The 120,930-nt window shown below is 43.4% G+C and overlaps 2 protein-coding genes across 3 annotated transcripts; both read left to right on the top strand.

Moving 5' to 3' along the window:
- The first annotated feature begins 11,669 nt into the window (after positions 1-11,669).
- LOC115105553 (protein BTG3-like) lies at positions 11,670-19,215 on the top strand. Of its 2 annotated transcripts, none has more exons than XM_029627728.2 (5): positions 11,670-11,783; positions 12,378-12,587; positions 12,776-12,913; positions 18,193-18,376; positions 18,508-19,215. In XM_029627728.2, exons 2-5 carry the CDS (start codon positions 12,412-12,414, stop codon positions 18,721-18,723), a joined length of 714 nt encoding a protein of 237 aa, XP_029483588.1. In that variant the 5' UTR covers positions 11,670-11,783; positions 12,378-12,411; the 3' UTR covers positions 18,724-19,215. The 2 variants fall into 2 exon arrangements, with proteins under 2 accessions (XP_029483588.1, XP_029483589.1); XM_029627729.2 differs by lacking the exon at positions 11,670-11,783 and adding an exon at positions 11,864-12,242.
- Positions 19,216-19,660: 445 nt separating this feature from the next.
- LOC115105552 (coxsackievirus and adenovirus receptor homolog) lies at positions 19,661-76,983 on the top strand. The gene is made up of 7 exons (XM_029627726.2): positions 19,661-19,814; positions 58,033-58,202; positions 68,051-68,255; positions 73,248-73,403; positions 74,035-74,157; positions 74,322-74,460; positions 76,612-76,983. Exons 1-7 carry the CDS (start codon positions 19,763-19,765, stop codon positions 76,895-76,897), a joined length of 1,131 nt encoding a protein of 376 aa, XP_029483586.1. The 5' UTR covers positions 19,661-19,762; the 3' UTR covers positions 76,898-76,983.
- The last annotated feature ends 43,947 nt before the right edge of the window (positions 76,984-120,930 follow it).

Raw genomic sequence — 120,930 nt, 5'->3', positions numbered from 1 at the left:
AGTGCGCATGCTGTTAGCCATGTCTTTGAAAATAACTTGTGTGTGAAACATTGTTGCATTTAATGTGGAACTGACACCATTTTAGCAACATGAAATCTTATTTAAAAATGTTCATATACACCCCGGGAAGAATGACACTTAAAACAGAAAATCTGACAAGCGACCACTTAGATATGGTAATTTTAATAAATTCTTAGAATGTTTGGGAATTGGTATACTAAGGCATTTGTGAATATTCTGGAGTGGGAAAGCGGTCATGCATTTGGACAGTTAATAGACACTGCAGTAAATAAAACCGAATAAAAACATCTGTCTTGTCAGGACCAGAGTCTACACAGACCAGTGCGCCCTAGCCAATCTGAGCTACCGTAGGCCTTTATTCAAACAAGTAATTTGCCTCATGGGCCTGACATCATTCACTTTGAACCATACTGTGTGTTTACAGGCAGTTGCAATAGCGCGACTTTAGATCATTAGAACACATTCACCAAAAGCCACAAAATACACCTGAATGGATTTAATGCAAATATGTAAACAACTTACATATTGGAACTTTACAGTCCTATTGATCAAACAACCATGAAAAGGTGGACTCACATCAACAACAACAAGATCAACAACTAATGCTAGCCATAATAAGATGAGTTCAAATCTAAACGAAGGAAGATTAGATAAACCCTCTCAAACCTTTTCATCTAGTTGGCCGTCACAATGCACTGATAAACAAAATAAGTTAGTCACTCACCCACTCCTCTAATGGAATGACATGACATCCTCCTAGCAGTATGTGGACACCCCTTCAAATTAGGGGATTTGGCTATTTCAGCCACACCCGTTGCTGACAGGTGTATAAAATCGAGCACACCGCCATGAAATCTCCATAGACAAACATTGGCAGTAGAATGGCCCGTACTGAAGAGCTCAGTGACTTTCAACGTGACACCGTCATAGGATGCCACCTTTCCAACAAGTCAGTTAGTCAGATTACTGCCCTGCTAAAGCTGCCCTGGTCAACTGTAAGTGCTGTTATTGTGAAGTGAAAATGTCTAGCAGCAACAACGGCCATAGCAGCTCACAGAAATGGACCGCTGAGTGCTGAAGCGCATAAAAATCGTCTATGATCAGTTGCAACACTTACTACCGAGTTCCAAACTGCCTCTGGAAGCAACATCAGCACAAGAACTGTTCGTCAGGAGCTTAATGAAATGGGTTTCCATGGCCGAGCAGCCACAACACAAGCCTAAGATCACCATGCGCAATGCCAAGTGTCTGCTGGACTGGTATAAAGCTCGCCGCCATTGGATTCTGGAGCAGTGGCAATGTGTTCTCTGGAATGATGAATCACACTTCACCATCTGTCAGTCCGACGGTCGAATCTGGGTTTGGCAGATGCCAGAAGAACGCTAACTGTCCGTATGCATAGTGCCAACTGTAAAGTTTGGTAATGGTCTGTCGCTGTTTTTCAATGGTTCGGACTAGGCCCCTTAGTACCAGTGAAGGTAAATCTTAACGCTACAGCACACAATGACATTCTAGACGATTCTGTGCTTCCAACTTTGTGGCAACAGTTTGGGGAAGGCCCTATCCTGTTTCAGCATGACAATGCTACCATACACAAAATGAGGTCCATACAGAAATGGTTTGTCGAGATCGGTGTGGAAGAACTTGACTGGCCTGCACAGAGTTCTGACCTCAACCCCAGCGAATACCTTTGGGATGAAATGGAACGCTGACTGAGAGTCAAGCCTAATCGCCAAACATCAGTGCCCGACCTCATTAATGCTCTTGCGTATGGAACACCGTTTGGGTCTTTGCATGTCAAAAAAGATACCCATCAAAATAGCACTATTTCACAGTCAAATAATATTTTAATTTGACAAGTCAAATAACACAACTATATTGTAGAATGTTGTGTGTGCTGAATTTGCATGTGCAAGCCAAGCACCACCATTACGATCACTGTCAAAGCTGTACAATACTGCGTTGGTAATATGGCATTATTTGTTCTACCGAATGGGAAAACGTCTGTGTGAGCATTTGAAATTAGATCAGTTTCAAACGAGCAGGATTAAACATTTTGGCTAATATCTTTGATACAGATGTTATTAGCAACTTCTAGGGTAGCTAGCTCGCTTTAGCGTGCTACCTAGCTAGCACCAATGCAACCAGCCTGAAACTGCAGTCATTTTCAATATTCTTAGCAATGGTTTAGGAATCCATGTGACTAACTATTAGCTAGGTGGCCACTTGTTGTTCTCCAATTAAAATAACTAGCTAGCCAGCTACTTAACTCTGTTGCCCAAAACTAACGTTATAAACAGACAGCTAGCTTAATCAGGCTAGTATGGCTTTACAGGACCGGGTTATGTGTTTTGAAGCTAGCCACAATAAGGATTAGCCACAATAGTGGAATTTGCATTTTGCCTTCAAAATAAAAGTTTCTCTTTTAAAGTGATTCATGTCATATTTAGACTAGATCATCTTAAACAAGGTTGGAGTGTTGGAATGTGGAGTGTTAAAATGAAATATGAGTCTACTCGGTGACACCCACAGAACACAACTGTGAAGAGTTTACGCAAATATTAGCATAGTAGTAGCTCTTATTGAGGGACTTTGACCCACAAGGGTGTGTGCTCAGCCCCCTCCTGTACTCCCTGTTCACCCATGACTGCGTGGCCATGCACGCCTCCAACTCAATCATCAAGTTTGCAGACGACACAACAGTAGTAGGCTTGATCACCAACAACAACGAGACAGCCTATAGAGAGGAGGTGAGGGCACTTGGAGTGTGGTGTCAGGAAAACAACCTCTCACTCAATGTCAACAAAACAAAGGAGATGATTGTAGACTTCAGGAAACAGCAGAGGGAGCACCCCCGTATCCACATCAGCGGGACAGCAGTGAAGAAGGTGGAACGTTTTAAGTCCCTCTGCGTACACATCACGGACAAACTGAAATAGACCACCCACACAGACAGTGTGGTGAAGAAGGCGCAACAGCTCCTCTTCAACCTCAGGAGGCTGAAGATATTTGGCTTGTCACCTAAAACCCTCACAAACTTTTACAGATGCACTATTGAGAGCATCCTGTCGGGCTGTATCACCGCCTTGTACGGCAACTGCACCGCCCACAACCGCAGGGCTCTCCAGAGGGTGGTGCGGTTTGCACAACGCATCACCGGGGGCAAAGTACCTGACCTCCAGGACACCTATAGCACCCGATGTCACAGGAAGGCCAAAAAGATCATCAAGGACAAAAACCACCCGAGCCACTGCCTGTTCACCCTGCTACCATCCAGAAGGTGAGGTCAGTACACGTACATCAAAGCTGGGACAGAGAGACTATTTTTCAGTCTCAAGTTATCAGTCTCACAGTTATCACTAACACAGAGAGGCTGCTGCCTACATACAGACTTGAAATCATTGGTCACTTTAATAAATGGATCACTAGTCACTTTAATAATGCCACTTTAATAGTGTTTACATATCTTGCATTACTCATCCCATATGTATATACTGTATTTTATACCATCTATTGCCTATGCCGCTCAGTCTTTGCTCATCCATATATTTATATGTATATATTGTTATACCATCCCTTTACTTAGATTTGTGTGAATTAGGTAGTTGCTGTGGAATTGTTAGATTACTTGTTAGATATTGCTACACTGTCGGAACTAGAAGCACAAGCATTTGGCTATACTCGCAATAACATCTGCTAACCATGTGTATGTGACATAACATTTGATTTTGATTTGATTTTTGACTGTGGGAAATCACCTCCCCAGTCAGCCTATTGTGCGTATTGACATTGATTTTGCACTGTACAGCCTTACCTAAGGATTGGGGATCAATGAAATGGGATATCAGTCTACTCAGTACCAAAGTGCTTTTCCCCAAAGTCGTCCTCAGAGTTATCAGGCTCTAAAACATCCAGGTTGTATTGTTTTTCCTCTGGAATAGTGTTCAATACACTTAGTAGGTTGACTGGTATAATAAATGTGGCTCAATTCACAGTGGTTTCAGAGTCCCACAATATGAGCTATGACGCTAATGTTCTCTGGGTGTCACTGAGTAGACTGATACCCCATGTCATTGATCCACAATCCATAGGTAAGGATGTACAGTGAAATAAGTATGCCCACAATGTAATTCTAAAGTCTGATTTTTATCAAATTAACAAATTATTGTCTGTTGGTGCATTTATATAAGAACATTCCAAACTTGTAGCATGATCTATTATTCCATTATGGCATGATTCCACTATTTGTATTAATCTGTATCACTTTCAATTAGATAGCTCTGCATCTGTCCTCGTGCTGCTTTTGATACCATCGATCACCACATTCTTTTGGAGAGATTGGAAACCCAAATTGGTCTACACGGATAAGTTCTGGCCTGGTTTAGATCTTATCTGTTGGAAAGTTATTAGTTTGTCTCTGTGGATGGTTTGTCCTCTGACAAATCAATTGTAAATTTCGGAGTTCCTCAAGGTTCTGTTTTAGGACCACTGTTGTTTTCATTATATATTTTATCTCTTGGTGATGTCATTCGGAAACATAATGTTAACTTTCACTGCTATGCGAATGACACACAGCTGTACATTTCGATGAAACATGGTGAAGCCCCAAAATTGCCCTCGCTGGAAGCCTGTGTTTCAGACATAAGGAAGTGGATGGCTGCAAATGTTCTACTTTTAAACTCGGACAAAACAGAGATGCTTGTTCTAGGTCCCAAGAAACAAAGAGATCTTCTGTTGATTCTGACAATTAATCTTGATGGTTGTACAGTCGTCTAAAATAAAACTGAAGGACCTCAGCTTTACTCTGGATCCTGATCTCTCTTTTGACGAACATATCAAGACTGTTTCAAGGACAGCTTTTTTCCACCTACGTAACATTGCAAAAATCATAAACTTTCTGTCCAAAAATTATGCAGAAAAATGTATCCATGCTTTTGTCACTTCTAGGTTAGACTACTACAATGCTCAACTTTCCGGCTACCCGGATAAAGCACTAAACAAACTTCAGTTAGTGCTAAACACGGCTGCTAGAATCTTGACTAGAACCAAAATATCTGATCATATTACTCCAGTGCTAGCCTCTCTACACTGGCTTCCTGTTAAGGCATGGGCTGATTTCAAGGTTTTACTGCTAACCTACAAAACATTACATGGGCTTGCTCCTACCTATCTTTCTGATTTGGTCCTGCCGTACATACCTACACATAAGCTACGGTCACAAGACGCAGGCCTCCTAACTGTCCCTAGAATTTATAAGCAAACAGCTGGAGGCATGGCTTTCTCTTATAGAGCTCCATTTGTATGGAATGGTCTGCCTACCAATGTGAGAGACTCAGACTCGGTCTCAACCTTTAAGTCTTTACTGAAGACTCATCTCTTCAGTAGGTCTTATGATTGAGTGTAGTCTGGCCCAGGAGTGTGAAGGTGAACGGAAAGGCACTGGAGCAATGAACCACCCTTGCTGTCTCTGCCTGGCCGGTTCCCCTCTCTCCACTGGTTTTCTCTGCCTCTAATCCTATTACAGGGGCTGAGTCACTGGCTTACTGGTGCTCTTCCATGCCGTCCCTAGGAGGGGTGCGTCACTTGAGTGGTTTGAGTCACTGATGTGATCTTCCTGTCTGGATTGGCGCCTCTCCTTGGGTTGTGCCGTGGAAGAGATCTTTGTGGGCTACACTCGGCCTTGTCTCAGGATGGTAAGTTGGTCTCCCGACCCCTCCTGTCTCAGCTTTTATGCTGCAGTAGCTTGTGTCGGGGGGCTAGGGTCCATCTGTATTTCTCCTGTCTTATCCGATGTCCTGTGTGAATTTAAGTATGCTCTCTCTAATTCTTTATTTTCTTTCTTTCTCTCTTTCTCTCTCTTTCTCTGAGGACCTGAGCCCTAGGACCATGCCTCAGGACTACCTGGCCTAATGACTCCTTGCTGTCCCCAGTCCACCTGGCCGTGCTGCTGAACTGTTTACCGGACGTGCTACCTGTCCCAGAACTGCTGTTTTCAACTCTCTAGAGACAGCAGGAGTGGTAGAGATACTCTGAATGATCGGCTATGAAAAGCCAACTGACATTTACCCCTGAGGTGCTGACCTGTTGCACCCTCGACAACCACTGTGATTATTATTATTTGACCCTGCTGGTCATCTATGAACATTTGAACATCTTGGCCATGTTCTGTTATAATCTCCACCCGGCACAGCCAGAAGAGGACTGGCCACCCCTTATAGCCTGGTTCTTCTCTAGGTTTTTTCCTAGGTTCTGGCCTTTCTAGGGAGTTTTTCCTACCCACTGAGCTTCTACACCTGCATTGCTTACTGTTTGGGGTTTTAGGCTGGGTTTATGTACAGCACTTTGAGATATCAGCTGATGTAAGAAGGGCTTTATAAATACATTTTATTTGAGTAAATTTTATTTTGAGAATGAAAAATGGATGGTCTAAATCCACAACAATGCTTAAACCACATCAATACAGGATTAAGATTGAATTATACTACACTGGATCTGACGCTCGTCGGATGTGGCAGGGCTTGAAAACTATTACGGACACAAAGGGAAACCCAGACGCAAGCTGCCCAGTGACGCGAGCCTACCAGACGAGCTAAATGCCTTTATGCTCACTTCAAGGCAAGCAACACTGAAGCATGCACGAGAGCACCAGCTGTTCTGGATAACTGTGTGATAACACTCTTGGTAGCCGATATGAGCAAGACCTTCAAACAGGTCAACATTCACAAAGCCGCGGGCCCAGATGGATTACCAGGACGTGTACTCAAAGCATGCGCGGACCAACTGGCAAAGAGACTTCATTGACATTTTCAGCCTCTCCCTGACTGAGTCTGTAATACCTACACTACCATTCACACTTAGAAATGTCAGTGTTTTTGAAAGAAAATCACATTTTTGGCCATTAAAATCACATCAAATTGATCAGAAATGCAGTGTAGACTTTGTTAATGTTGTTAATTACTATTGTAGCTGGAAACGGCTGATTATTTTAATGGAATATCTACATAGGCGTACAGAAGCCCATTATCAGCAACCATCACTCCTGTGTTCCAATGGCATGTTGTGTTAGCTAATCCAAGTTTATCATTTAAAAAGGCTTGATCATTAGAAACCCCTTTGAAGTATGTTAGCACAGCTGAAAACGGTTGTACTGTGCTGATTTTAAAGAAGCAATTAAACTGGACTTCTTTAGACTAGTTGAGTATCTGAAGCTTCAGCATTTGTTCGTTCAATTACAGGCTCAAAATGGCCAGAAACAAAGAACTTTCTTCTGAAACTTGTCAGTCTACTCTTGTTCTGAGAAATTAAGGCTATTCCATGCGAGACATTTCCAAGAAACTGAAGATCTCGTACAACGTTGTGTACTACTCGCTTCACAGAACAGTGCAAACTGGCTCTAACCAGACTAGAAAGAGGAGTGGGAGGCCCCAGTGCACAACTGAGCAAGAGGGCTAGTACATTAGAGTGTCTAGTTTGAGAAACAGACAACTCGCAAGTCCTCAACTGGCAGCTTCATTAAATAGTACCCACAAAACACCAGTCTCAATGTCAACAGTGAAGAGGCGACTCTAGGATGCTGGCCTTTTAGGCTTTTGTTTTGTACACTGCTGCTACTCACTGTTTTTCTATGCATAGTCACTTCACCCTACCTACATATTATACAAATGACCTCAACTAAGCCCTGTACGTAGCCTGTATGTAGCCTCATTATTGTATTACTTTTAATTTTTTTGTTTTTTTACTTGAGCTTATTTGGTAAATATTTTCATAACTCTTCTTTAACTGCACTGTTGGTTAAGGGCTTGTAAGTAAGCATTTCACGGTAAGGTCTACACTTCTTGTATTCGGCGCATGTGACAAGTAAAGTTTGATTTGATTTTAATCTGACTGGGTGGACTTGTCATATCCAACCATTTCTATGCCACTGATGCAAACAGCACATGACGAAAATTGCTCATCACTAATAGCTTACTAACCAACACTTCGGACTTAACTTTTTCAATACCTGGTTTGCATACTAGGCTATGTGTGCGGCGCGCATGTGAATATATTTCACGTGCTTTGCAATTGTGTAGGCTACTTTGTGCTCTCCTACATGAGTGCGCTGGTATTACGGTTGCTGTCCTTTCAGAATCATGAACCTGTCACACACTGAAAGCCTATAGGTTCGCCACTGCGCAAACATGTCTGCAAAATATATAACGGCTGTTAAGATAATGTTTATTTTTTTCCTCCCCAATTTCGATTTTGCCTCATCGCTGCAACTGCCCAATGGATATTAAAATTATATTTTAAGAAAGGAGTGCATATACGGTCTGGCGAAGAGGTTTCATAGGCTAACTGAATGGAGACTGATAATTAGCTTCCCTATCAAATCTAAAAAGCTCAAATAGAAAACCGAAGAAAATGAACAACAATGACAAATGGTTTGATGAAGAATGCAAAAATCTAAGAAAGAAATTGAGAAACCTGTCCAACCAAAAACATAGAGACCTGGAAAACCTGAGTCTACGCGTTCACTATGGTGAATCACTGAAACAATACAGAAATACACTACGGAAAAAGAAGGAACAGCACGTCAGAAATCAATGTAATTGAAGAATCCATAGACTCTAACCACTTCTGGGAAAATTGGAAAACTCTAAACAAACAACAGCACGAAGAATTATCTATCCAAAATGGAGATGTATGGGTAAACCACTTCTCCAATCTTTTTGGCTCTATAACAAAGAATAAAGAGCAAAAACATATACATGATCAAATACAAATCTTAGAATCAACTATTAAAGACTACCAGAACCCACTGGATTCTCCAATTACCTTGAATGAGTTACAGGCCAAAATAAAAACCCTCCAACTAAAAAAGGCCTGTGGTGCTGATGGTATCCTTAATGAAATGATCAAATATACAGACAACAAATTCCAATTGGCTATTCTAAAACTCTTTCCATCATCCTTAGCTCTGGCATCTTCCCCAATATTTGGAACCAAGGACTGATCACCCCAATCCACAAAAGTGGAGACAAATTTGACCCCAATAACTACCGTGGAATATGCATCAACAGTAACCTTGGGAAAATCCTCTGCATTATCATTAACAGCAGACTCGTACATTTCCTCAATGAAAACAATGTACTGAGCAAATGTCAAATTGTTTTTTGCCAAATTACCGTACAACAGACCATGTATTCACCCTACACACCATAATTGACAACCAAACAAACCAAAACAAAGGCAAAGTCTTCTCATGCTTTGTTGATTTCAAAAAAGCCTTTGACTCAATTTGGCATGAGGGTCTGCTATACAAATTGATGGAAAGTGGTGTTGGGGGTAAAACACATGACATTATAAAATCCATGTACACAAACAACAAGTGTGCGGTTAAAATTTGCAAAAAACACACACATTTCTTCACACAGGGTCGTGGGGTGAGACAGGGATGCCTACTGTTTGCTGATGATCTGGTGCTTCTGTCACCAACCAAGGACGGCCTACAGCAGCACCTAGATCTTCTGCACAGACCTGGGCCCTGACAGTAAATCTCATTAAGACCAAAATAATGGTGTTCCAAAAAAGGTCCAGTCGCCAGGACCACAAATACAAATTCCATCTAGACACTGTTGCCCTAGACCACACAAAAAACTATACATACCTTGGCCTAAACATCAGCGCCACAGGTAACTTCCACAAAGCTGTGAACGATCTGAGAGACAAGGAAAGAAGGACATTCTATGCCATCAAAAGGAACATAAATTTCAACATACCAATTAGGATCTGGCTAAAAATACTTGAATCAGTCATAGAGCCCATTGCCCTTTATGGTTTTGAGGTCTGGAGTCCGCTCACCAACCAAGACACCAAATTGAGACTCTGCATGCAGAATTCTGCAAAAATATCCTCCGTGTACAACGTAGAACACCAAATAATGCATGCAGAGCAGAATTAGGCCGATACCCACTAATTATCAAAATCCTGAAAAGAGACGTTAAATTCTATAACCACCTAAAAGGAAGCGATTCCCAAACCTTCCATAACAAAGCCATCACCTACAGAGAGATGAACCTGGAGAAGAGTCCCTAAGCAAGCTGGTCCTGGGGCTCTGTTCACAAACACAAACACACCCTACAGAGCCCCAGGACAGCAGCACAATTAGACCCAACCAAATAATGAGAAAACAAAAAGGTAATTACTTGACACATTGGAAAGAATTAACAAAAAAACAGAGCAAACTAGAATGCTATTTGGCCTTACACAGAGAGTACACAGCGGCAGAATACCTGACCACTGTGACTGACCCAAAATTAAGGAAAGCTTTGACTATGTGAGCATAGCCTTGCTATTGAGAAAGGCCGTCGTAGGCAGACATGGCTCTCAAGAGAAGACAGGCTATGTACTCACTGCCCACAAAATGAGGTGGAAACTGAGCTGCACTTCCTAACCTCCTGCCCAATGTGTGACCATATTAGAGAGACATATTTCCCTCAGATTACACAGATTCACAAAGAATTCGAAAACAAATCCAATTTTGATAAACTCCCATATCTACTGGGTGAAATTCCACATTGTGCCATCACAGCAGCAAGATTTGTGACCTAAAAGGGCAACCAGTGAAGAACAAACACCATTGTAAATACAACCCATATTTATGCTTATTTATTTTCCCTTGTGTACTTTAACCATTTGTACATTGTTACAACACTGTATATATATATATATATATATATATATATATATATATATATATATATATGACATTTGTAATGTCTTTATTGTTTTGAAACTTCTGTATGTGTAATGTTTACTGTTAATTTTGATTGTTTATTTCACTTTTGTATATTTATCTACCTCACTTGTTTTGGCAATGTTTAACACATGTTTCCCATGCAAATAAAGCCCCTTGAATTGAATTGAATTAATTATGAGTTTTTTACTCGGCTGGTCTTGGGAAGAAATTACGAGTCCTGACTGTCCCGAGATCGAGTCAAGCCCGAGTACAAATGTGTCCGAATGTGACACTCAATATATGGTCTCGAGGACCTGGAGCCCTCTAAACCTTTTTTGATCATTCATAATCCAAACTAAGTACAGTCTTCTACAAGGGTTCTACCCACTCTGATTTGATACATACAGATTTAGATGAATTTAGATTTAGATTAAGGTTGAGCACCCCCCTGTGGATATATATTTTAAAAAATGTATTTCACCTTTTGCAGTTGTATTTTGCTTCGTATAGGACGTGTACTAATAAGGAAGCGCAGTGTAATTTTAGAGCAGTTAAAATATAGTACGCTTTTTCATAGTTTCAAACAACATTATTACATCCCCATTTACATTCTTTAACTTTATTTTGTAGCCGAAGGATGATTTCAAGTCAGCCATTTTAGTCCCGATGCTCAATGGGGATGACGTCGGATCGTCATTAGTTACCACATCCACAAAGTCAAAATAGGCTATATCGTAAAAATTCATTAAAACAAAAACGTGCTTTTTGTCTTAATTTAAGGTTAAGGTTAGGCATAATGTTATCAGTTCGGTTGCAGTCTGGTTTGTAAATCATAATTAAAAAGAGACATTGTAGAAATAGGCGGGGTTTAGCCACAATTATGACTCTGTGACTGTAATAACTAGTGACGACCGTGACGTAGGGCTAGTCCAGAAAACGCGCGCACCGCTTCCTGGGGCAGGTTATGCTCTCATGCGGAGGTTCAGACTTTCATGAGCTAAACTGGCAACAGTTTTCCATATGGTGATGAACAGCAATTACGGTAAAATGATGGCCTTTTAATTGTTATTTTGGATAATCAAATTACATGTTTTGATGTGTAGTTTACAAAGTTTACTTAGCTAGTTGCCCGAATAATTTATTATTAATAGCATGTTCTTTTAAAAACTGTTTCTCTTGAGCTACAGTAGCTAGCTGGGATGACGTTAAGATTACTTCACTTGAAAATATTTGTCACAAACATCTGCAATTAATATTAACATCGGTTATGTATATAGTTTTTACTTTTTTGTCTGGGTTTTGTTGTTTGCTAACACTGAGTTAGCCAGCTATGAATGATTGGCAGTCACATGGCTAAACGGAAATAATGCATCACAGCGCGCCTTTCTGGAAAATGTCCCGCCAGACTGGAATGTCGTTTGGATTCAACAATGGTTAACCCACTAAATTAGCTGAATATTTACTTTCAACGAATTCTTGTCAGCTTGTTTTGCGTTGCTAGGTAGGCTTTGCTTGTTACATAGTTCATGGATTTTGGAGATTAATTGATGGATGAAACTGCTGTTTCTAGGCTATTAACTTGTTTGTGAGTTTACTGTTTCTAGTCAATTTGTGCTACTATTCCTCATATTTTCAGAAGTTCGACCATCGTTACAGCACATCAGTGAAACATGATGAAGAAAGAGATCGCAGCAGTGGTGTTTTTCCTGAAAAGACTGATCAAGAAGGTGGAAAGGTTGGATACCCAGAAAGTGGACTTGTTTGTGGAGCGGTTGACTGTTGCCCTGCAGGAGAAGTTCAGGGGGCATTGGTATCCTGACAACCCCAGCAAAGGACAGGCCTTCAGGTAACTGACTATGAATCAGATGCCTGTCTGTGGCCTTGCTCCCCCTATCTTGATTACCATATCAGTAGCTTTATCAACTTCTAGTCTAGGGCATCATGCCCTATGAAGAATAGGGTATGTTTTGGATATGCAGCGATTTGTATGATTGGAGTTATTGAAAGTCTATTGCATACTCTACTACTTTGCAGGTGTATTCGGGTGAACAGGTTGCAGAGGGAGGATCCAGAGCTGCTGCGGGCCTGCCAGGAGAGTGGGGTTCAGTACAAGGACCTTGGCCTGCCCAGAGAACTCACCCTGTGGGTGGATCCAGGGGAGGTGTGCTGCAGGTCAGTCTTATTTAAAAGCATTGGCTGGAGGGAATGTACACTTTGGGAGATGGGCAGTCTCAGGGTTCGCACAAGGTGCTCGAAGTACTCTGAAATTCAAGGACTGGAATACCTTGAAAATCAGACATTTTCTCAAGTTGGTACTTTAATAAAAATGAGGAGAGCAGGAAATCTTAATGTTAATATAAATAATATTACATGTATTGGTCTTAAGAATTAATTTCCAGAAGTTTTTTTTTTTATAGCTCATGTGATTTGCGCTCAGGTTGCCAGGTGAGTGCTCATCCCACTCACACTGCCACTCAACCAGGCAGGTACAGAACTGACTGATGAGGCGCCGCCAAAACGTCACATCGACAGCTAAAATGCCGGGCAAATGTAGATTAAATCCTACTTGGCAGGATATTGATGTTTTATGAATGGGTTTTTGCCAGACCCAACCAACCCACATCATGCAAGGTGTAAAAAATGCATCAAAGATGTTGACATTGTGAGCATGGGTGAATCTGCCCCGAAGAGCTACATGAAGAGGGAAAGACTTAAAGCTGCAGCCCGGGCTGGGATCAGTTCTACATTGACTTTTTCTTTGCAACAACCTCCAGAGCTTCAGCAGCAACAGCACAACCAGACTAACTGGCAAAGAAACGTTTCAAATGTGAATGAGTTCTGTTAGCTACATTTGAATAATGGAAAGAGCTAGCTAGCCTACTAGCTAACGTTAGCAGGCTAGAGTTTACCAGCTAGCTAGTTAGTTTTATTAGCTATGTGAACTGAAGCTGTAGTATTACAGAATTTCTAGATAACTATAGCACTTTATCTATGCCTCGTTCAAGGCTGTTGATCTGGGATATTGAGTGTTGAATGATTTTTGCGCACAATGATTTTAGCCAACTTGTCTAAAATAGTGAGCTAACTAGCATTGAGTAGTCTGTTTGCTAACATTTGGCTAGCTAGTTAGCTTGCAAACTCTACCACTGTTAATTTCTGGATACAGAACAGTACAATTTTTTCCATCAATGCCAGCCAAGATCGGCTGACTAATGAACTCGCATCATGATTCAGCAGCATTGTTTCTGAAAGTAGTTTCCACAGCTGCACCTAATGGCAAGCTATAACATTAGACATTTAATACATTGTTTAAAGATAAATGGTTTTAATTACCATTGTTCTATTTGTTTGTTTAATGTCTGTTCTAAGGTAATATAGCTACAGGCATTGGTTTGAAGGGGACATTTAAAATGTATGTAGCATAGGCTATGTGTTTAAGGGTTGAAGATTAAATGTAAGAGGTAGTTGGATATACACTGAGCGGACAAAACATTTAAGGGCACCTTCCTAATATTGAGTTTCACTACCAAACCCGTTTCAAAGGCACTTACAGTTGAAGTCGGAAGTTTACATACACCTTAGCCAAATACATTTAAACTCTGTTTTTCACAGTTCCTGACATTTTAATCCTAGTAAAAATTCCCTGTTTTATTTAAAAAATGTGAAATGTCAGAATAATAGTAGTGATTTTATTTCAGCTTTTATTTATTTCATCACATTCCCAGTGGGTCAGAAATTTACATACACTCAATTAGTATTTAGTAGCATTGCCTTTAAACTGTTTAACTTGGGTCAAATGTTTCGGGTAGCCTTCCACAAGCTTCCCACAAAAAGTTGGGTGAATTTTGGCCCATTCCTCCTGACAGAGCTGGTGTAACTGAGTAAGGTTTGTAGGCCTCCTTGCTCGCACACACTTTTTCAGTTCTACCCATACATGTTCTATAGGATTGAGGTCTGGGCTTTGTGACGGCCACTCCAATACCTTGACTTTGTTGTCCTTAAGCCATTTTGCCACAACTTTGGAGGTGTGCTTGGGGTCATTGTCCATTTGGAAGACCCCTTTGCGACCAAGCTTTAACTTCCTGACTGATGTCTTGAGATGTTGCTTCAATATATCCACATAATTTTCCTACCTCATGATGCCATCTATTTTGTGAAGTGCAACAGTCCCTCCTGCAGCAAAGCACCCCCACAACATGATGCTGCCATCCCCGTGGTTCATGGTTGTGATGGTGTTCTTCGGCTTGCAAGCCTCCCCCTTTTCCCTCCAAACATAACGGCGATCATTATCGCCTAACAGTTCTATTTTTGTTTCATCAGACCAGAGGACATTTCTCCAAAAAGTACCATCTTTGTCCCCATGTGCAGTTGCAAACCGTGGTCTGGCTTTTTTATGGCGGTTTTGGAGCAGTGGCTTATCCTTGCTGAGCAGACTTTCAGGTTACGTCGATATAGGACTCGTTTTACTGTGGATATAGATACTTTTGTACCTGTTTCTTCTAGCATCTTCACGGTCTTTTGCTGCTGTTCTGGGATTGATTTTCATTTTTCGCATCAAAGTGGGTTCGTTTCCAGGAGACAGAGCGCATCTCCTTCCTGAGCCCTATGACGACTGCGTCCTCCCATGGTGTTTAAGCTTATATACTATTGTTTGTACAGATGAACGTGGTACCTTCAGGCGTTTGTAAATTGCTCCCAAGAATGAACCGGACTTGTGGAGGTCTACAGTTTAAAACATGTTTTTTCATTCTGAGGTCTTGGCTGATTTCTTTTGATTTTCCCATGATGTCAAGCAAAGAGGAACTGAGTTTGTAGGTAGACCTTGAAATACATCCAAAGGCACACCTCAAATGATGTCAATTAGCCTATCAGAAGCTTCTAAAGCCATGACATCATTTTCTGGAATTTTCCAAGCTGTTTAAAGGCACTGTCAACTTAGTGTATGTAGACTTCTGACCCGCTGGAATTGTGATACCGTGAAATAATCTGTAAACCATTGTTTAAAAAATTACTTGTCATGCAAAACATAGATGTCCTAACCGACTTGCTATAGTTTGTTAACAAGAAATATGTGGAGTGGGTGAAAAATGAGTTTTAATGACTCCAACCCAAGTGTATGTAAACTTCCAACTTCAATTGTACATATTTTCTCTTGCCTGTTCGCACTCTGAAAGGCACACATATGCACTCCATGTCTCAATTGTTTCAGGGTGTAAAAATCCTTCTAGTATGTCTCTTCATCTACACTGATTTTGAAGTGGATTTAACATGTTCCATCAATAAGGGATCATATCTTTCACTTGGAATCATCTGGTCATTCTATGTCATGGAAACAGGTGGCCTTAATGTTTTGTGCACTCAGTATGAATGTCAAGTTAAGGGATATTCCATTACAAATACAACCTAACATGAGTAGAATTGTATTGCTTTCAGAATCCTCCACCTGAGTTGAAAGCTCTCTTCACGGGTCCGAAACAATGATTCATGATGCGCAGAGATCCTATGGACAATGAAGTGTCGCCCACTACTCCTGCAAAAGTGCAGAGGACAATGCCACAATTTTCCCCTGGATGTTTCCTGACCGTGCTAATGCCAATTCATATGCCTGTACGGAGGAGAACTGCCTACGTGATCAATCATGGTCTTGCGCCTTACTTTTGGCCCCACCTCCTGGACAAGTTGCTGAAAAACAATGGTTATGTGCTGCTTTTTGATGAATTGTTGAAGAAGAAAAAAACAGTTCAGCTGAAAGATGTCCACGTAAGGTTTTTAGACCCCGCACTACCAACAAGGTTACCACACACTACCTGGACTCCTCCTTCAAGGGACATGGCACAACTAAGGACTGTCTCTCCAGAGTAGACAGATAAACTTAACATGTCTCACTCCCTATACATTTTGATGGATGGACCAAATGTTAGGTTTTTACAGAGACTTCGCATCTGGTGTTTTCCTATTTTCTTGCATTACAACCTGTAATTTAAATGGATATATATTTGGATTTCATGTAATGGACATACAAAATACGCCTAATCTTGTGAGAGAGAAAGGGAAAAAAAATGTTAGCCCCTCCCCTTTTTAAGTGTCACATGATCTCAGTATATATCAGGGTTGAGTTATAAAAATAAATAACTGAAACTTTGAACATCCCACGGAGCTCCATTTTTATAAAAATGAAATATGGCACCACAACAAACATGCCAAGAAGGGGCCGCCCACCAAAACTCACAGACCAGGCAAGGAGGGCATTAATCAGAGAGCCAACAATGAGACCAAAGATAAGCTTGAAGGAGGTGCAAAGCTCCACAGCTGAGATTGAAGTATCTATCCATAGGACTACTTTAAGCTGTACACTCTATAGAGCTGGGCTTTACAGAAGAGTGGTCAGGGAAAAAACAAGTAAACACGCTTGTTGTTCGCCAGAAGCCATGTGGGAGAGTCCCCAAATATATAGAAGGTACTCTGGTCAGACGTGACTAAAATTTGATCTTTTTGGCCATCAAGGAAAACACTGTCTGGCACACACCCCTCCCCTCTTCAGCAATTTGTGGCTTCAAATTATTGCTACTACAGTTTATAAATAAAATGATTCACATATTGTGATATCAATTAAACAATGTTACATGGCATCAGTGGTGTAAATTTATTCAGTAAAAATACTTTAATACTCCCAAAAACTACATCTGTACTTTTCTGTTAATATTTCAACCAACTTTTACTTCGCTACATTTCTAAATAAAATAATGTACTTTTTACTCCATACATTTTCCCTGACACCCGTTTTGACAGAAATGGTCCAATTCACGTACTTATCAGGAGAACATCCCTGGTCATCCCTACTGCCTCTGGTCTGGCGGACTCACTAAACACATGCTTTGTTTGTAAATTTATGTCTGAGTGTTGGCGTGTGCCCCTGGCTATTCATCAATTAAAAAATATATATTTGTGCCCTCTGGTTTGTTTTAATATAAGGAATTTGAAATGGATTATACTTTTACTTTTGATGCTTAAGTCCATTTTAGCAAATCTATTTACTTAAGTATTTGGTTTGAAGTATACTTAAGGCTTTTACACAAGTAATATTTTACTGGTTGACTCACTTTTACGAGTCATTTTATATTAAGGTATCTTCACTTTTACTCCAGTATGACAATTGAGTACTTTTCCACCACTTTTTCCACGACCTAGAAACAATTGCGTAATAGGAACTACTACAAATTTATGGTCGTTAAATAAATATTAGTGCTTGAAAAAGTACTTAAGTCCTTGAATTTGACTTGCCACTGTCTGTACAATCCCCGAGTCATTTTTGAAGCCTTTGTTGTTCCATTGTTTACCTCTTAACTAGACCATTCATGTTCAATCCATCTGGGTCACCAGTCGAGGCACTAAATTGTTGATATACATTCAGTGACAAAGAATTGTCTTGTTGGCTTCTTTTCCTCGTGCAGATATGGAGAGCGAAACCTTGCTTTCACTGTTGCCAGTTTCTCTGGTGATGACAAAGAGGATGTGACCAGCGCTGTCGAGAGGGTGACATCTGACTACCACTCCTGTTCCTCCTCAGACGAGGATAGTGGCCTCAGGGAAACCCGTCCTCCCCCTACCTTCCCTCAAAATCGCCATAAATACCAGGTACAACCAGTAACGAACATAGAGGTTGCAACAATTTTGTGTTCCATACAGTCTTGTCTGAATACCTCCTTGGTTGGCTCTGACAATGGGGGAAATATAATTGAAATTAACCCATGTTTTATTGTTCAAAGGTGATCTACCCAGCTACTCCTTTGTGGCGTCCTCCAGTGCCCAAGCAGAAGATGTGGCCGGGTAAAGGATATAATGGACCTCCACGTCCTCCTCACTATGACTTCAGAACTCAAGGTAGACCCACCCAGCCCTTCAGACACAACGACTGGGCCCCACCTGGCCACAGAAGGTGGCACGGATACTGGGGTGGCACTCCAGGCCTGGCTCACTGTTAGGGACCACCGTAGCAAGTGTTGCTGTTAGTGTTAGCCTGTTCCAGGTTCCCTGAGCTGTGAAAGGGTGTCCACTGGAGCAAGCAATATAGTTATTAGTTATTGTTGGAGGAGAATGAGAGGGCAAACTAAAATTCACTAACATGACTGACCACATTTTAAAAAACTATTTTAGTAGTTTAATAGTCACTCTGGAAACTCTTGAATTTGTTTAATTCTTTTTGTGATAAGAACATTAACTCTTTGCACTTTAGATCATTTGTAATCGTGTGAGTAAAGGAATCTACAGTTGTAATGGAGAAGGAATATTGGAATTTGTATTTTCATGTATTTTATAGCTATGAAGATATATGTACTATATTTATATTTGATGGATAATTGTATGTTACCTACTGTACTGTCCATCAGTTATGTTCTGAGAATTTATTTATTCAGTTTACTCATGAATTGTGCCAACCTCTTAAATTATGAGACATTAAACAAATTTTCAAATCATACTCTGTTGCTGTTTTTATATATTTTACTGCAGTGTAATTTGAATGCTTGTTGCCTTCATCCCATAGGCTTACAGTAAATACCATATTATATGTAAATACAATATGATTGTCTATGGCAGACAAATAATGTACATATTTGTATTACACCTGTTGAATTCAGACGTTCTGATCAAATGTGTGCACTGTCATAGACCTACATTGTAAAGCTTTTCACAACTATATTTTACAACTTTAACTTGTCTTGTTCTGTGTTTCAAAGTTCAGTAAATGTACTATTTCTATAACCATTGATTAGAAAGCTGTCCAGTGTTGTGAACGCATGTAATACGGCAGGGGGCGTGAAAGTGCCTTCGAAAACACGACTTTGGTACCCTCCGGAAATCACGTGTCTGGACTCCAGCTCTCCTATAATGCACCTGCTGAGGCGTAGAGGGATCGGAGAGTTTTGATGCTTCGGGAGAGTGCTCTGACAGTCGGAAGCACCGCATAAGTTTTTTTTTTTCACCTGTGTTTTGAAAGAAAATTATTGGAATAGACCGAAAGGAATGGATTTCACGATACCCCACCTCTGCTGTGTATTGATTAGTCTTATCGCAGGTAAGTTTGGCATCCACCGGCTACTTTATAAAAATCCTACATTTTCATAAGCGCGAGCGAAAATGGGAGTGCTGGCTACGAGCACCATGCTAAAAAGTTACATGTTTGCGAATAAAATAACGATCTGGTTGTCTGTTCTATTTAATATGTCAAATAATTACTTTATACTAATTTGCTTAGGCCTGTTTTTACTTATATTGAAAATGGCTAGCTAGTTTAGCATAGGAATTCAAAATTGTATCAAACTAACGTCAGCTAACTAAATAACACTTGTCAAAATGTGGTAATCCAAAAATTATATCCTTGAATTCTGGAATCCCAAATGTAGACGCACTGTGCATAAAGTAACGTAGATATTTATTATTGAAATTACTGGAAATGCGTTTGCGACTTGAATAACATGTATATGTTTCAACGCATGGTTTATTGAACTCACATATATTATGGATAATATGCTAGAACATTTTTTTATTTTATTTTTACAGTAAACATATTTGCTAAATTGATATAGGTTGCATCGTGGTGAGATTTGTTTTCCCTACAAGCTGCAAAGCATTTTTTAACGCTACCTAGTTGTTTTTGTTTTGCAACTGGTAGTTAATATACACAATAGCCTGATCCGCCTTAAAAACCTGTAAAGGGCTTCAAAGTGCTGCGTTTTCTGTCTGCCATCTGCCAAGACAATTTAAACTGTACCCCCCTCCCTCCCGCGCTAGGCAGGAGTCTGAAGGTCTTTAAATGACTTTTAGTTGCTTTCTAAACCCAGACAGAAATGCATTTTAATCACATATTGGTCGCTGAGTATCGACCAGATCTATGTCCCTGAAGTATATGCTTACTGTATGCGAGTGGGAACTTTCTACTATTAGGCCAACAGTAAGTGTATTAGTTTTCTTTAGTCTCATGGATGGAAAACAGAGGGCCTAATTAGTTTTAATTCACAATCCTTCACCAGTTATTTGTTGAGGTCCATTTTCTCCTGACTGCTAATAATATCCCACACTTCTGTCACTATTCCTCCCCAAAGTAATATGCCACTACAACACACAATGTCCTGCTTATATGAATCAGTGATGGAAAAAGATTGAGGCCATCGACTCATGTAGGTGGCTCTGATTGAGGCGTGTTAGATGCATTGGTATCATAAACGCTGCTTGAACTGTCTGGGAACTGTTGAAATGGGTTTTGGCTCTCACATCATCTAGTTGGGATTGAAATCACCCTCTTATCAGCAGGTCAGGCGATTCATATGGGTTGTTAACATTGATTACCTATAAAACTAAACAATCCAGCTAAAACGTTTGTCAACTGGGATGCACTTTAGACAGTGTGTATTATTGCTAGTGGGGAGCTCACTGCTACAGGGGAATTCAGCACTCCTATTATTATTTGTGTGTCACTTGTAGCTTGTTGTTGCTGTCCTGGAATTTCGACTGAAACCAGCCCCTCCCTCTCTCACCACAAAGTGAAACTATGGTACTGTAGATTGTGTTACTATTAGTATCAGCCTGTGTTCTGTAGCTCAAAGGTTCCCTGCACTTTTAAAGTGGAGCTGCCACTGTGGATGGAGCCATGGTTAGGGCAATGATATCCCGCACCACTGGTTACTGATAAACCCCTGCAATAACGAAGTGCTTCGTTTACACAGGCAGGCACAACTCTTTCTGCTGTGTTACAGCCCGGGCACAGTGAGGGTAATGTTTAAAGGTCTGGTTAGGGGTGTCGTTATACTTGCCCACCAGTGTATTGTTCTGTAATGCAATAAAACAAATTGTACATGAGTAGAGGCTCATTACCATAATAATGTCTTCATGGGCTCATCATTTGGGGTGCTCATCCTCTTCCAAATGGTGATTCAATGCAACTAGGACATTTCTAGCTTTTATGTTAAACTTCATGAAGCTTTCATTATTTTATTAGGTCGACCTAAATGCTTCAACAAAAACATTTACAAGCAAATATCATACTATATAAAGCAAAGGATGTCTAGCAGGTTATAGTTAGTTTCTGGAGATGTGATGTAACGGTTTCTTAAAACCCTTCATATAGACTAGCTTTGCCTACTGAAACAAATACGTTTTTACAGGGAGCTCAATGTCAAAGGTGATTCTCTTTTTGAGGCTTGTGTCAAGACAGTGTCTAAGGCGCTTCTGTGTTTGTCATGTAGGAGACACATTCTCTATATCTCCTCCATATTCCCTGACAGCCCTGTCTAGTCCTGGCTGCATTAAGCAGATGCCAGTAGACATCCTCCAGCCAGTCAGCACTTTGATGTTTGTTTAAGTTGTGGGGCCTGGATGGTTATTTTCTCTGAAACCTGAGGAGGTCTCCTGTAGAGCCGGCTCTGGCCAGCTCTGGTCTACTCTGCCCCTCTTCATCCCTGGCTGTGGACTGGTCAGTGCTGAGTGAAGCTTGGGACCTAGGATAAGGTAAATGCAGAGAGACTCAGAGTGCAGAAGACCAAGGATGTTGTTGTTACCTGATAAGCTTGCTGCACTCCACTCCCCGCTGGGAGCTCATTGCTAGGATACCTTTTCTAAACATGCAAATCAATTATAATTTTTTACATGGGCCGAGTACTATAGGTGTCAACTTTACAGTGAAATGCCTACTTACGGGCCCTTTCCCAACAATGCAGTTAGTAATGAGTTAAAAAGTAAGACAAATTTGCTAAATAAAATAGTAACACAATAAAATAACAATAATGAGGCTATATACAAGGATTACTGACACCGAGTCAATGTGCAGGAGTACAAGGTAGAGGTAAAAGTGACAAGGCAATCAGGATAGATGATTAACAAAGTAGCAGCAACATATGTGAAGAGTGTGTTTGTGTGGGGTTTGTATTCTTGTGATTGCGTGTGTGTGTTGAAGTGTCAGTGCAATGTGTGTGGGTAGAGCCCAGTGAGTGTGCAAGAGTCAATGCAAAAAAATTAAATAAACCTGTCAGTACAAATAGTCTGGGTAGCCATTTGATTACCTGTTCAGTAGATCCTGGGGGTGTCTGTTTATATTGGTGGGTCTGAAGGGATTCCTTTTGAGTCACTCATCAAAACAAAATTCTTAGACACAAATGCATTTTTTAATGTTCACTTAGTCTATTGTTCGCTGATCATGGCCAGGGTGAGGTTCTTTTGACCTAACTTAACCTCACCCTTTCCGATTTCGACTCAAACAAGCATATCATAATGTAGTATCTCAAAAAGTATTATGGGGTTTCAGGCATCCAGCCAGCCTAGTTTTCAGTTCTGCTGTCTGAAAGAAATTGAGATATATTTGTTCAGAACATATTGTTCAAGAACATATCATTTTATATTTGATGGTTTGGAAAGTCTGGCCCTTGGAAAAATCTAGAAAGTGACATGGCAAGAGCGATAAGAGAAGGCATTTGTGTACTGTTCAACCTGCGCTATGCATGGACACAATGTAGACGAGCAGCTTTGGCTTGAGGTCATGATTTCACATTCAGTTCTCGTGTCATGGCTGAAACAGACCCATCCCTCCTCTCACTTCAAATACGCTCTGTTAGCAGCCAGCTTCTCCTCCAAACCAAAATCTGCCCGCCCGGTCCTACTCACTCTGCCCGAAGCTCCTTGCTTTATTAGAAAATAAAGCAAGAACACGTAGAGTCAGATTGCACTCCAGGGACACCGCTGCTGTGTTCTCCACAATCAAATGATGAGAATGAAGGCACATGAATATTCAGAGACCCAGGCGGACCCTAAATATTTTAACATGCCGTGTCGCGCAGGCTCCTTGTCGAGTGACGACTCTTGTTCCCTCGCCTGCTTGGGAGTGCGAAACTATGCTGATCCCTTAACCCGAACACATCCGCAAACCCGGTTCCTTTTTAAAAATATAATATATTTTCGATTTAGAAAGCAAGTGAACCATTTTAAGGCATGCCGATTGCATTCCATTACGGACAATGATAATGATTTAATAGTAGCTCGTGTTTTCAAGCCCTGTTTTTAAAGGCTGGTGGTGAGGCCAATGTTTTCAGAGTTATTCCTTCTTCACAGGTACTGGGAGCAATAATTCTGCCTGCCACTGGGCCGGCATCCAAAGCACTACACGGAGAGATGTTGGTAGGCCTTCACTTGAACCCTCCTGGTCATTTTTGTATTAACAGATGGTGTTAGTAGTCATACCAAACTTGTTTGAACTTCTGGCCAATTATTGAAGAGGTGGTCGTCTTGACCATCAATGTTTTAATGAGGGCATAAAGTGATGTGTCACTAAGATGTGATTGGTAAGCGAGAAGGTGAGATTGGAATGGGGTCGTGCCAGGACAACAACCTCAACGTGAGCAAGACAAAGGAAACGATCGTGGACTACAGGAAAAGGAGGGCTGAACACGTCCCCATTCACATCGACAGGGCTGTAGTGGAGCGGGTCGAGAGTTTCTTGCTGTCCACATCGCCAACAAACTATCATGGTCCAAACACACCAAGAAAGCCATGAAGAGGGCACGACAACGCCTTTTTCCCCTCCCCTCAGGAGACGGAAAATAGTTGGCATGGGTCCCCAGATCCTCAAAAAGTTCTACAGCTGCACCATCGGGAGAATCCTGACCGGATGCATCACTGCCTGGTATGGAAAATGCTCGGCATCCGACCGCAAGGCGCTGCAGAGGGTAGTGTGTACGGCCCAGTACATCACTGGAACCAAGCTTCCTGCCATCCAGGACCTATTATACTAGGCGTGTCAGAGGAAGGCCCCAAAAATTGTCAGACTCCAGTCACCCTCCAATCATAGACTGTTCTCTCTGCTACCGCACGGCAAGCCATACCGGAGCGCCAAGTCTATGTCCAAAAGGCTCCTTAACAGCTTCTACCCCCAAGCCATAAGACTGCTGAACAATTAATCGAATGGCCAACTGAACTATTTGCATTGACCCCCCCTTACACTAATGCTACTCGCTGTTTATTATCTATGCATAGTCACTTTACAAATGACTTCGACTAACCCCCACCCCCTCACATTGCCTTGGTACCAGTACCCCCGGCATATAGCCTCATTGTTACTTTAGTTTATTTTGTAAATATTTTCTTCACTGCAGTGTTGGTTAAGGGCTTATAAGTAAGCATTTTGTGGTAAGGTCCTGTTGTATTCAGCGCATGTGACAAATGCAATTTAATTTGATAAAACGTACTGAAACAGGGAGGGACTACCTGGACTAAAATAAACACTCCTTTTATTTTTTTGTAAAACGTTTATTGCTTCCCTAATGATCACAATCCAGATGTGCCAAGTTGCTGGACGTGCACTTATGAACGGACCAGGAGGCAAGAATTTTTCTGCTCTCTCCCCCTCCCATAAATAAAAACAAGGCCACAGTGCTGCTGGCTCTCTCCACTCCCATCAGTCATCATCAGGCCGTCGGGGCCGTCGGTCCGTTAAGACGATAAACACCCCACCACATGACTGGGCCACTCGATGTTTACATATGCACAGCCCCTCAACGCCCTCATTCCCTAATGAGGAATAATGGTCACCCTGACGGATAAATGGCTAACTGTGATGGAAATGGGATTTTTCAAATAAATCTCTTTTGATATTTATCACACAAACTGCCCTACTGTAGATGAATGAATCAGCTAAAGGACCCATGGAGCTTTATCTTGCAGAACTTCTTTGCCAAATTTGGGCCATCTTTTGTTATCCACTTATCCTTTATTTAAAGATGGCGCATGGATTTACTGTCAATGGCAGAATCCTGAGGTCAAGGTTGCTGGTCTTTAAAAACCTAAAATAAATCTGCCTCTTTTCCTTTTATTCCTTGATATAATTTCTGGTAGATTATACAACGAGTGGGTCTAATGCTGATTGGTTAAAAGTGCATTCCAGCTGGTGTCAATTCCACAAATTACCACCGGCTAAATCTATGAAGTTAAAATGCCTATTTACTCTGTTCCATCTGACTGCGCAATCCACTGTCTCATCAGCCCAGGCAGGGAAGTTATAAACTTCATCTCCACTATAAAAATACATCTAGACATTATCTCACATTTCTTTTCGACTAACATCTCGTTTTTCAACAGCAGAGATTTGTATAAACCTTTGTGTCTCTCTAGGAAATTTGCAACATTGTTTCAATTCGATCTCCAACTGTCCCATAGTAATGAACGTGTAGGGGTCGGGATGAGAGGCAGGCAGCGCTTCTCAGCCAGTCGAAATCATGATTCAGCTGGCATAATATTTATGGATATATACAAAGAAATGTCAATTGAAAAAAGGTAAAACGAAACAAAGTGCAGTTAGTTTGCAGTCTTTCCAGCTACAGTTTGAAGTTATTGTGTGCTAACGAGAGAACACATTTTCTATGCCAGGTGAAATCGTGCCTCATTAGCTCATTGTTATGGATGTATCCAAATGAATGCCTCCAGAAAACAGCTTACGGTAAACAAATGCAACTACAGTTGTTATTCTGTCTGCACTGTTTGATGTGACTAACACTTCGATCACACCGACGGCGGCATTACATTTTGGGTACGCCAGAATTACATTGATTTCCAATAAAACGCTGCGTTTGCCTTGCAGCATTGCGTTGCAGAGGCAGTTGTGAACCAATAGAACGAACGACCAGTCGGCTTGTGTAGCAACCCTAGATTTGTGTCGGGACTATTTCTTGAGGAAGGATGAAATAGGATGAATAAATTCATCAAAATAACATTTTGAAAATGAAAATATGTCAGTCATATGTTGGTAATCCGTTGTTTAAAAGTGAAAATGCCCGAGAATCCGGTGTTTGGAGGATATATCGACTTTGTCTCTGGCCTAACAACACCTGTGCTACTATATCCTCCAAACACTGGCTTCTTGGGCATTATCACTTAAAGGTAGGCCTACACAATGGATCTGAAACTTAAAAGATGCTGTTAATAGCTTGTGGAGTGAGACAAACATAAGCCTTTCTAGATTGTTTGTGTTTAGTCTGAGAAGATGGCAAACCTCAAGACAACACACAATGTACAGGTAACTGCCAACATAATGGAAACACTTGAGTAAATGAGGGATACAACATGTATTGAATGCAGGTGCTTCCACACAGGTCTAGTTCCTGAGTTAGTAAGTAATTAACATCCCATCATGCTTAGGGTCATGTATAAAAATGGTGGTTAGGCCAATATTTTGGCAAGAGATGACAATGCCCCCATCCACAGGGCATGAATGGTCATTGAATGGTTTGGTAAGCATGAAAACGATGTAAGCCATATACCATGGCCATCTCAGTCACCAGATTTTGGCCCAATTGAAGACTTATGAGAGATTCTGGAGCAGCTCCTGAGACTGCGTTTCCACCAACAAAACACCAAATTATGGATTTTGTTTTTGTGGAAGAAGGGTGTCTCATCCCTCCAATAGAGTTCCATACACTAAGCCATAGACAAGTTTCATTGAAGCTGTTCTTGCTTGTGGTGGCCCAACACCCTATTAAGATACTTTATGTTAGTGTTTCCTTTATTTCGGCATTTACCTGTACATTATTTTTGAGGAGTGCTTTCACAAGCAAACAGATCAGTGATGTCCCCAGCTGGCTGTCATATTAAGGCTCTTTGTGTTTGTTTAATCCTCTCAGGGAATGTTGCTTTTCTGAAGATGATGTTCATCAGTCCAAATGAAGTGTCTTCAGATGAGTAAAAGGAACAGGACTCACTGCTTTGGACAGGGTTGATTTCTAAACATAACTTTGTCCCAAAGGCTAAGGACAGCCCCTCCCGATCCGCTTATTATGTAAACCATCATTGTCTTTCTTTGGTTTAACTCAGGTTGTTCGGCTTATTGAGGACATTCATGTACATGATTCTAGTATTCTAGGTTAATACAGGTCTCTTCCTTCGCTGTGCATGTTGGTCCACCACAGTGTGATGGTACACAACGCGACAGGCCTTGCCCCAGGGTTCTGCAGGTGTTTGTGAGCAGTCAGCTGCTCCCTCCCTACCTGCCAGCTAGATCCTGACCAGGTCTCTCCTGCACAAAAAAAGACTAACCCGGAAAAATAAAAATAGAATAAAATGGGTTCCACAGAAGACTACCTCTATCTATTCCCTGGCATATTCAAAGCAGGAATCCTAGCCATGCAGTCATTGAGCAGCCTTTTAAGGTGTGTGTAATATTGTTAACATGTCCACACATTGTCTTTTACACAGCGTAGGCTATTATATATAATATCATAATACTATCTCTTCCAGCGGTAAGCCCCTCTCCCACTAAGAACAGCTAATTGCAAGTCTAATCTTAAAATATGGCTCAGAAAATAAGCAGCGCAGGCAGGTGGGGCTGGATTAAAGAGTGGAAGGGGGAGTTGAAGCAGCTGTTGGAGGAGCCATTTTTAGCGCCTGTATCTCATTGAGAAACATTATGCATTGTTGACTGGCAGCACACGGGGGAGAAAGGCAAATATGCACAGACTAGGTTAAAAGCTTCTTCCTAGACTCAAAGCCCCCCCCCCCCTTTACTCCTACCCTCTGGCATTGGTTTTCAAGTCATTCCTTGTTTAGTGTTAAATCGATGCAAATGATTATTATTACGTGTATGTATCTGTAAATGACCCCTGTTTTCATTCTAAAGTGATTTGTTTCCCCCAGATGACTTTTAATATGCTCACATTTCCTTTTTTGTCCTTTATTCTGATTACTCTCCACAAGTGTGATTGCGTTCACTCTTTAGCTGTGATTGCACAAAGCTGGGTAACTGTATCATGACATTTTACAGTATAACCTTTTGTTAAGAGCTCTAATCTGTTCTGACTTGGGAGTATAAATAAATCAGGCAGAGCTTTCATACATTTCAATTTCTGATTTCTTGAATTCAGGGAGGTTAGCTTTATAGTGGCAGAGTGAGTGTGGAGTACAAAGCCCTGGTATAAATGTTTCATTTCACCTCTTAATGGGTTTTCAGTGCATTTTAAACAGGTTTCATTCGAATATATTAGTACTCTATGATGACCTTAAATCACTTGCATGTTCTCTTGTTTTGCAACATAATAGTAATATATTTTATTGCAGACACTTGTCGAACACGACTAACTGTACAGTGAGTATGTGATCACTATGGAAATACGAGCTTGGCGTTGGTAGCGCCACACTCTTACCAATTTAGCCACAATGTAATATGAAGGCACAAAGAGGTGACTGGTTGGAACACTTAATGTGTGACTTAGCCTATGGAATTATTTACTGGAGTTGAGGTCAGAACAGAATTTGGTATATTCCAATTTGCTGGGGACCAAATGTTCACTCGCATCAAAACAAAAATGATAACATTTTATTGTTCTTGGAATTCAGGGAGTTGCTATCGCAACATGGAACACTGTTTATTACGGTCAAATGCCAAACAATGAACAAGGAGTATTTGACAAATATTTCTGTAAGTAAACTCAGTGTATCACTTCTGAAATGGGTAGAGACACATTATTTTAGAACGTTTTGCCCATGTATTTATAAGTGGGGAAAATAGCCAAGGTCAACAACACAATAGCTGATTACATGTGTTACACAAACATCACACGTGTTACACATACGTTACATTTCTTTAGATTGTCCAGGCTAATGTTACATAGTTTATAAAACAATTCATGGTAGCTACAGTGCTTTCAGAAAGTATTCACATCCCTTTACTTTTTCCACATTTTGTTGTTACAGCCTGAATGTAAAATTGATTAAATTGAGATTGTCACACAATACCCCATAATGTCAAAGTGGAATTATGTTTTTAGACATTTTTGATAATTTATAAAAGATGAATTACATTGAGTCAAGTATTCAATCCCTTTGTTATGGCAAGCGGAAATAAGTTCAGGAGTAAAAATGCGCGTAACAAGTCCACATAAGTTCTCTGGACTCACTCAGTGTACAATAATAGTGTTAAAATAGTTTTTGAATGACTAACTCCTGTCTGTACCTAACACACTTACTGTATCTGTAAGGTCCCTTAGTCGAGCAGTGAAAGTAATACACAGATGCAACCACAAAGACCAGGGAGGTTTTCCAATGCCTCGCATAGAAGGGCACCTATTGCTAGATGGGTAAAAAAAGAAGCTGATATTGAATATCCCTTTGAGCATGGTGAAGTTATTAATTACACTTTGGATGATGTATCAATACACAGAGTCACTACAAAGATACTGGCGTCCTTCCTAACTCAGTTGCCAGAGAGGATGGAAACCCCTTGGGATTTCATCAAGGCCATTAGTGATTTTAAAACTGTTAGAGTTTAAAGGTGCTACACACTTTTTGCACTGTAATTTCAGAAAATATCCATAGTATATGCTGCTAGTAACAGTGATTCACAGTATTACTTATCTGCCAGTGAAGTGATTGGCTGCGATATTCGCCTATTGATATTTTGCAGAAATTTGACGCTTTTTCCATTTCAGTTTATGTAAGGAAACAAACACTGAATAGTGTAAGTAATCATTGTACCATCTACATTGCTGTGAAATATATTTTCAGTAACGCAAAATATTGTTTTTACAGCTGTTTTGAAGCTGATGGATCAAAACACAAGATAGACCTAAAGAATATTTGCGTTCTTCATTTCCCATCACACAATGTTTCATTATGAAGCTTACCCATAGTCCCCAGTCATGTGGTGTTTGTTTACAAGCAGACAACATCGAGAGACCGGAGTCTTGTGAGTCGCTCACTGTTGTGCAGCACTCTCCAGGTGATCTTATTGAATTATGGAATTCACAACTAAATGTTTGCCAGCTAGATATTTTATAAGTAATAAGTTAACGGTCTAAAATGTGCTAAATGCTCTGCAGTTGTGCATTTGGTTAGCAAATTTAGTAGCTATTTAGCGATCTAGCTAAGTGGTTAGCTTTTACAAAAAGTTAATTAACAAATACAAAATCAGGTTTATTTTGGTAACAGCAGAGAATCCCCTCCTGGGTTGAGCCTTGCTGTCTAATATTTGTTTTGTGTGTACAGCAAACTGTGAGTAGCATTTTTTAAATTACTTGTATAACTTTGAGCTGGGATGTCAGTCTTGCAAGTACTAAGTCAGAACTGTGTAATCTCTGCAATGCGCTCGTTAGCATTCTCTATGGGATTTTACATGTACTTTATAGCATTGCTAACCTTCGGATTCCAGAGGCTGTGTGGTTTCAAAATAACAAATTCACCTTTCAGCTGTACAATAACCTAAAACACAAGGCCAGATATACACTGCAGTTGCTAACCAAGACGACATTGAATGTCCCTGAGTGGCCTAGTTACAGTTTTGACTTAAATTGGCTTGAAAATCTATGGCAAGACTTGAAAATGGCTGTCAAGCAATGATCTACAACCAACTTGACTGAGCTTGAAGAATTTGTGCAAAGCCTTTACAGACTTACCCAGAAAGACTCACAGCTGTAATCGCTGCTAACAGTGATTCTAACATGTATTGACTTGGGGGTGTGAATACTTATGTGAATGAGAGATTTCTGTATTTCATTTTGAATACATTTGCAAAATTTTCTAAACATGTTTTCACATAGTCTTTATGGGTTATTGTGTGTAGATGGGTGAGGAAAGAATCAATGTAATCCATTTTGAGTTCAGGCTATCACACAACAAAATGTGGAATATGTCAAGGGGTATGAATACTTTCTGAAGGCACTGCTACATGCTCTCCTCATACAGTTGTATAGTATGTTTCTGCTCCTTTCCTACCTGATGACTAACTTACCAGACTGACCCAGGGTGCTCTATAATCAGTGTAGTGTAGTGTTGTCTGTCTGGACCACTCATGGCTCAGCTCTTTTAGATGGCATTAGACCTGGAGAGTTACCAAATTGTCCGGGAGTGTTGAGCTGTGTGCACCCAATGTTAAAGCAAAGCACTCATACCTGGCTGCTAGATTTTTTTTCTATCAATTAATATAGTTTCAGATTGAGGCATAAAACTTCAAGGTTGATAGGTTAGCTGCACTGACCTTGTGAATTTTGTTTCTGTTGTTGCTATCTAAGCATAGGTATTTCATACAATGGAGGTTTTTTGCCTTGATTGATGAGTGGTAGGCTAACATTGTTAAATTGTGTTGGACAACAACGGCTATCTCAGTGGGTGTTCCCTGGGGTGTTTGACAACATTTGGCTCGTAGTAATTCATGTCATGGCGGGTGTATTTTTAGTGAGTAATGTTTCACTGTGAGGTTGTGAAAGATCAATTTGTTTTTCGGTCTTGTTGCTGATAAAAATCAGTGTGTAATGACGTAGTGCACACAATGTACGTTTTCTCTTAAGTTTTCATATGCCGAATAAAAATGTCAGGGTGTTTCCATCGCATTTTTAACTCTACCGATGGCTTTGTCACAAATTGTTGCGTTAAATGGCAAATATACCTACTCTGGTCTTGGCACGTGCACTCTAGCAACCACTTGCAGATACAGTGTGAGTATAGCCTACTTGATGACATTATTATGGTCAAACGGCAGCCAAGCATCGCTCATCATGTCACTAGAATAAGAGCATCAAAATCACTATGCACTTTCACCACCCTGTGAACTTCATTCATCAACTTATTTCATCTGTAGCCTAATAAACTGCATGGTTTCCCGTGTCGTAGTTGGAGGACCACACACCAAGTTTACTTCAATAGGATGGTAATTATACAGTGCATTCGGAAAGTTACAAGACTTTTCCCACATTTTGTTAGGTTACAGCCTTATTCTAAAATGTATTAAATAAAAACAAATCTTCATTAATCTACACACAATACCCCATAATGACAGTGAGAAAAAAACAGATACCTTATTTACATAAGTATTCAGACCCATTGCTATTAGACTTGAGCTCAGGTCCATCCTGTTTCCATTGATCGTCCTTGATGTTTCTACAACTTGATTGGCACATTCAATTGATTGGACATGATTTGGAAAGGCACACACTTGTCTATATAAGATCTCACAGTTGACAGTGCATGTCAGACCAAAAACCAAGCCATGAGGTCGAAGGAATTGTCGAGGCACAGGTCTGGGGAAGGGTACTAAATCTCTGCAGCATTAAAGGTCCCCAAGAAAACATTGGCCTCCATCATTCTTAAATGGAAGAAGTTTGGAACTACCAAGACTATTCAAACTGAGCAATCGGGGGAGAAAGGCCTTGGTCAGGGAGGTGACCAAGAACCCGATTGTCACTCTGACAGAGCTCCTGAGTTCCTCTGTGGTGATGGGAGAACCTTCCAGAAGGACAACCATTTCTGTAGCACTCCACCAGTCAGGCCTTTATGGTAGAGTGGCCAGATGGAAGCCACTCTTCATTAAAAGGCACATGACAGCCCACTTGAAGTTTGCCAAAAGGCACCTAAATGACCATAAGAAACAAAATTCTCTGGTCTGATGAAACCAAAATGGAACTCTTTGGCCTGAATGCCAAGCGTCACGTCTGAAGGAAACCTGGCACCATTCCTACGGTGAAGCATGGTGGTGGCAGCATTATGATGTGGGGATGTTTTTTAGCAGCAGAGACTGGGAGACTAGTCAGGATTGAGGGAAAGATGAACAGCGCAAAGTACAGAGACATCCTTGATGAGAACCTGCTCCAGCGCACTCAGGATCTTAGACCCGGGCGATAGTTCACCTTCTAACAGGACAATGACCCTAAGCACACAGCCAAGACAATGCAGGAATGGCTTCAGGACAAGTCTCTGTATGTCCTTGAGTGGCCCAGCCAGAGCCCGGACTTGAACCCGATCGAACATCTTTGGAGAGAACTGAAAATAGCTGTGCAGCGACGCTCCCCATCCAACCTGACAGAGGACATTTTTAAGTGACCACAAACTTTTGAATGGTAGTGTATATTCTACAGAGACTCGTGCCCAGAAAGTGTTTCACTTCCAAATGTATTTGATTTTTAGGCTTGGGTACATCACCTTTTCCTCCTTCCTTTATCCAGTAGACTAGTGTCAGTTCTGCTTTGCTAGATAATAAAATGGCATTTCTACAGCTCCTCATTTCAGAGGCAATTCTAAGCAAATTTCATGCTCTGGAGTCCATTTGAAATGGCTACTGAATCAATGTATATTACTTTCTGTGTATTTGTCATGGAATATGTTGCCCCCTGCAGCTAAAGGGTAATTGCCAGCCTTTTACAGGGTTTCCACAGCGAGCCACTGAGATCGGACCGGCTGACCCTATAACGTTTGTCAAGACTGGGATCAAAACCACAACCTATAACCGATTCACCGGTCATATCCTGGACCTTTGTGCTCCCTTCAGGCTCTGAGCTCTGCGGCTTTAAGGGTCTTAGTGCGTTTATCTCTGCCGTCCAGATTCTCCCGTCTCCCCTTTATATCAGTCTGACAAGCCTCATCTCACACACGCTGTAATACAACGCAACATCAAGAATAAATACATCCAAGACTAGATGTCATGGCAGAATCACAGAGGGAGGGGGGAGCGGACAGTGGGTAAAAATCTTTTTGCAATATCGCTCTTGCTGTTAAGATTGTTTTTCTTGCTTCTTGTCACTCACTCACTGAATAAGCCAGGCAAGGGGGTGGGGGGTTGGTACATTCAGGCCTTCTCGTCATGTTCAGGCTGACAATGAGAGCTGGAGGAGGGATGAATATACCCAGTGGGCTCAGCTATAATGGCAGCTGACAGACTCTGTGGCTCTACGTAATGGGCCTGAACACTTGGGTGTGTTTAGTTTAGTCCACCTGGCTGGCTGATGCCTTGGAGTCCACAGAGTGGGGATACTACGGTACTCAATAGCGTAACGGGAGCTTGAGTTTCCCTAACTGTGAAGAGAGAGGAAAGGGATACTGCTGGAGTCCTAATGATTATCAGGACGGCATAAAGCGGGCCTGTTATCTTTTGACAGAGCTTATCTTGATGTCCTGTTGTATGTCGTCTCCTCACAGAGAACAGGACGAGGGGGTCTTTTTAGTCCAGGTCCCAGAGCATGCATTCCCCCTGGTTAGAGAGAGTCAGGGAGAGACTGGATGAGTGGGCTTTGAGAGGGAGGGATGCTGCACATCCATTTTGAGGTGATATTGATCTTTTGTGGTTACTAGGTACTTTATCAATACACCATTTGCCAAAGCCCCATCATTGGAAATACATTTTTTAATTGAATTGTGTAGGGTCCATTTCCATCTAAAAGGACCCATGAGAACCAACATGTGAAGTAAATTAGAGCATGTCAAATGATAGCAGAGTTTATATTTTTGAGAAATTAAGGCATATTTTCATTTTTCTACCATTTTCCATCCAAAAAATGATGAATAAGGCTTTGATTTTTGGTCAAACAGATGGAAACGGGGTCTTAGACAACATCTACCAGAAACAATTTAAAAGGTATTAGAAATAGATCAAAGCATAATAATGTAAGTAAAGATCCATATTTGGTTTTGGAGAAATGATTTGCCTTCTGTAAGGCTTCTAATTCTGTTACCAATAACCGTCATCTTAAAAGTAGGTACACCTACCAATTAGTTAGTTTTTAATGATCTTGTTTATAAATTCAGTGATTTAAACTCCATAATTATTTTACAAACTCGGTAATGGAATTACAGAAGAATCTGTAACAGAATTACTGCAGTTGAATTGTCATCTGGTGTTCAAAGCGGGACTGTTTTTCAGTCGGGACAACTCCTTCCTCTCTCTCTCACACACACGCTCGCTCTCTTGCTCTCTCTCTAACAAGCATCCTCACCCCCTGAGCACCGGACATCCATGGACGTAGAAATTTGGTCAGTCCGCCCTTGTCGGATGAGCTCTGAACCAATCATATATATTTCATAAGTTTGGAGAGTACAGTAGAACACATTGGACAACAGCACAGTGTACTGTACTGAACATATGTGCTGTGATGTCCAAACTTGGGAAACAGATTACTATGATTTTATCTGATCCGGACCAACCAAATGTGATCTTGTTTGGGGTCATTGCACATTACAATAATAATGTGTAGGATAATGCCCAAATACACAAAAGAATGATATTGCATATTTCTGCCATTGTGTATACATATTCACCATGAAGAGAAGGTTATTCATATCCATATTTATGCATTTCTGTATAGTACAAATCAGGGGCCCATGATGTCAAGTCAAATCGTAATTCCATTGCCAGATGTAAATCCACTTCACCTACTGTAGGTCGATGTGTTTTCATAGCTGAGACCCCACCCCATTCTTTCTGCAGACATATTTTGATTCTTAATTCGGAGCAGATATTTAAGAAGTTTTGGAAAACGTGGTCGCCTAAGAAACTGATGGAGATTTTTACCTTAATTCTGTTTCCAAACTTTGCGCAGTTGTTTCAGTAAATGTGTTTATCGTGGAATTGCCCTAGGCTATATGTTGCCAATACTAGTCGTAGACTACCTACCTAGCCTATGTCACATGGACACACACATTCATGATGTTGTGTGTATTTTGTCTGATTATGTCCAGAGGACCATCATGCAACAACCTGGGGTGTGGACCTATATTTAGACCAGAATCTGGGAGGGGGGAAGCATGAAGAAGACGGACTCATCATTGACTGCTCCTAGCCAAACCGGCTGACAGTAATGGATGCCCCTGTGCGGTGTAAAAATAGGTTACTGTGTAAAATATGCATAGAATAGATGTTAATAGCTTAATCTGCATGAAATAATATGCACATTTGTGTTTTAACAACATGAAACACATAAGATTTCTGTTGCCCTAAATATTATATCAATTTAAATCAATTTAGTTAGACACCCTGGACCCACTCCAATTCGTAAACTGCCACAAGCAGATCCACAGATGGCTCTGTTGCACTCCACACGGCCTATGTCCTGACACGTAGCACCCAGGCGGTGAGGGTAAACAACAACACATCCACCATGCTGACCAACACTGGGGCCCCTCAGGGGTGTGTGCTTAGTCCCTCCTGTACTCCCTGTTCACCCACGACTGCGTGGCTGCGCATGACTCGCAACACCATCATCAAGTTTGCTGATAACACGACGGTGGTAGGACTGATCACAGATGACGATGAGGGAGCCTATAGGGAGAAGGTCAGAGACCTGGCGGTGTGGTGCCAGGACAACAACCACTCCCTCAACATCAGCAAGACAAAGGAGATTATCGTGGACTACAGAAAATGGAGAGGTGAGCATGCCCCCAAAGACATTGATGGGGCAGTAGTGGAGCGTGTCGAGAGCTCCAAGTTCCTCGGTGTTGGCATCACTAATGAACATGGGCCACACCCACACAGTTGTGAAGAGGGCAAGACTGCGCCCAAGCATGTCTCTTCTTCTTTTTGGCATTCTTTAGTAGTGGTTTCTTAGCTGTAATTCATGCAGTCTCCTCTGAACAGTTGATGTTTAGATGTGTCTGTTACTTGAACTCTGTGAAGCATTTATTTGGGCTGCAATCTGAGATGAAGTTAACTCGAGTGAAATTATCCTGTGCAGCAGAGGGGTCTTCCTTTCCTGTGGCGGTTCTTGAAATTTTCCGGATTGACCGACCTTCATGTCTTAATGTAATGGACTCTCATTTCTCTTTGCTTATTTGAGCTTTTCTTCCCATAATATGGACTTTTTCTAAATAGGGCTTTCTTCGGTATACCACCCCTACCTTGTCTCAACACATCTGATTGATCAAACACATTAAGAAGGAAAGAAATGCCACAAATTAACTTTTAACAAGGCACACCTGTTAATTGAAATGCATTCCAGGTGACTACCTCATGAAGCTGGTTCAGTATACAATGCTGTCATCAAGGCAAAGAGTGGCTACTTTAAAGAATGTCAAATTTAAAATATATTTAGATTTAACACTTTTTTTGGTTACTACATGATTCCATATGTGTTATTTCATAGTTGTGATATCTTCACTATTCTACAATGTAGAACATAGTAAAAACCCTGGAATGAGTAGGTGTGTCCAAACTTTTATAGATACTTTTTGTATTTATCTTCAACTCTGCATTGTTGAAAAATGACCTGTAAGTGACCTGTAAGTAAGCATTTCACTTTCAGTTTTACTAAGCATTTGACAAATAAAATTTGATGTAAAAAAAAAAAAAGTACCATGTGTTCTTTAAAAAAAGATAGAAGAGATCCTGCCGTAGTTGTCTCTAGTTGAAGATTCCTCTTCTCTTCCCTTTGGGAGTATGCTAGTTCCCAAGTAGTTTTTGGATGGAACCAGTTGTGCTTAGTACATCAAGTCTTTGCATACCTCTGTACTGCACTCTTCACATAGCCTAGGCCTCCCATCCTTTGTGTTTGGCAACCAACCACCACTGTCTTTACCCCTCCCTTTGTTTGTGTGTGTTGACTTCCTCATAATTGGGCTTAAAGGGATACTTCGGGGTTTTGGCAATGAGACCCTTTATCCACTTCCCCAGAGTCAGATGAACTTGTGGATACCATTTGTATGTCTCTGTGTCCAGTATGAAGGAAGCTAGAGGTAGTTTCGCGAACCAATGTTAACTAGCGTTAACACAATGACTTGAAGTCAGCATGCAGATACCCATAGACTTCCAGTCATTGCGCTAATGCTAGAAAATTCAGAAGTATTCCTTTAAGTCAAACTGTAGGGTCTTAGTGGACACATGTAACCTGAAAGCCCTGTCTGTAAGTATGCGTCATCTAGCAAACACTGCCGGCATGCCTCAGTTTCTATCATATCACGTAAAGGAAAAAACTCATCTCAAAAACTGACCTGCCCTGCTGTAACCTGACCAATTGCCTTTTTGCTGCTTGTTCTATCAGAGTAGATACCGTGGGGATGAGTAAAGGAGTTTGACTCATTTCAGACATGGCTGACCTGTGTTTGTTGAGCTGCGGAGATGTCTGAGGTTAAGCCGAGACCCCTTTTCAGGCCAGCCAGCCCGTCGGTCTGTCCCCCTTTTCCTAAACTTCTGTTATTAATACGTTTGAGAACCAGGCTTGTTATGGGTGCTAGCGAGGACTCTTAATCCTTAATTGAGCCCTGCATTGCAAGGATGAATGTTCTGGTATGAGACTGACGAAGCGTGAATATAAGTTGGTTACGTCTCTTCTGCCCCCTCCGCCCTTTGCCAACATCATTAGGGACTGTCTTGAGAAACATTTTTCACAGCATTCCATTTTCAAATGAACCCACAGATGACACTCAAAGTTTAATAGAAACACAAGGTCCAATTTCCCTATTCCTCTAAAGGGGTTCCGGAATACATTTTTAATCATCTGTACACTACAAATTGACCACAAGTAATCGCAAAAATAGATTTCAAATACTATAATATCATATCTTGATTGCATTGAGACACAATCACAAAAAGCACATGGAATCGGATATTTCAAGCCACATTTCAAACCACCTTTGTAGGTGGCTTGAAGTCAGATACAAATCTGATTCCTGACCATATGACTTGTGGCTGAATGGTCAAAGCTGATTTATTTCCCCTTAAGACTGTTATTTGACATTTGTTTTTGTTGCTTGCTAGCTGCTCTGTTGACAGCTACCGCATTCTTGTCAAACTAACTAGTTTCATTGTTTACAAGCAAATTAGTGAATGAGCTAAACAGCTAGCTAGCCTGATCATATTGTCCTTTTGAGGCTTTAAGTATTCTTACACTATGATTTTGAACATTCAGAGCAACTGGGAAACGTCTATGACAGGCATTGTTGTTATGTAGCAAGCTAAGGTGACATCTGAGTGAGAGTAACCACGAGCACCACCACCAATCAGTCTACACTACCCGTCATGACTATGACAACTAGCGTAGCCATATGACTGCTGTCTGAACACACACACATCCAATTTGGTCACTTGTAACATGCTGTTTAGACGGTCAGTATTCCAAAACTGATTTGAGCATTAAGGCCTGCAATGTGCACAAGGCTTTTGTCGACTGCCTGTTATTTTTTCAACTCCCTGTCTGTTGTCTGCGTTTCCCTCTCTGATGTAGCGCGATGTTGTGTGACTCCATTGGCCCTCTGTCTGAATGAGGCGGCTGCGGTCAGCAGTATGGCTCTGTGTTTGAACAGTGACGCTTAGGGCATTGTGCCCTAAGGCCCGGACAAAGGCTGGGGGATAGAGCTGAAGGATAGTGCTGGGGTGCAGAGAGTGACAGACCTGGGCCCTATCAGGGACTATTTGTTTTGGGGGATGGGAGGTAATCTAGGGTAGGCAGAGGAGGGATCTATTTTACCCCCTGTCCATAGCTCTTCCTGTGTCTGGAGAGAGCTATGGGATACAGGCCAAAAACACGTGGCTCTCATTTCTGCCCAAGTTTGAATTGTTGAAGCATGAGTCAGAAGGTGCCTCACCTCCTGGAAATTCTCTCTCTGCCTGCTTCCACTTCCCCAAAGTTGGTAGTCATGGATTCTAATTCTCTTGCCCACTGTCTCTTTCACTCTCCTTTCTTTTTCTTGTTTTTTTTAATCGCCAATAAATATGGGATCCTTTACCAAACTTCTACTGAACAAAAATATAAATGCAACCATTTCAAAGATTAAACGTGTGTGTGTGTGTACACGCACACGCAGTTGAAGTCGGAAGTTTACATACACCTTAGCCAAATAAATTTAAACTCAGTTTTTCACAATTCCAAACATTTAATCCGAGTAAAAAATTCCCTGTTTTAGGTCAGTTAGGATAACCACATTTTAAGAATGTGAAATGTCAGAATGATTTATATCAGCTTTGATTTCTTTCATCACATTCCCAGTGGGTCAGAAGTTTACATACACTCAATTAGTATTTGGTAGCATTGCCTTTAAATTGTTTAACTTGGGTCAAACGTTTCGGGTAGCCTTCCACAAGCTTCCCACAATAAGTTGGGGGAATTTTGGCCCATTCCTCCTGACAGAACTGGTGTAACTGAGTCAGGTTTGTAGGCCTCCTTGCTCACATGCTTTTTCAGTTGTGCCCACACATTTTCTATAGGATTGAGGTCAGGGCTTTGTGATGGCCACTCCAATACCTTGACTTTGTTGTCCTTAAGCCAATTTGCCACAACTTTGGAAGTATGCTTGGGGTCGCTGTCTATTTGGAAGACCACTTTGCGACCAAGCTTTAACTTCCTGACTGATGTCTTGAGATGTTGCTTCAATATATCCACATAATTTTCCTACCTCATGACGCCATCTATTTTGTGAAGTGCACCAGTTCTTCCTGCAGCAAAGCTGCCACCCCCGTGCTTTACAGTTGGGATGGTGTTCTTTGGCTTGTAAGCCTCACCCTTTTTCTTCCAAACATAACTATGATCATTATGGCCAAACAGTTTCATTTTTGTTTCATCAGACCAGAGGACATGTCCCCAAAAAGTACGACCTTTGTCCCCATGTGCAGTTGCAAACCGTAGTCTGACTTTTTTTATGGCAGTTTTGGAGCAGTGGCTTGTTCTTTGCTGAGCGGCCTTTCAGGTTATGTCGATATAGGACTTCACACGGTCCTTTGCTGCTGTTCTGGGATTGATTTTCACTTTTCACAACAAACCACTTTTCACACGTTCGTCTCTAGGAGACAGAGCGCGTCTCCATCCTGAGCGGTATGACGGCTGCGTGGTCCCATGGTGTTTATACTTGCGTACTATTGTTTGTACAGATGAACGTGGTACCTTCAGGCGTTTGGAAATTGCTTCCAAGGATGAACCAGACTTGTGGAGGTCTACAATATTTTTTCTGAGGTCTTGGATTATTTCTTTTGATTTTCCCATGATGTCAAGCAGAGGCACTGAGTTTGAAGGTAGACCTTGAAATACATCCACAGATACACTTCCAATTGACTCAAATTATGTCAATTAGCCTATCAGAAGCTTCTAAGCCATGACATCATTTTCTGGAATTTTCCAAGCTGTTTAAAGGCTCAGTCAACTTACACTGAACCCAAACCGGCTGCAGGCGTGCGCCATCGTGCATACATTTATTTTGTCCCCCTACACCAAACGCGATCACGACACTCAGGTTAAAATATCAAAACTAACTCTGAACCAATGACATTAATTTGGGGACAGGTCGAAAAGCATAAAACATTTATGGCAATTTAGCTAGTTAGCTTGCACTTGCTAGCTAATTCATCCTAATTAGCTAGCTTGCTGTTGCTAGCTAATTTGTCCTGGGATATAAACATTGAGTTGTTATCTTACCTGAAATGCAAAAGGTCCCCCGACAATTAATCCACACATAAAACGGTCAACCGAATCGTTTCTAGTCATCTCTCCTCCTTCCAGGCTTTTTCATCTTTGAACTTATATGGTGATTGGCATCTAAACTTTCATAGTATTACTATACCGTCCGGCAACACAGTTCGTCTTTCAATCACCTGCTTCTATAAACCAATGAGGAGATGGGAGAAGCAGGAATTGCAGCGCGATCTGCGTCAGAAATGTCTTCTATTTTAGCCCCTGGCAACGCAGACGCCCGTGAGCACTGTGGGTGCAATAATTGAATAACATAGATTATTATAACACATTTATTTTGCGACGCGAGCGGTGTGGTCAGCCTGTTAGTGTATGTAAACTTCTGACCCACCATAATCGTGATACAGTGAAATAATCTTTCTGTAAACAAGTGTTGGAAAATGACTTGTGTCATGCACAAAGTAGATGTCCTACAGACTTGCCAAAACTATAGTTTGTTAACAAGAAATTTGTTGAGTGGTTGAAAAACAAGTTTTAATGACTCCAACCTAAGTGTATGTAAACTTCCAACTTCAACTCGTGTGTGTGTGTGTGTGTGTGTGTGTGTGATCTCAGTCAATTTTAATGAATTAATTAGGGCCTAATCTATGGATTTCACATGACTGGGAATACAGATATGCATCTGTTGGTCACAGATACCTTAAAAGAAAGTCCGTATCTGGTGTGACCACCATTTGCCCATGCAGCGCGACACATCCACATTCCACAGGCTTTTGATTATGGCCTGTAGAATGTTGTCCCACTTCTCTTCAATGGCTGTGCAAAGTTGCTGGATATTGGCGGTTAACTGGGACTCCGTCGATCCAGAGCATCCCAAACGTGCTCAATAGGTGATATGTCTGAGTATGCAGGCCATGGAAGAACTGGGACATTTTCAGCTTCCAGGAATTGTGTACAGATCCTTGCGACATGGGGCCGTGCATTATCATGCTGAAACATGAGGTGATGGCGGCGGATGAATGGCATGACAATGGGCCTCAGGATCTCATCACGGTATCTCTGCATTCACATTGCCATCGATAAAATGCAATTGTGTTTTTTTTATCCGTAGCTTATGCCTGCCCATACCATAACTCCAACGACCACCATGCCGCACTCTGTTCACAACGTTGACATCAGCAAACTGCTCGCCCACACGACGCCATACACATGGTGCGGTTGTGAGGCTTGTTGGACGTACTGCCAAATTCTCTAAAACAACATTTGAGGCGGCTTATGGTAGAGAAATGTTAAATTAAATTCTCTAACAGCTCTGGTGAATGTTCCTGCAGTCAGCATGCCCAATTGTACCCTTCCTCAACTTGGGACATCTGTGGCATGTTTGTGTGTCAAACTGCACATTTTAGAGTGGCCTTTTATTGTCCCCAGCAAAGGGTGCACCTGTGTAATGATCATGCTGTTTAATCAGCTTCTTCATATGCCACACCTGTCAGGTGGATGGATTATCTTGGTAAAAGAGAACTGCTCACTAACAGGGATGTCAACAAATTTGTGCACAACATTTGAGTGAAATAAACTTTTTGTGCATATCTATTTCTGGGATCTTTTATTTCAACTCATGAAACACGGGACCAACACTTAACATGTATTTGTCTTTGTATTTTTTAGCCCTTTTCTCTACCCAATTTTGTGATATCCAATTGGTAGTTTCAGTCTTGTCCCATCGCTGCAACTCCCATACCGACTCGGGAGAGGCGAAGGTCAAGAGCCATGCGTCCTCAAACACGACCCTGTCAAGCCACACTGCTTCTTGACATGCTGCTCGCTTAACCTGGAAGCCAGCCGCACCAATGTGTCAGAGGAAACGCCGTACAGCTGGCAACCAAAGTCAGCGTGCATGCGCCTGGCCTGCCACAAGGAGTCGCTTGTGCGCAATTGGACAAGGACATCCCGGCTGGCCCTACAACTCATCCAGAACGCCGCAGCCCGTCTGGTGTTCAACCTTCCCAAGTTCTCTCACGTCACCCCGCTCCTCCGCTCTCTCCACTGGCTTCCAGTTGAAGCTCGCATCCGCTACAAGACCATGGTGCTTGCCTACGGAGCTGTGAGGGGAACGGCACCTCAGTACCTCCAGGCTCTGATCAGGCCCTACACCCAAACAAGGGCACTGCGTTCATCCACCTCTGGCCTGCTCGCCTCCCTACCACTGAGGAAGTACAGTTCCCGCTCAGCCCAGTCAAAACTGTTCGCTGCTCTGGCCCCCCAATGGTGGAACAAACTCCCTCACGACGCCAGGACAGCGGAGTCAATCACCACCTTCCGGAGACACCTGAAACCCCACCTCTTTAAGGAATACCTAGGATAGGATAAAGTAATCCCTCTCACCCCCCCCCCCTTAAAAGATTTAGATGCACTACTGTTCCACTGGATGTCATAAGGTGAATGCACCAATTTGTAAGTCGCTCTGGATAAGAGCGTCTGCTAAATGACTTAAATGGAAATGTAATGCAAACCCTCCCCTAACCCGGTATGACGCTGGGCCATTTGTGCACCAGTCATGGGTCTCTTGATCGCGGTCGGCTGCAACCCAGCCCGGGATCGAACCCGGGTCTGTAGTGACTCCTCAAGCACTTTGACACAGTGCCTTAGACCGCTGCGCCACTCGGGAGGCCAACACCTTACATGTTGCATTTATATTTTTGTTCAGTGTATATTTAAAGATCAAAACACCAATTCTAAGAAGAATCATTGCAATAAGCTGCTTTAGCTACATCTTTGCATGTTTGGGAAGATTGTACTGTAGCCTATGTGGACAGATGTGAAGCCACAGGCTAGTGGTCAGTGTCTACTGACCTTATACATTCACTGAAGCCACAGGCTAGTGGTCAGCGTCTACTGACCTTATACATTCAGCGCCTGCAATCTCCCAGAGGGAATGTGATGATTTACAGCCTCATAAAACAGCCATCTGGGGTCTGTGCGTGTATGTGGTTTTACTATCCTTGTGGGGACATTTCTCTGGTCCCCACAAGAACAAAGGCTATTTAGGGTTAGGCTTAGGGGTTTGTGGTTAAAGGTTGGGGTTAGGGGAATAGGATTTTTAGTGGGAATCAATTGTTTGGTCCCCACAAGGATAGTAAAACAAATGTGTGTGTGTGACACCAAACGCACCGATCTCATAATGACCCAGCCTCCACAGGACACATTGTCGTTCTTACGCTGTTAAACTTCCTAGTCTTATGACGTATTCACTCAGCTATTTCTAATGGGAATGTGAGATAACAAGTTTCCAAGACACCTGACCGACTGCCATTTTACCACTCCTTGTCACTGTCAGTGACGTTGACCACTATGGAATGTGCTGGAGCCTGCTAACTAAAGTTATTTTTAAACTGTAACTTGCACCCTTCCACACTATTAGTTCAACTTTAACTCAAGGATCTATACCACTCCTCTGACTTGTAAATGTAATTTGTGCCCTGCTTTCCACCAGCTTGAAATGTACTGAACCGTAAAGTATTGTTGTAGTTTGAACTACTTCGACACATTCCATTCCATTACTATTCTTTTCAATTCATCCTCAGTTGGCATTGTGTGTTTAGTAATCTGTCACAGGGAACTGTTTTTCACATTTTTCACAGGAATGAAGATGACACAATTTAGTAATTACTTCAGCAGTTAGCTCCCCTGACTGGAGAAAACACTCTGAATGTGTGTATGTTTTGTTTGCATCCCCCCTGCCTCCAACTAAATCTACAAAGACTTGTTTTTTCTAAACAAGGTAACATACTGGAGTCTCTAGTGATACCTCTGGATGCTTTCATAATTAAACCCGCTCCTCTCCTTTGTCTTTTCATCCTGTCCCCCACTGGCTGTTATCTGTGTTTGTGGTTCCCATGGAGGTGTTATCAGGGCTCCCTGGGCTGGCCTGGCCTGCTGCCTATCAGCCCGTCTCCAGAGTCTGCCTCCCCCTGTCCTGTCGCCAGCACACGGCACACACTGTCCCTAAGGTGTGTCTGTCTGTGTGTTCAATGAGAGCACAGGGGAGTGGGGAGGAGGGACATGAGAGGGGGCGCTGTTATCTGACTGTCCAGGGTGCTTAGATAAATTAGATAAACTCCCTTCTTTTTCCTCCCCATTTTGTGATATCCAATTGGTAGTTACAGTCTTGTCCCATCGCTGCAACTCCCCTATGGACTCGGGAGAGGCGAAGGTCGAGAGCTATGCCTCCTCCGAAACACGACCCTGCCAAGCCGCACTGCTCCTTGACACAAAGCTCGCTTAACCCCAGAAGCCAGCCACACCAATGTGTTGGAGGAAAGACCGTCCAGCTGGCAACCGAAGTCAGCTTGCAGGCGCCCAACCCGCCACAAGGAGACGCTAGAGTGCGAGGAAATCCCGGTCAAACCCTCCACTAACCCAGACGACACTCGGCTAATCTTGCGCTGCCTCTTGGGTCTCCCGGTCACGGCCAGCTGGGATCAAACCCGGGTCTTTAGTGATGCGTCAAGCACTGCGATGCAGTGCCTTAGACCCCTACGCCACTTAGGATGCGAACTCAGATCTTCAAGGGATGGCAAAAGGAGAGGGGGAAGGAGAGAGGGTGTGTAGTTAGGTATTGGTATTTTATTAGGATCCCCATTAGCTATTGCAAAAGCAGCAGAATGTAGTGTTTTATCTCCAGAACAGAGACCGAGGGTTAGACGAGCAGCAGCTGTTGAAAGCCGGCCAAATTGTAAGATGATAATGCAGAGCAGCTTATAAATAAGCATCTATTCCTCCCAGGGACATGGTCTTAGGGAGTCAATGGAGTACGCCGTCTTTCGCCTTTTGATTACTGGACCATTTAAGTGTGTGTGTGTGTGTGCGCACTAGAGGCGTCTTGTACTTTTCACTGCTTATTTGCTCAGCATATGCCGTTATCCAAGTCTGATTAGCATATTACCCCTTAACAAGAAAAACAGCAAATGTATTCTTAAGTGAATTAGGCTACATACGGCCGTGGCCCTGCTACTACTTTATTAGCTTCTGCTACTAGGCCTTCTGCAACACACACCTATTTCTCAGGGCAGCAGAGACGGGCTGTTAATAGTAATAATTCCAGGCTCCTTGGTAAGGCAGGTTGTCAAAGCTGAGGCTGTCACAGCTGAGGTCAGTGTCATGATGTCCTCCTGATGTCTCATTGTCAGCCCTGTAACGTAACCCTGGAAACATTTTCTGGATGTCTTTAATCCAGTGGGACTAAATGCATACACTCCCATAGGCATGCGTTCCTCAGTGCTCTGTTTAATGTACTGTAGTGGGGAAGTAAAACATAAGTCATTTGTCAATTATGTCCAAACAGCCTTCAGGTCATTCGTTCTGAGAATTGATGACATTGCCATGTGGGTACCTGGCTAGCTGAGCATTCAGCCTACATTATAGCGCATTGTGTATGAATCACCAATTAGCCAACACAAAACAAACCACAACCCACAGAACACTGAACGCATGCAGATATGCTACAAATTGGATTGGCTTCACTCGCTGGGGAGATGTTTGGCGGTTGGTGGAGCAGCGTTCATGTTCAACAGTTCTAGGGCCATGAAGTCATGTCCGTAATGCATAGGTCAGGCGGAGGAGTTGACAGGCTTCAACACGGTCACAGAGGGTCTGTGAGTAGAGTGTTAATGGAAGAAGTGTTATCAGTAGCTCTTTATTCGCTACAGGGGCCCCAGACTGCCATGAGAGCTTAATCCCAGCAGAGCAGCGACAGAACAGACTCAGCCCACCCAGGAAAAATTATGTGCCGCCAGCCACGCTCGCTATTCAAAAGTCCTGTCACTGAGGGCTCTACTCAGCTAAGAAAGGAAGAAGCTCCTATCTATTGCGGCCCTAAAATAACTCCCTCTTTTCTTGAAAATGTTTCTTTTATAAGAACGAAGACCAAATCTCCAGTGTTTTTAGTTTTTTTTAAATTCCAGGCTCGTTAATTTCCCAGACGGTATCTTGCTGTCTCAACGTGAGGAGCAGGATGTTGTCTTCCTATCAGATCCACAAACATATTCCCCCTCCAATCACACACACTTGTTTGTTGTCAGTCACCCACTTTTCTTCTTGACAAGACCTCTCAAAGTAATACGGCTTTAACTTGGTGTTTTTACATAAACAGACAGAGACATGTTCTTCACGAGACACTTTTGCAGAGATACAAATGCTCCCTCAACAAAAGTAAACACACACTAGCAAACACACTCTCACCCTGCCTGACATGCTTTCGTTCTCTACATGCTTGTTTCCGCATCGTTAGCCCTGGAGCCTGAAACAGCCTGGTCCTAGAGACCTATAGCCTCACAGTCTATAAGATCCATATACACACACTGAGGCTCTTTTGGGTGGCCTCAGCCAGACTATGTAGCCAACGGTTAATCAGAGGTCTTTATCTTGGCTAGCAGAGCCAGAGCAGGGCAGATAGACTGTCGTTGGGCTTTAGCCTCTAGGGTTTATTAGTGTCTGTTGGGTCTAGTGTTGCTGCTGCTACTCCCACTGCTGCACTGCTTAAACTCACTTTCTACTCTAAGACCTCTCAGGATCAAACCGGTTCAGTGACTTACAGATGCCAGCCAACGCCATTATGAAATATTGTAAGTCGATAAGGAGGATAAGAGAACACAACAGCGTTCCACCACTGATCGAATGTGTTCTACTGTGAGGACATGATGCTGCTCCAGTCATATCACGCCGTGACACTGGCATGTGTTGTCTCACTATTTTATCTGTGTACGTGTGTGTAGGCACTGAGAATGTGTGAGAATGTTATCTGTGCTAGAAAATTGTTTTCTTAGTATAGTAGCTAGCTGTGTAGAGTGCATAGGCACAGAAAATCTGGAATATGCTGACTGACATTATTTTCATCATGAACTTAAAACAACATGGTTTTAGTTGTTGTCACTGGCACTTCAATTTGTGGTTGCTTTCATTGGTCTCTATCCTCCAGGCCCCTGTTTAAGATCTCAGTTTTAATAAAGGCATCTCCCTCCCTTTGCTGGATTCCAGCTGATGATTCTTCCTTCCTTTACCACAAAGATAATAAACCGCTGCGCAACATGTCATTCTTTTACAAATCCCCATTCTTCCTTCCTCCCCCTGCTTAGCCTTTCTCTCTCTTTCACCTCCCCCCTCTCCTCTGTCTCTCAAGTGTCATAGCGGCAGCAGCATTCTCAGTAGGATCAGTTGCCAGGAGACAGGATTCTCTCCCCATTGTGCTGTTATAAAGGGGGTCTACAATCAGCACGACTGGGGAGAATCTGGGGCCCTGGGGACCTACACTCCACATTCAGGGGTGTAGGTGGGAGGACTGCTGGGGGACAGAGGGAAGAGTAGAGGGGGTGTACAGGGTGGGGTTGGGGAGGCTCTGACACACAATTCCCATCAGCCAGTGCTGGTCGCCATGTAATCCTGCTGGGAAATGCTGTGTCAGACAGACACAATTTGTGGGGGAGAGGAGCCAGTCACATGGAGGGAAGCAGGCATGAATAGTCATTTGAATAGTTTTTAATTAGCTAATCAGTGTACCTCCGTTCCCACTGTTCGCTTCCCTCCCCCTCTAGACTCACACTCAACACACTGCAACAGGAGGCAGGCAGTTCCCAACTAATGTGGTCACAATTTTGCAAGGATTGTGTGTGCATTTACCCACATTTACCAGCAGGTTCATCTTCATAGTGGTCCTTTTCTTGAGACCGTAGTAATAGGTTCTCTTATCACCCTCTATTTGCAGTTAGAGACCAGAGTCGTTTCCCTGAGCCAGGCTGCCGTTACTCTGAATAAAGATAGAAGGAAATCCCATATTATAAACTTGGTGGTTCAAGCCCTGAATGCTGATTGGCTGACAGTTGTGGTATATCACCCTGTATACTACGCGTATGACAAAGCATTTATTTTTACTGCTCTAATTATGTTGGTAACCAGTTTACAATAGCAATAAGGCACCGCCGGTGTGTGTTGCGGAGTGCCTGGATACAGCTGCTAGCCGTGGTATATTGGCCATATACCACACCCCTCTTGCCTTATTGCTTAAATATAAGCCATTGATTACGCACACACACACACACACAGAGCCCTATCTCACTGGGCCTCAGTCACAGCACAGTGGAATAAAGGCCATTTCCCAATCACTTGCCTGTGTGTGTTCAGTGTTAATCAGTAACTACCAACCTCCTTGTCTGTGTCAGTGTTATGCAGGGTAGGCTGTTTTGTTACTCTGGTGTAAGTGGGTGTTGTAGCGAGGTGATTATGTTGAAATTATGTTCCAGCTGTTGGAACATCCACATGTCATAGAACCATAGAACAGTTCTCTCTGGCAGCGCTGGGTTCCACCTACTTAGTAAGAATTGTTGTCCTTCATTGTTATGGCTCTAGTTGCCACGTGAAAGGATCTAGCATAATCTATCCGCCACTACTTTCATTGTCCGTAAATATATATTGTTTGCCATTTCGTGTTTCATCGTTATTTACTTCCCAGGAATTGATTTCCCATCGGCTTATCTAGCAGATAATCTTTGGTCAGAGCTCATTGTCATGCTACACCATGTGATGCCAGTTAATTCCCATTCTATTGCTTGTTTATTAAAATGATTGTTTAGTGTGCTCATATCTCCAATCTCCATTACAGTAATTTGAATGGTCTATGAAAAGCCACAGCCATCTGGGTGTTTTTATATGTAGTGTGAAAGATGTCCTGAATGTCTTTTCACTACATTAATTACGAAGGGACTTGAGCAGTGTAGAATACAGATTGGCTCATAACCCATTAGCTTCACTTGCATTTTTATGTGGCTATTACTGGCTAATCAAAAATCAGACACGTCCCCCCCGCCTTTCTGCCCAATGGTTTTAAGTGGAGTTCAAAGTGTCTGTCTGGTGGTTGAGGGAGAGGGGGGGGGGGAGATTTTTTTTTTATGTCAGTTGACTACTTTCCTTTTTACTTCTGTAGTTTGAGGGTACTGTATAGGCACGTTTCCAAGCACTGGGAGTAGGCTATTACCCAAGGGAGAGGGGAGTAGAGGAGGGGAGAGGTAGTGGTAGCATACTTATCAGAATTGCCAACAACCGGATATATCCGGTTTTCAGGGATACAGCTAATTCAATCTAGCTTCCTTTTCCGCTGGAAACCTGATGTGGGAACTCCGCTCAGGCCTGTTCTTTTACGCCTGCTACGTTAGGATAGGGAAGTAGTGTTGGTCATACACTGCACTGCTCTCATCTGAACCCTCATAACATGCATGGCACATTTACTGGAAAGCTTAAATGTGATCAGATGATGACATGAAACATCACTTTTCCCCTAGTGTGTGTGTGATGGCATGAAACATCACTTTTCCCCTAGTGTGCGTGTGTATTGTGGTTGAGAGGGGGAGAGACGTCCGTGAGTATCAACTGTAATAAAGACAAAAGCAGTCCAAGGTCATCGAGGTCCCAGACTCATCAATTAGATAAAAAAAACGTCAAAGATAACAATTCCCTGATAAACAGTTCCAGGTGAATGGAATTTGTTTTGAAAATGTAATTTCAGTTTTTTGCATGTAGGCTGTTTCTCTGGTATTCACTGATGATAAATGCATACATAGCTCTGTCACATAGACGTCAGGCTCTCCTGTGTTGACTTTGATAGACATTCATCTCACTTTGTTTCTATTGCTCTCATTTCACTGGCGTTGTTGTCTGCTGCTCAGGGCTGTGACTGAGTCGCTGTGAACAAGGACGTCTGTCAGATCCAATGGACAACAGAGTCAGCTACCGCAGCAATGTGGGGTTCATGGCTGTTAGAGCTTAGTGTTCTGTGACCATATAAAATGCTCGGAGGGCCTTCTCGCTCTCCACAATAGCGGGTGTGACTGAGCCTGGGCTGTGTGGTGTGATCCCAGTCTGTCATGCCCCAGAGGGAGGTGAGGCGACGGGGTTGGAGATTGAGATGATGAGGGTCTTGAGAGCAGTGAGGGCGGTGCACCTGTATCACTAACTAGGCCAAACCTTCAGGACTATTGTGCTGACAACACTCTCACCACAAACACAATGTGCCTTCAGTTCAAAGAATGACACAAGGGATGTTCCAAGGGTAATTTAAGGGAATTCCACTCCTATTTGCATTGTGCTTTTCATTCTTGTTCAACCTCCTGTTGATTGTGAACCATTATGTAATGGGGACTATACTGTGTGTGTGTGTGTGTGTGTGTGTAGTTTTCTCATCACCATGGAAATTATCATTTGGGAGCTTTGTATATGTGTTATGATATGCCTTGGCTGTCTAGGGTGGAGAAACATCTGCAACACACAACATCCCTCCACACAACCCTCCACATTGCAGACAAACGAGGGGAGAACAGAAAACGGACTTTCAGCATAAAGGCTTCATAAAGCATTCATATAGGCTTCATAAGCACTGCATACATGGGTCACAAATCATCTGTAACCATATTTCATGCTCTATAAAAGATGAATAAATGTGAAATGTATTGATGGTTGTCACATAGCTATGCCACATTAATCTTTATAGAGCGTGATATGGTTATAGGTTGATTTGTGAAGCATCGATGTAGTGCTTTATGAAGATACCCTTCAAATAAAGCAGGACGGAAAATTCTGTGTCTTATGTCTTCTGTTGGGGTTCTTGGATGCTGCGTGCCCCCTAGCACGACAGGCTCCTACCAAATCAAAATGTATTGGTTACATACACATATTTAGCAGATGTTATTGCGGGTGCAGCACATTTCTTGTGATCCTAGCTCCAACAGTGCAGTAGTATCTAACAATTCACAACAATACACACATCTAAAAGTAAAAGAATGGAATTAAGAAATATGTAAATATTAGGACGATCATGTCGGAGTGGCATTGACTAAATATAGTACAATAGAATACAGTATATACATATAAGATGAGTAAAGCAGTATGTAAACATTATTAAAGTGGCCTGTGATTCCACATCTATGTATATAGGGCAGCAGCCTCTATGTTGCAGGGTTGAGTAGCAGGGTGGTAGCCGGCTAGTGATGGCTATTTAACAGTGGCCTTGAGATAGAAGCTGTTTTTCAGTTCTGGATGATAGCGGGGTGAACAGGCCGTGGCTCAGGTGGTTGATGATCATTTTTGGCCTTCCTGTGACGACAGGTGCTGTAGATGTCCTGGAGGGCAGGCAGTGTGCCCCCGGTGATGCGTTGGGCAGATCGTACCACCCTCTGGAGAGTCCTGCGATTGCGGGTGGTGCAGTTGCTGTACCAGGCGGTGATGCAGCCCGACAGGATGCTCTCAATTGTGCATCTGTAAACGTTTGTGAGGGTCTTGGGCCAGGCCGAATTTCTTCAGCCTCCTGAAGTTGAAGAGGCACTATTGCATCTCCTTCACCACACTGTCTGTGTGGGTGGACCATTTCAGATTGTCCATGATGTGTACGCCGAGGAACTTGAAGCATTCTACCTCTCCACTGCGGTCCTGTCGACGCAGATGGGGCGTGCTCCCTCTGCTGTTTCCTGACGTCCACGATCAGCTCCTTCGTTTTTATGTTGGCACCACTCTGCCAGGGCCTTCACCTCCTCCCTGTAGTCTGTCTCGTCATTGTTGGTAATCAGGCCTACTACTGTTGTCTGCAAACCTGATTGCGTTGGAGGCGTGCATGGCTATGCAGTCATGGGTGTAAAGGGATTACAGGATGGGGTTGAGCGTGCCCCTGTGTTGAGGATCCTAACTTCACCACCTGGGGGCAGCCCGTCAGGAAGTCCAGGACCCAGTTGCACAGGGCGCCGTTCAGACCAAGGGCCCCGAGATGAACGATGAGCTTGGAGGGTACTATGGTGTCCGTGTAAGCGTCAGTGTTTGGCTTCTGTCTATTTGAGCTCATCAGTCTGTTGGTAATCCTGTCGAACGCGGCTTGTGTAGTGGAGCTGCATAAGTGTTGCTCTCCACTTTCTGGAGGATCAGTGGAATTAGAGTATGTTAGCTGAAGAGATGGAGAAAACACCAGTGCACATTGAACCTGGTTGGTTAGCTCCCAGCACTGTGGCATTGTTGGCACTGTGTTTGTTGTTTAACTAGCTAACGTTAGCTGGCTGGCTCATTAGCTAACGTTACGTGACGTGTGTGAACTTACACTTTGTTTACTTAGCTAGGTTCATTGTTTACCTAGCTACCTTATGTTAGCTAGGTAGCTAACGTTAGCTGGCTGGCTCCCTAGCTGATGTTATTCGTATCCCAGAGCCGTTTACTTTTCTAGTTACAGCCTAGCTAGCTAACATTGAACCTGGTTGGTTAGCTCCCAGCACTGTGGCATTGTTGGCACTGTGTTTGTTGTTTAACTAGCTAACGTTAGCTGGCTGGCTCGTTAGCTATCGTTACGTGATGTGTGTACAACACCCGTTGAATATGGCCGGTGTCAGTAAACGTCTGCAAAAAGTGTAATGAAATTGTTGCCAGCAGAGCTGGTTAGGCTGTTTTCATGTTATCCATGGGTAAACAAATCATTGGTCAGAGCGTGAAGTGCGTGCCCCGAGAGCGTAACGAGATGGGTGGGGTTAAAGCTTAAGAGGGTGTGAATGACGCTGAATGGGTGTAGATAAAGAAGAACTCTTCACTAGATACCAAAACATTCAAAGGCCATTTTCTCAAAAGTGAGGTTACAAGTTCATCAACTTTCAAAGTAGAATTACTTTCCCATTGTTCCTCAAATGCAGTGTGTGATATACCATTTTGTAGAGTCTCTACTTTTATCCAATGTAAAAACTAAAATAAAAATTCAAATTTTGCTACATAGGCCGAATCCAGGTGGTTAGTCACAATTGCCCTGGGGGGTATGAACAAAGAATCCAATTCGGGGAAAGTTGTAATGCTGGTGACTTACCGCCGCTCTGATATCCCAAAGTTATTTCCGGCTGTATGTAATAACACAAAAAACATTCTGGGCTAATAATGTAAGAAATAACACACAAAATACTGCAAAGTTGCTTAGGAGCTAGAAGCAGAGCAGCCGTGTCTGTCTGCGCCATCTCCTTATCCCTTATCTCCCTACCACCAAATGACACACAAATTACTTTAAAACATTGGGCTGGCAGAACATGCAGCAGGGGTGTACGATTGATGAAACTCACTCTGGGTCTGAACTGCCCATGGCCCGCATCCAAAACCTGCTCCAGCTCCCTGCTTACTTTTAGTTTACAGAATGCAGTTTCAACCCAGGCTCTGGTCTCGTGTGTGTGTGTGTGTGTGTGTGTGTGTGTGTGCACTAATTCAGATTTGTTTCACCAGGTTGTAGTAAAAATGTATTTTCTGTACACAGTATCATTTCAATGCTATTGAATTATACACAACTAGTAATCTGTGAGCCACATCGAGGGGATATAGCCTAGCAGACTAGTTTTAAAAAAGCTGCAATTTTAGTTTTGACAGTGGAAGGCGACTGACTGTCAAAAGGATTTTTCTATGTGGCGGCAGCATGTGACAACTCCATTCTCTATGGACTGTGGTTCCATGCTGAGGGCTTAAAGCTCTTATTGAATTGAATGGTGAAAATCTTTAGCTCCGTTGATGTCACCAGGAAAATATGTTTATTCATTCTAAGAATAACTCCTTGAGAAACATGATGCTCCATTTGGGTGATGAGCAGAGCTACACTTTTATTTATTTTATTTTTATACATAACCTATTCGGTCTGCTTTATTATAAACCTCTTCCCTGTGTAGTTCACATTTTACAAAGATGTGTTTTGCCTTTATTGAAGTAGCACTTGACCTCATAATAACAATTTTATGAAGGCTCTATTTCAAAGATTTGAAATAATCCAGTTAACCAAAATACTGATTTTTAAACCTTAAAGTAACTGTCAAGTGAAGTTATGACTTTTAAATGTTATTATTCTGTTAACTCCTACTCAAATAATGTTGTTTACTCATCCTATACTCGTATTTGTGTCCAAACCATAAATTGGAGAAAAACCCTACCTCAAAGTAGGGCTGGGCGATACGGCCTAAAACTCAAATCTCTATTCTTTTTTTTCCAAACCGTCACGATATATCGCTCGTTTAAATATATAAATTTTTCTCTCTAAATAAGATTTGTACAATTTAAAGGTCAAATAGACCTCATTTAAAACGGTCAGCAATAATCTAATGAATTTACGGTTTGTGAAATTATACCTAGACTGAATATACGCTTTCCACAACCGTAAAACATTTCCATTTGAGTCATTTAGCAGACGCTCTTATCCAGAGCGACTTATCATTTGTTTTACCTAGTCGGCTCGGGGATTTGAACCAGCGACACTTTGGTTAATGGCACAAAGCTCTTAACCACTAGGTTAAATAGTTTTACCTGCTTTTTTTGCAATAATCACTGATCTGGCTTTCGGGTCTGTCTATAAATATGCCCTTTTTTGTTACAAATTTAACCAGAACCATGCATAATGCACATTCATTAATCATGTAGCAGGTATTATAGAAAATTAACACCGGTCTCATAAACAATCTCTCAAGCACCATCCCTCATGCTAGTGAGTAGCCAGCTAATATTTACATTTCAAGTTTAGCCAACTTGAATCTATTTGCTAGATATCAGTGCAAACAGTTGAATTGTTATGAACACACCCTTCTGTCTCCAACTGTTTGAAAAACATGCTAGCCTATCCACTTAGTTCAGATGTTGAAATCAAGTGGCCTACCTTATTTCTCAGAATAAGAACAAGTTGGCAATTTGTTATATTTTATGCTTTTGCACGTTTATAAAACAGACTAAACAAATGGTATAACAATATTTATTTGACAAAAATGCTGCTAGCAGTACGTGGTACCGTAATGCACGCACGACAGACTGGGCATGCATTTTTCAGAATGAATGTTTATTGGTACATCTGCTTTAGTAGTGTCTGCTCTGCTTGAAATTTGAGGAGATGAAAGATGAACTTCTCTATTACAGGAAAATAATGTCTCAATGTGTTTTGGTGTCCATGTGAATGATTCTGTTAGACCGAACCTCAAATGCAAATAGCCATTTGAAATCGCTTGTCAGAGAAGAATAAGTGATCTCTCATCTTGTTGTTGTGAGTGGTAGAGGGAGGGGCTTTGGGGGTGTATGTAAACCATAGAGAAAGAGACAAAGCGAGATGTTTCTCACCAAAATATGTCCAAAATAACCCCAATGCGTTTCTATGTGCTTATTTTGAACATAAGCTTGTCGCTTGCCATCCTGCCTTTTGGGAAAACAACTCCTGTTGTTATGGTGGAGACATGAGCATCTCGTCATTAAATCGTGTAAATGGTAAGGTGCACAGTACAGGAGGAGCAATCGAGACAACCAAAAAGACAACAAGAGAAGAAGTGGACATAAATACTAATAAAAACAAAAAATACAAAAAAACTTGATTCTGAGATACAGGCATTTGGAATATCGCGAGAACATACATTTGAATTAATTTTATGTATCGCCTAGCCCTACCTCAAAGTTCCATCTACATTTTAGTCATATAGTAGACACTTTTATCCAGAGTGACTTACAATTAGTTAGTTCATTTTAATATGGCTGGATGAGACACACATATCAGTCGTAGCAAGTATATTTTCCCCCTAAAATAGTTAACAGCAAAGCCAGTGCTCTTTTTGTTTCTCTTTTTTTGTGGGGGTGCCGTGGGATTCATTCAAGATACCCATTATCAGGGAGGTGGGAAGGCCAAGAGACCAGGGGTGGCAGAACGGCGTGGTGCTTGGGGAGTAGAGTTTGAGCACATAAAACTAAATGAAAAAACGTGTATCTCAAACAATGTGTCTCAAATAATGTGTCCTCAAATAGGATGATGTCATCCTCGTGAGCAGGATGAGCTGGCCAATCGGCGGTCTACTCGTATTAATATTTTTATGACTGGTATGCGCCCACACAATTGTGACACGAAAAGCTGCTTGACTGGGCTGAGGAAAAAAACTATTTCACTCGTATTATAATTAATTATAGATCATATTTGATAGAAATGTGGTAACACTGGACAGTTACTTTTAACTGAAACATAAGTGTGAACAACGAGGCACTGATTTGTTTTAGAAGTAACATCATAGACTTAGTCATTCTAATTCGATCTTTAGCCCCAATGTGCTAATGCCATGAAATCAGTGTGTGCTATTAGGCTAATGATCTTCCTCTCCCTCCCTCTCTCTCTGTGTCCAGGTGTAGCCCATGGCCTGGAGATCACGTCCCAGGGACCCACATCCATAGAGAAGGCCAGCAGTGAGAGTGTCAAGCTGGATTGTCAGTTTTCTCTGGCCCCCGTGGACTCTGGCCCCCTGGACATCGAATGGAGCCTGCTGGCCTCCGACAACCAGAAAGAGGATAAAGTGGTGTGTGTTTAATGGGGTCCTTCCGAGTGGTGTTTGTTCTTTCATCCATGAAAAAAGGGTTTGGGGGTTATTCCTTCTTTTGGTATGTCAGAATTCATCATATTGTGTTGGAACTATCCAGTGTTTCAACAGGAGTGTTATGTGAGAGCTGGGACAATAAACCAAAAATGACTGACATTGGCTTCCTTTTAGCGAAGCATTTTGTGTACGTCAGTAATTCTAGTTGATTTAGCTTCACAATGTTCCTGTAGATTATTCTAAAACCATTATTTGGTCAACAGTAATAGTCTATGCATAATGTTGATTCTGCTATGAATGGATCTGCCTGTCCCTCTTTCACTGTCGGCTGCTGACTCTCACTCCCTCTCCCCACTGTGCGCACGGAGGAGGGCGAGATGCATTCTGAGAAGCACAAAATGCTATTGAGGGATAAATACTGTTCTCTTTACAGAGAGGAGAGACGCAGCTTTCTGTCAGTGTCTGTATATATAATGTATTTCTCACCTCTGGTTTTGATGCGCCTGCGGACCGAATAGGCCTACATCATATAGCCTAGCAATGGAACGTCTAGCTAAGTGTTTTGAATTCCCACTTCCTCAGGTGGTGAGTAATGTAGCCTATAATCCAATATGCACAAAGATGACGGCAAATTCTCTGAAGAGACAAAAATATATCTGATCATTCTGGATCCTATTTTGACAGGTTGGACCTCAAAATGCATGCATTTCCTGGATATGTTCGATGAATTACAATACATGACCAAAAGTATGTGGCCACCTGCTCGTCGAACATCTCATTCCAAAATCATGGGCATTAGTATGGAGTTTGTTCACCCTTTGCTGCTATAACAACCTCCACTCTTCTTCAAAGGCGTTCCACTAGATGTTGGAACATTGCTGCGGGGACTTGCTTACATTCAGCCACAAGAGAATTAGTGAGGTCGGCCACTGATGTTGGGCGATTAGGCCTGGCTCACAGTCGGCGTTCCAATTCATCCCAAAGGTGTTCGATGGGGTTGAGATCAGGGCTCTGTGCAGGCCTGTCAAGTTCTTCCACACCGATCTCGACAAAGCATTTCTGTATGGGCCTCGCTTTGTCCACGGGGCGTTATCATGCTGGAACAGGAAAGGGCCTTACCCAAATTATTGCCACAAAGTTGGAAGCACAAAATCGTCTAGATTGTCATTGTGTGCTGTAGCATTAAGATTTCCCTTCACTAGAACTAAGGGGCCTAGCCCGAACCATGAAAAACAGCCCCATACCATTATTCCTCCTCCACCAAACTTTACAGTTCGCACTATGCATTTGGGAAGGTAGCGTTCTCCTAGTATCTGCCAAACACAGATTCATCCATCGGACTGCCTGATGGTGAAGCATGATTCATCACTCCAGAGAACGCGTTTCCACTGCTCCAGAGTCCAATGGTGTTGAGCTTTACACCAAACCAGCCAACGTTTGGCATTGCGCATGGTGATCTTAGGCTTGTGCGCGGCTGCTCGGCCATGGAAACCCATTTCATGAAGCTCCCAACAAACAGTTATTGTGCTGACGTTGCTTCCAGACTTCGTTTGGAACTTGGTAGTGAGGGTTGCAACTGAAGACAAGATGATTTTTATGTTCTTCAGTGATCCCATTCTGTGAGCATGTGTGGCCTGCCACTTCGCGGCTGAGCCGTTGTTACTCCTAGACGTTTTTACTTCACAATAACAGCACTTACAGTTGACCGGGGCTGCTTTGACGAACTGATTTGTTGGAAAGTTGGCATCCTATGACGGTGCCACGTTGAAAGTCACTGAGCTTTTCAGTAAGAACATTCTACTGCCAATGTTTGTCTATGGAGATTGCATGGCTGTGTGCTCAATTTTATACACTTGTCATCAACGGCTGAAATAGCCAAATCCACTAATTTGAAGACGTGTCCACATACTTTTTTATATATACAGTTGATGTTGGAGGTTTTCATACAGTGGGGCAAAAAAGTATTTAGTCAGCCACCAATTGTGCAAGTTCTCCCACTTAAAAAGATGAGAGGCCTGTAATTTTCATCATAGGTACACTTCAACTATGACAAACAAAATGAGGGGAAAAAATCCAGAAAATCACATTGTAAGATTTTTTTATGAATTTATTTGCAAATTATGGTGGAAAATAAGTATTTGGTCAATAACAAAAGTTTATCTCAATACTTTGTTATATACCCTTTGTTGGCAATGACAGAGGTCAAAACGTTTTCTGTAAGTCTTCACAAGGTTTTCACACACTGTTGCTGGTATTTTGGCCCACTCCTCCATGCAGATCTCCTCTAGAGCAGTGATGTTTTGGGGCTGTTGCTGGGCAACACGGACTTTCAACTCCCTCCAAAGATTTTCTATGGGGTTGAGATCTGGAGACTGGCTAGGCCACTCCAGGACCTTGAAATGCTTCTTACGAAGCCACTCCTTCGTTGCCCGGGCGGTGTGTTTGGGATCATTGTCATGCTGAGAGACCCAGACACTTTTCATCTTTAATGCCCTTGCTGATGGTAGGCTTTGTTACTTTGGTCCCAGCTCTCTGCAGGTCATTCACTAGGTCCCCCCGTGTGGTTCTGGGATTTTTGCTCACCGTTCTTGTGATCATTGTGAGACGGTGTGAGATCTTGCGTGGAGCCCCAGATCGAGGGAGATTATCAGTGGTCTTGTATGTCTTCCATTTCCTAATAACTGCTCCCACAGTTGATTTCTTCAAGCCAAGCTGCTTACCTATTGCAGATTCAGTCTTCCCAGCCTGGTGCAGGTCTACAATTTTGTTTTTGGTGTCCTTTGACAGCTCTTTGGTCTTGGCCATAGTGGAGTTTGGAGTGTGACTGTTTGAGGTTGTGGACAGGTGTCTTTTATACTGATAACAAATTCAAACCGGTGCCATTAATACAGGTAACGAGTGGAGGACAGAGGAGCCTCTTAAAGGTCTGTGAGAGACAGAAATCTTGCTTGTTTGTAGGTGACCAAATACTTATTTTCCACCATAATTTGCAAATTCATTAAAAATCCTACAATGTGATTTTCTGGATTTCTTTTCTCATTTTGTCTGTCATAGTTGAAGTGTACCTATGATGAAAATTACAGGCCTCTCTCATCTTTTTAAGTGGGAGAACATGCACAATTGGTGGCTGACTAAATACTTTTTTGCCCACACAACCCCCATGACAATAAAAACAGCCGTTCATCTCTTTTACTTGGTGCATGTTTTTAAAGCGTTATAAAATATCCCACATGGGTTTGTGTGTGGCATCGCTCTTTCAGTGTGTGCAAGTGAGCACTGTGCACGCTCGTGAGTGCGTGAGAAGGGGTTTGTGGGGGTGTGTCAGTTGGCTCTTTAACCTCACCCACCTGCTCTCTGCATGGTACCTCTATTGAGTGGAATGCCACCTTCCAGCCGTGCTGTGAGAACCCAGCAGCTCTGTGTACAGGCCATGTCATCCCTCTGTAGTCTGGAGGTATGGGGTACACAAGGCTGCTGAGAGAATAGACAGATCCACATAGCCCATGCATTGCCTGAGGACATGTAGCTAGAAGCTTATAGAGGGATAGATGGCCTCACTCCAGGCCTCTGAATGGTGGGGGAGTCTCTCCTGTGTCTCTGTTCCACTCCGCCGCTATTGATGCCTCTGCATCCTCTCTCTATCTCTCTCTCTCCTTGTCCCCCATGGCCTGAGTTTTTTGTTGTTGTCCAGGGCTAGAAGAAGATCAGTAGGAGTCCTTCATTAGCTGTCCCTCTCACCATTCCTCCCTGGCTCCTACTTCCAGCCCAGCCCTACTCTCTCCTCTCCCTCCATTGTCTCTGCAAAATTCAGTAAAAAAAATGGGGAGCAGTGCCTCAGGAGAGCTCTATTTGTTTTTGACCTACTTCATTTTATTTAGAATGGGAACCACTGATGATTAATTGGGAGGGGTGGGGGTGGAAGAAGTGGCGTATTTCCCAAAAAATAACATTATTATTATTATAGAGCCGTCATTGTACTCCCCAGGTTTGACATTTCTGTGTAAAGACTACAATGCTCATGTGGATATAACTGTAGAACCCAGTTGTGGGTGGTTTTCCGTTTGTGGTCTACCTCCTCTCTAGTTGTACTCCGCTGTAGACATGTTTTGAATGTTCCATACTCAGAGTTTAGCTTCACTGCTCATTATTTTTGTTTTGACATTCATTGCGCATCAAACTGTCTCCAATCTTTTACAAGGGCCACAATCTCACCAGACCATTTCTTCATTCACAATGGCCAAGTTTCTATCTTCCTCTGAGCGGGTAGATATTAATTGTCCAATCAGAGGGACACTCAGTGCATAGACAGACAAACACACGCACACAACCTACTTGCGCCCTGGTGGGGTGATGTCATGTGTATTATCAGTAATTAGTGGCCTGTTAAGTTCAGTGGCTGCAGGGCTGGCTTGGTGTATGTGACAGTGCCCAGTAAGATTAGTGCTGGCAAACCAGAGCTGGGGCTACGCTGTACTGGCAGGCTGGACTACTGGATGTCCAGAGAGCGAGAAGGGGGAGGGGTGATGCTGGGGCTACACTGTACTGGCAGGCTGGACTACTGGACGTCCAGAGAGGTAGAAGGGGGAGGGGTGATGCTGGGGCTACACTGTACTGGCTGGCAAGACTACTGGACGTCCAGAGAGCGAGAAGGGGAGGGGTGATGATGGGGCTGGGGCTACACTGTACTGGCAGGCTGGACTACTGGATGTCCAGAGAGCGAGAAGGGGAGGGGTGATGCTGGGGCTACACTGTACTGGCAGGCTGGACTACTGGACATCCAGAGAGCGAGAAGGGGAGGGGTGATGCTGGGGCTACACTGTACTGGCTGGCAAGACTACTGGACGTCCAGAGAGCGAGAAGGGGAGGGGTGATGATGGGGCTGGGGAAACACTGTACTGGCAGGCTGGACTACTGGACGTCCAGAGAGCGAGAAGGGGGAGGGGTGATGCTGGGGCTACACTGTACTGGCTGGCTGGACTACTGGACGTCCAGAGAGCGAGAAGGGGAGGGGTGATGATGGGGCTACACTGTACTGGCTGGCTGGACTACTGGACGTCCAGAGAGCGAGAAGGGGGAGGGGTGATGCTGGGGCTACACTGTACTGGCTGGCTGGACTACTGGACGTCCAGAGAGCGAGAAGGGGGAGGGGTGATGCTGGGGCTACACTGTACTGGCTGGCAAGACTACTGGACATCCAGAGAGCGAGAATGGGGAGGGGTGATGCTGGGGCTACACTGTACTGGCTGGCTGGACTACTGGATGTCCAGAGAGCGAGAAGGGGAGGTTGATGATGGGGCTACACTGTACTGGCTGGCAAGACTACTGGACGCCCAGAGAGCGAGAAGGGGGAGGGGTGATGATGGGGCTGGGGCTACACTGTACTGGCTGGCAAGACTACTGGACGCCCAGAGAGCGAGAAGGGGAGGGGTGATGCTGGGGCTGCACTACTGGCAGGCTGGACTACTGGACGTCCAGAGAGCGAGAAGGGGGAGGGGTGATGCTGGGGCTACACTGTACTGGCTGGCTGGACTACTGGACGTCCAGAGAGCGATAAGGGGAGGGGTGATGATGGGGCTGGGGCTACACTGTACTGGCTGGCTGGACTACTGGACGTCCAGAGAGCGAGAAGGGGGAGGGGTGATGATGGGGCTGGGGCTACACTGTACTGGCTGGCTGGACTACTGGACGTCCAGAGAGCGAGAAGGGGGAGGGGTGATGATGGGGCTACACTGTACTGGCTGGCAAGACTACTGCATCTCCGGCGCGGCCCACGCTTGGATTGCGTCCTACCTGACAGGTCGCTCCTACCAGGTGGCGTGGCGAGAATCCGTCTCCACACCACGTGCTCTCACCACTGGTGTCCCCCAGGGCTCTGTTCTAGGCCCTCTCCTATTCTCGCTATACACCAAGTCACTTGGCTCTGTCATAACCTCACATGGTCTCTCCTATCATTGCTATGCAGACGACACACAATTAATCTTCTCCTTTCCCCCTTCTGATGACCAGGTGGCGAATCGCATCTCTGCATGTCTGGCAGACATATCCGTGTGGATGACGGATCACCACCTCAAGCTGAACCTCGGCAAGACGGAGCTGCTCTTCCTCCCGGGGAAGGACTGCCCGTTCCATGATCTCGCCATCACGGTTGACAACTCCATTGTGTCCTCCTCCCAGAGCGCTAAGAACCTTGGCGTGATCCTGGACAACACCCTGTCGTTCTCAACTAACATCAAGGCGGTGGCCCGTTCCTGTAGGTTCATGCTCTACAACATCCGCAGAGTACGACCCTGCCTCACACAGGAAGCGGCGCAGGTCCTAATCCAGGCACTTGTCATCTCCCGTCTGGATTACTGCAACTCGCTGTTGGCTGGGCTCCCTGCCTGTGCCATTAAACCCCTACAACTCATCCAGAACGCCGCAGCCCGTCTGGTGTTCAACCTTCCCAAGTTCTCTCACGTCACCCCGCTCCTCCGCTCCCTCCACTGGCTTCCAGTTGAAGCTCGCATCCGCTACAAGACCATGGTGCTTGCCTACGGAGCTGTGAGGGGAACGGCACCTCAGTACCTCCAGGCTCTGATCAGGCCCTACACCCAAACAAGGGCACTGCGTTCATCCACCTCTGGCCTGCTCGCCTCCCTACCACTGAGGAAGTACAGTTCCCGCTCAGCCCAGTCAAAACTGTTCGCTGCTCTGGCCTCCCAATGGTGGAACAAACTCCCTCACGACGCCAGGACAGCGGAGTCAATCACCACCTTCCGGAGACACCTGAAACCCCACCTCTTTAAGGAATACCTAGGATAGGATAAAGTAATCCCTCTCACCCCCCCTCCCCCTGAAAAGATTTAGATGCACTACTGTTCCACTGGAGGTCATAAGGTGAATGCACCAATTTGTAAGTCGCTCTGGATAAGAGCGTCTGCTAAATGACTTAAATGTAATGTAAATGTACTGGACGCGCAGAGAGCGAGAAGGGGAGGGGTGATGCTGGGGCTGCACTACTGGCAGGCTGGACTACTCGATGTCCAGAGAGCGATAAGGGGAGGGGTGATGCTGGGGCTACACTGTACTGGCTGGCTGGACTACTGGATGTCCAGAGAGCGATAAAGGGGAGGGGTGATGCTGGGGCTACACTGTACTGGCTGGCTGGACTACTGGATGTCCAGAGAGCGATAAGGGGAGGGGTGATGCTGGGGCTACACTGTACTGGCAGGCTGGACTACAGGATGTGTGGTACTGATCTACTCTGCTGGAAGTGGGGAGGAGATGGAGGGAGAGTAGATGGGATATATGACAAAAGGAGATAAGGGGAAGTAGCAAAGGAGAGGGAGAGAGGAGAGGATGGAATGGGAGGCGTGAAGAAGATATTGAGTGTAGAGGTAGACTGGAGGGGGCGGACCCTTTACGTACCACTCCCTATGACAGACTACTTTGAGTTTGCACAGTCAAACTGGCATTTTTGTATTTCTAAAGTAGGGAAAAAACGATGCACTGCTTGCATCAGAAAATTAATTTGGGAGTTGTGGTCTGTTTATTTCGTATATCCATACATATCCGAATTCAGGGAATAAGTGAACCATAGCTAATGCACCTCTTTGTTGGCCTGAAATGCCATGCAGAGATAATTAGCATTTAGCGCTCATCGCGGGGACATTACAGATAGGCTGGAAGCAGGTTGCGACCTGAGTATTGTATTCTCAACTACGATAATGGTAACTACAGTCATGAAAATACATTAATGATAGTTGCCTTTAGCGCTATATTCTCAAGGTTAGCTGGGAGAATGGAACGGTAGCTAGCTGCTTCAAATTCCTGGTGGATTGATAAAGGTTTGTGTCCTTGAGGAAAGCACTAGAGCTTTGTTTACTGAAGAAAATCTGACATGAAAGTGTAGTGGTTCAGGTTAAACCTTGAGATTCAATTTGGAGCCAAGGTACATTTCTGAAACGGACTATAGGGGCACGGCTGAGTCAGGAGAAAAGCCCGACTTTACCAAAGACGCAAGAACACTGTCGACAGAGTCAGACAGACCGGGACATTGAGTGTAGTGTACACAGGTGATGCCACTCCCTGTTTTGCCTCTCAAATTAGCCCCGCCCTCTCCGTGCAGGGGAGTCACATGACGATGACCTCATCTTTATATGGCCCCATGTAAGTAACCAAACATTTGTCTCACTCCTGGTGCTGCTACAACCAGTATAATAGAGGTTGTTCCCCTTTTTTTTTTTTTTTTTTTTTTTTTTTACTATTTTCTTTATTAGTTCATTACTATTTAAGGTGACTTTAAATGTCCACAAAGGTGCCACCCTAACTAATACGATGTACTATTATAATTATGAGAAGAGGTCCCTTAGTGCAATATTTTCCCTCAGAGACTTTCAGTCTGACCTCACCAGATGGATACTGTAGTACTGGTCTACCTGTTCTGAATCAGAACTCCGGAATGAACGTGTCCCTGTTTTCAACTCCGCTTGTCTGTTTCTCTTCTCACTAACGTCTGCCCTTTGATTTCCAGTACGAAGGATTTATATAGGATTTGTTTTATTGAGCCACGTTATTACATGTGGTATGTACAAGATTGTGTCTGTGTCAGAAGGAGTGCTTGTTGCCTGTCTTTACCCCAGTGCCTAAGGCAATTTAATTTCCTCTCCTCCACCTTCTCTCATCGCTTTGTTATTGCTGCCTTTGCTCTGATCCCAGTGAAGTTAGTTTGAGGGCTCCATGTCTCTCCTGGGATCCAGGTGGAATGCATTACGGTTTACGTGGCTAATAGATACAAGATGTAGCTTAGCCTACACAGCCTTGGCTTGGCAGCCCTGCCGTGGGGTCAACAACAAGGCTCCCCAGCCGAGCTGTTAGACATCTCACAGCCCACCATCCCTCCGGTTCTCTTTCTCTTTGTTTTCTTTTCTCTCGCTCCCTCACAGCCCACCATCCCTCCGGTTCTCTTTCTCTTTGTTTTATTTTCTCTCGCTCCCTCACAGCCCACCATCCCTCCGGTTCTCTTTCTCTTTGTTTTCTTTTCTCTCGCTCCCTCACAGCCCACCGTCTTTCCGTTCTGTTCGTCTCTCTTTCGTTGTTTTCTCTTCCCTTCCGCTCTCCCTTGGACCTCTGTGTTCATTAGGAGGCCTACTCAGTTTTTCCTCTACCCTCCTCCAGTGCGTGTGTATGATGGTGATCACTGCACACAACACAAGCCCCTGTCTCTGACAAGCTCCATGGAACATTTAGAATATATTTGTGTATGTGTTGTCTGCCTACGACGTGAGAGAATTGTTTAGCCCTCCCTCCCTCTTTTGTGCCGTGGTTGTGGTGTTTTGTTTACTATGCTTCCGTGCTGCTCGTGTGCGGCTTGTTGTCCGTTGGCTCCACCTTGACTCCATCTTCTGGCTTCTCCTCTGAGCGCTGTGTCGGAGGGGGAGAGACAGACGGGGGTAGGGGAGATGAAGGTAGGGCTGGGGGCTGTTGCTGAGCTCAGGTCATAGCGCTCTCTTTTTATGTCTCTGTTGACACAGCAGGTGTTGCTTTGACTCCACAGTAGGGCTTTGTTTGTTCCGTGCCATAGCTCAGCAGCACAGAAAAGAAAGGTCAAAAACAAGCCAGAGCCAGGCATAGGACATTAGGGAGATAACAATACACTGACTCTTCATTTCAGTGTCTGTTGTTTTAGTAAACAGAGACGGGGGGTGGGCTTTGCACTCACTCTTAATAACCAGCTTTGACTTGTTTTTCTGAAAAGTTGTAACTCCATTACACCCAGCTATCTCCCTCTAATTCTCGGTCTATTCCCTCTCTTTCCCTCCCTCATGTTCTCTTCCTCCCTCCACCCCCAGGTGATCCTGTACTCTGGGGACAGGGCCTATGAGGACTACTACCCTGCAGTGAAGGGGCGGGCCCACTTCAACTCACCTGACCCAAAGAATGGCGACGCTTCCATCAACCTGACTGGTCTGAAGTCCTCAGACACAGGGACCTACCAATGCAAGGTGAAGAAGGCCCCGGGCATCCGCAGCAGAAAGATGCTACTGACTGTCATGGGTGAGTGGGTTGCCATGGATTACATTTTAAACAGCCGCTACTCTGCTATCTACAGTTGAAGTCAGAAGTTTACATACACCTTAGCCAAATATATTTAAACTCAGCTTTTCACAATCCCTGACATTTAATCCTAGTAAGAATTCCCTGGTTAGGTCAGTTAGCATCACTTTATTTTAAGAATTTGAAATGTCAGAATATTAGTAGAGATAGTGATTTATTTCAGCCTTTATTTATTTCATCACATTCCCAGTGGGTCAGAATTTTACATACACTCAATTAGTATTTGGTAGCATTGCCTTTAAATTGTTTAACTTGGGTCAAACGTTTCGGGTAGCCTTCCACAAACTTTCCACAATAGGTTAGGTGGATTATGGCCCATTCCACCTGACAGAGCTGGCGTAACTGAGTCAGGTTTGTAGGCCTCCCTTCTTGCACACGCTTTTCCAGTTCTGCCCACAAATTCTCTATGGGATTGAGGTCAGGGCTTTGTCACTCCAATACTTCGACTTTGTTGTCCTTAAGCCATTTTGCTACAACTTTGGAAGTATGCTTGGGGTCATTGTCTATTTGGAAGACCCATTTGCGACCAAGCTTTAACTTCCTGACTGATGTCTTGATGTTGCTTCAATATATCCACATAATTTTCACTCATGATTCCATCTATTTTGTGAAGTGCACCAGTCCCTACTGCAGCAAAGCACCCCCACAACATGATGCAGCCACCCCCGTGCTTCACGGTTGGGATGGTGTTCTTCGGCTTGCAAGCGTCCCCCTTTTTCCTGCAAACATAATGATGGTCATTATGGCCAAACAGTTCTATTTTGTTTCATCAGACCAGAGGACATTTCTCCAAAAAGTACGATCTTTGTTCCCATGTGCAGTTGCAAACCGTTGTCTGGCTTTTTTATGGTGGTTTTGGAGCAGTGGCTTCTTCCTTGCTGAGGCCTTTCAGGTTATGTCGATATAGGACTTGTTTTACTGTGGATATAGATACTTATGTACCTGTTTCCTCCAGCATCTTCAGAAGGTCCTTTGCTGTTGTTCTGGGATTGATTTGCACTTTTCGCACCAAACGTACGTTCAACTCTAGGAGACAGAACGCGTCTCCGTCCTGAGCGGTATGACGGCTGCGTGGTGCCATGGTGTTTATATTTGCGTACTATTGTTTGTACAGATGAACGTGGTACCTTCAGGCATTTGAAAATTGCTCCCAAGGATGAACCAGACTTGTGGAGGTCTACAAAATAAATTCTGAGGTCTTGGCTGATTTCTTTTGATTTTCCCATGATGTCAAGCAGATAGGCACCGAGTTTGAAGGTAGGCCTTGAAATACATCCACAGGTACACCGCCAATTGACTCAAATGATGTTAATTAGCCTATCAGAAGCTTCTAAATCCATGACGTCATTTTCCGTAATTTTCCAAGCTGTTTAAAGGCACAGTCAAGTTAGTGTATGTAAACTTCTGACCCACTGGAATTGTGATACAGTGAATTGTAAGTGCAGTAATCTGTCTGTAAATAATTGTTGGAAAAATGACTTGTCATGCTCAATGTAGATGTCCTAACCGACTTGCCAAAACTATAATTTGTTAACAAGAAATGTGTGGATGGTTGAAAAACGAGTTTTAATGACTCCAACCTAAGTGTATGTAAATTTCCGACTTCAACTGTATCTGTTCAGTAAAACCTCCAAGCATAATGCATTTTAAAGGGTGCATGTGGCTCACTAGAGAAGTGTTTATGCAATACCCCTCTAAAATGGCGTTATGTTTAATAATCCTAGTGGTGTGTATTGATCTAGCATTTTCCTTGATATTGCAATCCCATTCAATCCATATACGGTAGGGAAATGGCTGTCAATATCAGATGACATCAAAATAGCCTATTAAATGTAGTTAAGTGTTGTCAAATGTACATTAATGCTGCCTTGTTCTGAAATGATGTATGCTAAGTGTTTTGCTTTGCAATTAAATGATGGTGTGATTGATGAGCATCACACATAATGTAATGTTGCCTCAGCCAGCTGTTTCATTGTTGCTAAGTGACAGTAAAGCAGTGTAAAATGAAGTGATACAGGCCTTATGACAGCCACTCAGCAAGCTAACCGTATATCATACATGACAGTGGGTATAGAATAGGCAGAACATTCATAGTGATGTCTGCGCAAACAGACTTGCCGTCTATGGCTGCTCGGTGAGTCAACTTTACTCTGAACATACAGAAAGTCACTCAACGAGTCAGCATATTTACATATGAAAAGCAGTGGCTGTGGTCAAACAACATATGAATGGTTATTCGAGCCCCGCACTGATGAAGGATTTCTCATAAACACTGTGTTTGCCTGAATAAAACGTGATTAGGACACGGTTGTTTTCCTGGTTAACCACATCTGAGAAACTGGTTTTGTGACATGATCTGTTGGTGTTATATTTACCTTCCTTTACCAGGAACTAGACAAAAACAACCTGTCTTTTTAGCCATTCCTTTACACCAGCAAGGCTGGCTCGAAGCCTCTCTCAGGTCTGCAGGAAGGAAGGTTAGATTTGTTCAGTGTACCTGAGCCAGCCAAGGAGAGATGGGCTTGAGCTGACTAGAGCAAATACCTAGGCAGGCAGATGGTGATGGTCCTTAGGGAGCTGTGCAGAGGAATTTCTTGGCCACAGAGCTGGTCATCTAGTGTCTTTACTAGTTTAGTGCCGCCGCCTGGTAGTGGGTCTGACAGGCCTAAAGGCATTGACCACTCGGGCAGAGCTATTCCTATTCTAGAGGAGAGCAGTGTGACAAGGAGACAGGAAGACATCTTGCCTGCGCCGCAGTTTACCTTCAGGTCAATATCGTCACCAGAACGGAAATGCTCCCGAGCGCATTGGCAGGGACGGACACGGTCACACTCTCTCAGGAAGTAGACACACACACACACAGCGGCATTTGTCCTGAGTGCAGGTAACGTTAGGAGCTGTGTGCGTGTTGTCTCCCTGTATGAAGATCGACAGTGAAGGTAACAGAAGGAGAGGGCACACCTGCAGTCAGTACAGCACACCGGATAGGCATGTCAGCAACCCTCGCAACTGATCAGTGTCTGCCGCTACCTCACTACAGCTTTCGGCAGCCAATCATAATTCCTCTCTCCCTCACCTTAGTCCTAATCACTATCTCATTACTCATACGCCACTACAGTATTTAACATGCCAATCACTCCCTGACGTGAGTCCAAACAACCAATCAGCCCTACCTAAACCTCTCTAAAGCCAATCTTTCTGTCTCCCTGGCCTCAGTCCCAACCGATCCCTCATTGTCTTTATAGCCACCCTACTGTGGTCTACCACAATGTATCACTCTCCCTCTATCTATACTGTGTCCTATCATTACCTCAATGTAGTCCACCACAACCAATACATCTCCTTATCTTCAGCACTTCATATTACCCTACATCCATGGAGTCCACCATAACCAATACATCTCCTTATCTTCAGCACTTCATATTACACCACATCCATGTAGTCCACCACAACCAATACATCTCCTTATCTTCAGCACTTCATATTACACCACATCCATGTAGTCCACCATAACCAATACATCTCCTTATCTTCAGCACTTCATATTACACCACATCCATGTAGTCCACCATAACCAATACATCTCCTTATCTTCAGCACTTCATATTACACCACATCCATGTAGTCCACCATAACCAATACATCTCCTTATCTTCAGCACTTCATATTACACCACATCCATGTAGTCCACCATAACCAATACATCTCCTTATCTTCAGCACTTCATATTACACCACATCCATGTAGTCCACCATAACCAATACATCTCCTTATCTTCAGCACTTCATATTACACCACATCCATGTAGTCCACCACAACCAATACATCTCCTTATCTTCAGCACTTCATATTATACCACATCCATGTAGTCCACCATAACCAATACATCTCCTTATCTTCAGCACTTCATATTACACCACATCCATATAGTCCACCACAACCTATCTCACACTCTCTACAGTATCTGTCTCAAGACATTATTTTTCTCTTTTTACCTCTCGTTCATATCACCCCCTCCCCCCTCCCGGTCCATCAGCACTCATTTAATTTCTCTTCCATTTCTCCTCCCCTCTCTCGTTCTGTCCATCCTGACCCCCTGCCTTTTAGTGCAGCTCACAGCCCATACTAATCTATGTGCTGCCATGTCCCATAGGACAGGGCTGTCTGGTGTTAATCCACATGGTTCTGCCTGATAAGTCCCTGTCCCTGATCTCCCCTCCCTCTCCTCTCTCTCCCCTCCCTTTCCCTGAGCTTTGTTGTTACAGCGCCCATTACCAAACCATGATGTCAGCGCTCTAGCACAAAGCTCTATCCGAGAGATGCACACAGAGAGAGACAGAGAGATATACACACAGACGCACACACACATTCACACACGGCCAATCAGGCTTCCTAAAGACGACAATATTTAGAATGCCCCTCCACCTCCCACCCCTGGCTTAGTACCCATACCTCATCCCACCCTCTCCAGCAGACAGACAGACAGTCTGTCAGTTGGTCTGTTCATCTTTGACTTGCACTGGATCCGGCCTGGTTTCAATTTGGGGCTTTGTTTGCTTTTGAATTCTCATCACATCTCCTGCCAACAGACTGAGGAAATTGTTTGCGTACGCTTGGCTTTCCCAGAGAGGCCCTACCCCGTGTGTGTGCGCACGTCACTCTCCAATCTTCATCATCTTTAGTGACAGCACCTGTAATGACAGCAGCTGTATCAATTACCCTGATTACTGCTCTCATTATGCTGATGACTGCTGCTATGAAGGGGACACACACACACACACACACACACACACAGAGCTCAGCAACCTGCCAGGGGGGTGTGCATTGGAAAATGAGGAAGTGTTTGTGTAGCTTCAAGCTAATTTCTGTTTTCCGCCATGTATGCCATCTCTAACAGCTTATGCCCTCTCCCTCCTCCCTCTTCCCTGACAGTGAGGCCGTCCAAGCCCAGATGTACTACTGAAGGCCCCACCCAGGAGGGTAAGGACGTGGTCCTGAGGTGTACATCCAGTGAGGGGACCAACCCCCTGCAGTACACCTGGGAGAAGACCAGTGACAGCAAGATTCTGCCTGCCTCAGCCGTGCTAGGTAACACACACAGGATGTAAATATACACCGAGTATATCAAACATTAGGAACACCTTCCAAATATTCAGTTGACCCCCCCCCCCAAGTTGGCTGGATGTCCTTTGGGTGATGGACCATTCTTGATACACACAGGAAACTGTTGAGCATGAAAAACCCAGCAGCATTGCAATGCAATATTTGACACAAACTGCCGGGCACCTACTACCATTCCCCGTTCAAAGGCACTTACATTTGTTGTCTTGCCCATTCACTTTCTGAATGGCACACAATCCATGTCTCAATTGTCTCTAGGCGTAACAATCCTTCTTTAACCCGTCTCCTCCCCTTCATCTACACTGATTGAAGTGGGGTTAACAGGTTACGTCAATAAGGGATCATAGCTTTCATCTGGATTCACCTGGTCAGTCTGTCATGGAAAGAGGTGTTCTTAATATTTTCTATACTCATTGTATTTATTGAAGATTTTCACAAAACACAATGTGGTTACACAAGTTTTCACCATCCTCAGATGGAGCTGATGATTTCAAACAGAATGGATATTCACTGCCAACTCAAGTAAATGGACATAAATGTTTCCAATGTCTTTTTGGGTTCCTGAACGTGCCTCTGTAACCCCTCTCTATGTCTGTAGACCCTGTGGGAGGCACCATGAATGTAAGGAACGCGTCCATCAGCTCCTCAGGAACCTACCGCTGCACTGCTAAGAACCACGTGGGCATGGAGGAGTGTATTCTACAGCTTGGCATCACTCCCCGTGAGTCCCTCACCACCCCCTGATTCACCTTTATCTGCTCTTTAATTGAAGACTATCAATGTTTTAATTTATCTGGCGTGGATTGGTGCTTGGACCTGTATTGGCTGTATGGTGGAATTGTGGAATTTTATCATGTATATATTTTTTAATGATCTGTGGTCTAGCACCCAACACTGCTGGTATCATAGCTGGAGCCATCATCGCTGTGCTGCTGGCCCTCATCATCATCGCCATCGTCCTCTTCTGCTGCTGCCGTGCCCGCCACAGGAAGAAGTACGAGAAGGAGATCTCTTACGAGATCAGGTACGGTCACTGCATTATTACACCATTGTACAGCACTGGCATTAACTGCATCCAACTGCTATTAGATTAGATGTGTTTGTCAGATGTTCACAGACATTTGCTTGACAAAAATGCACTGCAATAGAATAGCCATACACATTAATGAAGAACAACAGAAATGACAGTTTAATGACTTGACCCCTCCCTTCCCCATAACATAACTACCCCCCTGCCCTCATACTCAATATTGCACATCCCCTTGGTGTCCAGGTCACTGAGCATTGCACATAATGTCATTGCACAACACTAACTTTCAATGTCCGTGATTCCACATATAACCACATAACAGTGTAGTATACAGTACATTACAACCATCTTAATAGCATTGTGGGAAGAGTGTATAGGTTCCTCTAAAGGTTGTCTTTTATTTCGGTAATTTGGCTGCTGTAGCCTGCAATAAATCAAAGAAAGCGTGAACGTGCCACGTTCTCTGGCCCCAGCTCCTCCCTATCCGATCACGTTCTCTGGCCCCAGCTCCTCCCTATCCGGTCACGTTCTCTGGCCCCAGCTCCTCCCTATCCGGTCACGTTCTCTGGCCCCAGCACCTCCCTATCCGGTCACGTTCTCTGGCCCCAGCTCCTCCCTATCCGGTCACGTTCTCTGGCCCCAGCACCTCCCTATCCGGTCACGTTCTCTGGCCCCAGCTCCTCCCTATCCGGTCACGTTCTCTGGCCCCAGCACCTCCCTATCCGGTCACGTTCTCTGGCCCCAGCTCCTCCCTATCCGGTCACGTTCTCTGGCCCCAGCTCCTCCCTATCCGGTCACGTTCTCTGGCCCCAGCTCCTCCCTATCCGGTCACGTTCTCTGGCCCCAGCTCCTCCCTATCCGGTCACGTTCTCTGGCCCCAGCTCCTCCCTATCCGGTCACGTTCTCTGGCCCCAGCACCTCCCTATCCGGTCACGCACACAGCAAAGGACACGGAAAAAAGGTTGTCGCACCATCAGCTTTTTTCCCCTTCTTCAAATAAACGTCTGTTAATCAGTAAAAAAAAAAAAAAATTGTTCTGAGGTTCCTGTGTCTGTCCTGCCCAGCCCCCCTGGACACAGTGTTCCATCCACACAGCATCCTCCCTCTCTCTCTCTCTCTCTCTGTCCCTCTTTCTTTGGGTCTGCTAGCATCAGCCTGGACACTGTCTATCTGCCTGGCAGCACAGTGGAGCACCATAAGAATTAGCCCAATGAGCACTGTTTCTGTGTGCCCAGTCCTGGCACACACACACACACGGCGGCACGGATACAGACACTAATACACACTTAGGGATATTAATGCATACACAAACACTTGTGCACACACATTTACCAACATATTCAAAGCCACTGGCCCCTCAGGCTGTTTTGATTGAGCTCTTTAATGGATTATTGCAGGTTATTATGTGTTAATTGTGTTGCTCTGGGAGTAGAAAGGGGTTGGTGGGAATGAATGTTGCTTAGTTACCGCTGTTGAGAATATTACTGTGGCTGATCAGAGCTGGCACAGCTAGAACTACATTCCATCGTCACTAGCTATAATCTTTTTCACTACCTTTCACCCACTCTGTCTGTCCCTTCTCACTCTCTCCGTCTGTTTTTCTCTCTCTCCCACACTTTCTGTCATTCTGTCTCCCTCTGTCTGTATCTCTTTCACTCGCCTCACCCTCTCTTTCAGTTAGTCTGTCCCTTCCCTCTTTCTGCTCGTCCTCTCTCTGTTTCTCTCTTTCAGTTAGTCTGTCCCTTCCCTCTTTCTGCTCGTCCTCTCTCTGTTTCTCTCTTTCAGTTAGTCTGTCCCTTCCCTCTTTCTGCTTGTCCTCTCTGTCTGTTTCTCTCTCTTTCTGTCTCTCTCCCTCTTTCTGTCTCTGTCTCTTTCACTCGCCTCACCCTCTCTCTTTCAGTCAGTCTGTCCTCTCCCTTTTTCTGCCTGTCTCCTGTTTGCCTGTTTCTCTCTTTCACCTCCTCTTTCTGTCTCTCCCACCCCATTCTGTCTTTCTCTTATATCAATCTTATATCATTGTTGATCTCTCTCTGACTCTGTCTGGCTGGACAACTAGGTGAAATCCCAAGTGAATGTGAAAGGGGAGTGGAAAAGCTGTCTCTTGTTGTTTACATGCCCATCTCACTCTTTTCCCCCCTCTCTCAGAGAGGACGTTCCCCCTCCGAAGAGCCGCGTGTCGACGGCTCGCTCTTTCACCAGCGTGGGCAGCCAGCGTTCCTCCCTGGGCTCCATGTCCCCCTCCAACCTGCATGAGTACGCCCTCAAGCCCCAGTATGACAAGATCCCCTCTGTGGAGGAGTATGAGAGGCCCCCCAGCCACACACCCCTGCCACCGCCTGTCGCCAGCAAGATAGCCGGCCGTAACCTCAGCCGCATGGGCGGCATCCCCGTCATGATCCCCGCCCAAAACAAGGACGGCTCCATTGTGTAATGGAGAGAGAGCGAAGGAGAAAGGGAGGGTTTGGGACTGGGGGACACTAGCCAGAGAGGAGGTGGGGGGCTGGTCTGGCAACTGGAGAGATGGAGGGGTGGGACAGGGGACACTAGCCAGAGAGGAGGTGGGGGCTGGTCTGCCAACTGGAGAGAGGGAGGGGTGGGACTGGGGGACACTAGCCAGAGAGGAGGTGGGGGCTGGTCTGGCAACTGGAGAGATGGAGGGGTGGGACAGGGGGACACTAGCCAGAGAGGAGGTGGGGGCTGGTCTGGTAACTGGAGAGAGGGAGGGGTGGGACTGGAGGACACTAGCCAGAGAGGAGGTGGGGGCTGGTCTGGCAACTGGAGAGAGGGAGGGGTGGGACTGGGGGACACTAGCCAGAGAGGAGGTGGGGGGCTGGTCTGGCAACTGGAGAGATGGAGGGGTGGGACAGGGGGACACTAGCCAGAGAGGAGGTGGGTGCTGGTCTGGTAACTGGAGAGAGGGAGGGGTGGGACTGGAGGACACTAGCCAGAGAGAGGAGGTGGGGGGCTGGTCTGGCAACTGGAGAGAGGGAGGGGTGGGACTGGGGGACACTAGCCAGAGAGGAGGTGGGGGCTGGTCTGGCAACTGGAGAGAGGGAGGGGTGGGACTGGAGGACACTAGCCAGAGAGGAGGTGGGGGGCTGGTCTGTCAACTGGAGAGAGGGAGGGGTGGGACTGAAGGACACTAGCCAGAGAGGAGGTGGGGGGCTGGTCTGGCAACTGGAGAGATGGAGGGGTGGGACAGGGGGACACTAGCCAGAGAGGAGGTGGGGGGCTGGTCTGCCAACTGGAGAGAGGGAGGGGTGGGACTGGGGGACACTAGCCAGAGAGGAGGTGGGGGGCTGGTCTGGCAACTGGAGAGATGGAGGGGTGGGACAGGGGGACACTAGCCAGAGAGGAGGTAGGGGGCTGGTCTGGTAACTGGAGAGAGGGAGGGGTGGGACTGGGGGACACTAGCCAGAGAGGAGGTAGGGGGCTGGTCTGGTAACTGGAGAGAGGGAGGGGTGGGACTGGGGGACACTAGCCAGAGAGGAGGTGGGGTGACTGGGCTGACTGATTTTATGTCCTCCACCACTCATCATCAGCTGTGGCGCCGTACTGAGGAGAAAAGAGATGCAGTACTGTACCATAACACATCAGGCCCACTATGAACTATTTACTGAAGGCAAAAAACAACAGATCCTTTTATGAATTTTACTTCCTGATCTTTCTGATAAGCAGACACAAAAATACTAGGGTGGCTAGCTACATTTTAATGGTCAATTCAGAAAGGTTGCTTTGTACATAGTTGAAATGCATGGTGCTTTTTAATCTAGCTGGCCCGGTCCCTAGAGATGTGTGCAGAGCAAACCAAGGTCTCTGATTGGCCTATGGTGGGTTTGTACTGTGAAAGTATGACAGCTGTATTCATGTGTTTCTGGGCGGAGGAAATGTACAGTCCTACTCCAGTCTTTTGGATGAAATGCCAAAAATATAATCAGACAAAGGTTTATATCAAATCTCTCTTAACATTTAAAAAAAATATTTTTCATATTTGACAATAACCCCTCCACACACACATTTGTTTAATCTATTTTAGGAATAGGGGTTGCCGAAGGGATTCAAGATTTCTGCTTTTCAAATTAGTTTGTTATCATGTGGTTACCTTTATAAAGATGTTCATTCCACTGGTTGGACTGGCTGATGTAATGGGCATGTTTGCCAGCCCTGAGAGCAGTTGACCATTTGAATGGTCCAGCTTGGGCTGGGAGGGACGGACGGTCAGGGTTGGTCAACGACACGGGGGGGAGGGGGGAGTTAAGCCACCCCATCTTGTGATTGGTGGATTGTTGTTTCTTTGCCAAGCTTACTTCTCCCTTTCTCCCCGCCCCTCTCTACAAGTTCCTAGAACAGGCAGTGTGTTTGAGAATAGGGGTGTGTGGCTTCACTGAACAATCATATTTGATTGTGTTTGACTGCCACCAGCTCAGGCCCCCAACCCTTCTCACCCCACCAGTACACCCCTCCCCCAACACACATTTCGTATTAGCAGGATGACCGCGGTTACACTGTTCGCTATTATTAACCCTCTCTGTTGTTTAACCATACAACCAAAAGGTCTCCCCACAGTCGTTCCCAGAAACATTCTGGATTTGGAACCGCATACCTAGGATTCAATATCGCAATGAACCACCTCTTTCAATGGTCATTATTAAGTTTAGTGGTTCGTTCATGCACCACCATTTGTGAAGGATAAATGAAGGATGTACATGTATGTTACAGTATGTTAGTAAGTATGTTACATGATATATGGAAGGAAGTGAGTGTTAAGGGGAAGAAGTAAACATTAGAATACTGAGTCACAGGTGTTCACAGGTTTAGGCTGCACCTACAGTACAGTAACTGTTCTCTAGGGTTCCCATGCTTTACCCTAGCTCTATCACGCAGTCAGTCACAACAGGCTGGTCCCAGTCTTACTCACAGCTCCAGTGCTTCTGCGCAGCCCAGATGACTTGTTTCTGTGATTGACATCACTGTGCCTTGTCTGTACTGACTTGTATCACACACACATACTGTTGTAGCCACAGGCCCCTAAGTAGATGTCTATGTCTCAGTGGACACAGACACCTCCCTGGTTGTGTGCTTGCCTTTTATTGTTGATGTGCGCCATACATGTATGTTTTGTAGCCAACTATCATTGCCATGTATGGTGCTTGGCACAAGAGTTGGCTTCAGTACTTATAGTTTGGCTATAATGGACCTGTAGTACCAGGCCTACATCAGGCATAATAACCAGTCCACTTTACATGGTTCCGGATCCTGTGTAATACTGCATCGCAGTTTACATTAGTTCTGTATTTAAACTGTTGCAATGTTTTAAAACATTTCCCAAACATTGACTCGTACAGTTGTTGCTTCTTTTTTAATTCATTATTTAATTTTTTGTTTTATTTGTATGAAGGCTTTGGTTGTATGTGTAAATGTACTGTAAATGTGACACGATCTCTAGAACTTATCCCACCACACTTACTCTAGTGCTCTGTATGTATAATGATGCTCTGCAGTACTTTGCTTGGTTAATGTGTATCTAAAACATGATCGCTGGGTGTTATCAATAACAGTAGAGGGTGAAAGCCTGCTCATTCAGCTGGGCACTATAGCTCTGTTTCAGGATCCACATTAGCATCTTAGTTAGAATGAATATGAATGATTATTTGATGGATCGGCCATGTTATGGATTGTATAAGTTTGACATGGATGTGTGTGTGTCCAGATTCGAAATAGTATACTAGCATGGTTATTGTAACAGAGCCCGTTCTGTGTGTGAATAGAATGTGGTAGATTTGGGGTGGATGAAGTGGAGGTGATGGGTGTTGAGCACTTTTCTGAATTATACAATAGTCCCGTGCCTCTCCTCATTGTGGCAGGTGTAACTTCACACCCATGGGACAGCAGCCACATCCTCTTGCTGCACCGAGGCAGGATGTGAAGTAAAACCCACCCCATGCACTACCCCAAGGTGGAAAAGCTGTCAGTTCTCTCCAAGCCCAGGGAACTGAGTGTGTGTCTGAATGTCTGGAGGGTGCCCAGATATATATATATATATATATATATATAGTATTTTAGTAGAATAGACCTTCAACTGCTGACAAACTGTACAGAGTCATATTGTACAGTCCCTCTCAACTCTGGAAATTAATGATAAGAACTACTAACATGATATTTACTGTAGCTTTTAAAAGAAGTGTACTAATATTGTATTAATATTTTTCTTTTGGGGGTTTGTTTGCACATTGTGTGATCAAACCTGTTTTTAATTTTTCTTTGTGTCATTTGTGCTGTATTTTTAAATAATAAAAGGACATAAAATGAAAAAATAGTCCTTTCTTTTCCATAGCAGCAGCTGTTGACTTTGTCTTAAATCATAGTGCTTTTCTCTAACCAGGTCTCAGCAGCCAGCCTATCTTTATCCTCTGGAGCCCTGGTTGGCCTTCTGCAGGCTTCCATTCTGATTAATTTTAATCGGGCAGTGATTTTCACCCCTAACGCCAGTTGAGGTGACTTTCTAACCTCTAATGACTATAATTAATCAATGAAGCACAGAGGCACTACGATCAGAAACCGCTTGGCAAAAATCCACAGCTCCATTGAAACAGGCAGCACTAGAGCATTACGTATACTAGCCTGATTCGCATCATAGGGCCGAGCCGTACTGGACTGGCCTGGGTACGCATCCACCAGAGTTGCTTGAGCCATGCTGGAAAGGACCATGTGAAAATAAAATATCAGAGCCAGCACAGCCTGGTTCATGTTGGGCATATCGCTTGAATCAAAACTGTAGGGGAGACTGGTGGAAATTGTAACAACTTGAATTTCTCCAAACAGAAATAAGCTAGAGTAATGAAACTCACTCAGTACATACCTGTTTAGGTTCTCTCCCTACTAGAAAGGTTTTTGCCAAATATCTAAATTTGCTTGTTTTATAAGCAAATGTTTGCTTTTTAGGGGTGAATTTAGTTTTTTCCGCCGGCTGTATATATTTTTTGTACTGTCCAATATTTCATACTAGCATAATGTTCATATACCAATAATAACTTTAAATAGCCTTGGGTCCTGTAGAGTGCCAAAGAAGTTGTAAACCGATATGAACTGAGAACCATCAGACTGTTCAGACTGTTTTGAGACTGAATGCCCATGCACAAATGGGTATAACTGTAAATATTGGTCAGGTACATAAAAATACATATTTCTCGCAAAATCATTACATACTCTGTCTGATATAATTCATAAACACATTTTTTTAAGGGAAGTGCGCTAAAGTGTACAAATTCCTCTTCTTTCCTGCCTAGCAATTATCTGCCAGCCTCTAGCTAACTCGACGGTTAACCCATCAACTTCTAGTGAATTTTTGTTTTCATTTCAACAATTTACAGCTCTCTGCCCCCCTGATTGCTGAATCATTAACCTATATTTTTAACCTGACGGTTATATCTGGTACTATCCCCAAGATTTGGAAGGCGGCCCATAAAATATTAGAATCCTTGATTCCTTCTCAGCTGAGATCTTTTTTATCTTTGAAATGTATTTCTAAATGTACATCAGTTGAGTTTTTATACCAGGTCATAGTACTATCTCTGCTGCATCCCTAGTTATAAGTGATGTGTTTAACTGTATGGATAAAAGGCAACATTGTGCTACCCTCTTCATTGACCTGATACGTTTCATCACTCACTGCTAATTCAGAGGCTTTCCTCAATCGGCCTGGAGTAGGCTGCATGTAACTGTTAAAAAAAATGACTTGACAGATCGAACTCAATGTGTATTGACTGATGGTGTTAAATCAGGTTTTCTGGACATTACAAAAAGGTGTCCCGCAGGGGTTGATTCTGGGTCCTGTACCTTTTACTGTTTACGTTAACAATATTAATTGTGAAAAATTGTAACTTGCCGATGATCCTGTGGTGTATGCTATTGCCCCCACGGTTGACCAGGCTCTATCTGAACTACTGTCTGCCTTCATTCTATTACAGAAAAACTTTGATCTGAAGTGAATTTTAAATGCATAAAAATAACTGATTTTAAGCATATGTACTTTGGATTATGTTCATATTGATCTTGTCCCTACTTGACATCTATCCAGATATTTGTGTCTTTTAAAAAGCATATTGAGAAGTTGAGGATAAAAATGGGCTTTTTCTATAGAAATATGTCTGCCTCTCGCCAAATAGAAAGCAAATGATTCAGTCAACAGTCCTATTGGTCCTAGACTATGGCGACTTCATATGAACGCAGCTGGCACTTCATAAAAAGCAATTAGATGCAGTTTATCATAGCGCACTGTGCTTTATGACAGGCAACTCTTGTTGCACTCATCACTGCATTCTCTACTGGAAAGTTGGTTGATTTTCACGTAGGTTATTACATTGCTGTTTTCATTATAAAGCCCTTTTATAAAAAGTGCCCCTGTACCTGACATCATTGCTAAAGAACATTTTAAAGCTCATATACCTAACTCAGTAGAGACCAAAGTAATTTCCAGAGTTAACATCGCTGAGACCGGGGTAACTCGTAACATACACACTCAGTCTCAGCGATGTTAACTCTGGAAATTACTTTGGTCTCTACTGAGTTAGGTATATCAGCTTTAAAATGTTATGTTCTGGTGCTTCTAGGGCAATTTAGAAAGCTGATTGAGGACCTTTTTAATGATGAATGTGTTGGTTTTTTAAAGACTGTTTTTCTTTCTGCTTTCATTTTGTATTCATATTGGTGTTTTTTCTGTAATTAATGTATAGTATTAGTCAAAAGTTTGGACACACCTACTCAGGGTTTTTCTTTATTTTTACTATTTTCTACATTGTAGAATAATAGTGAAGACATCAAAACTATGAAATTACACATGGAATCCTGTAGTAACCAAAAAAGTGTTACAAATCAAAATATATTTTATATTTGAGATACTTCAAAGTAGCCACCCTTTGCCTTGATGACCGCTTTGCACACTCTTGGCAAGGAGTTCCCACACTTGTTGGCTGCTTTTTCTTCACTCTGCCGTCCAACTCATCCCAAACCATCTCAATTGGGTTGAGGTCGGGTGATTGTGGAGACCAGGTCATCTGATGCAACACTCCATCGCTCTCCTTCTTGGTCAAATAGCCCTTACACAGCCTGGAGGTGTGTTTTGGGTCACTGTCCTGTTGAAAAACAAATGATAGTCCCACTAAGCGCAAACCAAATGGGATGGCGTATTGCTGCAGAATGCTGTGGTAGCCATGCTGGTTAAGTGTGCCTTGATTTCTAAATAAATCACTGACATTGTCACCAGCAAAGCACCATTACACCTCCTTCTCCATGCTTCACGGTGGGAACCATACATGCGGAGATCATCCTAATCTGCGTTTCACAAAGACACGGTGGTTGGAACCAAAAACCTCAACTTTGTACTCATCAGACCAAAGGACATCTTTCCACCGGTCTAATGTCCATTGCTCGTGTTTCTTTGCCGAAGCAAGTCTCTTCTTCTTATTGGTGTCCTTTAGTAGTGGTTACATTGCAGCAATTCGACCATGAAGGCCTGATTCACGCAGTTTCCTCTGAACAGTTGATGTTGAGATGTGTCTGTTACTTGAACTCTGTGAAGAATTTATTTGGGCTGCAATCTGAGGTGGAGTTAATTGCCCATTTCTGAGGCAGGTAACTCTAATGAACTTATCCTCTGCAGCAGAGGTAACTCTGGGTCTTCCTTTCCTGTGGCGGTCCTCATGAGAGCCAGGTTCATCATAGCGCTTGATCGTTTTTGTGACTGCACAAAGTTCTTGAAATGCTCCGTATTGACTGACCTTCATGTCTTAAAGTAATGATGGACTATAATCAAATCAAATGAATTTATATAGCCCTTCGTACATCAGCTGATATCTCAAAGTGCTGTACAGAAACCCAGCCTAAAACCCCAAACAGCAAGCAATGCAGGTGTAGAAGCACGGTGGCTAGGAAAAACTCCCTAGAAAGGCCAAAACCTAGGAAGAAACCTAGAGAGGAACCAGGCTATGTGGGGTGGCCAGTCCTCTTCTGGCTGTGCCGGGTGGAGATTATAACAGAACATGGCCAATATGTTCAAATGTTCATAAATGACCAGCATGGTCGAATAATAATAAGGCCGAACTGTTGAAACTGGAGCAGCAGCACGGCCAGGTGGACTGGGGACAGCAAGGAGTCATCATGTCAGGTAGTCCTGGGGCATGGTCCTAGGGCTCAGGTCCTCCAAGAGAGAGAGAAAGAAAGAGAGAAGGAGAGAATTAGAGAACGCACACTTAGATTCACACAGGACACCGAATAGGACAGGAGAAGTACTCCAGATATAACAAACTGACCCTAGCCCCCCGACACATAAACTACTGCAGCATAAATACTGGAGGCTGAGACAGGAGGGGTCAGGAGACACTGTGGCCCCATCCGAGGACACCCCCGGACAGGGCCAAACAGGAAGGTAATTTCTCTTTGCTTATTCTTGCCATAATATGGACTTGTTTTTTTACTAAATAGGGCTATCTTCTGTATTCCACCCCTACATTGTCACAACACAACTGATTGGCTCAAACGCATTAAGAAGGAATGAAATTCCACAAATTAACATTTAACAAGGCACACCTGTTAATTGAAATGCATTCCAGGTGACTACCTCATGAAGCTGGTTGTGAGAATGCCAAGAGTGTGTAAAGCTGTAATCAAGGCAAAGGGTGACTACTTTGAAGAACCTCAAATATAAAATATATTTTGATTTGTTTAACACTTATTTGGTTACTACATGATTCCATATGTGTTATTTCATAGTTTTGATGTAAAAAATAAATAAAAACCCTTGAACGAGGAGGCATGTCCAAACTTTTGACTGGTACTGTAATTCAGGGCTTATCTGTAAAATATACCTTGGTATTAGTATGACTCCCTGATAAAATAAAGATAACATCAAAACTGAATAAAAGTGTGTTTATTTAGTAAATTTTTTAAGTGTTATATTTGACCCCAACTACTGTTTGGCACGGAGCCAAATGTAAAGTCTGGACTATTCAGATTTAAATCAATATTGTGATTCAACCGTTTTATGTACAGAGATTTAAATGGTATGAATGATTTGGAGACCGATGCAAATTTCTTCTATAAAAAATGACTGGCCTAGTTCAAGCGGTCTCAGCAATAGAGCAAAAGGCCAAAAATATACAATTGCCCCGTCTCCCCCTACTCCAGGGCTGGTTTGACTTTAGGGAACAGGGGAGTAAATGTCTTTGCTCTGTGTTTCGCGCACTGACTTGTCCTATAGCCCTTCCTGACTCATTGTTATTCCTCTGCTATAGTGTAGCACTTTGCCCTCTCACAACACGTCCTCACTCCTCTACTCTGTGAAAGGACTGAGGGAACACTACAAGTCAAAATTGACTTAGCCACTTTCAATTATAGACAATTTCCTGTCCTAGTTAATGTGGTTGCTAATTATTGGCATGGCGAGTCACAGCTAATAAGCAGCGTGGTACAAATGAGCTCCGATAGCAGCTCAACTGAGTTGGATACAGTGGAGTAACTAAGATGAATGATTTGGATGGATCAGGCATGTTATGAATTGTAAAAGTTTGACTTTGATGTGTGTGCATCCAGATTTTTAAAATCAGTTTTTATGTTGCCCTCTTGCTCATGATTTTGACATATTGGTAGCTGGATCAATAGCTCTGAGGGTCTGTTGTGTCTGTCTGGGTAGGCAGGCCGAGTGTTTCACTGGTGGCCAATAAACCAACTAAAGCAGAACGTCCATAACTATAATTTGGTGCTTGTTAATGGATAGGACCCAAGACCATTGATCTGATCTGCGGTGAGTGTTGAAATCAATCATGGACCCTAATGACTGGACCCGATAGCTCTCTAATTACACACATGTGTACACACACACACACACACACACACACACACACACATTGGGCTATGCAATGGGTTTGTTTATCTGGCCTTGAATTATCACAGTCATAGCCATCATCATAATAGTCCGTATGGATTGTCTACTGGGATAATAATTACACTTTTAGAACTGTGTATTCACAACATTCATTCAAAAGGCATTCAGTAGCTGTCGCCTATATTGCATGTGGGAGTGGATTTATGGGGTTATGTATGCACCATTCCATTCTCATTTCATTCCCTAGTCCCATTCTGTCTTTAATATATTTGATTGAAATGTCTTTTCTCATTCCATTTTCAATATGTGACTAATTCTACCTCCTCATACAAAGAGAAAGAGGGAAAAGACTGGCATTTGTTAAGCACCTGGGGATTTGTGCGACCTACCTCCCCTGCTCCCTCCCGTTTGCCTGCTAGTCAAGGTATTAATTGTTAGCACATATCGGGGTTTAGGGGGGAGAGGGAGAGAGTGCTTATTGGTTCTCCAGGAGGGTTTCCTTGGCAACGTTATCTGGTTGTACACAGTCTAAGCCGGCTGCGTAGCTGGTTGATTTATCCTGTAATCGTAATTGCTCCCTGCTAACAAAAGGACCCTCTAAAAGCATTGGTCTAATCAAACTTACTCCTCCTCCAATTTGTCACTGCCTCACCTGCTGCTGCCGCAGCAAAGCCGTGCAGATTTTAGCAACAGTAATGTTGGAGGGAGAAACAATTCTATATTATGTAATGTGTGTAGAAATCCTCCCTTTTTAGACCAGAATCATAGTCACGGTCACTGTGGTAGAGGGAGGGAGTTTACACCACCATCCACTCCCAACATATTGCATTTAGAATGGTGGTGATTTTCACAGCTGCTGAACACTCATTAGTCATATCCTCCCTCTTCCCAGCCATTCCTCCTGTTTTATCTCCTATTCCCAGAGGGGGAGCACATCGCCTCACTACCATTTGGCTACTAGTATCATCTAGCTTAGCTAGATCAAGGATCATGTGTTTTTAGCTGAAGCTCATTAACTAAAGTCACCTCATAACCCTTAGTGACAAGACATTTTGGTGACCGATATGCAACTTATAAAGAATGACATCCAGGTTGCTTTTACAAGTGTTTCCTGTAGTTACTGTACTGTATGGAGGACTAGAGTGAAGTTAGGAACAGGGAAGTTAGGAACCAATATACACAGGCTGTTAGGAAAGCAAAGGCTAGCTTTTTCAAACAGAAATTTGCATCCTGCAGCACAAACTCCAAAAAGTTATGTGACACTGTAAAGTACATGGAGAATAAGGGCACCTCCTCCCAGCTGCCCACTGCACTGAGGATAGGAAACACTGTTACCACTGATAAATCCACGATAATTGAGAATTTAAATAAGCATTTTTCTACAGCTGGCCATGCTTTCCACATGGCCACCCCTACCCTGGTCAAAAACCCTGTACACCCCACAGCAACTTGCCCAAGCCTCCCCCATTTCTCCTTCACCCAAATCCAGATAGCTGATGTTCTGAAAGAGCTGCAAAATTTGGACCCCTACAAATCAGCAGGACTAGACAATCTGGACCCTCTTTTTCTAAAATTATCAGCCCAAATTGTTGCAATCCCTATTACTAGCCTGTTCAACCTCTCTTTCGTATCATCTGAGATTCCCAAAGATTGGAAAGCTGCCCCAGTCATCCCCCTCTTTAAATGGGGAGACACTCTAGACCCAAACTGCTACAGACCTATTTCTATTCTACCCTGTCTTCCTAAAGTCTTCGAAAGCCAAGTTAACTTCATATGGCTGCAGGGGCAGTATTGAGTAGCTTGGATGAAAAGGTGCCCAGAGTAAACTGCCTGCTCCTCAGTCTCAGTTGCTAATATATGCATTTTATTATTAGTATTGGATAGAAAACACTCGGAAGTTTCTAAAACTGTTTGAATGATGTCTGTGAGTATAACAGAACTCATATGGCAGGCAAAAACCTGGGAGGAAGTCCAAACAGGAAGTGGGAAATCTGAGGTTGGTCGATTTTCAACTCCGCCCCTATTGAATACACAGTGGGATATTGGTTATGTTGCACTTCCTAAGGCTTCTACTAGATGTCAATCGTCTTTAGAAACTTGCTTGAGGATTCTACTGTGAAGGGGGAGAGAATGAGAGAAGATTGAGTCAGAGGTCTGCCAGCAGTTAAGCGCTGGTCACGCGCATTTCACATGAGAGGTAGCTCGCACTCCTTTGCATTTCTGAAGACAAAGGAATTCTCCGGTTGGAATATTATTGAAGTTTTATGTTAAAGATTGATTCCATACATCGTTTGACATGTTTCTACGGACAGTAACGAAACTTTTTGACATTTTGTCTGCAACTAGTGAACACTCTTCGTGACTTTGGATTTGTTTACCAAACGCGCAAACAAAGGTTGCTATTTGGACATAAATGATGGACATTATTGAACAAACCAAACATTTAATGTGGAACTGGGATTCCTTGGAGTGCATTCTGATGAAGATCATCAGAGGTAAGTGAATATTTATAATGTTATTTCTGAAATATATCTATTTGTTTTCTGAGCGCCGTTCTGAGATTATTGCATGGTTTGCTTTTTCCGTAAAGCTTTTTTGAAATCTGACACAGCAGTTGCATTAAGGAGAAGTTGATCTATATTTCCATGTCTAACACTTGTATTTTCATCAACATTTATAATGAGTATTTCTGTAAACTGATGTGGCCTTCTGCTATATCAACGGATGTTTTTGGAACTAGTGAACATAAAGTGCCAATGTACACTGAGATTTTTAAAATATAAATATGCACTTTATCTTTAAAACATTTTTTATTTTGTATAACATGAAGTCCTATGAGTGTCATCTGATGAAGATCATCAAAGGTTAGTGATTCATTTGGCTGGAAAGAATGTTTCTGTGACTTGGCGGTGACCTAACATAATCGTTTGTGGTGCTTTCGCTGTAAAGCCTATTTGAAATCAGACACATTGGTGGGATTAACAACAAGATTACCTTTAAAATGGTATACGGTACATGTATGTTTGAGGAATTTTAATTATGAGATTTCTGTTGTTTGAATTTGGAGCTCTGTACTTTCACTGGCTGTTGTCATATCAATCCCGTTAACGGGATTTCAGCCCTAAGATTAACAAACAGATCACCGACCATTTAGAATCCCACCATACCTTCTCCGCTATGCAATCTGGTTTCCGAGCTGGTCATGGGCGCACCTCAGCCACGCTCAAGGTCCTAAACAATAACATAACCTCTATCGATAAGAGACAATACTGTGCAGCTGTATTCATAGACCTGGCCAAGGATTTCGACTCTGTCAATCACCACATTCTTATCGGCAGACTCAACAGCCTTGGTTTCTCAAATTACTGCCTCGCCTGGTTCACCAACTACTTCTCAGACAGAGTTCAGTGTGTCAAATCGGAGGGCCTGTTGTCTGGACCTCTCGCAGTCTCTATGGGGGTGCCACAGGGTTCAATTCTTGGGTCAACTCTTTTATCTGTATACATCAATGATGTCGCTCTTGCTGCTGGGGATTCTCTGATCAACCTCTACACAGACGACACTATTCTGTATACTTCTGACCCTACCAGCACCTGCTCACCAGTCCAGCATCACTACTCTGGACGGCTCTGACTTAGAATATGTGGACATTTACAAATACCTAGGTGTCTGATTAGACTATAAACTGTAGACTCACATTAAGCATCTGTCACGACTTCCACCGAAGTTGTTCCCTCTCCTTGTTCGCGCGGTGTTCGGCGGTCGAAGTCACCGGCTTTCTAGCTGCCACCAATCCATGTTTAATTTTTCCTTTTGTTTCGTTTTACACACCTGGTTCCCATCTCATGATTATGTTCCTTATTTAACCCTCCGGTTTCCCTTTCTGTTTTGTGCATGATTGTCTTTCGTGTGTTGGAGTTCGTATCCTGTTTTGTATTTGTTTTATAACAGGATTTTTGTTCCGTTCTCGGATGGAGTAAATACAGTGCTTTTACTCTTACCTGTGTCCTGCGCCTGACTCCTTCGCTATCCTCTAGATAGACTCTGACAGCATCTCCAATCCAAAATTAAATCTAGAATCGGCGTCCTATTTCTCAACAAAGCATCCTTCACTCATGCTGCCAAACATACCCTCGTAAAACTGACTATCCTACCGATCCTTGACTTCGGCGATGTCATTTACAAAATAGCCTCCAACACTCTACTCAGCAAATTGGAGGCAGTCTATCACAGTGACATCCACTTTGTCACCAAAGTCCCATATACTACCCACCACTGCGACCTGTATGCTCTCGTTGGCTGGCTCGCTTCATATTCTTCGCCAAACCCACTAGCTCCAGGTCATCTATAAGTCTTTGCTAGGTAAAGCCCCGCCTTATCTCAGCTCACTGGTCACCATAGCAGCACCCACCCATAGCACGAGCTCCAGCAGGTATATTTCACTGGTCACCACCAAAGCCAATTCCTCCTTTGGCCGCCTTTCCTTCCAGTTCTCTGCTGCCAATGACTGGAATGAATTGCAAAAATCACTGAAGCTGGAGACTCCTATCTCCCTCACTAACTTTAAGCACCAGCTGTCAGGGCAGCTTACAGATCATTGCACCTGTAAATAGCCCATCCAACTACCTCATCCCCATACTGTTATTTTTTATTTGTTGCTCCTTTGCACCTCAGTATCTCTACTTGCACATTCGTCTTCTGCACATCTATCACTCCAGTGTTTAATTGCTAAATTGTAATTATTTCGCCACTATGGCCTATTTATTGCCTTAACTCCCTTATTTTACCTCATTTGCACACACTGTATATAGACTTTTTTCTATTGTGTTATTGTCTGTATGTTTGTTTATTCCATGTGTAACTCTGTGTTGTTGTTTGTGTTCCACTGCTTTGCTTTGTCCTGGCCAGGTCGCAGTTGTAAATGAGAACTTGTTCTCAACTGGCCTACCTGGTTAAATAAAGGTGAAATAAAAAAATTAAAAATAAAACAGTGCTTGGGGTGTAGACTAGAGGACGATGGTGGTCAATGGATCAGTATGACATTATAATTACTACCAAGGACATCATTAGGCCAGCCACACCACAGGAATGGAGAATGCACTGCGTGAGGGGAATTATTTTAATCAGAGAGCTGCTCTTCACTTCTGTTCCATATGGTGGTGAAGGAGAAACTAATGTTTAAGAATCCGGAGAGGAGAGGAGGAGATCAGGTCAGTGGCAGACAGACTGGGAAGTGAGGGTGGGTGAGCTGGTTTAATATCCTGTCAGTGGTGTGAATCACAGCAGGCATGCAGGGAGAGATCGCAAACACTCTGATCTCCTGTCAGTGAGACAGAGCTGCTATCTGTACATCTACATCCCACAGCAGCAGCTCAGCTTCATGGTGTTATGTGTAACTTAGCTGAAGTTTGGAGGGAAAGACCACACCTGAAACATTTACAACTCCTCCCCTCCCACTAATCAATCAGTTTACTACTCCTCCCATCACCAATCAATGCCTGTGTATACACTCACCCTACCCAGTTCCTGTTATTGTAATATTTTGTTGCATTTCGCACCCACTCCCATCAGGTCTTGTTCACTAAACCTCTACCTCTTGTTTCTCGCTGTCGATAATAATCTGTTATGTAAAAAACAACACTTGTTCTTAGTTAAGGCTGACGTTTATCTCAACGAGTAGCATCTCAAAATACAACGGAAATAGAACCCCCACATCACCTAGTAATTTCTGACAAAAACACATCAACAAAATAGACTATCCAATCCATAATCATGGATGCTATACTAGACAATCAGTGTGGAACACAACACTCGCATCAAGGACTAGCAAGCTACCTGCCTTCCTGACAAGTCCTTCCCGCCAAACCAGCCAGGTCAGGTTTGAAGACATTATTCACCTCCGCGCGTCTGCGGCCCATTCTCAAGTGTCCTCTCCCATAGGCAGCCTAGCAATTAAGAGCGCTGGACCAGTAACTGAAAGGTTACTGGTTTGAATCCCAGAGATGACTAGGTGAAAAATAGGTCGATGGAACCTTGAGCAAGGCACTTAACCCTAATTGCTCCCGTAAGTCACTCTGGATAAGAGTGTCTGCTAAATTACTCAAATGTAAATGTAATGCTTCCCCCAGCGCTCTGCCCCGACTCGGCCTCACTAGTTTTTGTTCTAGCCTTTGAGCCTCATAAGGCTTCGACCCAGACTTCACTTGTCTTTAACCCAGCCCGGTCGGCCATTGACCCGGCCAAAATTTTAAAGCAATAAATCAACAGAAGCCTACAGCTTGGGTCTCCAAATTTCCTCCTAACAAATTATGAGGGCATACAATTAAAACACTGAATATAGGCACAGCTATTTATAGCCTACTTCACTGTGGAAAAAGGGCCGCAATACATGTCATGTTGATATGACATTCAGTTTGCTTCCATATGGCTGGTTTCACAGTGGTCTCCAGGGATCATAGGGAAAAATCCTCTAAAATCAAATCAAACTGTATTAGGCACATGCGCCGAATACAACAGTGAAATGCTTATTTACAAGCTCCTAACCAACAATGCAGTTTTAAAAAATACGGATAAGAATAAGAAATAAAAGTAACAAGTAATTAAAGAGCAGCAGTAAAATAACAATAGGGAGACCATATACAGGGGGGTACCGGATCAATGTGTGCGGGGGCACCGGTTAGTTGAGGTAATATGTACATGTAGGTAGATTTGTTAAAGTGACTATGCATAGATGATAACAACAGAGAGTAGCAGCGGTATAAAAGGAGGGGCAATGCAAATAGTCTGGGTAGACATTTGATTAGATGTTCAGGAGTCTTATGGCTTGGGGGTAGAAGCTGTTTGGAAGCCTCTTGGACCTAGACTTGGCGCTCCGATATCGCTTGCCGTGCGGTAGCAGAGAGAACAGTCTGACTAGGGTGACTGGAGTGTTTGACCATTTTTAGAGCCTTCCGCCTGGTACAGAGGTCCTGGATGGCAGGGAGCCCTGTAGTGCCTTGCGGTCGAAGGCCGAGGAGTTGCCATACCAGGCAGTGATGCAACAGGATGCTCTCAATGGTGCAGCTGTAGAACATTTTAAGGATCTGAGGACCCATGCCAAATCCCGAATGGGTTTTGTCATGCCCCCTTTCACGACTGTCTTGGTGTGTTTGGACCATGTTAGTTTGTTGGTGATGTGGACACCAAGGAATTTGAAGCTCTCAACCTGCTCCACTGCAGCCCCGTTGCTGAGAATGGGGGCGTGCTCGGTCCTCTTTTATCTGTAGTCCACAATCATCTCCTTTGTCTTGATCACGTTGAGGGAGACGTTGTTGTCCTGGCACCACGGCCAGGTCTCTGACCTCCTCCCTGTAGGCTGTATCGTAGTTGTCGTGATCAAGCCTACCACTGTTGTGTCATCTGCAAACTTAATGATGGTGTTGGAGTTGTGCCTGGCCGTGCAGTCATGAGTGAACAGAGAGTACAGGAGGGGACTTAGCTTATTGATGAGCTTTGAGGCCCTATGGTGATGAACGCTGAGCTGAATAGCATTCTCACATAGGTGTTCCTTTTGTCCAATTGGGCAGTGTGGAGTGCAATAGAGATTGCATCATCTGAGGATCTGTTGGGGTGGTATGCAAATTGGAGTGGGTCTAGGGTTTCTGGGATAATGGTGTTGATGTGAGCCATGACAAGCCTTTCAAAGCACTTCATGGCTACAGACGTGAGTGCTACGGGTCGGAAGTAATTTAGGCAGGTTACTTTAGTGTTCTTGGGCACAGGCACTATGGTGGTCTGGTTAAAGCACATTGGTATTACAGACTCGGACAGGGAGAGGTTGAAAATGTCAGTTAATCAAATCAAATCAAAGTGTATTTGTCACATGCACCGAATACAACAAGTGTAAACCTAACAGTGAAATGCTTACTTACAGGCTCTAACCAATGGTGCCAAAAAAAGGTGTGTGTGTGTGTGTGTGTGTGTGTGTGTGTGTGTGGGGGGGGGGGTAAGTAAAGAAATAAAACAACAGAAGAAAGACATTTGAAAAAAGAGTAGCAAGGCTATATACAGACACCTGTTAGTCAGGCTTATTGAGGTAGTATGTACATATAGGTATCGTTAAAGTGACTGTGCATATATGTTGAACAGAGAGTAGCAGAAGCGTAAAAAGAGAGATTGGCGGGTGGTGGGACACAATGCAGTCAGCCCGATTAGCCAATGTGTGGGAGCACTGGTTGGTCGGGCCAATTGAGGTAGTATGTACATGAATGTATAGTTAAAGTGACTATGCATATAAGATAAACAGAGAGTAGCAGCAGCGTAAAAGAGGAGTTGGGGGGAGGGGGGGGCACAATGCAAATAGTGCGGGTAACCATTGGTTACCTGTTCAGGAGTCTTATGGCTTGGGGGTAAAAACTGTTGAGGAGCCTTTTTGTCCCAGACTTGGCACTCCGGTACCGCTTGCCATGCGGTAAATAGAGAGAACAGTCTATGACTGAGGTGGCTGGGGTCTTTGACAATTTAAGGCCTTCTTCTGACACTGCCTGGTGTAGAGGTCCTGGATGGCAGGCAGCTTTGCCCCAGTGATGTACTGGTTCGTACGCACTACCCTCTGAAGTGCCTTGTGGTCAGAGGCCGAGCAATTGCCGTACCAGGCAGTGATGCAACCGGTCAGGATGCTCTCGATGTTGCAGCTGTAGAACTCAGGACCCATGCCAAATCTTTTTAGTTTCCTGAGGGGGAATAGGCTTTGTCGTGCCCTCTTCACGACTATCTTGGTGTGTTTGGACCAATCTAGTTTGTTGTTGATGTGGACACCAAGGAATTTGTAGCTCTCAACCTGCTCCGCTACAGCCCTGTCGATGAGAATGGGGACGTGCTCGGTGCTCCTTTTCCTGTAGTCCACAATCATCTCCATAGTCTTGGTTACATTGAGGGATAGGTTGTTATTCTGGCACCACCTGGCCAGGTCTCTGACCTCCTCCCTATAGGCTGTCTCATCGTTGTCGGTGATCAGGCCTACCAATGTTGTGTCGTCAGCAAACTTAATGATGGTGTTGGAGTCGTGCCTGGCCATGCAGTCGTGGATGAACAGGAAGTAAAGGAGGGGACTGAGCATGCACCCCTGGGGAGCTCCAGTGACACTTGCCAATTGGTTAGCGCATGCTCGTACTACACGTCCTGGTAATCCGTCTGGCCCCACGGCCTTGTGCATGTTGACCTTTTTAAAGGTCTTACTCACATCGGCTGCGGAGAACGTGATCACACAGTCTTCCGGAACAGCTGGTGCTCTTATAATTGTTTCAGTGTTATTTGCTTCGAGGCGAGCATAGAGGTTGTTTAGCTCGTCTGGTAGGCTTGTGTCACTGGGCAACTCTCGGCTGTGCTTACCTTTGTAGTCTGTAATGGTTTGCAAGCCCTGCCACATCTGCCAAGCATCAGAGCAAGTGTAGTACGATTCGATCTTAGTCCTATATTGACGCTTTGCCTGTTTGATGGTTCGTCGGAGGGCATAGCGACATTTCTTATATGCTTCCGGGTTAGAGTCCCGTTCCTTGAAAGTGTCAGCTCTAGCCTTTAGCTCAGTGTGGTTGTTGCCTGTAATCCATAATTTCTGGTTGGGGTATGTACGTACTGTCACTGTGGGGACGATGTCTTCGATGCACTTATTGATGACGCCAATGACTGTGTGGTGTATGTGGTGTAGTCCTCAATGCCATTCGAGGAATCCCGGAACATATTCCAGTCTGCGCTAGCAAAACAGTCCTGTAGCTTAGCATCTGCTTCATCTGACCACTTTTTATTGAACTAGTCACTGGTGCTTCCTGCTTTAATTTTTGCTTGCAAGCAGGAATCAGGAGGATAGAATTATGGTCAGATTTGCCAAATGGAGGGCGAGGGAGAGCTTGATATGCGTCTCTGTGTGTGGAGTAAATGTGGGGGTTTTTTGCCTCTGGTTGCACATTTAACATGCTGATAGAAATTTGGTAAAACGGATTTAAGTTTCCCTGCATTAAAGTCCCCGGCTACTAGGAGCGCCGCCTCTGGATGAGCGTTTTCTTATTTGCTTATGGCGGAATACAGCTCATTCACTGCTGTCTTAGCGGTCGACCGATTAATCTGATTGGCCGATTAATTGGGGCTGATTTCAAGTTTTCATAACAATTGGTAATCAGCATTTTTGGACACCGAATAATGGCCGATTACATTGCACTCCACGAGGAGACTGCGTGGCAGGCTGACTACCTGTTATGCGAGTGCAGCATGGAGCAAAGGTAAGGTGCTAGCTAGCATTAAACTTATCTTATAAAAAACAATCAATCTTAACATAATCACTAGTTAACTACACATGGTTGATGATATTACTAGTTTATCTAGCTTGTCCTGCGTTGCATATAATTGATGTGGGGCCTGTTCATTTATCATTTAATCACAGCCTACTTCGCCAAACGGGTGATTTAACAAGCGCATTTGCGAAAAGAGCACTGTCATATAAACATCAACACCTTTCTTAAAATCAATTCACAAGTATATATTTTTAAACCTGCATATTTTGTTAATATTGTCTGCAAACATGAATTTCTATTGTGTTCTGTGCAACAGAGTCAGGGTATATGTAGCAGTTTGGGCCGTCTGGCTCGTTGCGAAATGTGTGAAGACCATTTCTTCCTAACAAAGACAGCCAACTTTGCCAAATGGGGGATGATTTAACAAAAGCACATTTGCGAAAAAAATCAATGCCTTTCTTAAAATCAATACACAGAAGTATATGCCATCCGTTAACAGATAAAATCTGTTCCTTATTTCACTGAAAGAATAAACGTTTTGTTTTCGAAATGATAGTTTCCGGATTTGACCATATTAATGACCTTATACCTTGACCACACTGCTCGCGTCGCGAGGAATATATGTTATTGATTTTTATTGCACCCACACTGCTCGCACAGGCCAACGAGTGTCCGCGTTGCCAAGGGCTAAAATAGGAGTAATTCCTATTTCTGATGCAGATCGCGCTGCAAGGCCTGCGTCTCCCATTTTCTCATTGGTTTATAGAAGCTTATACCCACGTGGGTGATTGAAAGAGAACTGTTTTGCCAGTTTTCGTGGTAATACTATGAAAGTTTAGATGCCAATCACCATATAAGTTAAACAATGAAAAGGCCTGGAAGGAGGAGAGATGACTAGAAATGATTCGTTTGACCGTTTTTATGTGTGGATTAATTGTTGGAGTAGAGGACCTTGTGCATTTCAGGTAAAATAACAACCTAATGTTTATATCCCAGGACAAATTAGCTAGCAACAGCAAGCTAGCTAAATAGGACAAATTAGCTAGCAAGTGCAAGCTAAATTGAAATAAATGTTTAATGCTTTTCGACCTGTCCCCAAATGAATGTCATTGGTTCAGAGTTAGTTTTGATATTTTAACCTGCGTGTCGTGATCGCGTTTGGTGTAGGGGGACAAAATAAATGTATGCACGATGGCGCACTCACGCAGCCGGTTTGGGTTCAGTGTAAGGCTCGTATTTCTGTGTGTGATTATATTATAATTAAGTCTATGATTTGATAGAGCAGTCTGACTGAGCAGTGGTAGGCAGCAGCAGGCTCGTAAGCATTTATTCAAACAGCACTTTCCTGCATTTGCCAGCAGCTCTTCGCTGTGCTTCAAGCACTGCACTGTTTATGACTTCAAGCCTATCAACTCCCGAGATTAGGCTGGCAAAACTGAAGTACCTATTAGAACAACCAATAGTCAAAGGTATATGAAATACAAATGGTATAGAGAGAAATAGTCCTATAATAACTCCAACCTAAAACTTCTTACCTGGAAATATTGAAGACTCATTTTAAAAGGAACCACCAGCTTTCATATGTTCTCTTGTTCTGAGCAAGGAACTTAAATGTTAGCTTTTTAACGTGGCACATATTGCACTTTTACTTTACTACTTTCTTCTCCAACACTGTGTTTTTGCATTATTTAAACCAAATTGAACATGTTTCATTATTTATTTGAGACTAAATGATTTTATTGATGTATTATATTAAGTTCAAATAAGTGTTCATTGTTCATTCAGTATTGTTGTTATTGTCATTATTACAAATAAATATATAAGAATCGGCCGATTAATCGGTATCAGTCTTTTTTGGGGCCTCCAATAATCGGTATCGGCGTTGAAAAATCATAATCGGTCTTCCTCTAGTCTTAGTGCTAGCCTCAGTCTGTGGTGGTATGTAAACAGCTATGATAAATACAGTTGAAAACTCTCTAGGTAGATAGTGTGGTCTACAGCTTATCATGATATAATCTACCTCAGGCGAGCAATAGCTCGAGACTTCCTTAGATATTGTGCACCAGCTGTTACTTACAAAAATACATGGTCCTGCAGGTACAGCGTATAACCAGCCAGCTGTATGTTGATAGTGTCGTCGTTCAGCCACAACTCCGTGAAGCATAAGATATTACAGTTTTGAATGTCCCGTTGGTAGTTTAATCTTCCACGTAGGTCATCTATATTATTCTCCAAAGATTGCACGTTGCTAGCAGAATGGAAGGAAGTGGAGGTTTATTCGATCGCCTATGAATTCTCAGAAGGCAGCCCGCCTTCTGGCTCATTTTTCTCTGCCTCGTCTTCACGCAAATCACAGGGATCTGGGCCTGTTCCCGAGAAAGCAGTATATCAATCCGCGTCGGGCTCGTCAGACTCAATAAAGGAAAAAAGGATTCTGCCAGTTCGTGGTGAGTAATCACAGTCCTGATGTCCAGAAGTTATTTTCGGTCATAAGAGACGGTAGCAGCAACATTATGTACAAAATAAGTAAAAATAATAATTTACAAACAAAAAAACACAATCGGTTGGGGACACATAAAACATCAGCCTTCTTCTCCTGTGTATTTACAATCCCCTTCTTCAAACGGATTGCTCATTTACCTAGCTCTTATCATTCGCTTTTATCAATTTATAAATTACAGTGCATGGAGAATGCTGTTGTTTTTATCGGATAAAAGAAAGATGCTTTTTCCACTTGGAAATGGTAGGTTCGCTCGACCTTTTTCCTGGTCTGTAGACACACCTTCACCACGCCTCCATTTCTTTGATCTCCACACCAAACGTGCATCCTGCTGGCACTGATCATTTCCCCATGCTTAAATTCAAGGTTAGAATACTGTTAAAGAGAAAAGTGCAAAAAAAGGAATAAAGTTACATTTACACATGCTTAACCCAGGTCTGAATTTCCTCCCTAGTAAATCACAGATTGGAAACTCAAATTAGCCCTGGCTCGCTACTCACCCTGGAGATCACAGACCCAGACATTAGACCAGACCTGCTGGTTCAAATAGTATTGGTTTTCTTTCAGTTTCTTTGACATTTTAATTGATTGAGCCAGTCTGGCCGGGCTGGGTTTGTTCTTTTTGGGTTTATTTCATTGGTTCCATTGTGCCCAAGCAAGGTCAATCAAGCTCAGATAAAGTAATTGAAAGAAAACCAATCCTATTTGTAACCAGGTTCCCTGAACCCTGACAGTGCCCTCCCCATGACAGTCTTTTACACAGTGATTTGTGCTATTAATCTGCACCTCTGCTGGACTCAATTACAAGTTATCAACCTCCAATGCCATGTAATCAGGAGGGTACAATGGCAAAGGGAATAAAATGTAGACTTGGTGACGGAATGTGATGTGTTTCCTTTTTCTTCGCCTTGATTGGGGTCATCTCTGTTATTACCATGGTGATGTCAATGATGTATCTGTGTGTTTATGTGTGTTTGTGTGCTTGTCTGTGTGTGTCCATACACTGTGCAGTACCATCACCCTAAGTCGCCACAGTATGGGTCGTAGGCCAGGGTGGTGATTTAGTCATATGGGGCCATCCCTCTCCCTCCACGCCCCCCTGGAGATGATTGCAGCCCACACCAGGCTTTTTCCAACCAGGAAATTAGAGTGCCCTGTCCTTCCTTCCTTCTCCATGCCGCACACGTACTGCTGTCCAGCATCACAGATTGAGACCTCCCTGGTCCCCTCAAGCTTACCCATCAGGGCTCGATCGGACACGATTCAAAGGGTGATGGGGTTGGAGGATCGCAAGGTGATTTTGCTGCCCTCAGGAGAAAGATTGTATAAATAGTTTTCATGTACTGTAGGACCCAGTGGTTCCAGGGTACAGAGAGGGGTAAGAGAGCAGACGTGATCAGAGGGAAGATGAGACTGTGGGGCACTAGACCATTAGATCTGACAGACAGAGAATTTGATCGGGTGGAGGGATCAAGGAAAGGAAGAGTTACTCTGCAGGAATCTGCACTATATACAAAAAATCTGTAACACTTCATTTTAATATGTAATTACACCAACAAGTATTGTAATTAATTGTAATAATTAATTGTTACACTGTACTAACAACAAACTGGTGGTAATTGCAGTCTGTAATTACAGAGGTGAAACAACGAATGCTTTTCACCATATGCTCACATGCTCATATTTCCGATGGCATCTGAATGCACAATTTTTCAGCCTGCACAAACCATGTTACATGTGTTAGCCAACTGAAAAACAAGGTTTTGTGCAAAATCCAGACATTGACACTAAAGAAACAAAGTGTTGTAGACGAGACAAAAAAACATCCACACAGGAGAGAGAAGGTAAGTGCTATCTAGCTAACTGGATAACACAACAACTAGGTAGGTAGGCCGAGCTACTGTATAAGCCTAAACCCTAAATGATCAATATCATGATAGTGATGATGACTAGCAGAGATATCGGAGGAAGGCTTCTAATACCGTCTCTGATGATAGCTAGATATCTAGCTAGTAGGCTAATTGTAGAGTGGCTTTGGTAAATTGTTATACATTCTTCTTCTCTACCACAGATTCCTACAAGGTCTGACTCCATGATGGGAAATTCTTACAAGAAAAACACTTATGAAGTCAGACGTTGTCGATTTCCATTGTTCCTTGTAATGTTAAAAAGGGGAGGAAAGACAATCCCGTTTTCTCTGAATTAACTAACGTTTGCTAGTTATGGTACTCACCATACTTACTATAGTCCTCAGATTTGTCACCAAATAGTTATTTTATGTTATTGAGTAGGCCTATATCTTTGTTTAATCTAATTCATCAAGTTATTAATCCAACAATTACACTCCCTATTAAATGTAAGGTCTTTTCACATGTTGCAATAACGTTGGGTAAAGTTGAAGCTCATCTTTTGTTTGTAGGTGTTTTCCCTTGGTAATGAGTAGAACAGTTATCAGGTGTGCTCCCTCTCCGGTTACCAGGCTGCTCGTTATGGCGCACACCTGTCACCAGCATTACGCGCATAATGACACTCACCTGGACTCCATCACCTCCTTGATTACCTGCCCTTTATATGTCACTCCCTTTGGTTTCTTCCCCAGTCATTGTTTCCTGTATCTGTTTCATGTTGGTGCGCTGTTCGTGTTTTGTTCATTTATTAATTAAATGTATTCACTCCCTGAACTTGCTTCCCGACTCTCAGAGTACATCGTTACAGAATGAAGACTCAACAAAGGGAAACATCAGGGAGTGTTTTTTTCTTGTTTGTTTTGGTTTTGGAGGTGATGCCGGTTCAGAGTGTCGAACCGGAGCTACCTGGGAGGCCTCAGCCTGTTTGTCGGGTTCCCCTGCCTCAGCTGGCCCGACAGGTTTCCATACCTCAGTGGGATCGATAGGCTCCCATGCCTCAGCTGGCTCGACAGGTTGCCATGCCTCAGCTGGCTCGACAGGTTGCCATGCCTCAGCTGGCTCGACAGGCTGCCATGCCTCAGCTGGCTCGATAGGCTCCCATGCCTTAGCTGGTGAACTGTGTCCCGTGCCTCAACCGAGGCAACCGGGGAGGTCTCAGCCTGCTCATCAGGCTCTCATGCCTCAGCCGGTTCCTCAGGTTGAGGCGACTGGTCCGCTCCGGATCCCCGGGATCGTCCCTTTGGTTGGCGTCCTGTGGCTGGAGCCGAACACGCCGGGAGGGGGTACTGTCACGGATGCTCTCTCCCGGCACTCTAGATCGTCATGCTCCCGCACCTCAGCCGGATCAACAGGTTCCCGCGCCTCAGCAGAGGTGACTGGTCCGCTCCTGATTCCAGGGATTGTCATCTTGGTCAGCATCCTGTGGCTGGGGCCGCACATCGGGGAGGGGGTACTGTCATGTTTGCTCCCTCCGGCCTCTAGGTCACCAGGCTGCTCGTTAGGGTGCACACCTGTTACTAGCGTTATGCGCATAATAACACTCACCTGGACTCCATCACCTCCTTGATTACCTGCCCTTTATATGTCACTCCTTTTGGTTTCTTCCCCAGTCGTCATTGTTCCTGTTTCATGTCGGTGCGCTGTTGTGTTTCTTGTTTTGTTCATTTATTAATGAAATGTATTCACTCCCCTGAACACCCCTGAACTTGCTTCGACTCTCAGCGTACATTACAACAGTAAGTATATGGTAATTTCTCATAGGTCAATGTGCTTGGGTACATTTATGTAGGGGTAAAAATTACTAGGCAATCAGAATATAATAAACAGATTGGGAGGGTGTGTGTGTGTGTGTGTGTGTGTGTGTGTGTGTGTGTGTGTGTGTGTGTGTGTGTGTGTGTGTGTGTGTTGGAGTGTCAGTGTAGTATGTTGGAGTGTGTGGGTAGTGTCCAGTGAGTATACATAGAGCTGGTGCAAGAGTCGGTGCAAATAAAAAGAGGGTCAATGCAAATAGTCAGGGTAGACATTTGATCAACTGTTCAGTAGTCTGTTGACTTGGGGGTAGAAGCTGTTCAGGAGCCTTTTGGTCCCAGACTTGGCGCTCCGGTATCGCTTGCCGTGCGGTAGCAGAGAAAACAGTCTATGACTTATGTGGCTGGAGTCTTTGACAATTTAGGGCCTTCCTCTGACACCGCCTGGTACAGAGGTCCTGGATGGCAGGGAGCTTGGCTATGCAGGTAGCGTACTATATAGGTACACAATAATTAGTAAATACCCCTCAAGATACACTTAATTTTAACTAGCTACAGCCTGTGTAACATATAGTAATTACATTGTACTTAGGCAGATATTACATGTACTCTGTGTTGTACTAGTGATTATCTTCCCACTTGGATTGCGCTTCCAGAAGCTCTAAAATGAGGGCCAGGCTGTTATGATGGGAAATGTAATATATAAATACATATTATTACAAGTAAGTACCCCTCAAGATACACAGGATTTAGCTAGTTAAAATGAAGTGTAACACCTAGTAATAACATTGTACTTAGGCAGATGGTACATGTACTCTATGGTGTACTAGTGTGTATATCCTCCCACTTAGATAGCAAGGAGGTACAAGTTGCCATAATGGTAAAGTGTAAAAACAAATTGTAATTTTTGATGACACTTTTATGACAGATCCCAGTCAGTGAGGTTGACCTACAGACAGGTTAGCGGACAATGTCAAGAAATCTATGTGTGTTTTATGGGACAGAAGGCAATGTGTTGTTATGGTTCTGGATGGCCAGATAGCTAGCAACAATGACTAGAAACTGCCATGTAGTGAATCGAAAGTGGCTCGTTTCAGCTCATTTGATCTTGTTCTTGATACCATGTCTTGTTTTGAGGTGTTTTTGACTGTCACATATATGCTTATGGCAAAAAAAATGCTAGCTTGCTAGCTAACCAACAACTATAACAGTGTATTTGAGAGACAAGGGCTCATTGCAACTTTATGTTTTACATCAACAATCTAAGCCAAGCCCGGCTGTTTTGCCTCATAGTTGCGCACGTATTGGTTTTGTTGCTAAACAACCAACTCATCTACAGTGGGGCAAAAAAGTATTTAGTCAGCCACCAATTGTGCAAGTTCTCCCACTTAAAAAGATGAGAGAGGCCTGTAATTTTCATCATAGGTACACTTCAAATATGACAGACAAAATGAGAAAAAAAATCCAGAAAATCACATTGGAGGATTTTTAATGAATTTATTTGCAAATTATGGTGGAAAATAAGCCTTATTTTTACCTACAAACAAGCAAGATTTCTGGCTCTCACAGACCTGTAACTTCTTCTTTAAGAGGCTCCTCTGTCCTCCACTCGTTACCTGTATTAATGGCACCTGTTTGAACTTGTTATCAGTATAAAAGACACCTGTCCACAACCTCAAACAGTCACACTCCAAACTCCACTATGGCCAAGACCAAAGAGCAGTCAAAGGACACCAGAAACAAAATTGTAGACCTGCACCTGGCTGGGAAGACTGAATCTGCAATAGGTAAGCAGCTTGGTTTGAAGAAATCAACTGTGGGAGCAATTATTAGGAAATGGAAGACATACAAGACCACTGATAATCTCCCTCGATCTGGGGCTCCACACAAGATCTCACCCCCTGGGGTCAAAATGATCACAAGAACGGTGAGAAAAAATCCCAGAACCACACGGGGGGACCTAGTGAATGACCTGCAGAGAGCTGGGACCAAAGTAACAAAGCCTACCATCAGTAACACACTACGCCGCCAGGGACTCAAATCCTGCAGTGCCAGACGTGTCCCCCTGCTTAAGCCAGTACATGTCCAGGCCCGTCTGAAGTTTGCTAGAGAGCATTTGGATGATCCAGAAGAAGATCGGGAGAATGTCATATGGTCAGATGAAACCAAAATATAACTTTTTGGTAAAAACTCAACTCGTCGTGTTTGGAGGACAAAGAATGCTGAGTTGCATCCAAAGAACACCATACCTACTGTGAAGCATGGGGGTGGAAACATCATGCTTTGGGGCTGTTTTTCTGCAAAGGGACCAGGACGACTGATCCGTGTAAAGCAAAGAATGAATGGGGCCATGTATAGTGAGATTTTGAGTGAAAACATCCTTCCATCAGCAAGGGCATTGAAGATGAAACGTGGCTGGGTCTTTCAGCATGACAATGATCCCAAACACACCGCCCGGGCAATGAAGGAGTGGCTTCGTAAGAAGCATTTCAAGGTCATGGAGTGGCCAACCCCATAGAAAATCTTTGGAGGGAGTTGAAAGTCCGTGTTGCCCAGCAACAGTCCCAAAACATCACTGCTCTAGAGGAGATCTGCATGGAGGAATGGGCCAAAATACCAGCAACAGTGTGTGAAAACCTTGTGAAGACTTACAGAAAACGTTTGACCTCTGTCATTGCCAACAAAGGGTATATAACAAAGTATTGAGATAAACTTTTGTTATTGACCAAATACTTATTTTCCACCATAATTTGCAAATAAATTCATTAAAAATCCTACAATGTGATTTTCTGGATTTGTTTTCTCATTTTGTCTGTCATAGTTGAAGTGTACCTATGATGAAAATTACAGGCCTCTCATCTTTTTAAGTGGGAGAACTTGCACAATTAGTGGCTGACTAAATACTTTTTTGCCCCACTGTATATCTGTTTCAAGTTAACCCAGAATGTACACTTTTGGGGGATAGTGCTAGGGCCAACAATGAGTGGTAATTTTGAAGAGTAAATTCACAGGTAGGTAATTAGAGCCTATTGAGCCTCCAAACGTTGTGATCTTGAACATCCAGAACATCTGTCAATGAAAGATAACCTTGTGACAGTTGTAACTGAAGTGAATGCATTTGAGAAGAAACAAAACACAAAATTGATGTTTTTTTTTGTAAACTTGCACTTCGTAACAAGCATGATAACAAGCATTCGTGTCAGCTCCCCTATCTATTTTTGCAGAATCTAGCAGCTGCACCAAATAACCAGTACCCTAATGATGCACCATCCTCGTGGTTTCGTGTGAAAAGGTTATTTTCTGGTCTGGAATGACCCCTTTAGCCTACATGCTAGAAACTGTAGAAAAAGAAATCTCTTCAAACATTGTTTTCACGGATGAAGTATAATTCCTACTTTGAAATTACATTCACACTCACAGATAACATGCAAGCTTTCACAATATGCAAGAGCTAGTGCTCCACCTTGTAGAAAATCTCCTCTGCTCCTCTAGCTGATATTCATGAATCTCAAGAGGAACTCATAACAGGTAAGAAAAGCTAAATCATTGTGAACACTACACACATTATCCCTCTCCTCTGCCTATTCTTACACGACCGCTTTCTCCAACTTCATGAATAAAGAATTGTTTGCTTGGCACGGCTGAGGAGCGATGTCATGCAAATGAATGTGCCTGGCGACGATCAATAATTGATGTATTAAAGCCCCTTGTCTCGTCAAGGCTGGAATGAGTCTATCTGCTTAGTATTGGCTGGTTGTATAAGGACCAACTACTGCTGCTAAGTTAATTCATCAAGCAGGAATCTAATTCCAAGACCTGTGTTTGCTAGTCTACCACAGTATGCTGTTGTTGTAGGTCTACTGGCATTGAAATGATTCAAACCTTAAACATTTACAGAGAAACCATACTGATGCTGGAAGATTCGTGTTGAGCTATTCCTCTCCTGTGTGGTGTGTGTTATTTCAAAAATGACTTTCAGTAGAACATAACAATGTAGCAGTCTGTCTGATGACCTTGTAGGTTTCCAGAGTAAAAAGATTGCTCTTGCCCAAAGGGAGGCTGCATGTAAATACTGGCTGAAGCAGTGTGCACATTTTGACCATAAGCTGGATGTCAGGTACCTCAGGTACAAACAAGAAACCCCTTCCGCTACTAAGGGCTCTGTTCAATCTGTATCGAGAAAGAAATGAAAAGTTCATTTCAGATGGAGCCGGCATATGCAGTGTATACCGTGCTGAACGTCCACTATACAGATTAAATAGAACCATTGATCCTCCTTGAGATGTTTCTACAACTTGATTGGAGTCCACCTGTGGTAAATTCATTTGATTGGACATGATTTGGAAAGGCACACACCTGTCTATATAAGGTCCCACAGTTGACAGTGCATGTCATAGCAAAAACCAAGCCATGAGGTCAAAGGAATTGTCTGTAGAGCTCAGAGGAAGAAATCTGGTGAAGGGTACCAAAAAATGTCTGCAGCATTTAAGGTCCCTAAGATCACAGTGGCCTCCATCATTCTTAAATGGAAGAAGTTTAGAACCATCAAGACTCTTCCTAGAGCTGGCCGTCCAGCCAAACTGAGCAATCAGGAGAGAAGGGCCTTGGTCAGGAAGGTGGCCCTGACAGAGTTCCAGAGTTCCTCTGTGGAGATGGCAGAACCTTCCAGAAGGACAACCATCTCTGCAGCACTCCACCAATCAGGCCTTTATGGTAGAGTGGCCAGACGGAAGCCACTCCTCAGTTAAAGGCACAAAAAAGGCACCTAAAAGACTCTCAGACCATGAGAAACAAGATTATATAGTTTGATGAAATCAAGATTGAACTCTTTGGCCTGAATGCCAAGTGTCACGTCTGGAGGAAACCTGGCACCATCTCTACGGTGAAGCATGGTGGTGGCAGCATCATGCTCTGGGGATGTTTTTCAGTGGCAGGGGCTGGGAGGCTAGTCAGAATTGAGCAAAGTTCAGAGAGATCCTTGATGAAAACAAGCTCCAGAGAACTCAGGACCTCAGAGTGGGGCGAAGGTTCACCTTCCAACAGGACAATGATCCTAAGCACACAGCCAGGACAACACAGGAGTGGCTTCGGGACAAGTCTCTGAATGTCCTTGAGTGGCCCAGCCAGAGCCCGGACTTGAACCCGATCCAACATCTCTAGAGACACCTGAAAATAGCTGTGCAGTGACGCTCCCCATCCAACCAGACAGAGCTTGAGAGGATCTGCAGAGAAGAATGGAAGAAACTCCCCAAACACAGGTGTGCCAAGCTTGTAGCGTCATACCCAAGAAGACTTGAGGCTGTAATCGCTGACAAAGGTGTTTCAACAAAGTGCTGTGTAAAGGGTCTGAATACTTATGTAAATGTGATTTTTTCATTTATTTTTTATTTTTTTATATGTTTGCAAGTAGGCAGCTTTCTTTTTCGGCATCAGACATGCCTAACTCTCACTTGAAACATCGTTTTTGTATTTAACATGCATATTGAAGTCAAAAGGCATAACATTTTCCGTGCACACATTACCACATGCCTCTCCTCTCTAGTGATTTAAGAACTGTACAAAAAAAATATCTTTCTAGCATCACTTTCATTTTAATAGCTGGAGCACCAGCCGTAATAGAGCTCAGATTAATGAGAGCGTTCTGTTTATAGCCTGTTTCTCTGAGGGGTGAACAAACATCAGGGGAACATTACCACAAGACTGCCAGGGATATTTGACCATTTATAAGAAGGGAAGTATGTTTAAGAGAGTTGGAAGGAGCGTGTTCATTTGGATGTGATTAGGATTGTTGTCAGGGGAAATATTCTGTGTATTCCCACCTAATTGTCTTTTCTATAGATTTATTTAGGCTGTTATGGGCAGTCAGTGCATAGGATAGTAATCGGCTACAGATTATGCATCTGAGGGTTAGAGGAGGGGTAGTACATTTAAACATGTTTAAGTTTTTAGGCTCTTCTGAGGTTCCTATGGGGTATTCTGGGCCCTTCGGCTGCCACAGAATATCACAATCAGAAACAACTATAATCGCAACCTATGAAGAAGGAGGGAAAAATAACTCTTAGTGAAGCTTACCACATGGCCTCCACACAAATGCCTGGCTACATCTACTGCTGTAAGTACTACCAGTATGGTTAGGGTTATGACTACCTCTACTGCTGTCAGAACTACCAGTATGGTTAGGGTTATGACTTCCTCTACTGCTGTCAGAACTACCAGTATGGTTAGGGTTATGACTTCCTCTACTGCTGTCAGAACTACCAGTATGGTTAGGGTTATGACTACCTCTACTGCTGTCAGAACTACCAGTATGGTTAGGGTTATGACTACCTCTACTGCTGTCAGAACTACCAGTATGGTTAGGGTTATGACTTCCTCTACTGCTGTCAGAACTACCAGTATGGTTAGGGTTATGACTTCCTCTACTGCTGTCAGAACTACCAGTATGGTTAGGGTTATGACTTCCTCTACTGCTGTCAGAACTACCAGTATGGTTAGGGTTATGACTACCTCTACTGCTGTCAGAACTACCAGTATGGTTAGGGTTATGACTTCCTCTACTGCTGTCAGAACTACCAGTATGGTTAGGGTTATGACTACCTCTACTGCTGTCAGAACTACCAGTATGGTTAGGGTTATGACTTCCTCTACTGCTGTCAGAACTACCAGTATGGTTAAGGTTATGACTACCTCTACTGCTGTCAGAACTACCAGTATGGTTAGGGTTATGACTTCCTCTACTGCTGTCAGAACTACCAGTATGGTTAGGGTTATGACTACCTCTACTGCTGTCAGAACTACCAGTATGGTTAGGGTTATGACTTCCTCTACTGCTGTCAGAACTACCAGTATGGTTAGGGTTATGACTACCTCTACTGCTGTAAGTACTACCAGTATGGTTAGGGTTATGACTACCTCTACTGCTGTCAGAACTACCAGTATGGTTAGGGTTATGACTACTTCTACTGCTGTCAGAACTACCAGTATGGTTAGGGTTATGACTACCTCTACTGCTGTAAGTACTACCAGTATGGTTAGGGTTATGACTACCTCTACTGCTGTCAGAACTATCAGTATGGTTAGGGTTATGACTACTTCTACTGCTGCCAGAACTACCAGTATGGTTAGGGTTATGACTACCTCTACTGCTGTAAGTACTACCAGTATGGTTAGGGTTATGACGACCTCTACTGCTGTCAGAACTATCAGTATGGTTAGGGTTATGACTACTTCTACTGCTGTCAGAACTACCAGTATGGTTAGGGTTATGACTACCTCTACTGCTGTCAGAACTACCAGTATGGTTAGGGTTATGACTACTTTTACTGCTGTCAGAACTACCAGTATGGTTAGGGTTATGACTACCTCTACTGCAGTAAGTACTACCAGTATGGTTAGGGTTATGACTACCTCTACTGCTGTAAGTACTACCAGTATGGTTAGGGTTATGACTATCTCTACTGCTGTAAGTACTACCAGTATGGTTAGGGTTATGACTACCTCTACTGCTGTCAGAACTACCAGTATGGTTAGGGTTATGACTACCTCTACTGCTGTAAGTACTACCAGTATGGTTAGGGTTATGACTACCTCTACTGCTGTCAGAACTACCAGTATGGTTAGGGTTATGACTACCTCTACTGCAGTAAGTACTACCAGTATGGTTAGGGTTATGACTACCTCTACTGCTGTCAGAACTATCAGTATGGTTAGGGTTATGACTACTTCTACTGCTGTAAGTACTACCAGTATGGTTAGGGTTATGACTACCTCTACTGCTGTCAGAACTACCAGTATGGTTAGGGTTATGACTTCCTCTACTGCTGTCAGAACTACCAGTATGGTTAGGGTTATGACTTCCTCTACTGCTGTCAGAACTACCAGTATGGTTAGGGTTATGACTACCTCTACTGCTGTCAGAACTACCAGTATGGTTAGGGTTATGACTACCTCTACTGCTGTCAGAACTACCAGTATGGTTAGGGTTATGACTTCCTCTACTGCTGTCAGAACTACCAGTATGGTTAGGGTTATGACTACCTCTACTGCTGTCAGAACTACCAGTATGGTTAGGGTTATGACTTCCTCTACTGCTGTCAGAACTACCAGTATGGTTAGGGTTATGACTACCTCTACTGCTGTCAGAACTACCAGTATGGTTAGGGTTATGACTTCCTCTACTGCTGTCAGAACTACCAGTATGGTTAGGGTTATGACTACCTCTACTGCTGTAAGTACTACCAGTATGGTTAGGGTTATGACTACCTCTACTGCTGTCAGAACTACCAGTATGGTTAGGGTTATGACTACTTCTACTGCTGTCAGAACTACCAGTATGGTTAGGGTTATGACTACCTCTACTGCTGTAAGTACTACCAGTATGGTTAGGGTTATGACTACCTCTACTGCTGTCAGAACTATCAGTATGGTTAGGGTTATGACTACTTCTACTGCTGCCAGAACTACCAGTATGGTTAGGGTTATGACTACCTCTACTGCTGTAAGTACTACCAGTATGGTTAGGGTTATGACTCTACCTCTACTGCTGTCAGAACTATCAGTATGGTTAGGGTTATGACTACTTCTACTGCTGTCAGAACTACCAGTATGGTTAGGGTTATGACTACCTCTACTGCTGTCAGAACTACCAGTATGGTTAGGGTTATGACTACTTTTACTGCTGTCAGAACTACCAGTATGGTTAGGGTTATGACTACCTCTACTGCACCAGTATGGTTAGTGGTATGACTACTCTACTGCTGTAAGTACTACCAGTATGGTTAGGGTTATGACTACCTCTACTGCTGTAAGTACTACCAGTATGGTTAGGGTTATGACTATCTCTACTGCTGTAAGTACTACCAGTATGGTTAGGGTTATGACTACCTCTACTGCTGTCAGAACTACCAGTATGGTTAGGGTTATGACTACCTCTACTGCTGTAAGTACTACCAGTATGGTTAGGGTTATGACGACCTCTACTGCTGTCAGAACTATCAGTATGGTTAGGGTTATGACTACTTCTACTGCTGTCAGAACTACCAGTATGGTTAGGGTTATGACTACCTCTACTGCTGTCAGAACTACCAGTATGGTTAGGGTTATGACTACTTTTACTGCTGTCAGAACTACCAGTATGGTTAGGGTTATGACTACCTCTACTGCAGTAAGTACTACCAGTATGGTTAGGGTTATGACTACCTCTACTGCTGTAAGTACTACCAGTATGGTTAGGGTTATGACTATCTCTACTGCTGTAAGTACTACCAGTATGGTTAGGGTTATGACTACCTCTACTGCTGTCAGAACTACCAGTATGGTTAGGGTTATGACTACCTCTACTGCTGTAAGTACTACCAGTATGGTTAGGGTTATGACTACCTCTACTGCTGTAAGTACTACCAGTATGGTTAGGGTTATGACTACCTATACTGCTGTAAGTACTACCAGTATGGTTAGGGTTATGACTACCTCTACTGCTGTCAGAACTACCAGTATGGTTAGGGTTATGACTACCTCTACTGCTGTCAGAACTACCAGTATGGTTAGGGTTATGACTACCTCTACTGCTGTAAGTACTACCAGTATGGTTAGGGTTATGACTACCTCTACTGCTGTAAGTACTACCAGTATGGTTAGTGGTATGGCTAGCTCTACTGCTGTAAGTACTACCAGTATGGTTAGGGTTATGACTACCTCTACTGCTGTAAGTACTACCAGTATGGTTAGGGTTATGACTAGCTCTACTGCTGTAAGTACTACCAGTATGGTTAGGGGTATGACTACCTCTACTGCTGTAAGTACTACCAGTATGGTTAGGGGTATGACTAGCTCTACTGCTGTAAGTACTACCAGTATGGTTAGGGGTATGGCTAGCTCTACTGCTGTAAGTACTACCAGTATGGTTAATGGTATGACTAGCTCTACTGCTGTAAGTACTACCAGTATGGTTAGGGTTATGACTACCTCTACTGCTGTAAGTACTACCAGTATGGTTAGGGTTATGACTACCTCTACTGCTGTAAGTACTACCAATATGGTTAGGGTTATGACTACCTCTACTGCTGTAAGTACTACCAGTATGGTTAGTGGTATGACTACCTCTACTGTTGTAAGTACTACCAGTATGGTTAGGGGTATGACTACCTCTACTGCTGTAAGTACTACCAGTATGGTTAGTGGTATGACTACCTCTACTGCTGTAAGTACTACCAGTAGGGTTAGGGTTATGACTACCTCTACTGCTGTAAGTACTACCAGTATGGTTAGTGGTATGGCTAGCTCTACTGCTGTAAGTACTACCAGTATGGTTAGTGGTATGACTACCTCTACTGCTGTAAGTACTACCAGTATGGTTAGTGGTATGGCTAGCTCTACTGCTGTAAGTACTACCAGTATGGTTAGTGGTATGGCTAGCTCTCCTGCTGTAAGTACTACCAGTATGGTTAGTGGTATGGCTAGCTCTACCTCTGTAAGTACTACCAGTATGGTTAGGGGTATGACTAGCTCTACCTCTGTAAGTACTACCAGTATGGTTAGTGGTATGGCTAGCTCTACTGCTGTAAGTCCCATTTATTACTAGTTTGGGGTTAGGATTAGGGTTATGGCTAGCTCTACTGCTGTAAGTACTACCAGTATGGTTAGTGGTATGGCTAGCTCTACTGCTGTAAGTCCCATTTATTACTAGTTTGGGGTTAGGATTAGGGTTATGGCTAGCTCTACTGCTGTAAGTACTACCAGTATGGTTAGGGGTATGACTAGCTCTACTGCTGTAAGTACTACCAGTATGGTTAGGGGTATGACTAGCTCTACCTCTGTAAGTACTACCAGTATGGTTAGGGTTATGACTACCTCTACTGCTGTAAGTACTACCAGTATGGTTAGTGGTATGGCTAGCTCTACTGCTGTAAGTACTACCAGTATGGTTAGTGGTATGACTACCTCTACTGCTGTAAGTACTACCAGTATGGTTAGTGGTATGGCTAGCTCTACTGCTGTAAGTACTACCAGTATGGTTAGTGGTATGACTACCTCTACTGCTGTAAGTACTACCAGTATGTGTAGTGGTATGGCTAGCTCTACTGCTGTAAGTACTACCAGTATGGTTAGTGGTATGACTACCTCTACTGCTGTAAGTACTACCAGTATGGTTAGTGGTATGGCTAGCTCTACCTCTGTAAGTACTACCAGTATGGTTAGGGGTATGACTAGCTCTACTGCTGTAAGTACTACCAGTATGGTTAGTGGTATGGCTAGCTCTACTGCTGTAAGTACTACCAGTATGGTTAGTGGTATGGCTAGCTCTACTGCTGTAAGTACTACCAGTATGGTTAGTGGGATGACTACCTCTACTGCTGTAAGTACTACCAGTATGGTTAGTGGTATGGCTAGCTCTACCTCTGTAAGTACTACCAGTATGGTTAGTGGTATGGCTAGCTCTACCTCTGTAAGTACTACCAGTATGGTTAGGGGTATGACTAGCTCTACCTCTGTAAGTACTACCAGTATGGTTAGGGGTATGACTACCTCTACTGCTGTAAGTACTACCAGTATGGTTAGTGGTATGGCTAGCTCTACCTCTGTAAGTACTACCAGTATGGTTAGTGGTATGGCTAGCTCTACTGCTGTAAGTACTACCAGTATGGTTAGTGGTATGACTACCTCTACTGCTGTAAGTACTACCAGTATGGTTAGTGGTATGGCTAGCTCTACCTCTGTAAGTACTACCAGTATGGTTAGGGGTATGACTAGCTCTACCTCTGTAAGTACTACCAGTATGGTTAGGGGTATGACTAGCTCTACTGCTGTAAGTACTACCAGTATGGTTAGGGGTATGACTAGCTCTACCTCTGTAAGTACTACCAGTATGGTTAGGGGTATGACTAGCTCTACTGCTGTAAGTACTACCAGTATGGTTAGGGGTATGACTAGCTCTACCTCTGTAAGTACTACCAGTATGGTTAGGGGTATGACTAGCTCTACCTCTGTAAGTACTACCAGTATGGTTAGTGGTATGGCTAGCTCTACCTCTGTAAGTACTACCAGTATGGTTAGGGTTATGACTACCTCTACTGCTGCAAGTACTACCAGTATGGTTAGGGGTATGACTACCTCTACTGCTGTAAGTACTACCAGTAGGGTTAGGGTTATGGCTAGCTCTACTGCTGTAAGTACTACCAGTATGGTTAGTGGTATGACTACCTCTACTGCTGTAAGTACTACCAGTATGGTTAGGGTTATGACTACCTCTACTGCTGTAAGTACTACCAGTATGGTTAGGGGTATGACTACCTCTACTGCTGTAAGTACTACCAGTAGGGTTAGGGTTATGGCTAGCTCTACTGCTGTAAGTACTACCAGTATGGTTAGTGGTATGGCTAGCTCTACCTCTGTAAGTACTACCAGTATGGTTAGTGGTATGGCTAGCTCTACTGCTGTAAGTACTACCAGTATGGTTAGTGGTATGGCTAGCTCTACTGCTGTAAGTACTACCAGTATGGTTAGTGGTATGGCTAGCTCTACTGCTGTAAGTACTACCAGTATGGTTAGTGGGATGACTACCTCTACTGCTGTAAGTACTACCAGTATGGTTAGTGGTATGGCTAGCTCTACCTCTGTAAGTACTACCAGTATGGTTAGGGGTATGACTAGCTCTACCTCTGTAAGTACTACCAGTATGGTTAGTGGTATGGCTAGCTCTACTGCTGTAAGTACTACCAGTATGGTTAGTGGTATGACTACCTCTACTGCTGTAAGTACTACCAGTATGGTTAGTGGTATGACTACCTCTACTGCTGTAAGTACTACCAGTATGGTTAGTGGTATGGCTAGCTCTACCTCTGTAATTACTACCAGTATTGTTAGGGGTATGACTAGCTCTACCTCTGTAAGTACTACCAGTATGGTTAGTGGTATGGCTAGCTCTACTGCTGTAAGTACTACCAGTATGGTTAGTGGTATGGCTAGCTCTACTGCTGTAAGTACTACCAGTATGGTTAGGGTTATGACTACCTCTACTGCTGTAAGTACTACCAGTATGGTTAGGGGTATGGCTAGCTCTACTGCTGTAAGTACTACCAGTATGGTTAGGGGTATGACTACCTCTACTGCTGTAAGTACTACCAGTATGGTTAGTGGTATGGCTAGCTCTACTGCTGTAAGTACTACCAGTATGGTTAGTGGTATGACTACCTCTACTGCTGTAAGTACTACCAGTATGGTTAGTGGTATGGCTAGCTCTACTGCTGTAAGTACTACCAGTATGGTTAGTGGTATGACTACCTCTACTGCTGTAAGTACTACCAGTATGGTTAGTGGTATGGCTAGCTCTACCTCTGTAATTACTACCAGTATGGTTAGGGGTATGACTAGCTCTACCTCTGTAAGTACTACCAGTATGGTTAGTGGTATGGCTAGCTCTACTGCTGTAAGTACTACCAGTATGGTTAGTGGTATGGCTAGCTCTACCTCTGTAAGTACTACCAGTATGGTTAGTGGTATGGCTAGCTCTACTGCTGTAAGTACTACCAGTATGGTTAGGGTTATGACTACCTCTACTGCTGTAAGTACTACCAGTATGGTTAGGGGTATGGCTAGCTCTACTGCTGTAAGTACTACCAGTATGGTTAGGGGTATGACTACCTCTACTGCTGTAAGTACTACCAGTATGGTTAGTGGTATGGCTAGCTCTACTGCTGTAAGTACTACCAGTATGGTTAGTGGTATGGCTAGCTCTACTGCTGTAAGTACTACCAGTATGGTTAGTGGTATGGCTAGCTCTACTGCTGTAAGTACTACCAGTATGGTTAGGGTTATGACTACCTCTACTGCTGTAAGTACTACCAGTATGGTTAGTGGTATGACTACCTCTACTGCTGTAAGTACTACCAGTATGGTTAGTGGTATGGCTAGCTCTACTGCTGTAAGTACTACCAGTATGGTTAGTGGTATGGCTAGCTCTACTGCTGTAAGTACTACCAGTATGGTTAGTGGTATGGCTAGCTCTACTGCTGTAAGTACTACCAGTATGGTTAGTGGTATGGCTAGCTCTACTGCTGTAAGTACTACCAGTATGGTTAGTGGTATGACTACCTCTACTGCTGTAAGTACTACCAGTATGGTTAGTGGTATGGCTAGCTCTACTGCTGTAAGTACTACCAGTATGGTTAGGGGTATGACTAGCTCTACTGCTGTAAGTACTACCAGTATGGTTAGGGGTATGGCTAGCTCTACTGCTGTAAGTACTACCAGTATGGTTAGTGGTATGGCTAGCTCTACTGCTGTAAGTACTACCAGTATGGTTAGGGTTATGACTACCTCTACTGCTGTAAGTACTACCAGTATGGTTAGTGGTATGACTACCTCTACTGCTGTAAGTACTACCAGTATGGTTAGTGGTATGGCTAGCTCTACCTCTGTAAGTACTACCAGTATGGTTAGTGGTATGGCTAGCTCTACTGCTGTAAGTACTACCAGTATGGTTAGTGGTATGGCTAGCTCTACTGCTGTAAGTACTACCAGTATGGTTAGTGGTATGGCTAGCTCTACTGCTGTAAGTACTACCAGTATGGTTAGTGGTATGACTACCTCTACTGCTGTAAGTACTACCAGTATGGTTAGTGGTATGGCTAGCTCTACTGCTGTAAGTACTACCAGTATGGTTAGGGGTATGACTAGCTCTACTGCTGTAAGTACTACCAGTATGGTTAGGGGTATGGCTAGCTCTACTGCTGTAAGTACTACCAGTATGGTTAGTGGTATGGCTAGCTCTACTGCTGTAAGTACTACCAGTATGGTTAGGGTTATGACTACCTCTACTGCTGTAAGTACTACCAGTATGGTTAGTGGTATGACTACCTCTACTGCTGTAAGTACTACCAGTATGGTTAGTGGTATGGCTAGCTCTACCTCTGTAAGTACTACCAGTATGGTTAGTGGTATGGCTAGCTCTACTGCTGTAAGTACTACCAGTATGGTTAGTGGTATGGCTAGCTCTACTGCTGTAAGTACTACCAGTATGGTTAGTGGTATGGCTAGCTCTACTGCTGTAAGTACTACCAGTATGGTTAGTGGTATGGCTAGCTCTACTGCTGTAAGTACTACCAGTATGGTTAGTGGTATGACTACCTCTACTGCTGTAAGTACTACCAGTATGGTTAGTGGTATGGCTAGCTCTACTGCTGTAAGTACTACCAGTATGGTTAGGGGTATGACTAGCTCTACTGCTGTAAGTACTACCAGTATGGTTAGGGGTATGACTAGCTCTACTGCTGTAAATCCCATTTATTACTAGTTTGGGGTTAGGATTAGGGTTATGGCTAGCTCTACTGCTGTAAATAGTAGGCCTAGTATTACCAGTCAAGGGTTAGGGTTAAGGGTTAAGGCTTGGCTGTATGTGCGTGTGCACGTATGTTCATGTGTTTATGCTGTTATGTGTGTATTTGCATTATCTCAAGGTTCTCTGTTTACTTCTCACCAAAGTCAATGTAAGGTTAACACCCCCCCCCCCTTCTCTGCTTGCCATACTCCTGCTCTTCCAGTTTGACAGCATACATCGCTGCTGATAACAGTGGTGTACATTTCCACTTCAACAAAATACCTGCCAGACTGGTTCTTTCTATTTATATGAAGAAGATGAGGTGGAAAGACATGAGCACAACTCTACATACAGCAAGTCATTCTATTCTGTGAGCTCTCTGCCTTTTTGTCCCTCTGTCTGCGCTTTTGACATCATTTTTATAAGACTTTGTCTCCATCTAGTGTTTGAGCAGGAGAGCACACATTTTCAATGAAACCATTTTCTGAACTGTTCTCCATACATACTAAACTTTTCAGAGATCAATGCCATGGTGTTTAAAACAAAACAACGGTTTACAGGATAAGCACTAATGTATAAACTTCTCCTTGATGAAAAACAGTCTTGTCCTGTTGCATTATAGCACCCTCTGATGAGCAAACACATTTGAGGGTGATAACAGTGTGGAAATGCAAAGCTCATTTCCCAAATCTGGGGCATTAGTAAACCTGACCACGTTGTGGAAGTCAACAAGTCTGTCCTAGGAGACTACTTGGCCATCACAGGACAATACCTCCATATTGATAAATATGAGGTGCTTGGCTATAAATATCTATCATAAGGTTGTAATTCACTTCAGGAAATGTGAATGTCATACAGTGCTCTGAGTAACAGCTGATTTAGAGTGATAGAGATATTGATGGATTTTCAGTGCTCTCCAATCCTGCCCCTGTATAATCAGAGAGGAATAGGCGAAGCGAGAGGGTTTACTCCGCCCAAAATAAGACCATAAAGTGTTTCGAATTTGGTTGACAAAAAATGTCATTGCTAATTTGCTACGTGAGGCTTATTTGATCGAATAGAAGTTTCCTAATGGTTAGGTTGTTCTGAATGCACTGATAGTGGACGCACGTAGTATTTACACAACTTTGATCAAATAGTTATATTGGAATTATGCCTGTTGTTCACATGCATATCTGCTCTATCATTGGCTAGGATGGTCCCATCTGATCTTGCCTCCTCCCACCTGCCTTCCGTATTTGGGGATATGTATTTCCTTTGATAGAGCGGTCACTCAACTATCTTGTCAATATAATAGATCATCTTTGGTATAATGCAAAGCATCATGCCCCTAAGCCCGACATCCACCTAGCACAGGTAGATTTAGGTGTCCTCCCCAAGTCCCTCCCCAATAGTAACCGCAAAACACCAGTCTCAATGTCAACAGTGAAGAGGCAACTCCGGGATGCTGGCCTTCTAGGCAGAGTTGCAAAGATAAAAAGCCATATCTCAGATTGTCCAATAAAAAGAAAAGATTAAGATGGCCAAAAGAACACAGACACTGGACAGAGGAACTCTGCCTAGAAGGCCAGCATCCCGCAGTTGCCTCTACACTGTTGACATTGAGACTGGTGCTTTTTGGGTACTATTTAATGAAGCTGCCAATTGAGGACTTGTGAGGCGGCTGTTTCTCAAACTAGACACTAATGTACTTCTCCTCTTGCTCAGTTGTGCTCCTCCCACTCCTCTTTCTATTCTGTTCAGAGAACATTTGCGCTGTTCTGTGAAGATTGTAGTACACAGCGTTGTACGAGATCTTCAGTTTCTTGGCAATTGTTTTGCATGGAATAGCCTTCATTTCTCAGAACAAGAATAGACTGACGAGTTTCAGAGCCTGTAATTTTAGCCTGTAATCGAACCCACAAATGCTGATGCTCCAGATACTCAACTAGTCTAAAGAAGGGCGTTTTATTGCTTATTTAATCAGACAACAGTTTTCAGCTGTGCTAACATCGCAAAATGTTTTCTAATGATCAATTAGTCTTTTAAAATTATAAACTTGGGTTAGCTAACACAACATGCCATTGGAACACAGGAGTGATTGTTGTTGATAATGAGCCTCTGTACACCTATGTAGATATTCCATAAAAAAAACTGCAGTTTTCAGATACAATACTCCTTTACATCATTAACAATGTCTACACTGTATTTCTGATCAACATGATGTTATTTTCATGGCCAAAAAATGAGCTTTTCTTTCAAAAACAAGGTCATTTCTAAGTGACCCCAAACTTTTGAACAGTGGTGTACTTAAGTATCAGAAGTATTGTTTTCTTTGTTTAACCTTTATTTAACTAGTCAGTTAAGAACAAATTCTTATTTACAGTGACAGCCAAAAACGAACCCGGACAACGCTGGGCCAATTGTGCGCCACCCTATGGGACTCCCAATCACAACCAGTTGTGATACAGCCTGTAATCGAACCAGGATCTGTAGTGACACCTCTAGCACTGAGATGCAGTGCCTTAGACCGCTGCGTCACTCGGGAGCACAAAGTAAATGCTATAAATCATATATTAAGCAAACCAGATGGCACAATTTTTTTATATATTTTTTTACATATAGCCAGGGGCACACTCCAGCACTCAGACATCATTTTACAAACAAACAAAGCATTTGTGTTTAGTGTGTCTGCCAGATTAGAGGCAGTAGGAATGGTCCCCTGTTCTCTTGATAAGTATGTGAATTGGACCATTTTCCTGTCCTTCTAAGCATTCGAAATGTAAGGAGTACTTTTGTGTGGCAGGAAAATGTATGGGAGTAAAAAGTACATATTTACTTTAGGAATGTAGTGGAGTTAAAGTAAAAGTTCTC

The sequence above is a fragment of the Oncorhynchus nerka genome, linkage group LG22 (genome assembly GCF_034236695.1).
Source record: "Oncorhynchus nerka isolate Pitt River linkage group LG22, Oner_Uvic_2.0, whole genome shotgun sequence".
Classification (NCBI taxonomy): domain Eukaryota; kingdom Metazoa; phylum Chordata; class Actinopteri; order Salmoniformes; family Salmonidae; genus Oncorhynchus; species Oncorhynchus nerka.
This window is presented reverse-complemented; position numbering and strand designations above follow the sequence as displayed.

What these genes read in the sequence shown, in the direction of transcription:
- LOC115105553 (XM_029627728.2), top strand. Translation starts at nt 12,412, where the DNA reads ATGATGAAGAAAGAGATCGCAGCAGTGGTGTTTTTCCTGAAAAGACTG. An exon ending in AGCAAAGGACAGGCCTTCAG is followed by an intron (nt 12,588 to 12,775) that starts GTAACTGACTAT and finishes ACTACTTTGCAG; the next exon opens with GTGTATTCGGGTGAACAGGT. An exon ending in AAAATCGCCATAAATACCAG is followed by an intron (nt 18,377 to 18,507) that starts GTACAACCAGTA and finishes TATTGTTCAAAG; the next exon opens with GTGATCTACCCAGCTACTCC.
- LOC115105552 (XM_029627726.2), top strand. Translation starts at nt 19,763, where the DNA reads ATGGATTTCACGATACCCCACCTCTGCTGTGTATTGATTAGTCTTATC. An exon ending in ATTGATTAGTCTTATCGCAG is followed by an intron (nt 19,815 to 58,032) that starts GTAAGTTTGGCA and finishes CTCTGTGTCCAG; the next exon opens with GTGTAGCCCATGGCCTGGAG. An exon ending in ACCAGAAAGAGGATAAAGTG is followed by an intron (nt 58,203 to 68,050) that starts GTGTGTGTTTAA and finishes CTCCACCCCCAG; the next exon opens with GTGATCCTGTACTCTGGGGA.